The 144,179-nt window shown below is 46.1% G+C and overlaps 1 protein-coding gene across 1 annotated transcript; it reads right to left on the bottom strand.

The window, feature by feature from the left end:
• Positions 1 to 74,787: 74,787 nt before the first annotated feature.
• LOC138663263 (zinc finger protein 420-like) lies at positions 74,788 to 143,884 on the bottom strand. The gene is made up of 11 exons (XM_069749436.1): positions 143,589 to 143,884; positions 124,520 to 124,669; positions 124,214 to 124,393; positions 124,007 to 124,130; positions 123,826 to 123,923; positions 106,460 to 106,606; positions 106,151 to 106,330; positions 105,953 to 106,076; positions 105,772 to 105,869; positions 105,483 to 105,573; positions 74,788 to 76,931 (listed from the first exon to the last, which is right to left on the bottom strand). The coding sequence occupies exons 2-11, from the start codon at positions 124,595 to 124,597 to the stop codon at positions 74,965 to 74,967; spliced, it is 3,087 nt and encodes a 1,028-aa protein (XP_069605537.1). The 5' UTR covers positions 124,598 to 124,669; positions 143,589 to 143,884; the 3' UTR covers positions 74,788 to 74,964.
• Between the last annotated feature and the right edge of the window lie 295 nt (positions 143,885 to 144,179).

The raw sequence follows: 144,179 nt of genomic DNA, 5'->3' as shown, positions 1-144,179 counted from the left end.
CTGAGGCGTACAGCAGGTTTCTGAGCAGGCTGACCTCAGGTCAGATTTATTAACGTGAAAGCAACACAAAAACAAAACATAAAAATAAATCCTAGCCTGTCCGGCACTAACTAAACAAATACGTTGCTATCTCAACAACTGGGGGGGCTTCTCCCACCCAGCTAACATCACACAGATCTTGAGCAGAGCTCTTCACTCACGTTTGTCTCACACAGGCAGGCAATCTGTGTGCCCCAGGCAGACACTGGAAACACCCAGCTGGTCATCTTTTATTCCTGCAATCATTAACCCATTAGCACCCTGAAGATACTGAGTGGCCTAATTCACATAGGACAAACACCTGGGCGAGATATACCTGCCTCCATCTACCACACCAGCATGAGTCTTACATATCCCCCCCCCCTTGCTCAGACCACTCCGGTCGAGCAAGAACACTTTTGAAACAGTGCACTCGGGATAGGGCATCGGCGTTCCCCATCTGCACCCCAGGTCGGTGCTCCACCGTAAAAGAGTAAGCCTGCAGGGCAAGGAACCACCGCGTTACCCGACTATTACCGTCCTTGTGGAGGTGCATCCGCTTGAGAGGGGCATGGTCTGTGACCAGCCTAAACTTCCTACCAGCCAGGTAATACTTGAGGGAGTCGAGAGCCCATTTAATGGCTAGGCACTCTTTTTCAACCACCGCATACCTCTGCTCATGTACATTCAGTTTCCGACTGAGATAGAGGACCGGGTGTTCGACTCCGTCCCTCACCTGGGAAAGTACAGCTCCGACACCAGTATCAGAGGCATCAGTTTGTACCACAAACTCGCTGCTGAAATCAGGAGTCACTAGTACGGGCTGAGAGCACAAAGCCCGTTTCGGGCTGAGAGCACAAAGCCCGTTTCAGGCTGTGGAAGGCCTCTTCAGCAGCTGAGGTCCATTTTACCATGACGGAACCCTTCCCCTTGGTAAGATCCGTCAAGGGAGTAGCCATGGCTGCAAAATTGGGTATGAACCGGCGATAATAGCCGGCAATCCCCAGGAAAGCCTGCATTTGTTTCTTGTTCACTGGTTGTGGCCAGCCCTGAATTGCCTGTATTTTGTCGATCTGGGGTTTAACCACTCCTCGGCCAATCACGTAGCCCAAGTATCGGGCTTCTTCAAGCCCGATGTGGCATTTCTTGGGGTTTGCCGTTAAACCTGCATCTCGCAGGTCATCAATCACCGCTTGTACCTTCTGGAGATGAGTTTCCCAGTCCATGCTGTAAATTACGATGTCATCCAGGTAGGCAGAAGCGTACTGTCTGTGAGGCCTCAAGACTCGATCCATCAATCTCTGGAACGTTGCGGGAGCTCCGTGAAGTCCAAACGGCATATAGACGTACTGGAACAGACCTTCCGGTGTAGCAAATGCCGTCTTCTCTCTGGCCGCCTCGGCCAGAGGAATCTGCCAGTACCCCTTTGTTAAATCCAGGGTCGTAATGTATCGGGCTTTACCAAGCCGGTCGATCAACTCATCGACCCGGGGCATAGGGTACGCATCAAATTTAGAAACTGCATTCAGTTTCCTAAAGTCATTACAAAACCGGATGGAGCCATCCGGTTTAGGTATCAACACAATTGGACTGGACCAGGCGCTGTGTGACTCCTCAATGACTCCTAAGTCCAACATTGCCATCACTTCCCGGGAGACGGCTTCACGGCGGGCTTCCGGAATCCGGTAGGGCTTCACATGAACAGTGACGCTAGGCTCTGTGACAATCTCATGTTTCACCAACTTAGTCCGGCCAGGTTTTTCGGAGAAAAACTGTCGGTTCTGTAACAAAAATTGCTTAACCTCAGATTTTTGTCGTTCTGAGAGAGTCTCAGCAACCTGCACCTCTGGTACAGTAGGTGAACAAACCGGACGGGGCAGATCCGCCGTTAGGGCAGAGCGGTCTTTCCAGGATTTTATCAGATTCACATGATAAATCTGTTCCGGTTTTCTCTTACCCGGCTGGTACACTTTATAGTTCACTTCACCAACTCTTTCTCGGACCTCAAATGGGCCCTGCCATTTCGCCAGGAATTTACTATCCACCGTAGGGATTAGGACCAACACCCTATCGCCGGGTGCAAATGTACGGACCTTAGCGCCTCTATCATAACTTTGCCTCTGGGCTCCCTGGGCCTGTAACATATGGTCCCTAACAATGGGCATGACAGCGGCAATATGATCCTGCATTTGTGTTACATGGTCGATCACCGTTTTAAAGGGAGTGACTTGACCTTCCCAGGTTTCTTTTGCGACGTCCAGCAGTACCCGGGGACGACGGGCGTACAACAGTTCGAAAGGCGAAAACCCTGTGGAAGACTGGGGAACTTCCCTAATGGCAAACAGCAAATAGGGTAACAAGTATTCCCAGTTCTTCCCATCTTTGTCTATCGCCTTCCGGAGCATCTGTTTTAAGGTTTTGTTGAAGCGCTCAACCAGGCCATCTGTTTGAGGGTGATAGACAGACGTACGCAACGGGTCTATTTGTAAGAGCCTGCAGAGCTCCTTCATTACCCTCGACATAAAGGGAGTCCCCTGGTCGGTGAGTATCTGTTTTGGAATTCCCACCCGACTAAACACTTGTACCAATTCCTTGGCGATCGTCTTGGTAGCTGTGTTACGCAAAGGGACGGCTTCCGGGTAACGAGTGGCATATTCCACGATGACGAGGATATGTTGGTGCCCACGTGCGGATCGGGGAAGGGGCCCAACCAAATCCATCCCAATTCTCTCAAAAGGGACCCCGATGATAGGAAGGGGTACCAAAGGGCTACGGAACTGAGATTTAGGGGCCGCGATTTGGCACTCTGGACAGGACTCACAATAGTTACGCACATCACAATGTATTCCAGGCCACACAAAACAATGCAATATCCTTTCTGTGGTTTTCTGTACCCCCAGATGTCCCCCCATTATATGTCCGTGGGCCAAATCCAGTACCTTCCGCCGATAAGGTTTGGGTACCACTAACCGTTGCACTGTGTCTTCCCCTTTTTTTTCTACCTGGTAGAGCAAATCATTTTCAAGAACCATATACGGGTACGCTAGCCTAGTGTCAGGTTCTACGGGTACCCCATCTATCATTTTTACATTTTTCCTAGCCGGAATCAGGGTAGGATCTTTCATTTGCTCGCTGTGGAAGTCATCCACCTGGACTCCCAAATCTGGCAGGCAGGGTGCCGGATGGCTGTCTGCCTCCGCCTCTCGCTGAGGTTCCTCAGTTTCCTCTGTTTCCCCCGCCATGACGGAGAAGGGGTACTGAAGGTTAGATTCACTAACCTCCCCAGCAACATCTTCCTGTGGGGTCTCCTCTAGGGACTCGGGACCTCCAGATGGCATGGGAGAAGATTCACGGGTACAGCTACCGTGAAGGAGCAACTGATTCTCCCACAACTGCCAGAAATAGGGAAAATCCCTTCCCAGGATTACATCCTGTAACAATGCGGGAACGAGTCCCACTTTGTGCTGCACTGACCCATAGGGAGTAGAAATCCATATGACCGCTGTTAAGTACGAGCGGGTGTCACCATGCACACACGTCACAGAAAACTTGTCAGACGGACCAGACGGAAGTGCCACCAGACTAGCTTTCACCAGAGTCACCACACTTCCAGAGTCTAGTAATGCCACAACATTTTTCCCATCAACAGATAATTCACACAGGTGTTTCACTGTATCATTTTGACCCGCATTCACACTCACTAGCTGTGTAACCAAAGACATTCGTTTTCTAGAGTCTATAACGTCGCACTGCATGGGTTCAGCGGTAACAGGACAGTTCGCAGAAACATGACCCTTCTCATGGCAGCGGAAACACCTAACAGGTCCCCTACTGAGACCACCGTCCAATACTCTTGGTCTCGGAGTGCGAGCAGTCCCGGACTCCTCCCCCACAGTTTTAAGTGATTTTCCTTCACCCGTGGTCCCTGGAACAGTCTTACCGGTTCCACGAGGAGGAGGCACAGACCGGGGGTTGGCGGTGTCGTCGGGAAGTCCTTCTGCCACGGAATAACGCTCGACCAACTCCACAAGTTGATCCGCTGTCGTGGGATTTCCTTGGCTTACCCACCTTTTCAGCGCTGGGGGTAGTACTCTCAGGTACTTGTCCAGGACAACCCGCTGGATTATTTCGGGTATTGTCAGTACCTCAGGTTGCAGCCATTTCTTTGTTAAGTAGATCAGGTCGAACATCTGAGACCGCGCCGGTTTATCTTGCTGGTATGTCCACTGATGTACCCTCTGTGCCCGGACAGCCGTCGTCACACCCAGCCGGGCCAGGATCTCAGCTTTCAGTTTCTCAAAGTCCTGAGCGACCTCCGGGTCCAAATCATGGTAAGCTTTTTGGGCCTCGCCGGAGAGAAACGGGGCAATCAAGTCGGCCCATCGTGCCTTCGGCCACTTCTCTCTCAACGCCGTCCGCTCAAACGTTGTCAGGTATGCCTCGACGTCATCTTCTGCAGTCAGCTTTTGCCAGTATCGACTCACATGGATCCTTCTGGACTCTGCTTCCGGGTCAGCGTCAGGCATGCTCACCAGGCGCTGCGCCACCTGTTGGAGAAGTTGGCGGTCTGCAACCGTCATGTCCAGTAACTCCTTCAGCTGTGCGGCCATCAAGCGATTAGCTTCGTGCTGTGCGGCAGTGGCCTGCTGCTGTACGGCAGTGGACTGTACTAAGGCTTTCACCACGTCTTCCATGCTGTCGCCTGTGCCACGGTATGCCCGCGTTCTCCACCACAATGTGACAAAACACTCTGGGATCGCCTTTGCTGGGGTCAAAGGACACGTGGTTTGTGCATTGAATCTGAGGCGTACAGCAGGTTTCTGAGCAGGCTGACCTCAGGTCAGATTTATTAACGTGAAAGCAACACAAAAACAAAACATAAAAATAAATCCTAGCCTGTCCGGCACTAACTAAACAAATACGTTGCTATCTCAACAACTGGGGGGGCTTCTCCCACCCAGCTAACATCACACAGATCTTGAGCAGAGCTCTTCACTCACGTTTGTCTCACACAGGCAGGCAATCTGTGTGCCTCAGGCAGACACTGGAAACACCCAGCTGGTCATCTTTTATTCCTGCAATCATTAACCCATTAGCACCCTGAAGATACTGAGTGGCCTAATTCACATAGGACAAACACCTGGGCGAGATATACCTGCCTCCATCTACCACACCAGCATGAGTCTTACACCTTCTCATGAGTGACTATCCCTTGGTGACTGGCTACCCCTTGGGCTAGGTGAAGGATAAGTGTGAGACGAATGAAGAGTGGCAGCCGCCACTGGACTCTGGATCTGGCATCTCCTTGTGGTGGGAAGCATGGACCCATGGACTGTAGTAGTAGACAGAACTTGGAACAGGCTGTCATCTCTAGGTTCGAGGGTATGTCTATTGAACCTCTTGGTGATGAGTACTCGGTCATTGGGCAGGATCTGGTGGGCTCCTTCTAGGTCCTCAGGATCTGGGATGGATGAAACTTGAGAACAAATTTTAGTCACGTTTTATTTAACTTAACAATAAACTTAGTCTGCATATAGACAATTATAGTTAGAAAAGTATAATCCTAAACTGTGAATATTTACAAGTAGGATCTTATAGTGCTGAGTTTTGTTGGACCTGCTAGTGCAGACCTGGGCAAGATGCGGGCCGCATACGGCCCGCCTGATGATTTTAAGCGGCCCGCCAGCTAGCTGTCACCTCTGACAGCCGCCCCCGGCACCGCTCGGCCAGCTGCCAGCCGCTTCTGAGGAGGACCGCTGGTGGCTTGAGTGAAGGCCAGGTTGATTACCTGTTTATCGGTGGCGGCGGCCATCTTCCCGAGGCCGCGCGTGCGCAGATGGAGTGCTCTGCTTCACGGGGCTTCAAAAGGAAAAAGTAGCAGACAATAATAAATCAAATGGACAAAATAATAATAATAATAATAAAGACTAAAATTTATATGTGTGTCCAAGTGAAAAAATAATAAAACACGTGAGAGAGAGACCACTACTTAGTAGATGAATGGCAGACCATTCGGTATTTTAACCCCTTACCGACATCGGACGTACTATACCGTCCGATGTCGGCTCCCCTGCTTTGATGCAGGGCTCCGCGGTGAGCCCGCATCAAAGCCGGGACATGTCAGCTGTTTTGAACAGCTGACATGTGCCCGTAATAGGCGCGGGCAGAATCGCGATCTGCCGGCACCTATTAACCTATTAACACTCCACCTCCGCACCCTCTCGCTGACCTGATGTCCTAACGGATGTTTTAAATATATATTTTTCTCCAGTAAAGAGCACGATTTCACAGCTTCAAAAAAGGTGAGTGCCGCACTGTTTTCTTTTCTTGTTTCATCGAATTTACTGTGGATTGCTTATCAGTGCTGAGCACCGTATACCCAGAACATACGTGCCACCTGCGTATTTTTCGGATGTTCTTTAAGGAGTTAATGTCCATACTGATTTGTGCTTCTCTAGTGCCGTCCATTGCTCATTCTGTGTGTTGATTAACTAGTTAAATGCCGCTGTCAAACGCAGACAGCGGCATTTAACTACCGCTTCCGGCCGGGCGGCCGGAAATGACGTAATCGCCGACCCCCGTAACATGATCGGGGGTCGGCGATGCGTCTCCATTGTAACCATAGAGGTCCTAGAGACCTCTATGGTTACTGATCGCCGGTGGCTGTGAGCGCCACCCTGCGGTCGGCGCTCACAGCACAACTCCATTTCTGCTACATAGCAGCGATCAGCAGATCGCTGCTATGTAGCAGAGGCGATTGAGTTGTGCCTGCTTCTAGCCTCCCATGGAGGCTATTGAAGCATGGCAAAAGTTAAAAAAAAAAAGTTTAAAAAAATGTGAAAAAAATAAAAAAAACATAAAAGTTTAAATCACCCCCCTTTCGCCCCAATCAAAATAAATCAATAAAAAAAATATCAAATCTACGCATATTTGGTATCGCCGCGCTCAGAATTGCCCGATCTATCAATTAAAAAAAGTATTAACCTGATCGCTAAACAGCGTAGCGGGAAAAAAATTCGAAACGCCAGAATTACGTTTTTTTGGTCGCCGCGACATTGCATTAAAATGCAATAACGGGCGATCAAAAGAATGTATCTGCACCGAAATGCTATCATTAAAAACGTCATCTCGGCACGCAAAAAATAAGCCCTCAACCGACCCCAGATCATGGAAAATGGAGACGCTACGAGTATCGGAAAATGGCGCAATTTTTTATTTATTTTTTTTTTTAGCAAAGTTTGGAATTTTTTTTCACCACTTAGATAAAAAATAACCTAGTCATGTTTGGTGTCTATGAACTCGTACTGACCTGGAGAATCATAATGCCAGGTCATTTTTAGCATTTAGTGAACCTAGCAAAAAAGCCAAACAAAAAACCGGTGTGGGATTGCACTTTTTTTGCAATTTCACCGCACTTGTAATTTTTTTTCCGTTTTCTAGCACACGACATGCTACAACCAATGATGTCGTTCAAAAGTACAACTCGTCCCGCAAAAAATAAGCCCTCACATGGCCAAATTGACAGAAAAATTAAAAAGTTATGGCTCTGGGAAGGAGGGGAGCGAAAAACGAAAAATCCCACGGTCATGAAGGGGTTAATACAACATGGAACCCTATGTATGGAAAACAATACGTATGTGAAAGAATGGAAAAAGAAAAATTGAATGAAAAAAATATTATATATATATATATATATATATATATATATATATATATATATACACAAATAATGATATACATCATTTGTATATATATATAATTTTTTTCATTCAATTTTTCTTTTTCCATTCTTTCACATACGTATTGTTTTCCATACATAGGGTTCCATGTTGTATTCACGGGGCTTCAGAAAAATGGCGGCGGGAGGCCGCGCGTGCGCAGATGGAGATCGCGGTGGCCATTTTCCTGAAGCCGAGTTTGCAGATTTAGATCTCGGCTTCAGGAAAATGGCCGCCGCGATCTCCATCTGCGCACGCGCGGCCTCCCGCAGCCATTTTCCTGAAGCCCCATGAAGCAGAGCACTCCATCTGTGCACGTGCGGCCTCAGGAAGATGGCCGCCACCGATATTTAACCCGGCTCTGCTGCTCACATTGCATTCCTGGCCGCTGCGTCATCTCACCGGTGGAAGGGACCCTGCACACGCCATACCGCACCTCTGCCGCCGCACCACCACTGCTGCAACCCCCCCATGGACACCAGGCCGTGGCGTCGCCCGCCTAAGCAGGAAGGGACCCTGCTCAGGTGCACGCCACACCGCATCACCCCACCTCTGCTGACACCATGCCTCCTGTGACCCTGCTCTGCCACCGCCAGCCCTCAGGTAAGAATCTTACCGTAAGATACTGTAAATTCGGACAATAAGACGGACCCCCATCTTATAAAAAAATCTTTTTTCTGCAATTTTCACCCCAAATTTGGGGTGCGCCTTATGGTCCGGTGCGTCTTATAGTCCGAAAAATACAGTAATTATATTAGTTCGGCCCTCTAAAACCATCCCACTTTCTCATGCGGCCCCATGGCAAAATTAATTGCCCACCCCTGTGCTAGTGTGTGTATGTGTCCATGCGTATGTGAGACCCAAGGGAAAGACTAAAAACTCTTATGCTATAGCTCCACTGTTTCCTCTCCAGCATTAAGTATGTAGTGTCTTTTGTTCGAGGCCTTCGACTTTCCTTGTTCATCCTTAGGCGTATTTCATCCAGAGTGGCTCTATCTTGGTTCTATTTCTTCTCTTCTTTGGATGCTTGCTTCTGGAGTGTCAGAACATCTTTTTCCAGGGTTATCCCTTTTCCTCTGTTTCTGGATCCATATTATAGTACAGATGAGATGTTTCTGTGTCAAGTGGTATCACTGCTGCCTCTTTTGCTGTTGCTTCAGCTAGTCTGCTGCCCATTGCTTCCCTTGAGGTGTCTCCAGTGTGTGCCTTCACCTTTTACCACTGCATCTCTTCCTGGCATCAACAAGGACTCCATTAGTTCTTGTATGGCTTCGTGGTATCTGACTGGTGTTCCATTAGCTATGAAGAAGTCTCTTTCCCTCCAGATTGGTCATAGCTTCGGGTTGAGTGGACCTCTTGCATGCTTCTGTCAATGCCCGCAGTCCTGCCTTTGGGTGGAGGCAGTGGTTTTGCTGGCAGTAGGTATCTTCTGTGACTACTGCTATACCACTGGGCGAACGGCCTTTTGGTCTACATACCTTGGTCCATCCACAAAGAGTGTCAGGTCAGGATCTTCCAGAGGTTTTCTTGTCTCATAACAGTGAGACATTGCGTCGAGCCATTTCAGAATCGACTACCTCTTCCACTGATGTGTCAGAGATGTGATTGTCACCCTCTCTCCCCTTGGCAGAGGTAGGAGAGTAGTTGGGTTATGGACAGCACATCTGGAGATGGCGACGTTGACTGGGAGCAGAATAGGGCATTGCAGACGTAGGTGACAGACAGGTGCTTTGGGACAGGAAATTCAAGTGGTGACCCATAATGATGTCGGAAGTCTTGTCCAGAACAGGTGGGTTGCAAACACGGCTCTCATGCAGGGTTGGGACTCCACAAGCCACTAGGTCAAGTCTGGCAGAGTAGTACCCAGGAGGGCATTGTCATCCTCCTTGAAGCTGTGTCAGGACTCCAGTTGCATGGTCTTGCATCTCCATGACAAATAGGCAGAATAGTTTGTTATAGCCTGGCAGTCCTAGAGCAGGAGAGGATGTGATTGCAGATTGGCATGTAAAACCCATTGATGGCTTTCTTGGTTAGACTGAAAGGAGTGTCCTTGAGACAATCATACAGGGGTTGCATGTGTAGAGAGGCATCAAGGCTCCAGGGACGGCAGTAGGATACAAGTCCAAGGAAGGACTGTAGCCGTGTTGGCTTGGCTGGCAGAGATATGTGCTGAACAGCTGCTTTCCCATCTTCAGTCAGGGGGCGGTCATCTATGTACTGTAAGAGAGTGGCTGTGGGATGTGTCCTTTTCCAGGGCTCCAGGACTGTGCTCATGGCTCACATGAACATAGGGGGGGCTATTTTTTGCCCCTTGAGGCATCACAGCCCAAGTATGTTGCCGACCTTCATGTGTGAAATCAAACAGATACTGACTGTCAGCATGTAGGGGTACACTGAAGAAAGCATTGGCCTGGTCAATCACCGTAAACCATGGGGAGGTGGGTGGGATTGATGAAAGCAGAGTGTGTGGGTTTGGCACAATGGGTGTGTCCAGTACTGTGTCTGGGAATGATTGCAGATTGTGAAATGGAGAGTGGATATTGTGGTTTCCTTGGTAGCAGGGTTCCTGGCTTCAGTTCCATCTTCACAGGCTGGACTTTAAGCCTGCCAATTTCTTCCTGGCCTCATGCCCACAGTGAGTCTGGGATCAGTGCTATCAATTCAACGTCCATATGATCTACAGGTTTGCCCTGTAAAGAGAAGAGACTGTATACATTTGCAGACTGCTCCTGTGAGAGTAGAGTTATGAGAGTGACAGTTCCGTCCTCATGAAACAGAATGCTGGCTTGGTGTTATGCCCACAGGGCGTGGGGAAGTATAGTGGACTCACTAGACCACTGACGGATCAGTGGTAGCTGCATACCCGGGACACGCGAGTGTCAGGAGAATGAGCTTCCAAAAAGCAAAGGTATTTATTTAAAGAAAGCTTTAACAAACAGAAAGAGGTGCCTGAGAGAAGAACCCTCTGGACCACAACACTGAACCACAAAGTGGAGTACCGGGCAAGGTGTACCCCTATAAAGGGATTCCCCCATCACAAGACCAGATGGCCTAAATGCTGCAGTACCCAGACCAGAGGGACGACCCGTACAGACCATATTAACAAGACGATGGAATTCAGGCTCTGTCAGAGGAGAGAATCCTGGAAACTCTGTTTTGTCTCGGAAAGGCTGATCCAGCCGGCAGCAGATATATGTGGATGGTTCCATGAGGAGCAGCTTAGTCAGCCTGGAGTGGAAACTGGAGAGTCCAGAAGAATCCAGAATAGGAAACTGCCAGCGGAGGGTTCTGAGGAGACAGAGGAATTAGAAAACCGAAAGTAATAAACTACAGTTTGCAGAGCACAGCAGAGTGTGACCTGAGCAGAAGGCCAAAAACAACAGAATGAACACATTGCCCAGGCACCTCCCATAAGGGGAGGATGCATTTTATGCACAGAGCATCATAGCACAGAGAGCCTTAATAGAGAACAGATGCTCTGCTGTTTTAAGTATGTGCAGGAAGCAAGGTGCGCCTCCTAAGAGCATTTCCAGGAGACCTGCCAAGAGGATTAACGTTCTTAGGAACCGCTGATCGTCTGGAGCCACGGACAGGGTGAGCAGTACCAGTGGAGCTACATGAAAGGTGCCGGTCTCCCTTCGCAGCGGAGACCAGACCTGCAGCTGAGGGCATGACACTTGGAGTTTTGATAGTAGATCTGATCCTAGCAAACTGACAGGGCAGGTGGATAAGCCTACTAATTGAGACCGCATAATCTGTAGGCTGTAGGCCTGTGTGTAGGGGTCTGGTCATTGGAGTGTACCATGTTACCATCCACCCCTAGACAAGGCACTACTTCATCCGTGAGCCAGTCTGGGTTGGGTAAGTCAATGTTCCTGATTACGCTTCTGGCTGCATCGGACCCATCAAGAAATTGAGGGGTATGCCCTCAACCTCTATCTGGGTGAGAGGTGTTGTTTCTCTCAGGTATTTTTGTGGAATGTAACAGTATATGTACTTTCATGGGTTGCGGACTCAGTATGCCAATATCCTATTAGGGTCTGGAGCTCAGTGGTGGTGGGTGTCAAAGTTTCTTCTAATTGACTAATTTGCATTTCAAATCTGAGGTCCTGAAACTTTTGATTACATCAGTGGAGGAAACTATCCATCGGTTCTCCTTTTCCCTTTATAACATCCTGGAGAGTGGGGGTCTGGGCTGGCATACGGTTTTTAGCCCAGACTTAAAGCTTACGGAGGAAATATTCTCTGGATACTTGTGATTCAAGCCATTTTACATGGAGGTTATCAGGCTCAAGGGCTAGTCACATCCTTGGCCAAAGGGAATATCCTGCTGTAATTTGAGTGAGCCTATCTAAGTCTGTCCATGAGGCAGAGTGTGCCTTCTGTATTTGACGCATCCTTTTATAAAATTGCATGGGATGTTGCACTGGGTCTGGCAAGCTGCTCACTAGGGTATCTGTCTCCCGGTATTTCCAGGAGTCCTTGCGTGGAGTAGGTTGTGTGCGAGTGTAAGATTTGAGGTTTAAATCCCCTACCATATAGTGGTGGATGCTGTGATTATCATTCTGAGCTGTTGATTCCTGTCTTCCCTCTTCTGCTTGATCATGTACCTCCATGTCATGTTTATATTTTCCTTCATTATTCTTTTTATAGACTGCATTAATTAATGGAGCTATAGTGGATGCTGGACAGGATGTAGCATAAGGTGTTCCATCTACATAGATAGTTGGGTAGAAGGTAGGGCTATTTGGGTTGGTCATCTGACAGTCAGAACAAGTCTCACGATATTCTGCATTGTGCGTTTGACAGCTAGCACATGTCCAGTCGTCGGGATTGTATATAGGCGGTATCAATGACTGCAATGCAGATGTTGCAACTGACATATTTTCCATAGGCGCCTGCTTGGCATAAAATTCAGTAACTTTGTCATATTCCTCTCTCTGTGCCTGTCTTGTAACTTCCTTTACCATCTTATAAAATGCTTCAGGGTCCTGTAAGGCTACTTTCACACTTCCGTCTTTTCAGATCCGTCACAATCTGTCGATTTTTAAGAATGCAGTATCCTGCAAAAAAAATTTTCCCATAAACTTGTATTAGCGACGGATTGTGACGGATGGCCTTCCGTTTCATCTGTCGTGCACTGGATCCGTCGTAAAATAGCGGTCCTTTGTGCAGAAAAAACGTTCACTGTAACGTTTTTTGTGCACGTCGGAAAATCGGTCAGCGACGCATCCTGTGCTGCCCGTCATCAGCTACAATGCAAGCCTATGGATGCAAGATCCGTCGCTGACCATCACACACGGGAATCCAGCGACGGATCCAGTTTTTCCCTTCTGAGCATGCCCGGACGGATGTTCAAGTCTGGGGGAAAAAATCTCTCTCTCTCTCTCTCTCGTCCCCGGACATTTAATTCCCGGAATTTCTGTACGACGGATCCGTCATTACACTGGATCCGTCGCACACATTTTTACCTATTTTCATGATGTACGTCGATACGTCATTTTACTGCACCACGACGGACCCCAGAAAACGAAAGTTTGAAAGTAGCCTAAGACCTGATAATATCTGAGGCTGGGACTCTGCTCTCTAACTCATTAACACTTTCTTCCATAAGCTTCTTATCTAATCCTCCTCCCTTTGGGATCTGAGGGTTCTTCTTAACATGCGTTTTCTTTCCTCGCTCCCCTATGGGTCGTGTCTGTCTTATTAAGGAAATAGTGACCGGGGTGGGTTTTTGGTGCTAGGACTTGTCAGATCGATCTCTATGTCCGAGTCTAACAGCCGACTGACCTATATCTCAGCGCGGAAACACTGGAGGGTTATAGGTAAGATGAATGATTTTCTTACCTAGTAGGAGGTGCACTTCTCCACCCTCGAGTGGTCCGGTCCAAGATTGGTGGTCTTCTTAGCGGCTGGTAAGGTTTCGAACTTTCGTCCTAGCCCCACGTACGGACGCCAAATATTGGGGCACACGGGATGCGTGTGTTTTCATCTTAATTGTCTGCTGCCAAATTTTATGTGAGGTTTTACGGCCGGAGAAATCAGTATACAAATTTGCAAGTAATTGTGTCTCAAAAGATTTCTGATCTTTATTGGTCGAACAGCTCTTTTTCTAAGAAAAATCGGACGGTCTTAGTACATTACATCATGGTTGTTTCCAACTTAATAATTATTGCAAGTCACTATTGACCTCACATGTTCTATGCTATTATCTTTATTACTACAGGACCATAACTCTAATGATCATTGCTTTTGGTCTATTTCTGTACAGTTATCACCCTAATGGCTGCTTTAGGTCAGGCTGACATCTGTCTATGCATGTATTCTACTGATCTTTGGTTTATGGGGATCGATTTCCCTACGTGCAGGTACATTCACTCTCGATAAGACTAGGTGAGTTACGCAGCCTTTTAAAGTCCATCTGGACATTGGCATATCTTGGTACATCCTGGTACAGAGTAATAAACAGAATTAAGTCTTATAACAATGAATCAGAAAACCTTAGAGTTACATGAATCTAATATTAAGCAAAGCGTCCATACTGTATAAGGTTGATTTCAATAAATCTTCATATGCCATACATTCTCTCTTTAACAGCGTCTCCATTTTTCATGATCTGGGGTCGGGTGAGGGCTTATTTTTTTGCGCACCGAGCTGTCGTTTTTAATGATACCATTTTGGTGCAGATACATTGTTTTGATCGCCCGTTATTGCATTTTGATGCAATGTTGCGGCGACCAAAAAAATGTAATTCTGGTGTTTCAATTTTTTTTCTCGCTACGCCGTTTGGCGATCAGGTTAATCCTTTTTTTATTGATAGATCGTGCGATTCGGAACACGGCGATGCCAAATATGTGTATGTTTGGGTTTTTTTTTATTGTTTTATTTTGAATGGGGTGAAAGGGGGGTGATTTAAACTTTTATATATTTTTATTTTTTTTCATATTTTTTAAAACATTTTTTTTACTTTTGCCATGCTTCAATAGCCTCCATGGGAGGCTAGAAGCTGGCACAACTCGATCGTCTCCGCTACATAGAAGCAATGTACAGATCACCGCTATGTAAATGAATTACTGCATTGCTATGAGCGCCGACCACTGGGTGGCGCTCATAGCAATCAGGCATAAATAACCACAGAGGTCTCAAGGAGACCTCTGGTTGTTATGCCGACGCATCGCTGACCCCCAGTCACGTGTCGAGATCAGCTATGCTCTGATTTCCGGCCCAGTTGCCGGAAGCGGTAGTTAAATGTCGCTGTCAGCGTTTGACAGAGGCAGTTAACTAGTTAATAGCAGCGGGTGAATCGCGATTCCAGCTGCCGCTATTGCGGGCTCATGTCAGCTGTACAAAACGGAATTGCCTGTTTGTTAGTGAATCCTCACATGTATTTAGGCTGTCTAGCAGCTGCAAATCATGCAGCTGTGGTGACACAAACATAATCTACGAGCATGCCCAAAATACTCTGAGAACACCAGAGCATGCTCGGAAATCTCGAGTAACGAGCACACTCGCTTATCAAAACTCTGGACCTCAGACATGACCGAAGGTTCACCTTCCAACAAGAAAATGACCCTAAGCACACAGCTAAAATAACAAAGGAGTGGCTTCAGAATAACTCTGTGACCATTATTGACTGGCCCAGCTAGAGCCCTGACCTAAACCCAATTGAGCATCTCTGGAGAGACCTGAAAATGGCTGTCCACCAACGTTCACCATCCAACCTGAAAGTACTGGAGCGGAGCTGCAAGAAAAATGGCAGAGGATCCCCAAATCCAGGTGTTAAAAACTTGTTGCATCATTACCTAGAAGACTCATGGCTATACTAGCTCAAAAGATGCTTCTACTCTATAATAAATAATAATAATTAATAATTTTATTTATATAGCACCAACATATTCCGCAGTACTTTACAAATGATAGAGGGGACTTGTACAGACAATAGACATTACAGCATAACAGAAATCACAGTTCAAAATAGATACCAAGAGGAAAGAGGGCCCTGGTCGCAAGCTTACAAACTATGAGGAAAAGGGGAGACACGAGAGGTGGATGGTAACAATTGCTTTCGTTGTTCGGACCAGACATAGTGTAAAGGTACCGTCACACTGAACGATGTCGCTAGCGATCCGTGACGTTGCAGCATCCTGGCTAGCAATATCGTTCAGTTTGACAGGCAGCAGCGATCTGGATCCTGCTGTGCCATTGTTGGTCAGAGCAGAAAGTCCAGCACTTTATTTCGTCGCTGGACCTCCCGCAGACATTGCTGAATCGGCGTGTGTGACGCCGATTCAGCGATGTCTTCACTGGTAACCAGGGTAAACATCGGGTTACTAAGCGCAGGGCCGCACTTAGTAACCGGATGTTTACCCTGGTTACCAGCGTAAACGTAAAAAAAAAAACCAAACACTACATACCGTATATACTCGAGTATAAGCCGACTCGAGTATAAGCCGACCCCCTAATTTTGCCACAAAAAACTGGGAAAACTTATTGACTCGAGTATAAGCCTAGGGTAGGAAATGCAGCAGCTACTGGTAAATTTCAAAAATAAAAATAGATGCTCCATACTGTTCATTATTGCCCCATAAGATGCTCCATATAAAGCTGTGCCATATATAATGCTCCATACTGTTCATTATTGCCCCATAGATGTGCCATAGAAAGCTCTGCCATATAGTGCTCTGCACCGTTCAGTATTGCCCCATAGCTGCCATATAGTGCTGTGTGCCGTTCAGTACTGCCCCATAGCTGCCATATAGTGCTGTGTGCCGTTCAGTACTGCCCCATAGCTGCCATATAGTGCTGTGTGCCGTTCAGTACAGCCCCATAGCTGCCATATAGTGCTGTGTGCCGTTCAGTACTGCCCCATAGCTGCCATATAGTGCTGTGTGCCGTTCAGTACTGCCCCATAGCTGCCATATACTGCTGTGTGCCGTTCAGTACTGCCCCATAGCTGCCATATACTGCTGTGTGCCATTCAGTACTGCCCCATAGCTGCCATATAGTGCTGTGTGCCGTTCAGTACAGCCCCATAGCTGCCATATAGTGCTGTGTGCCGTTCAGTACTGCCCCATAGCTGCCATATACTGCTGTGTGCCGTTCAGTACTGCCCCATAGCTGCCATATAGTGCTGTGTGCCGTTCAGTACTGCCCCATAGCTGTGCCATAGAAAGCTCTGCCATTGCTGCTGCTGCTGCTGCAATAAAAAAAAAAGCCATACTCACCTCTCTTGCTTGCAGCTCCCAGCATCCGGTCCCGGCGTCTCTGCGCACTGACTGATCAGGCAGAGGGCGCCGCGCACACTATATGCGTCATCGCGCCCTCTGACCTGAACAGTCAGAGCGGAGAGACGCCGGGAAGATGGAGCGGTGCCCGGCGGCTGGAACGCGGACAGGTGAATATTACATACTTACCTAGTCCTGGCGGTCCTGACGCTCCCCCTGCCCGCACAGCTGGTCTTTGGTGCCGCAGCTTCTTCCTCTATCAGCGGTCACCGTTACCGCTGATTAGAGAAATGAATAGGCGGCTCCACCCCTATGGGAGGTGGAGCCGCCTATTCATTTCTCTAATGAGCGGTCCCACGTGACCGCTGAAGAGGGGAAGAACTGCAGCATCGAAGACCGTGGGACAGCAGGGGGAGCGCCAGGATCGCCAGGACTAGGTGAGTATGCCTCAGCGCCCTCTCCCCCTCACCCGCGACCCCACCGCTACCGTGACTCGAGTATAAGCCGAGAGGGGCACTTTCAGCTCAAAATTTTGGGCTGAAAATCTCGGCTTATACTCGAGTATATACGGTACTTACATTCCGGTGTCTGTCCCTCGGCGTTCTGCTTTCCTGCACTGGCTGTGAGCGCTGGCCAGCCGTAAAGCACAGCGGTGACGTCACCGCTCTGCTTTACGGCTGGCCGGCGCTGACAGTGCAGGAAAGCAGAACGCCGGGGGACGCGACAGACACCGGAATGTAAGTATGAAGTGTTTGGTTTTTTTTACGTTTACGCTGGTAACCAGGGTAAACATCGGGTTACTAAGCGCGGCCCTGCGCTTAGCAACCCGATGTTTACCCTGGTTACCAGGGGACCGACACCGTTGGTCGCTGGAGAGCTGTCTGTGTGACAGCTCTCCAGCGACCACACAGCGACGCTGCAGCGATCGGGATCGTTGTCTAGATCGCTGCAGCGTCGCTTAATGTGACAGTACCTTAAGGCTCGGGTGTTCATGTAAAGCTGCATGAACCAGTTAACTGCCTAAGTATGTAGCAGTATGGACACAGAGGGCTATTAACTGCATAAAGTGTATGAGAACATGATGCAAGGAACCTGATTATGGTTTAAGTTTTGTTTTTTTTAGTTTTTTTTTTAATGGGCCACACAGGGATAGTTAGGTTAATGCATTGAGGCGGTAGGCCAATCTGAACAAATGAGTTTTTAGGGCACGCTTTAAACTGTGGGGATTGGTGATTAATTATTATTAACCTGGGTAGTGCATTCCAAAGAATCGGCGCAGCACGTGTAAATACGGGAGTGGGAGATTCTGATTATTGAGGATGCTAACCTGAGGCCATTAGCGGAGCGGAGGGCATGGGTAGGGTGGTAGTCTGAGACCAGAGAGGAGATGTAGGATGGTGCTGAGCCATGGAGTGCTTTGTGGATGAGGGTAGTAGTTTTGTACTGGATTCTGGAGTGGATGGGTAGCCAGTGTAATGACTGGCACAAGGTAGAGGCATCGGTGTAACGGTTGGTGAGGAATATGATCCTGGCAACAGCAAGCAGCATTCAAGAAAGATTGGAGCCGGGAGAGTTTGGTAAGAGGGAGGCCGATTAGTAGAGAGTTACAATAGTCCAGACGAGAATGAATAAGTGAAACAGTAAGAGTTTTTGCAGAGTCAAAAGTAAGTAAAAGGGCGAATTCTAGAAATGTTTTTGAGATGCAGATAAGAAGAGCGAGCCAGTGATCGGATGTGGGGGGTGAATGAAAGCTCGGAATCAAGTATGACTCCAAGGCAGTGGGCATGTTGCTTTGGAGTAATGGTGGAACCGCACACGAAGATGGCAATGTCAGGCAAAGGTAGGTTAGTAGAGGGACAAAACATGAGGAGTTCAGTTTTTGACAAACTAAAGAAAAAAGGAATGTAGTCAGCTTACCAGTCTTAGACGAAATCCCCAGACCTGCCAACGCCCAGCACGGTTCGGGGTGAGCGCCCACAGCAAATGAAGACAAAAAGAGAAATGATCCAGCTGGAGGTGGAGGCAGTTCAGACTTTGTGAGACTTTATTAGACAACTAAAGCGATAAAAAGTTTTTCAACAAGAAAAATCTTTACATAGCAAACACCTGGCACACCAGTGAGGAGGATCAACGCATTTCAACTAAGAAGTCTTACTCATGATCTACCAGATCTTCAGTTTTTGACAGGTTCAGTTTCAGATAGAGGGAGGACATGATGTTAGAGACAGCAGTAAGACAATCACTGGTGTTTTCAAAAATGGTTGGCATGATAACAGGAGAAGAAGTGTATAATTGGGTGTCATCAGCATAGAGATGGTACTGGAAACCAAATCTACTGATTGTCCAATAGGGGTAGTACATGAAGAGAAGAGGAGGGGGCCTAGGACTGATCCTTGAGGAACCCCTACACTAAGGAGAAGGTGAGAGGAGGAGGAACCAGCAAAAGATACAGTGAAGGAGCGGTCAGAGAGATAGGAGAACTAGGAGAGAACGCTGTCCTTGAGGCCGATGGAGCGGAGCATAGTGAGGAGGAGCTGATGATCCACAGTGTCGAATGCTGCTGACAGATCCAAGAGAATTAGCATAGAGTTGTGACCATTAGATTTAGCTGTTAGGTCATTAGAGACTTTAGTGAGGGCAGTTTCAGTAGCGTGTAAAGCGCGGAAACCAGATTGAAGAGGGTCGAGAAGAGAGTTATCTGAGAGAAAGCGGGTAAGACGGGAGTGGACCAGGCGTTCGAGGAGTTTAGAGATGAAGGGAAGATTAGAGACAGGTCTATAATTAGCGGCACAGTTTTGATCGAGGGATGGTTTTTTAAGTAATGGATGTATGATGGCATGCTTAAGTGAGGAGGGAAAAATACCGGAAGTGAGAGAAAGGTTGAATATTTTTGTTAGGTGAGAGGTTACAGCCAGGGAAAGGGACTGGAGTAGATGTGACGGAATGGGGTCACTGGTGCAAGTGGTCGGGTGAGAAGATGCAAGGAGCTTGATTACTTCTGTGACTGGTTCAAAGTCAGATAGTGAACTAGATGCAGTGGGGGAGGGAGGACAGTGCATGGTATGAAGGGGTTGAGAGATAATTTCCTGTCGAATGTGGTAAATTTTTTCTTTGAAGTAATACTAAGCAAAGGGTCTGAATACTTATGAACATGTGATATTTCTGTTTTTCTTTTTTAATAAACTTGCAAAAATTTCTTAGTCAAGATGGGGTGCAGAAAGTACATTAATGAGAAAAAAATGAACTTTTTTGAATTTATCAAATGGCTGTAATGAGTGAAAAATGTAAAGGGGTCTGAATACTTTCCGTACCCACTGTATATATAGATGTGAAAAAAAAAACTGCTGTAAAATAATAAATCTCATATGAATCCTTTATTGTCTCCAGTAATTGTATTATTACACAGGATTTTTATGATGTTACATCGTCTCATCTTCTTTTCATTCAGGTCTGTACAATATCAGATACTCTCAGTGAAGATCTTCAAAGATGGATATGGACAGAGAAAAGATGGCAGAGAGAATATTACACCTCACCCTAGAGATCCTCTTCCGTCTTACTGGAGAGGTGAGAGATTCTGATGACGTCACATTACATCATTCTTATCTATGGGAATAACAGATGGACAGAACTGGAGAGGTGAGGACTCTGGAAATGTCTGTAGTGAGATTTATTAATGTGTCTCTCCATAACCAGGATTACACAGTAGTGAAGAAGATCTCTAGTGAGCGCTGTCAGGACCCTGTGTCTGAGGGATGGGGAAGACCCCTGAGCCTAATAAAGAGGCCTCAACCTCGCACCCTGATACATGGGGATATCAATGACCAGAAGATTCTAGAACTCACTGTGATAGTGTGATATGCTATCATTTTTGTGTATATTTCTATTTTACTTATTTTCATGGTGTTCTCTTGTAGAAGGAGTTATTTGCTAATTAATGAATGACTGTTGCTGCCATCTGATATCAGCCCCCACTGCACTGTATTGTTTGCTAATATGCTAATGACATGTTGACCTAGCTTGTTGAAACAATGAGCCCCTGAGATCTTCCCCCTCCTGACCTGTGAATGAGGAGGGAGACTTAAGGCCCCGTCACACATAGCGACGCTTGAGCGATTCCGACAACGATACGACCTGTCAGGGATCGCTCAAGCGTCGCTATGTGGTCGCTGGTGAGATGTCACACAGTGCGATCTCCCCAACGACGCAGCAGCGATGCGGCGAACTGTAGCGACCTGTAGCGACCTGTAGAACGATGCTATTTCATGATGATTCAATGGGACGTCCTGTCAGCGAGGTCGTTGGTAAGGTGTCAAACACAGCGATGTGTGCTACCCAGCGGGACCTCAACAATCAAAAAATGGCCCAGGCCATTCCGACACGACCAGTGATCTCACAGCAGGGGCCTGATCGCTGCTACGTGTCACACACAGCGAGATCGCTACTGAGATCGCTGTTGCGTCACAAAACTTGTGACTCAGCAGCGATCTCGCTAGCGATCTCGCTGTGTGTGACGGGGGCTTTAGGCTATGTTCACACGTTGCGTCCTGTCCCTGCGGGTTCTCCCGCAGCGGATTTGATAAATCTGCAGGGCAAACCCGCTGCGGTTATCCATGCAGATTTATCGCGGTTTGTCCTGCGGGTTCCGCTGCGGGATTTTACCCCTACTATTGATGCTGCATATGCAGCAATATGCAGCATCAATAGTAATGTTAAAAATAATAAAATAATTATATACTTACCCTCTGACGTCCCGATCTCCTCGGCGCTGCAGGCGGCGGTCCGGTTCCAAAGATGCTGTGCGACCAGGACCTTCGTGACGTCACGGTCATGTGACCGCGACGTCACCGCAGGTCCTGGTCGCATAGCAAACCTGAGACCGGACGGCCGCGTGCAGCGCTGAGACTTCAGAGGTGAGTATATCATGATTTTTTTTTTTTTATTCTTTTTTTTTTTACTCAAATATGGTTCCCGGGGCCTGGAGGAGAGTCTCCTCTCCTCCACCCCGGGTACCACCCGCACATTATCCGCTTACTTCCCGCAAGGTGGGCACAGCCCCATGCGGGAAGTAAGCGGATCAATGCATTTCTATGGGTGCAGAATCGCTGCGATTCTGCACAAAGAAGTGACATGCTCCTTCTTTTTTTCCGCAGCAATTCCGCGTGTTTTTTTCCGGGATTTTCCGCAATGTGGGCACAGCGGTTTTTGTTTTCCATAGGGTAACATTGTACTGTACCCTGCATGGAAAACTGCTGCGGACCCGCAGTGGCAAAATCGCGGCGGTTCCGCGGTAAAAACCGCATAGTGTGAACATACCCTTAAAATATCAGGGAGGTGAGGCACAGATCAGATCCTGTGTGGAACCATGATGTGAAGACAGCACGTCAGAGAGAAAGAAGCGTATATGGAATATGCTATCCTCTGCTGGATTGTTGGACTTTCATCCTGTTACTGAACTGCATTCGTGTTCTGGACTATTTTATCCTTTGTTTGATGGATCATATATAGACCTTTCGTATTTTTGCCTAAATAAAGGTCTCGGGATTGTTCACTCTTCGCTGACTCTGTTGATTGTGTGGTACCAGAGAAGGACCCCGTGACACTCACTTGCAAGATGATTGAGCTACTGACTTGAGAGGTGACACTGCTGGGAATGCTGGGACATTATACGGTAACACTATGAAGGGATCGGGGGGGGGATGATGGTATCATTGTATGTGTCAGATAATGATTCCTATAAGGTGTCAGGATGTCGCTGTGTATTTCTCCATGGAAGAGTGGGAGTATTTAGAAGGACACAGAGACCTGTACAAGGACGTCATGATGGAGGTTCCCCAGCCCCTCACATCACCAGGTAATAGACAGGACTAAATACACACGGCCTATAATTATCTGTATGTAAAGAATGAATTCATTCCCTGTATGTGTTTACTCCAGATCTATCCAGTAAGAGGACAACACCAGAGAGATGTCCCCGTACTCTTCTTCCACAGGACTGTAAGCAAGGAGATCCCAATGTTCCTCAGGATCATCAGGTAGATGGAGAGAAGGTGTCAGGAGATCTCCCCTATGATGTGTATTGTGCTCAGTCTTGTTTTATCCACCTGTTTAATATGTTTTTTTTTACTTCTGTAGTGAGAATGGTGGGGGTGGCAGGATTAGAGCTGATCATTGATATGATGTCTCCCTCTCTCTGTGACTTTTGCAATATTTGTTTCAGGGTGAAGATCTGACCCATATTAATACTACAGAGACATATGTGAGGGGTGATGAGTGGTGTAAAGAGGAGATGCCTACATATGATTACCCAGGTGAGTAGTAACCACTAAATGCAGAGAAGTCACAGATTCTTCTCAGTCCCCGGATGTGGCTGCTTTATCAGTGGTATAGTCTGGCCGTATTACCATGATCACCATTTTACCTGTAGATCACAACATTCTCCTTAACCAAAAACTGTTTAAATGACTTTGAATATTGAAAAAACTTGACTACATTTCTAAATGGAGGTATTTGCTATTATTATTATTATTATTATTACACCTGTTGTGGATTCTGTTTTTGGGCTCCCTCTGGTGGTTACAGATGGTACTGGGTGACTTGTGTTCTCTGCGGTCTCTGGTGTCCACCTGTTCTATCAGGATATGGGAGTTTCCTATTTAACCTGGCTTTCTTGTCATTTCCTCGCCGGCTATCAATGTAATCAGTGTGTCTTGTTACCTCTGCTTCCCGCTTCTGTATTCTTCAGGACAAGCTAAGTTTTTGATTTTCCTGTTCCACGTTTTGCTTAATTTTTGTCTTAGTCCAGCTTGCAGATATGTGATTCCTTTTTGCTGGTTGCTCTAGTGGGCTGATATTACTCCTCATGTTCCATGAGTTGGAACATGAGTTCAAGTAATTTCAGGATGGTTTTTTGTAGGGTTTTTCGCTGACCGCGCAGTTCATTTTTGTATCCTCTGCTATCTAGCTTTAGCGGGCCTCATTTTGCTGAATCTGTTTTCATAACTATGTATGTGCTTTCCTCTCATTTCACCGTCATTACATGTGGGGGGCTGCTATTTCTGTGGGGTGTTTCTCTGGAGGCAAGAGAGGTCTGTGTTTCTTCTAATAGGGAAAGTTAGTTCTTCGGCTGGCGCGAGACGTCTAGGAATCATCGTAGGCACGTTCCCCGGCTACAGCTAGTTGTGTGTTGAGGTTCAGGATCGCGGTCAGCTCAGTTTCCATCACCCTAGAGCTTGTTTTGTTTTTTGTGCTTGTCCTTTTGTGATCCCCTGCCATTGGGATCATGACATACACCTACTACATATTGGGATAGAATCTTGGAGAAGGGAATACCTCTTTCAGACACCTCAGCTCTGAGTTCTCTTTAAATATCTAATATTTTGTTTTGAAACTCACCTGACAGAATATATTAACCCGTATGATGGTTTAGCTTGCCAAGAGCCACTGAGCCCCATACTCTAATTACTCCAGAGAAGTTTCACCACTAGTTACTCGTTTTTGTTTACTGATGAATAGAGATGGCCGAACCTTTCTGAACACCTACTGTTCGGGCATGGACACCGGACACGGACTTCACCTGGAAGTCCATGTTACTGTTTGCGTTCGGCCCCTGAACACCGGGTGTTTGTCGCGCTGTCATGTGCATAACAGCGCGGCAAACACTGCTGCAAAAATAATCACCGCTGGTCAGACAGCCGCTGTTTCCATGCTGATGCTCAAATGACAGTGTGAGTTCATAGCTGTGAACGGAAGTAAAACATTTACCTCCGGTCACTTGCATCGGCTGATGGGACTAGTACTCCCATCAGCCTACACCTGCTGCCGCAAATAACAGTTAGAGCAGGTGGCAGCTGATGGGAGTATTGATCAGCCGCCACCTGCACTCTAAATAAATGAACAAAAAAAAAAAATGTTGTGGTTAGCCCTGCATTTTTGAAAACCAGACGGACAGAACTGACGGATGGGAGCTGCAACCCTCAGCTGTCAGCGTTAGCAAGGCTGATTATCAAGAATAGAGGGGCCACGCGCTCTTTTTTTAAATTATATAAATAAATAATTTAAAAAACGATATGCTGTCCCCCTCATTTTGACAAACAGACAAGCTAAGCTACTTTCACACTTTCGTTTTCTGGTGTCCGTCGTGGTGCAGTGAAATGACGTATCAACGTGCGTCATGAAAATAGGTAAAAACGTGTGCGACGGATCCAGTGTAATGACGGATCCGCCGTACAGAAATTCTGGGAATTAAATGTCCGGGGACGAGAGAGAGAGATTTTTTCCCCCAGACTTGAAAATCTTTCCGGGCCTGCTCAGAAGCGAAAAACTGGATCCGTCGCTGGATTCCTGTGTGTGACGGTCAGCGACGGATCCTGCGTCCATAGGCTTGCATTGTAGCTGACAACGGGCAGCGCAGGATGCGTCGCTGACCGATTTTCCGACTTGCACAAAAAACGTTACAATGAATGTTTTCTCTGCACAACAGACTGCTATTTTACGACGGATCCATTGCACAATGGATGGCCATCCGTCACAATCCGTCGCTAATACAAGTCTATGGGAAAATGCAGGATCCTGCAAATTTTTTTGTAGGATCCTTCATTCTCAAAAATCGACAGATTGTGACGGATCTGAAAAGACGGAAGTGTGAAAGTAGCCTTACAGGAACCTGAAGCATTTTATAAGATGATAAAGGAAGTTAGAAGACAGGCACAGAGAGAGGAATATGACAAAGTTACTAAATTTTATGCCAAGCAGGCGCCTACGGAAAATGTGTCAGTTGCAACATCTGTATTACAGTCATTGATACCGCCTATATATATTCCCGATGACTGGACATGTGCTAGCTGTCAAACGCAGAACGCAGAATATCGTGAGACTTGTTCTGACTGTCAGATGACCAATCCAAATAGCCCTACCTTCTATCCAACTATCTATGTAGATGGAACACCTTATGCTACATCCTGTCCAACATCCACTATAGCTCCATTAATTAATGCAGTTTATAAAAAGAATAATGAAGGAAAATATGAACATGACATGGAGGTACATGATCAAGCAGAAGAGGGAAGACAGGAATCAACAGCCCAGAATGATAATCACAGCATCCACCACTATATGGTGGGGGGACATCATCATCTTTTAAACCTCAAATCTTACACTCTCGCACACAACCTACTCTACGCAAGGACTCCTGGAAATACCGGGAGACAGATACCCTAGTGAGCAGCTTGCCAGACCCAGTGCAACATCCCATGCCATTTTATAAAAGGATGCATCAAATACAGAAGGCACACTCTGCCTCATGGACAGACTTAGATGGGCTCACTCAAATTACAGCAGGATATTCCCTTTGGCCAAGGATGTGACTAGCCCTTGATGCTGATAACCTCCATGTAAAATGGCTTGAATCACGTGTATCCATACAAAATTTCCTCCGTAAGATTTACGTCTGGGCTAAAAACCGTCTGCCAGCCCAGACCCCCACTCTCCAGGATGTTATAAATGCAAGTTAGTCAATAAGAAGAAACTTTGACGCCCACCACCACGGAGCTCAAGACCCTAATAGGATATTGGCATACTGAATCCACAACCCATGAAAGTACATATACTCTTACAGTCCACAAAAATACCTGAGAGAAACAACACCTCTCACCCAGATAGAGGTTGAGGATATACCCCTCAATTTCCTGATGGGTCCCGATGCAGCCAGAAGCGTAATCAGGAACATTGACTTACCCGACCCAGACTGGCTCACAGATGAAGTAGTGCCTTGTGTAGGGGTGGATGGTAACTCGGTACACTCCAATGACCAGACCCCTACACATAGGCCTACAACCTGCAGAGTATGCTGTCTCAATTAGTAGGCTTATCCACCTGCCCTGTCAGTTTGCTAGGATCAGATCTACTATCAAAACTCCAAGTGTCATGCCCTCAGCTGCAGGTCCGATCTCCGCTGCGAAGGGAGACCGGCACCTTTCATGTAGCTCCACTGGTACTGCTCACCCTGTCCGTGGCTCCAGACGATCAGCAGTTCCTAAGAACCTGCATTCTCTTGGCAGGTCTTCTGGAAATGCTCTTAGGAGGCGCACCCCGCTTCCTGCACATACCTAAAACAGCAGAGCATCTGTTCTCTATTAAGGCTCTCTGTGCTATGATGCTCTGTGCATAAAATGCATCCTCCCCTTATGGGAGGTGCCTGGGCAATGTGTTCATTCTGTTGTTTGTGGCCTTCTGCTCAGGTCACACTCTGCTGTGCTCTGCAAACTGTAGTTTATTACTTTCGGTTTCCTAATTCTTCTGTCTCCTCAGAACCCTCCGCTGGCAGTTCCCTATTCTGGATTCTTCTGGACTCTCCAGTTTCCACTCCAGGCTGACTAAGCTGCTCCTTATGGAACCATCCAGATATTGCTGCTGGCTGGATCAGCCTTTCCGAGACTACACAGAGCTTCCAGGATTCTCTCCACTGACAGAGCCTGAATTCCATTGTCTTGTTAATACGGTCTGTATGGGTCGTCCCTCTGGTTCGGGTACTGTAGCATTTATACCATCTGGTGTTGTGACGGGGGAATCCCTTTATAGGGGTACACCTTGCCCGGTACTCCACTTCATGGTTCAGTGTTGTGGTCCAGAGGGTTCTTCTCTCAGGCACCTCTTTCTGTTTGTTAAAGCTTCCTTTAAATAAATACCTTTGCTTTTTGGAAGCTCATTCTCCTGACACTCGCGTGTCCCGGGTATACAGCTACCACTGATCCATCAGTGGTCTAGTGAGTCCACTATACTTCCCCACACCCTGTGGGCATAACACCAAGCCAGCATTCTGTTTCATGAGGACGGAACTGTCACTCTCATGACTCTACTCTCACAGGAGCAAACACCACAAGAAAAAATCAGTGTAAAAACGTTCAGAAGCTAGTATTAAGGTCAGATACAAAAGTTTATTAAATATACACATAGAGACCTACAGACAGGACAGATGATAAAAGGGTGACAGATCTTCCCACATAAAAGATAGGCGGAAGGGCCGTATGTGGAACAACCTGGGAGACAGCACATAATCATACATGTAAATACAAGCAGGAAATCCTGCACCGTAGCCGTGTCTCACATAACATACCTGTGAATACAGCAGGGTCACACACAGGCACTCCCGCCCTCCCCGACGCGCGTTTCGGGAGTGCAGAACTTCCTTCCTCAGGGGGCATACATATAGAAACTGAGCCACCATTAAATAGAAACCAGGGCCGGAAGTGTACGCCGGCCGGCACAGGAGACGCCGCCCACCCTGAAGCGGCGCACTAAACCGCCGACGTCAGGGCACCAGGACCCCACATGACCAAGACGTCAGGCAGCAGGCGGAGCCACTGGGCGGAACAAGGCGGGACCCAGCTGCACAGAAGCACAGCCGCGGCCATTGGTAAGGGGCATAAGCCCACTATCTACAGCGCTGGAACCGGGCAAGATGCACACACAACAGGCTCACTAGTGAGCAGCCACCAGAGGGGACGCACACCGCATATGCCGGCACCCCCACAGACCGCAGACACCGGGACGCATGGGGCCCCATGCGACAACTGTATCAAACGGCCGGCGGAGCCCGCACACACAGGGAGCAGTGCCCCACAAGCGGCACCCACAGCAAGACACCTGTACTAAACATATCTACGACTACTTACAACGCAAAAGGATACGTAGTTCAAATAACGGGTGGAGTTCACCCTCACGCACAATTTTTTTGTATTTAAGGGGTCCTTCTACCTACAGCTCCGGGGACCGCCATGGGGGCGGCCTTTGCGCCGGCCTATGCCGGTCTTTTCCTGGGGCTGTGGGAGAGGGACCTCTTCCTGTCGGATGAACAGGGGTTAATGGACCGCGTCCCCTTTTGGACGCGGTACATTGACGACATCTTCTTCATCTGACAGGGCACACCCGTCGACCTTGGGCAGCTGATCCATACTTTGAACAACAATGACCTGAACATACATTTGATGTTTTGTCAGAGTGATGTCTCATTGGACTTCCTGGATGTAACCATTCGGCGGGATCAGTTTCGGGTCCTACAAACTGACATCTACAGGAAGGAGACATCAACCAATACCTTATTGTTTGCTTCATCTGGACATCCTAGGCACATGATCCGTTCCGTACCGGTGGGCCAGTTCCTCCGGTTGCGGCGGATCTGTTCCTCCGATGTGGCCTTTGAGGCTAGGGCGGATGAACTGAGACAGCGGTTTGTGGCACGCGGCTATAGCCGTAGGGTAATTAAATCTGCCTATCATCGTGCTAAGCATGCTTCAAGAAATGATTTGCTCTATAGGGGAGGTGAGAGTGGGAGATCTAGGACGGATGACCAAACTAGGTTTGTCACCACATTCAGCTCGCAGTCCGGTAGGGTACGTGCTATCCTGGAGCAGGCCTGGCCAATTCTCAGGGTGGACCCTGTTTTGAAGAAAATTGTGCTATCTAGACCATCTATGTCATTTAGGCGGGCCAAAAATCTAAGGGACCACCTTGTCTCCAGCCATTACCCCGAGCGCCCGTTACCCACCTTCTTGGATAGATTCAAAAGGAGTGGTGGATGTGTTCCGTGTGGTGGGTGCGTCGCCTGTCCCAACATTGACCGGTGCAATAGTTTTTCCAACTCCGAGGGCACAAGGTCATTTGAGATTAGGCAGCGTATTACTTGTACTACAAGATACGTAATATATTATGCCACGTGCCCGTGCGGCCTTATTTATGTTGGACTGACAACTCGCCAACTTAAGGTCCGCACGAGGGAGCACGTGTTGGGTATTCAGGCGGCGGCCCGCCAGGCGGACGCATCCACACTTAAGACGATACCACGGCATTTTAAAACTCTGCATAATTGCGACAGTACCCTGTTAAGGGTACGTGGTATCGATGCTCTAAAAATCAATATTAGGGGTGGTGGGCTATCTGGGCGTTTGGCGAGGCTGGAGACGAGGTGGATCTGGACTCTGAATACGGTCCATCCTGCTGGCCTTAATGAGTGCCTTTCGTTTGCCCCATTTCTGGAGTCCCCCGGGTGATGTGTATCGATGGGTGCGGATTTCTCCGCATTTTTTATTTTTTTATATGGTTTTAATTCTATTTTTTCTGTTTTCTAGTGACACTATTATATCCTTCGTGTGTGCGTTATGCACCGTGTGAAAGTGAGCCACCCAGTCTTCCACCCGTGTTCTTCTGCGCGCTGAATTTCATCATGATGTGGACTTGACATGTAATTTTGGCTATGGACGTCATATGCTGTTATTTATATGGCATTTATCTACTATGTTACTCTGGCTGTGGACGTCATATGCTGTTACCTACATGGAGTTTACCTATTATGTTATCAGCTATACTATTAGCTTTTGTATAATATATTATATTATATATGATGTATGTTCATTATGTGTTGCAGCAGTGTGGTTACCTCTCTTTATTGTCATGTCACATCTACTTATACTGTTACATATTGCCGGATATCTGTGTACACTATGTATATTCCTCTGTGGTATTTACCCGTTATTTGAACTACGTATCCTTTTGCGTTGTAAGTAGTCGTAAATATGTTTAGTACAGGTGTCTTGCTGTGGGTGCCGCTTGTGAGGCACTGCTCCCTGTGTGTGCGGGCTCCGCCGGCCGTTTGATACAGTGGTCGCATGGGGCCCCATGCGTCCCGATGTCTGCGGTCTGTGGGGGTGCCGGCATATGCGGTGTGCGTCCCCTCTGGTGGCTGCTCACTAGTGAGCCTGTTGTGTGTACATCTTGCCCGGTTCCAGCGCTGTAGATAGTGGGCTTATGCCCCTTACCAATATGGCCACGGCTGTGCTTCTGTGCGGCTGGGTCCCGCCTTGTTCCGCCCAGTGGCTCCGCCTGCTGCCTGACGTCTTGGTCACGTGGGGTCCTGGTGCCCTGACGTCGGCGGTTTAGTGCGGCGCTTCAGGGTGGGCGGCGTCTCCTGTGCCGGCCGGCGTACACTTCCGGCCCTGGTTTCTATTTAATGGTGGCTCAGTTTCTATACGTATGCCCCCTGAGGAAGGAAGTTCTGCACTTCCGAAACGCGCGTCGGGGAGGGCGGGAGTGCCTGTGTGTGACCCTGCTGTATTAACAGGTATGTTATGTGAGACACGGCTACGGTGCAGGATTTCCTGCTTGTATTTACATGTATGATTATGTGCTGTCTCCCAGGTTGTTCCACATACGGCCCTTCCGCCTATCTTTTATGTGGGAAGATCTGTCACCCTTTTATCATCTGTCCTGTCTGTAGGTCTCTATGTGTATATTTAGTAAACTTTTGTATCTGACCTTAATACTAGCTTCTGGACGTTTTTACACTGATTTTTTCTTGTGGTGTTTGTTCTATGGACTTCAGTGTGTCCGTACATGTCCGATAATTTACTATGGGCTATCTCTATATACTCTAGATACATTATACTAATATGTTGCCCCATAGCTTCAGGTGTTTTCCTGTTTATTATTCTCACAGGAGCAGTCTGCAGAAGTATACAGTCTCTTCTCTTTACAGGACAAACCTGTAGATCATGTGGATGTTGAACTGATAGCACTGATCCCAGTCTCACTGTGGGCATGAGGCCTGGAAGAAATTGGCAGGCTCAAAGTCCAGCCTCTGAAAATGGAACTGAAGCCAGGAGCTCTGCTACCAAGGAAACCACAATATCCACTCTCCATTTCACAATCTGCAATCATTCCCAGACACAGTACTGGACACACCCATTGTGCCAAATCCACCCACTCTGCTTTCATCAATCCCACCCACCTCCCCATGGTTTACAGTGATTGACCAGGCCAATGCTTTCTTCAGTGTACCCCTACATGCTGACAGCCAGTACCTGTTTGATTTCACACATTAAGGTCGGCAACATACTTGGGCTGTGATGCCTCAAGGGGCACAAATAGCCCCCCCATGTTCACGTGAGCCATGACCACGGTCCTGGAGCCCTGGAAGAGGACAAATCCCACTGCCACTCTCTTACAGTACATAGATGACCGCCCCCTGACTGAAGATGGGAAAGCAGCTGTTCAGCACATATCTCTGCCAGCCAAGCCAACATGGCTACAGTCCTTCCTTGGACTTGTATCCTACTGCCGTCCCTAGAGCCTTGATGCCTCTCTACGCATGCAACCCCTGTATGATTGCCTCAAGGACACTCCTTTCAGTCTAACCAAGAAAGCCATCAATGGGTTTTAAATGCCGATCTGCAATAACATCCTCTTCTGCTCTAGGACTGCCAGGCTATAACAAACTGTTCTGCCTATTTGTCATGGAGATGCAAGACCATGCAACTGGAGTCCTGACACAGCTTCAAGGAGCTGCCCGTGTATGTGTATCCTCCCACAAATACATTACAGCACGCCTCTGTTCGCACAGCCTCTGAAGCAAGTGCAGTGTGGAGTTCCACCTTGTTGCAACGTCGATTATTAGGCGGTGCTGGGGAAGCTTCAGCAATCGCTGATGTTTCAGCATACGGCTGGAGTGTACGGGCGACCGGTGGATGTGCGAGCAAAGTCTTCGCACCTTCAAGAGCAGGGCTGGTAACCCCGGATAATTTTTAAGGAAGCACTGCACCACCAGGTTCAAGGTGTGAGCCAGGCAAGGTATGTGTTTCAGTTCTGAAATGGCTATGGCAGCCATAAAATTGGCAGCTGCGGATGGAGTGGTCGGGTGACTGCGCTCTGTGGACGAGCTTTCGCTTCTGGAGGAGGAGGAGGAGGGGTGTCGAACCCCTACTGCCAACTGTTTCCTAGACCGTGGGCTAGGCAGAACTGTCCCACTATGGCTGTCCCCTGTGGACCCTGCATCCACCACATTAACCCAGTGCGCCGTGATGGACACGTAACGTCTCTGGCCATGCCTACTGGTCCATGCATCTGTTGTGAGGTGCACCTTTCTACTGACTGATTGCCTGAGTGCATGGACAATGCGGTCTTTGACATGCTGGTGGAGGGCTGGGATGGCGTTTCTCACAAAGAAGTGTCGACTGGGTAGGTCATAGAGTGGTACTGCGTAGGCAATCAGGGCTTTGAAAGCTTCGCTTTCAACCAACCGGTAGGGCATCATCTCTAACGAGATTAGTCTAGCAATGTGGGCGTTCAAACCCTGTGTACGCGGATGAGAGGATGAGTACTTTCTTTTCCTAACAAGAGTCTCTTGTAGCGTGAGCTGGATTGGAGAGCTGCATATGGTGGAACTAGCACCACTAGGTGGTGGAAATGGCAGATTGAGAGAGGGTTGGTGATGGTATTCTTGATGTTGGCCTACCTACAGTGTTTCCTACCAAGAACTTTGTGATTCCCTGACTGCTTTGGCCTTGCGACGATACCTCCACATTTGCTGTTGGTGGTGTCCTAACCGGTGGGCTTACAGTGAGGGAAGCAATGTAGCGTTGCTGAGTACCTTCATTCTGAGTGGGTGCACCAACAGTACGGAACGTTTGGTAGTTAGTCCAGGCTTGCAAGTGCATGCTGGTTAAATGTCTACGCATGCACATTGTATTTAAATTTTGGACATTCTTCCCTCTGCTAAAGGTCTTTGAGCATTTCTTACAGATAACTTTGCGCTGATCATTCGGATCTTGGTTAAAAAAATTCCCACACTGCACTCTTCCTACTATCGAATACCTTTTCAGGCATTGCACGCTGTTCTCCTTTCACCGGATGGCCACGCTGTCCTAAAAGTGTTTTGGGTTTTGTCAAATGTTTTTGGCCAGATACGGGCCTGCCAGATGAAAGCTGTTGCGATGTAGATGCCTGCTGTGGATCATCCTCCTCCGCTTTAGAGCTACTGCCAGGGGCACCCTGTTCCCCAATGGCTGCCAATCTGGATCAACAACTGGGTCATCTATCACCTCCTCTTCAATGTCATGTGCACCTTCCTCTGTGTCACCGTATAAGGTGCTATAGCGTTCGGGACAGGGCACCATAGTCTCATCAGAGTCAGATTCTGGCTCAGTACACTGCGAGGGCAATGTAGTGATCTGAGTCAATGGAACAGCATAATAACCTAGCTGTGGCTGTGCATCTGTGCACTCCATGTCCGATTAATCTTGTAATGGCCTGTTAACTAGTTCCCTTTCTAACCCTGGCACGGTATGTGTAAAGAGCTCCATGGAGTAAACTTGTTACACAGAGAACCCCTGCCCGACACAATTGGTCGACCAGGGGGTCTCCGAAGATCCTTATGGATCTTCGGTAAAGTGTACAGTATTGGCACCACCGGAAATTCAACCTTCAGATATTTAGCCAGTTTAGAATCAGCTTTCGGACCCCAATGTTTATGTAAAATTACAGATGAATCCTACTCAGAGATCTAAGCTGGAACTTGAAGGGATTATTGATGATGCTCTCTGTGGGGTTCAATTGATTCTAAACTGGCTAAATATCTGAAGGTTGAATTTCCGGTGGTGCCAATACTGTACACTTTACCGAAGATCCATAAGGATCTTCGGAGACCCCCTGGTCGAGCAGGGGTTCTCTGTGTAACAAGGTTTCAATTTTCTTGGATCGCTTATTGAGATTTGCGGTTTTGGCCCCTTCCTAGACTAGGGACACAAGTGATTTTTTTGGGTCTCTTATGGATTTACAGGTGACTGATTCCACATGGTTGGTTTCTTTTGACGTAACATCCCTGTATACGTCCATTGAACACACCAGGGGGTTGTCGGCAGTCGAGGTGACGCTGGCCGGCTCCGACATGGCCCTGGACTGTCCACGGTTCACCCTGACGCTGTTGGAGTTTGTCCTGGAGAGGAATTTTTTCCTTTTCGGTGATGGCTACTACCTGCAGCGTTGCGGGACAGCCATGGGGTCCACTGTGGCCCCCACATATGCAAACATCTTTATAGCTGTCCTGGAGGGCGAGCATGTGTACAGTTTCAGGCTTTGGGGCCATGTTAGGGGCTGGCGGCGCTACACCGACGACATCTTCCTGGTGTGGGATGGCGATAGGGATGAATTGGAACTATTTTTTCAATATCTGAATGACATTTACCAAGAACTTGGGTTTACCATAGATTGTTCTCAAACAAAAATGCAATTTTTGGATACATGTGTGCATAAGAGTGGGGGGAGGTTGCACACGGATCTACATGTGAACATCTGTATTTGTGAAAGGTACGGATAGAAATAATATTTTACACTTTTCTAGTGAACATCCGCGGAGGATGGTGGAATCCCTACCATGGAGTCAGCTATTAAGAGTGAGAAGAATTGTTTCATGTGAGACACATATTGATAAGAGACTTGATGAAATGTGTAAGAAATTTCTTTGTAGGGGGTATCCTAAGGTTGATCTTGATAAATTTAGAGATCGTGCCTTGAGCAAAAATCGTGATGAACTCCTGATTCCAAAGATGACTATGCAATCCCAGAGGAGGATACCATTTGTTACTACATATGATGGAATGAGTAAGCAAGTCTCTAATATTATACGTAGGCATTGGCCACTCTTGGGTAAGGGTCATACTAATATTGTGGAATTTCAACTTCCTCCAGTTTTCCTATAGACGAAATAGGAATTTGAAATATCAATTGGTTATATCGGACATAGGAAGTACGAAAAGAGATTTGCAAACTACCTTTAGCCGCCCTAGTCTGGGTAATTTCCCATGCTTGGGATGTGCTTGTGGTAATAACATGATTAAGGGTTCCTCTTTCTGTCATCCACGTATGGGGAAGAAATATGAGATACGTAGGAGGTTTACGTGTACGAGTAGATTCGCAGTCTATGTCCTGAGATGTCCTTGTGGTCTCTTCTATGTGGGAAATACCACTATGGAGATCAAAGCGAGAATTAATAAACACAAAAGTACCATCAGGACAGGACTGACTGAACTCCCTGTACCTAGACATTTTTTTGAGTGTGGGTCATTCAACAAATCAGTTGAGATTTAGAGTAATAGATGACGTGCCGACTTTGAGACGGGGGGGGGGGGGGGGGGGGTGATCGTATTTCCCTTTTGAAGAAGGAATTGAGATGGATATTTGAACTTGATACCCTTTACCCAAAGGGACTGAATATCGAATATCAGCAGAATTGTTTTCTCTAGTAATCTGTGGTTCTAATATAGCTCTTCATCAGTGTATTGTTTTTAACTTTCTATTATATACTTACCTTGTCCCATTTTTATTGCCCTTAATTTAGGTGGGAAGTACCCCTGAGTTGACGTTTTCTCTATTTACCTACGAATATGTCACCATATCTGTTTTGTGACTGAGTGTTTTTTTATGGTTATGAGTTGGTTGCATCAGACACAACAGGAACAGCAAACTTGTAGAATGTTCATGTAGAATGTTCATGTTCATGCAAGTGTTAAGCAGCCTGAGGCTGGGCAGACACTAGTATGGGGGACTGGAATATGTATGGTCATATTATTTCTCTTTGAGGCCTTCTTTTTGACCTAATGCCTATTTATGTGTTATTTATTCTGCTATGTTCCGGTTGTGTCTGATGTTGCATATGTCACATATGAGAATTTATATTGCCCTTTGTAATCTAAGTGGGAAATACACCTGAGTTGTTGGTTTCTCTATATACTTATGAATCTGTCTTTATATTTACTTTGTTACTGATTGTTTTCTATGGTTATGAGTTGTTGCATCAAACACAACGGGTATAACTAACTTGTAGAATGTTTATGCCCTTGTCAATTTGTGAATACTAAGCAGCTTGAGGCTGGGCAGATGTTAGCATGGGGGACTGGGATATATATGGTCGGATTATGTCTCCTTGAGACCTTTCCCAATAACTGTTCATTTGCTATTTATTCTGCTATATTCCGGTTGTGTCTGATGTTGCATATGTTTGTTCTTACATGTACATGCATTTATTGTGTTGAACAAATGGATTATGTTCAGTTCTTTGACTGTATTTAGATGTTTGTTTTTGTACAGGAAAGAAATATATCTTGGTACCGTGTTAGCCAGTGGATAGAAAAATATTTAGAATTGAGAGTCCTCAGTGGTTGATACCTTTTAATGGCTAACTGAAAAGATGGTAACAAATTGCAAGCTTTCGAGACTACACAGGTCTCTTCATCAGGCAAAGACATCAGGTCTTTGCCTGATGAAGAGACCTGTGTAGTCTCGAAAGCTTGCAATTTGTTACCATCTTTTCAGTTAGCCATTAAAAGGTATCAACCACTGAGGACTCTCAATTCTAAATATGTTTTTGTACATGTATTTATTGTGTTGAACTGATTGATTATATGAATTATATTTAGTCTTTCTTTATTGTGTATAGAGATGTGTAGGTTGTTTTTTTCTATATGTATAATATTTTGGATTTTATGTTCCCTGAGCACACTTTTGGGTCAGTAGCTGCACCGCTGGAATAAGTGATGTACTATGTGTGTGGAAAATAGGTCCGCTATTGTGACTCCTGAAGATGTGTGCAGTCGGGTTGGCTAGAGGGAGCCTTCGGATTGGGACATGCGCAATGAGTGTCTTTAAGGACTTGGACACCGCCGACCGGAAAGGACTTTGGAGAATATACGCATTTTTTTTTACCTGAGGAGCACAGGCCGGAGTTAACTTGGACATGCACAGTTGGCTAACTGTGCAATCACTGGAGGACTGATACAGCTGTTTGGATGCTGAGGTGTAATGGCTGCTGTGATAAGCTTGGGAACTTTAAGGGCATGTCTGTGGGGGTGGTTATCGCCATGGGGACTGTAATGCTGTGCATTGATTAGTGTTATTTCTTTATTTACAATTTAGTGAAGGGAGCTCTAATCTATTGTGACCTGCTCATTAGAGCAATCAGAGCTTTTTACTGTCTATTATATGTATGGGTATTGTGGTAATAACTATATGGGACTGTTTTTAGTATTTTTGTATGTGTGTTTAGGTTATAATGTTTTTTTCACTTTTGTATTGACACCCTATTGGTGCTTTAATTGTTGGGAGAGGTTATGTATATATAATGGCGGTTAGAATGCTGTATACTGTGCTTGATAATGGTCTGTTGACCGAAACGTCGCTACAGAAGGCAGAATAAGGCCGGCCTCACACTAGCGAGTTTCACGGACGTAAGAGAGGTGCTGAAAATACGGATTGCATATGGTACAATGCTTCTCTATGCCCCTGCTCCTATCAGCTGTATTTTACTGATCCGTATTATACGGTCTTCTACGGCCGTAGAAAATCGCAGCATGCTGCATTTGTCACCGTATTGCGCAAAAAATCCGCCAATGAAAGTCTATGGGGGCCAGAAAAATACGGATTACACATGGACCAGCAGTGTGACTTGCGAGAAATACGCAGCGGTATTAGAGAGAAAAGCCGGCAATTCAGCACGGTGTACAGTAAAATCACACTGACAGCTTACAATAGAATAGGTAGAATAAATGTGTACACATAGAATAAGTATATATATATATATATATATATATATATGTCATTGAGACACATATATGTATATATATTAATATTTAATGCAGCGCTAGATAGCTTAAAAGCCGGTAATTCAATTGCCGGCTTTTGCTATCTCCTTCCTAAACCCGACATGATATGAGACATGGTTTACATACAGTAAACCATCTCATATCTCCATTTTTTTGCATATTCCACACTACTGTTAGTAGTGTGTATGTGCAAAATTTGGTCGCTCTAGCTATTAAATTAAAGGGTTAAATGGCGGAAAAAAATGGCGTGGGCTCCCGCGCAATTTTCTCCGCCAGAGTAGTAAAGCCAGTGACTGAGGGCAGATATTAATAGCCTGGAGAGGGTCCACGGTTATTGGCCCCCCCTGGCTAAAAACCATCTGCCCCCAGCCACCCCAGAAAAGGCCCATCTGGAAGATGCGCCTATTCTGGCACTTGGCCACTCTCTTCCCATTCCCGTGTAGCGGTGGGATATGGGGTAATGAAGGGTTAATGTCACCTTGCTATTGTAAGGTGACATTAAGCCAGATTAATAATGGAGAGGCGACAATTATGACACCTATCCATTATTAATCCAATAGCATGAAATGGTTAAAAAAAACACATTATTAAAAATTATTTTAATGAAATAAACACACAGGTTGTTTTAATATTTTATTGCTCTCTCAATCCACCTGAAGACCCTCGCTCTGTAACAAAGGAAAAATAATAAACCAACAATATACATACCTTCCGTTGATCTGTAACATCCCACGATGTAAATCCATCTGAAGGGGTTAAAATATTTTACAGGCAGGAGCTCTGCTATAATGCAGCTGTGCTCCTGCCTGCAAAACCCCGGAGAAAGAAGGTAATGTAGGTCAATGACCTGTAGTTACCTTCATTCGCGGTGATGCGCCCTCTGCTGGTTGTCCTCATATGAACTCGAGCCTGGGAGCTTTCCAGGAAATTTCCCACACTCGAGGTTATTTGAGGACATCCAGCAGTAGTCCTCAAATACATTAGTAGTGTGGAATATGCAAAAAAAAATGGGGATATGAGATGGTTTACTGTATGTAAACCATGTCTCATATCATGTCGGGTTTAGGAAGGAGATAGCAATAGCTGGCAATTGAATTACCGGCTTTAAAGCTATCTCGCGCTGGATGACATATTAATATATATACATACAGTGGGGCAAAAAAGTATTTAGTCAGTCAGCAATAGTGCAAGTTCCACCACTTAAAAAGATGAGAGGCGTCTGTAATTTACATCATAGGTAGACCTCAACTATGGGAGACAAACTGAGAAAAAAAAATCCAGAAAATCACATTGTCTCTTTTTTTAACATTTTATTTGCATATTATGGTGGAAAATAAGTATTTGGTCAGAAACAAAATTTCATCTCAATACTTTGTAATATATCCTTTGTTGGCAATGACAGAGGTCAAACGTTTTCTGTAAGTCTTCACAAGGTTGCCACACACTGTTGTTGGTATGTTGGCCCATTCCTCCATGCAGATCTCCTCTAGAGCAGTGATGTTTTTGGCTTTTCGCTTGGCAACACGGACTTTCAACTCCCTCCAAAGGTTTTCTATAGAGTTGAGATCTGGAGACTGGCTAGGCCACTCCAGGACCTTGAAATGCTTCTTACGAAGCCACTCCTTCGTTGCCCTGGCGGTGTGCTTTGGATCATTGTCATGTTGAAAGACCCAGCCACGTTTCATCTTCAATGCCCTTGCTGATGGAAGGAGGTTTGCACTCAAAATCTCACGATACATGGCTCCATTCATTCTTTCATGTACCCGGATCAGTCGTCCTGGCCCCTTTGCAGAGAAACAGCCCCAAAGCATGATGTTTCCACCACCATGCTTTACAGTAGGTATGGTGTTTGTTGGATGCAACTCAGTATTCTTTTCCCTCCAAACACAACAAGTTATGTTTCTACCAAACAGTTCCAGTTTGGTTTCATCAAACCATAGGACATTCTCCCAAAACTCCTTTGGATCATCCAAATACTCTCTAGCAAACTTCAGACGGGCCCAGACATGTACTGGCTTAAGCAGTGGGACACGTCTGGCACTGCAGGATCTGAGTCCATGGTGGCGTAGTGTGTTACTTATGGTAGGCCTTGTTACATTGGTCCCAGCTCTCTGCAGTTCATTCACTAGGTCCCCCCGCGTGGTTCTGGGATTTTTGCTCACCGTTCTTCTGATCATTCTGACCCCACGGGGTGGGATTTTGCGTGGAGCCCCAGATCGAGGGAGATTATCAGTGGTCTTGTATGTCTTCCATTTTCTAATTATTGCTCCCACTGTTGATTTTTTCACTCCAAGCTGGTTGGCTATTGCAGATTCAGTCTTCCCAGCCTGGTGCAGGGCTACAATTTTGTTTCTGGTGTCCTTTGACAGCTCTTTGGTCTTCACCATAGTAGAGTTTGGAGTCAGACTGTTTGAGGGTGTGCACAGGTGTCTTTTTATACTGATAACAAGTTTAAACAGGTGCCAATACTAAAGGTAATGAGTGGAGGAAAGAGGAGACTCTTAAAGAAGAAGTTACAGGTCTGTGAGAGCCAGAAATCTTGATTGTTTGTTTCTGACCAAATACTTATTTTCCACCATAATATGCAAAAAAATTGTTAAAAAAACAGACAATGTGATTTTCTGGATTTTTTTTTCTCAGTTTGTCTCCCATAGTTGAGGTCTACCTATGATGTAAATTACAGACGCCTCTCATCTTTTTAAGTGGTGGAACTTGCACTATTGCTGACTGACTAAATACTTTTTTGCCCCACTGTATATGTGTCTCAATGACATATATATGTTTTTATGATTTTTTGAGCACATGGATCCATTGTATGTCCGTATGTCGGTTTTGCAAGCCTGCAAGAAAATCTCGCAGTACGGATGCCATACGGATTACATACGGAGGATGCCATGCGCAAAATACGCTGACACACCCTGCCTACGGAGGAGATACGGACCACTATTTTGGGGACTTTTCTGCGTATTACGGCCGTAAATTACGGACCGTATTTTTAGACGCTGAGTGTGATGCCAGCCTAAATGTGAGTTTTTATTTTTTCACCATCCATTGTGGCGCTGTCTTTTTTCTTTGAAGTCTTGGTACGTTGTCTGGGATGGGCTCCCTGGCTCTGGACGTGCGCCCCTGTGTCCGCTGAGACCTTTATTTGCAAAGAAGAAAAAACTTTTTTCTGTTTGGACTCATATAGAAACTTGTTGTCAATTTAAATCTCCCATTTTTTGGGGGGGGAGACTGCAGCAAAACTCAAGCCCAGTGTATTACACTACACAATATAAGTGGCAGAACGTGGCTGGCAGATATATAAAAAATTACAAGGGCTGTAGTACAATTTCAATCTCCCTACAATGATCTCAGGACAAGTATGGCAGCAATAAAAAGGACTGCTGCACACAAAAGTGTGGACAAAGAAACAAGAGAACTGTGCAGAAAGGAGCAACAGGATTTTTGCTTTTAAAAAAGGAGTTGGTTTGCACAGCGGCATACAAACAGCAATGGAGCTATCAGGGAGCCTTATAAGGCAGCCTAATAAGCTACAGAGCTGATGCACAAACAAAAAAACTCCACTGTCCCTGCAAAGAAAAGGTGGTGTTGGGCAGTGGAAATCGCTACAGCACAAGCAGTTTCGGGGTTAATCTTCTCTCCCTAACTATATCCCTTCTTCTGATGAAGCTGCAGCAACCTCTCCCTATGCTAAGATCGGCAGAAGTAAGATGGTGGTCGGCGTGCACCCCTCTTTATAGCCCCTGTGACGCCGCAGAAAGCAAGCCAATCACTGTCATGCCCTTCTCTAAGATGGTGGGGACTGAGACCACGCTGCCCACACTCTGCGTCTGCCTTCATTGGATGAGAAATGGCGCTGAAAGCGTCATATGAAACGTGACTTTGGCGTGAAGATCGCCGACCTCATGGCCGATCCCACACTAGGATCGGGTCGGGTTTCACGAAACCTGACTTTGCCAAAAGTCGGCGATTTTTGAAATTGTCCGATCCGTTTCGCTCAACCCTAATCAAGAGTGAATGTCAGGTGAGTGTGACATCACCACAGGTCCTTCAACACAAAACCATCTTAGGTATTCAAACACGCCTCTTAGGGTGGGTTTGTAGGTGACTGAATCCACCCATCTCTCCAATCACCTGGAAGCCTTCCCAATGTAAACAAATCCCTCAGCAGTAGATCTGCTTGAGCAAAACATACCCAGGCTTCCATCACAGGGCCACCCACCTCTGCGATACATACCGTCCATTAATCACATGACCTTTAGCCATGCTACATAACTCCCCCCTCTGCCTAAAGCCGTGGGGCTTGGCACTTGTCCTAAACCATCTAGAGACCCCTCTCAGTCGTCCCTGACAGTCGTCCCCTTTCGTCGGCATTCGTCATCCCTTTCCATCACATCCTTTGACAACGATGACCCCTTGTCATCTCGTCTGCTATAGGATCTCCCGCTTAGGTCACTGAGCCCTGAACTAACTGAGGAGTCACTACTTCTAACTCTTCCATCTGACCACCTTCGGTTCTCTCTCGGTTCTTGATCTCTCCTATTGTCTTTCTTCGGAGAGCAGCTCTTCACTTTACCTCTATATCCTCTGTTAACTTCTGCTTGAGGACTTCCAGTCTTTAGAGAACCTCTTTGCCTCTCTAGACCATGAGTTAAAGGTGGTCGCAACCTGTTTGCAAATCCTTGCAGCTCTATATTGATCTGCTCCCTCTCACGTCTTAGCTGCTCTATCTGTTTCAGGTATGCCACACGATACGCCAGGAGCATTTGGATATTCCCAAGGCTCTCCATGGATCCGACGACAAGGAATGGAACCATCCCATCTTCACCCACGACCTGGGCTTCATCATCAGCCGGAATGCTCACTCTCAGAACACCGGACCTATTCACCATCTCTTGCATCACCTTGCCAAATCTTCCAATGACTTTCCCCACCAGACCTCTGTGCACTTGCACGACATCTTCTACAATACCCAACCGACTTTGAGCTTCTCTTGCTAGCTCCAGACGTCGAGCGGCTTCCTTATTCTTCAACATGATCATTTGTTTTGTGCGGAGGCATTGTAGATACATCTCTCTCAGGACAGCCACCCGCTTCACTGTGACTTCCTTAGTGGACAGTTTGACCAGTTGATGGGTCTCAGGTGCCCAGTGCACCCTACACGCGTCGACCGCCTTTTTAAACACTTCATGCACCTCCTCACTGGCACACGCTTCTTGCATGTCTTTGGGTACGTCTATTACGCACTTGAAAATCGAAGTCTCACCTTCTTGGTCATATCGTTGAACCTCCTCGTCCTTAGCGTCAGCGCAGTTTTCCAAAACCTCGATGTCCTTTGTTCGGCCATCTGCGTGGCACTTCCCTTGCTGGATTTCTTCCTCCTTGGAGGCCTTTTCTTTGGTCAGCCTCTCCAGCTTACTCTCATTCACCGCGATCAGATCGGGAGAGCGCAACAGTTCAATTTTCTGGTCATCTGGGGATTTCTGGAGCTGTTGATTAGTCTCCTTTGTCTTGAGCTCTTGGAGAACTTTATCTTGCTCTTCTACCAAGCAGCGATGCTCATCCTCTCTCTGGAGAAGCTCCTGCTGATTCTTCTCTTGGGCCTCTCTGAGCACCTCCATATCTTTTAATACGGCCTTATTTATGGTTTGACATGCTGACAGGTGACCTCTGAGCTCAGCGACTTCCTTTTCCAGCTCACCCACTCTGTGCTCAATCACCTCTCTCAGGACCCTTTCTCGATCAACTATTTCTTTAAGCAGCTCTATCTCATGGTCCTGCTCTCTTTTGGCCAGCACATGTCGCACCATCACCTCTTTAATTAGATTTTCAGATGGGGTCTCTTGCCCACCCACACTCTGCCTCTTCAGAGTTCCACCTGTTTCTTCAGCATCAGGTACTTCATCATACTGAGTCACTTCACTCTTTGCGGGCATTGCAGATGTGGGCCTACTACAGGTCTGTTCTAACCCAAGCCCGTCACTAACCACCTCAGTGCTAGGGTTTGTCAGAGATAAAGTGACCCCCTCATCAAGGACAATAACGTTATCTGCACCTGACCCTGTCTCTTCCTCATCATCTTTCTTCTGAGAGGGTATAACTTGTCCCGACTTTCTGCGGCCCCCACGACGTGATGAAGATCTGTGATTTTTACTCGGCTCCTCCTTACTGCACTCCTTTCCCTGCACTCCTTTCCCTTTGTGCTCGAGTCACAGTCTGAATAGGAGTCACCCCCTCTCACTCTGTCATCCTGGAACAGCAATTCCCCATTTAAACACGTGTCAGACCCACACTTTCTTCCAGTCACCCGAAACTCTGGACTATCGACCTTAGGTGTCGCTATCTCCTTTTCACACATCACACAATCCGGAATCACTACAGCCGCCTGTTGTGGTGGGGCTCCCTTAGAGTCATTCCGACTCCGTTCTGAGCAATCAGACACTCCCCTTTCCTCCCACAAGTCCCAAAACCTTTCAAAGTCCTGGCCTATTACAACAGGGAATGGTAAGTCTGGGACTACAGGTACATCATGGCTGGCAATAATAGTGGGCGTCTCAATGATTACCATGGACACCAGATAATCCCTAGCGACCCCATGAATGCAGTGAACTTCCATCTTCCTTCCGGGAATCAGATAGACAGGGAGTGTGGCGCTCAGCAGCGTCACCAGGCTCCCTGAGTCCAGAAGTACAGTTACACACACTCCATTGACTTCTACAGAACAGCTCTGTGACATCTTGTCAGATAGAACGTCAGTACAATATTCTGGACATGCGCTGTTCGAACACTGAACCCGGCAACAGTTTATCAGCGAATTCGCCGCCGCCCCTTTATGAGCCACCACCCCTATTTGGGTCGCCGCTCCCTTTTTGGACTCCACCCCCTTTTGGGTTACCACCCCCTTGTGGACCATTTTCTCCTTTAGGGCCACTGCCCCTTTTAGGGACTCCACCCCCTTTTGGGTTACCGCCCCTTGTGGACCATTTTCTCCTTTAGGGCCACCGCCCCTTTTAGGGACTCCACCCCCTTTTGGGCAACTACCCCATTTTGAGACGCAGCCCCTTTTTGGCCAACCATAATTATTTGGGCACCGCACCGTTTTTTTGGGACTCCACCCACTTTTTAGGGGCACCACCCCACTCTGGGATACACCCTGTGGACTTCCCACAGTACTCTCAGGCCCCAGTTTGCACAGCACACCAATGTGACTCTGGCCCTTTAAGAGTCTGCACACTCTAAACCAGCAATGTCTTTTTTTTTTTTTCTCTCTTTTGCTGCAACTGCACTTCACAAGGCTCTGCACCGCGGACTTCGTGGACCCGCCGATCCACAGCAAAACTTCGTAACCCCGCCGAGTTACCGCCAGATGCCTTCAGTCTTCGTGGCCCCACTGAGCCACAGCAAGTTGATCACAGAAGGAAAAAAGAAATACATGGACTCGCCGGTCCACAGCAAGCACCTGCACACGTGCTTATAGAAAAAAAAACACAGTCTCTCACTGACCTCTGGTCGGCATAGCACACACTCCTGTCTGTTACAAAAAAAATCACTGATCCCAATCAGCACAATACACGGTTTTCAGACCGTTACCCGCTGGCAACCTGCACGGGTTCCTGGACAACCCTTGGCCTCAGAGGTGCCCCAGACACAATGTCTCTTTCTTTGTTTCACACTGACCCCGGTCAGCATAACACGGATCTCCATCCGTTACCTGTTGGTGGCAGCCACACAGGTTCCTGGATCCCTCTTCTCCACAGAGGTATCCCATATACAGCAGTTCTCACTGATCCCGATCAGCATTACTCACGGTTGTCAAGACCATCCACTCTTCTGGCTCAGACCAGCCATCGCTGCAACATGTGCTCCTTGGATCGCTGCCCGCATTCGAAACACCAATTGTAGGGGTTGTACTTGCTCAGAGGCGTATTTTTGTCCTTTCTTTAGTGTCTATTACTATTGGTATATATATATTTTTTACCAGATAGGGACTCCATCACATTAGGTGCTCATTAAGGTTTTTTTGCCCTCGGATGCGGTTATTGGCATGTTCATCATTCATATGCACTGGGCATGTCTTTTTACCACATTGTCCGGTTCTTTATTATATGGTCCTGAGTTAGTGTCTGGGACTCTATGTCTTGGTGCAGGTATGTCTGTCACCATTCAATCTTACATATTGTGAATGTATTACAATATTATTCCATTTATAGCTCTCTCACATATGGGCTCCTCTTTTGATCAAGTTTTTCATCATGTCTTACTTATGTTGTTTCATTTTTATTAATTGGTGCTATTTTTGGTCTATATACAATATCATACCACCTATGACCATGAGTTTTGTAGTCATATATTCTGTTATTTTCCAGGATCTATCTGGCATGATACTCCCATACCTTACGTTTGAATAAGACTCTTTATTACTCTAGCTGGGACTTCTCCGCCCCAACACACAATTGTCTTTTTTATTTAGCTATGCATTTGTTTATTTGTTTCGTTCTTTTCTCTACGCAAGCCGCACTATGGTTGTTCTCATTCTTTCCTGTGTGCGGCATGCATTATACTTGGTTCTGCGCCTTACATTGGTGCTTTCAACAGCGCGTGCGCGGTCCGCTCTCCCTTGTGTAGTCGTTGCGCATGTGCATTGGCACCATGACAACGACATACACTTCCGGCTATAGCCACTTCCTGTCTTCCTCCATGCGGCGGCTGCGACTGGCGTTCCTACCCGGCTCTGCACACCGGTGTGTATTTACTCCATAACTACCTATGTATATATATACCTCTCCAAACGACTGACACCCTACTTCCCCTGACGAAGCTGCGCTCAGCAGCGATACGCGTGGGGATTCTGCCTCACCCCTTACTTGATCTTGCGTTCTACTGATCATGCGTCATTGACCTGAGCCGTCAGCACTGATGCTGCCTTCTTTATCTTTCTGGTAGTATCAGTTGTTTCCCTGACTGACCTTATAGGGGTACACTTATAGCTGGTCCGTGTATTATGGGTGTCCCATGACTTATATTGGTTTGATATCAATTATGTGCGCACATGACATTGGTTATGGTATTATTTATATGGGCACATTTTTAAGAAAAATCTTTTGTATTTAACTATATTTGAAATACACTGTGTACCATTACCTGGTTTTCAGCTGTGCCATCGGGTCAATTAGACTTTTGAGTTATATATCTGTCAGCTTTTATGCTGTATTATACATCATGTACTAAGGGACGCTATGTGCCGTTATATATAGTCATTTATACGATTATTTTTGGTATTATATCTCATTATGCCATATCTTGTACCATTGTATAGGGGTGGGGCTTATTGGTCCTACATTTAGGCCGATTTTAAATGGTTTTATCTTGTGTTTGTTGTTTTTTGAGGTGTCATTAAAGTTTATATATTTTTTGTATTCCCTGGGTGTGCATACCGTTTTTTGGTCTTGTCTTTTTCTCTTTGTGCTTTGTACATACCGTCCATTAATCACATGACCTTTAGCCACGCTACAGGTGATAATAGTTCAGAGATAGACTAAAAGCAATAATTATTAGTGTTATGGTCCTATAATTACATAGTTATTAAGGTTGAAGGAAGACTATAAGTCCATCTAGTTCAACCCATAGCCTAACCTAACATGCCCTAACATGTTGATCCAGAGGAAGGCAAAAAAAACCCATGTGGCAAAGAGTAAGCTCCACATTGGGGAAAAAAAATTCCTTCCCAACTCCACATATGGCAATCAGACTAGTTCCCTGGATCATCGCCCTATCAAGGAATCTAGTGTATATACCCTGTAACATTATACTTTTCCAGAAAGGTATCCAGTCCCCTCTTAAATTTAAGTAATGAATCACTCATTACAACATCATATGGCAGAGAGTTCCATAGTCTCACTGCTCTTACAGTAAAGAATCCGCGTCTGTTATTATGCTTAAACCTTTTTTCCTCCAAACGCAGAGGATGCCCCCTTGTCCCGGTTTCAGGTCTATGATTAAAAAGATCATCAGAAAGGTCTTTGTACTGTCCCCTCATATATTTATACATTAAAATAAGATCACCCCTTAGTCTTTGTTTTTCCAAACTAAATAGCCCCAAGTGTATCTTGGTAGTGCAGACCCCCCAGTCCTCTAATAACCTTGGTCGCTCTTCTCTGCACCCGCTCCAGTTCAGCTATGTCTTTCTTGTACACCGGAGACCAGAACTGTGCACAGTATTCTAAGTGTGGTCGAACTAGTGACTTGTATAGAGGTAAAATTATGTTCTCCTCATGAGCATCTATGCCTCTTTTAATGCATCCCATTATTTTATTTGCCTTTGTAGCAGCTGCCTGACACTGGCCACTGAATATGAGTTTGTCATCCACCCATACACCCAGGTCTTTTTCATTGACGGTTTTGCCCAGAGTTTTAGAATTAAGCACATAATTATACATCTTATTACTTCTACCCAAGTGCATGACCTTACATTTATCCCCATTAAAGCTCATTTGCCATTTATCAGCCCAAGCTTCTAGTTTACATAAATCATCCTGTAATATAAAATTGTCCTCTGTATTGATTACCCTGCAGAGTTTAGTGTCATCTGCAAATATTGAAATTCTACTCTGAATGCCCCCTACAAGGTCATTAATAAATATGTTAAAAAGAAGAGGGCCCAATACTGACCCCTGTGGTACCCCACTGCTAACCACTACCCAGTCTGAGTGTGCTCAATTAATAACCACCCTTTGTTTCCTATCCCTGAGCCAGCTCTCAACCCACTTACACATATTTTCCCCTATCCCCATTATTCTCATTTTATGTATCAATCTTTTGTGTGGCACCGTATCAAAAGCTTTTGAAAAGTCCATATACACTACATCCACTGGGTTCCCTTGGTCCAATCCGGAACTTACCTCTTCATAGAAACTGATCAAATTAGTCTGACATGAACGGTCCCTAGTAAACCCGTGCTGATACTGGGTCATGAGGTTATTCCTCTTCAGATACTCCAGGTTAGCATCCCTTAGAATGCCCTCCAGGATTTTACCCACAGTAGAGGTTAAGCTTACTGGCCTATAATTTCCGAGTTCAGTTTTTGTCCCCTTTTTGAATATTGGCACATTTGCTATACGCCAGTCCTGTGGTACAGACCCTGTTATTATGGAGTCTTTAAAGATTAAAAATAATGGTCTATCAATGACTGTACTTAATTCCTGCAATACTCGAGGGTGTATCCCATCTGGGCCCGGAAATTTGTAAATTTTAGTGATTTTTAGACGCCGCCGCACTTCCTGCTGGGTTAAGCAGATGACATTTAATTGGGAATTTTTATCACTAGTCATTTTGTCTGCCATGGGATTTTCTTGTGTAAATACTGATGAAAAAAAGTCATTTAGCATATTGGCTTTTTCCTCATCCACCATTTGACCCAGACTATTTTTAAGGGGCCAACACTATCATTTTTTAGTTTCTTACTATTTATGTAGTTAAAGAATATTTTAGGATTATTTTTACTCTCTCTGGCAATGAGTCTCTCTGTCTCAATCTTTGCTGCCTTGATTTGCTTTTTACAGATTTTATTTAATTTTTTGTATTTATTTAATGCCTCCTCACTACCTACTTCCTTTAATTCTCTAAATGCTTTCTTTTTGTCACTTATTGCGCCCCTTACAGCTCTATTTAGCCATATTGGTTTCCTCCTATTTCTAGTATGTTTATTCCCATACGGTATATACTGTGCACAGGTCCTATCCAGGAAGCTAATAAATGTCTCCCATTTTCTTTGTGTTTTTTTGTGTCTCAGGATATCGTCCCAGTTACTTGCACCAAGATCCTCTCTCATCCTTTGGAAATTTGCCCTCCTGAAGTTTAGTGTCCTTGTAACCCCTCTATTACACATCTTTTTAAAAGATACATGAAAACTTATTATTTTGTGATCACTATTCCCCAAGTGACCCCCAACCCTTATATTTGCTATGCGGTCTAGCCTGTTGGTTAATATTAGGTCTAGCAGTGCCCCCCTTCTTGTTGGGTCCTGAACCAGTTGTGAAAGGTAATTGTCTCTCATAGTTGTCACAAACCGATCACCTTTGCTGGAACTGCAGGTTTCTGTTCCCCAATCTATTTCAGGGTAGTTGAAGTCCCCCATAATAATGACTTCTCCTTGAGTCGCGGTTTCATCTATTTGCTTTACGAGGATATTCTCCATTGCTTCCATTATTTTTGGAGATTTATAACAAACACCTATCAGTAATTTATTATTTTTTCCCCCTCCCCTTATCTCCACCCAAAGGAATTCTACATTTTCATTAGATTCACCTATATTATCACGCCGGATGGGTTTTAAGGACGATTTTACATATAGACACACCTCACCCCCTCGCTTATCTGTACGGTCATTTCTGAACAGGCTATAGCCTATAGCCCTGCAAGTCAACAGCCCAGTCATGGCTCTCATCCAGCCATGTTTCAGATATCCCCACCATGTCATAATTATGCTCCAACAACATTAATTCTAATTCATCCATTTTGTTGGCGAGGCTTCTGGCATTAGTATACATGCACTTGATGTTCCTCTCTGTACCTCTATTTCTTAAATTATTAACTGTTCTAACCTCACCCCCCATGCCACCGCCACCCCCAACTTCCTTATTTGTGCCCAGGTCTCTGTCTGCACTATCTTCCCTGTTGTGAATTCTGTTTTCGGGCTTCCTCCTGTGGTCATGAATGGTACTTCGGCTGGTTCTGTCCGTGGACTTTCTCTGATGCCTGTGGGTGTTTCTGAGTTTCCTTCTACAGGTGACGAGGCTAATTCGTTAGTGGGCTGCTCTATTTAACTCCACTTGGATCCTTGTCCGAGGCCAGCTGTCAATGTTGTAGCATTGGTCTAGTTTGCTCCTGGATCTTCCTGGTTACCTGTTTCCTCCAGCAAAAGCTAAGTTTCGCTTTGCTTTTTTCTTGTTTGCTATTTTTTCTGTCCAGCATGCTTATGTGAATTTTGCCTTGCTTGCTGGAAGCTCTGGGACGCAGAGGGGCGCCTCCGCTCCATTAGTCGGTGCGGATGGTATTTTTCCCTGCACTCTCTGTGTGGCTTTTTGTAGGGTTTTTTGCTGACTGCAAAGTGACCTTTCCAATCTTCTGTCTGTTTACTAAGTCGGACCTAACTACCAGGTCCACTATTTGTCCTAACCACCAGATCATAACAGTACAGCTGGCCAAAAGTATTGATGCATCTCAATAGAGTGATAAGTGAAGCTCTGAGACCATTTTTTTTTCTTTGCAGCGTGTTCTGTCTCACTTTTCCCCTTTACCTCTGGGTGGTTCAGAACACAGGTGTGGACATGGACATTCAAGGTCTGTCCTCTTGGATGGATAATCTCACTACAAGGGTACAAAACATCCAAGATTTTGTGGTTCAGAATCCGATGTCAGAGCCTAAGATTCCAATTCCTGATTTATTTTTTGGTGATAGATCTAAGTTTTTGAATTTCAAAAATAATTGTAATATCTCGATTTTTCCAAAGCGTTTGATACCGTGCCGCACAAGAGGTTGGTACACAAAATGAGAATGCTTGGTCTGGGGGAAATTGTGTGTAAATGGGTTAGTAACTGGCTTAGTGATAGAAAGCAGAGGGTGGTTATAAATGGTATAGTCTCTAACTGGGTCGCTGTGACCAGTGGGGTACCGCAGGGGTCAGTATTGGGACCTGTTCTCTTCAACATATTCATTAATGATCTGGTAGAAGGTTTACACAGTAAAATATCGATATTTGCAGATGATACAAAACTATGTAAAGCAGTTAATACAAGAGAAGATAGTATTCTGCTACAGATGGATCTGGATAAGTTGGAAACTTGGGCTGAAAGGTGGCAGATGAGGTTTAACAATGATAAATGTAAGGTTATACACATGGGAAGAGGGAATCAATATCACCATTACACACTGAACGGGAAACCACTGGGTAAATCTGACAGGGAGAAGGACTTGGGGATCCTAGTTAATGATAAACTTACCTGGAGCAGCCAGTGCCAGGCAGCAGCTGCCAAGGCAAACAGGATCATGGGGTGCATTAAAAGAGGTCTGGATACACATGATGAGAGCATTATACTGCCTCTGTACAAATCCCTAGTTAGACCGCACATGGAGTACTGTGTCCAGTTTTGGGCACCGGTGCTCAGGAAGGATATAATGGAACTAGAGAGAGTACAAAGGAGGGCAACAAAATTAATAAAGGGGATGGGAGAACTACAATACCCAGATAGATTAGCGAAATTAGGATTATTTAGTCTAGAAAAAAGACGACTGAGGGGCGATCTAATAACCATGTATAAGTATATAAGGGGACAATACAAATATCTCGCTGAGGATCTGTTTATACCAAGGAAGGTGACGGGCACAAGGGGGCATTCTTTGCGTCTGGAGGAGAGAAGGTTTTTCCACCAACATAGAAGAGGATTCTTTACTGTTAGGGCAGTGAGAATCTGGAATTGCTTGCCTGAGGAGGTGGTGATGGCGAACTCAGTCGAGGGGTTCAAGAGAGGCCTGGATGTCTTCCTGGAGCAGAACAATATTGTATCATACAATTAGGTTCTGTAGAAGGACGTAGATCTGGGGATTTATTATGATGGAATATAGGCTGAACTGGATGGACAAATGTCTTTTTTCGGCCTTACTAACTATGTTACTATGTTACTATGTTTCTAGCTTTGAAACCTCGCTCCTCAGGTGATCCTGCTCAACAAGTAAGGATCATTATTTCTTTGTTACGTAGTGACCCTCAAGACTGGGCATTTTCCCTTGCGCCAGGAGATCCGGCATTGCGTGAGGTGGATGCGTTTTTCCTGGCGCTCGGATTGCTTTATGACGAACCTAACTCTGTAGAGCATGCTGAGAAAACACTGTTGGCTCTGTGTCAGGGTCAGGATGAGGCAGAGATATATTGTCAGAAGTTTAGAAAGTGGTCTGTGCTCACTCAGTGGAATGAATGTGCCCTGGCAGCAATCTTCAGAAAGGGTCTCTCTGAAGCCCTTAAAGATGTCATGGTGGGATTTCCTATGCCTGCTGGTCTGAATGAGTCTATGTCTTTGGCTATTCAGATCGATTGGCGCTTGCGTGAGCGTAAAACTGTGCACCATTTGGCGCTACTATCTGAGCATGGGCCTGAGCCTATGCAGTGTGATAGGACTTTGACCAGAGCTGAACGGCAGGAACACAGACGTCGGAATGAGCTGTGTTTTTACTGTGGGGATTCCACTCATGCTATCTCCGATTGTCCTAAGTGCACTAAGCGATTCGCTAGGTCTGCCACCATTGGTACGGTACAGTCAAAATTTCTATTGTCCGTTACTCTGATTTGTTCTTTGTCTTCCTACTCTGTTATAGCATTTGTGGATTCAGGCGCTGCCCTGAATTTGATGGACTTGGAGTATGCTAGGCGCTGTGGTTTTTTCTTGGAGCCCTTGCAGAATCCTATTCCATTGAGAGGAATTGATGCTACGCCTTTGGCCGAGAATAAGCCTCAGTACTGGACCCAATTGACCATGTGCATGGCTTCTGCACATCAGGAGGATATCCGTTTTTTGGTGTTACATAATCTGCATGATGTGGTCGTTTTAGGGTTACCATGGCTACAGGTCCATAATCCAGTATTGGACTGGAAATCTATGTCTGTGTCCAGCTGGGGTTGCCAGGGGGTACATGGTGATGTTCCATTTTTGTCTATTTCGTCTTCTACTCCTTCTGAGGTTCCGGAGTTTTTGTCGGATTATCAGGATGTATTTGATGAGCCCAAAGCCAGTGCCCTACCTCCTCATAGGGATTGCGATTGTGCAATTAATTTGATTCCTGGTAGTAAGTTTCCTAAGGGCCGATTGTTCAATTTATCGGTGCCTGAGCACGCCGCTATGCGGAGTTATATAAAGGAATCCTTGGAGAAAGGCCATATTCGCCCATCGTCATCACCATTGGGAGCAGGGTTCTTTTTTGTGGCCAAGAAGGATGGTTCTTTGAGACCTTGTATTGATTACCGCCTTCTTAATAAAATTACTGTCAAATTTCAGTATCCTTTGCCGTTGCTGTCTGACTTGTTTGCTCGTATTAAAGGGGCTAGTTGGTTTACCAAGATAGACCTTCGAGGGGCGTATAATCTTGTGCGTATTAAACGGGGCGATGAATGGAAAACAGCATTTAATACGCCCGAGGGCCATTTTGAGTACCTGGTGATGCCATTCGGGCTTTCCAATGCTCCATCAGTATTTCAGTCCTTTATGCATGACATCTTCCGAGAGTACCTGGATAAATTCCTGATTGTGTATTTGGATGATATTTTGGTCTTTTCGGATGATTGGGAGTCTCATGTGAAGCAGGTCAGAATGGTGTTCCAGGTCCTTCGTGCTAATTCCTTGTTTGTGAAGGGATAAAAGTGTCTCTTTGGAGTTCAGAAGGTTTCATTTTTGGGGTTAATTTTTTCCCCTTCTACTGTCGAGATGGACCCTGTTAAAGTCCAGGCCATTCATGATTGGACTCAGCCGACATCTGTGAAGAGCCTGCAAAAGTTCCTGGGCTTTGCTAATTTTTATCGTCGCTTCATCGCTAATTTTTCTAGTGTTGCTAAACCATTGACTGATTTGACCAAGAAGGGTGCTGATGTGGTCAATTGGTCTTCTGCGGCCGTGGATGCTTTTCAGGAATTGAAGCATCGTTTTTCTTCTGCCCCTGTGTTGTGCCAGCCAGATGTTTCGCTCCCGTTTCAGGTTGAGGTTGATGCCTCTGAGATTGGAGCAGGGGCTGTTTTGTCGCAAAGAAGTTCTGATGGCTCGGGAATGAAGCCATGTGCTTTCTTTTCTAGAAAGTTTTCGCCTGCTGAGCGCAATTATGATGTTGGTAATCGAGAATTGTTGGCCATGAAGTGGGCATTTGAGGAGTGGCGTCATTGGCTGGAAGGAGCCAAGCATCGCGTGGTGGTCTTGACGGATCACAAAAATTTGACTTATCTTGAGTCTGCCAAACGGTTGAATCCGAGACAGGCTCGATGGGCGTTGTTTTTCTCCCGTTTTGATTTTGTGGTTTCGTACCTTCCGGGCTCTAAGAATGTGAAGGCTGATGCCCTGTCAAGGAGTTTTGTGCCTGACTCTCCGGGTGTTTCTGAGCCGGCAGGTATTCTCAAAGAGGGGATAATTTTGTCTGCTATCTCCCCTGATTTGCGGCGGGTGCTGCAAAAATTTCAGGCTGATAGACCTGACCGTTGCCCAGCAGAGAAACTGTTTGTCCCTGATAAATGGACTAGCAGAGTTATCTCTGAGCTTCATTGTTCGGTGTTGGCTGGGCATCCTGGAATCTTTGGTACCAGAGATTTGGTGGCTAGATCCTTTTGGTGGCCTTCTTTGTCACGGGATGTGCGTTCTTTTGTGCAGTCCTGTGGGACTTGTGCTCGGGCTAAGCCCTGCTGTTCTCGTGCTAGTGGGTTGCTTTTGCCCTTGCCGGTCCCGAAGAGGCCCTGGACGCATATTTCTATGGATTTCATTTCGGATCTCCCCGTCTCTCAAAAGATGTTGGTCATTTGGGTGGTTTGTGATCGCTTTTCTAAGATGGTTCATTTGGTACCCTTGTCTAAATTGCCTTCCTCCTCTGATTTGGTGCCATTGTTTTTCCAGCATGTGGTTCGTTTACATGGCATTCCGGAGAACATCGTTTCGGACAGAGGTTCTCAATTTGTTTCGAGGTTCTGGCGATCCTTTTGTGCTAGGATGGGCATTGATCTGTCTTTTTCCTCGGCTTTCCATCCTCAGACAAATGGCCAAACCGAACGAACTAATCAGACGTTGGAAACATATCTGAGATGCTTTGTTTCTGCTGATCAGGATGATTGGGTGTCCTTTTTGCCGTTGGCTGAGTTCGCCCTTAGTAATCGGGCCAGCTCGGCTACTTTGGTTTCGCCGTTTTTCTGCAATTCTGGTTTCCATCCTCGTTTCTCTTCAGGGCAGGTTGAGTCTTCAGACTGTCCTGGTGTAGATACTGTGGTGAATAGGTTGCAGCAGATTTGGACTCATCTGGTGGACAATTTGACATTGTCCCAGGAGAAGGCTCAACGTTTCGCTAACCGCCAGCGCTGTGTGGGTCCCCGACTTCGTGTTGGGGATTTAGTTTGGTTGTCGTCTCGTTATGTTCCTATGAAGGATTCCTCTCCTAAGTTTAAGCCTCGTTTCATTGGTCCGTATAAAATTTCTGAGGTTATCAATCCTGTGTCATTTCGTTTGGCCCTTCCAGATTCTTTTGCCATCCATAATGTGTTCCATAGGTCGTTGCGGAGATATGTGGCGCCTGTGGTTCCATCCGTTGACCTTCCTGCTCCGGTGTTGGTTGAGGGGGAGTTGGAGTATGTGGTGGAGAAGATTTTGGATTCTCGTATTTCGAGACGGAAACTCCAGTACTTGGTCAAGTGGAAGGGTTATGCTCAGGAGGATAATTCCTGGGTTTTTGCCTCTGATGTTCATGCGGCCGATCTGGTTCGTGCCTTTCATTTGGCTCATCCTGGTCGGCCTTGGGGCTCTCGTGAGGGTTCGGTGACCCCTCCTCAAGGGTTGGTACTGTTGTGAATTCTGTTTTCAGGCTCCCTCCTGTGGTCATGAATGGTACTTCGGCTGGTTCTGTCCGTGGACTTTCTCTGATGCCTGTGGGTGTTTCTGAGTTTCCTTCTACAGGTGACGAGGCTAATTCGTTAGTGGGCTGCTCTATTTAACTCCACTTGGATCCTTGTCCGAGGCCAGCTGTATTTTTCCCTGCACTCTCTGTGTGGCTTTTTGTAGGGTTTTTTGCTGACTGCAAAGTGACCTTTCCTATCTTCTGTCTGTTTAGTAAGTCGGACCTAACTACCAGGTCCACTATTTGTCCTAACCACCAGATCATAACACTTCCCCTCCTATAAATTGAATACCCTCCCCCAATTCCTAGTTTAAACACTCCTCCAACCTTCTAGCCATTTTCTCCCCAGCACAGCTGCACCTTCCCCATTGAGATGCAGCCCGTCCCTAGCGTAGAGCCTGTAGCCAACTGAGAAGTCGGCCCAGTTCTGCAGGAACCCAAACCCCTCCTTCCTACACCAATTCTTGAGCCACTTATTAACCTCCCTAATCTCCCGTTGCCTCTCTGGCGTGGCACAGGCAGTATTTTGGAAAATACCACATTGGAGGTCCTTGCTTTCAGCTTGTGGCCTAATTCCCTGAAATCATCTTTAAGGACCTTCCACCTACCTCTAACTTTGTCATTTGTGCCAATGTGCACCATGACCGCTGGGTCCTCACCAGCCCCTCCCAGTAATCTGTCCACCCGATCAGCGATGTGTCGGACTCGGGCGCCAGGAAGGCAGCACACCGTTCGACGATCCCTGTCTTTGTGACAGATTGCCCTATCTGTTCCCCTAATAATTGAGTCGCCCACTGCCAACACCTGTCTGGCCTGCCCTGCTCTCCTATTTCCCTCCTTACTGGAGCAGTCACTCCTCCGGCTTTCAGAGGACATGCCTGGCTGCAGCAAACTGATTGGGGTGTTCCAGATCAGGACTAGCCTCCCTGGCACTCTTCCCTCCACCCCGCTTCCGACCAACACCAGCAGCTGACATGGCACCCCACACCATCACTGACTGTGGGTACTTGACACTGGACTTCAGGCATTTTGGCATTTCCTTCTCCCCAGTCTTCCTCCAGACTCTGGCACCTTGATTTCCGAATGACATGCAAAATTTGCTTTCATCAGAAAAAAGTACTTGGGACCACTTAGCAACAGTCCAGTGCTGCTTCTCTGTAGCCCAGGTCAGGCGCCTCTGCCGCTGTTTATGGTCAAAAGTGGCTTTACCTGGGGAATGCGGCACCTGTAGCCCATTTCCTGCACACGCCTGTGCACGGTGGCTCTGGATGTTTCCACACCAGACTCAGTCCACTGCTTCCTCAGGTTCCCCAAGGTCTGGAATCGGTCCTTCTCCACAATCTTCCTCAGGGTCCGGTCTCCTCTTCTCGTTGTACAGCGTTTTCTGCCACATTGTTTCCTTCCAACAGACTTACCATTGAGGTGCCTTGATACAGCACTCTGGGAACAGCCTATTTGTTGAGAAATTTCTTTCTGGGTCTTACCCTCTTGCTTGAGGGTGTCAATGATGGCCTTCTTGACATCTGTCAGGTCGCTAGTCTTACCCATGATGGGGGTTTTGAGTAATGAAGCAGGCAGGGAGTTTATAAAAGCCTCAGGTATCTTTTGCATGTGTTTAGAGTTAATTAGTTGATTCAGAAGATTAGGGTAATAGGTCGTTTAGAGAACCTTTTCTTGATATGCTAATTTATTGAGACAGGTTTTTTGGGTTATCAGGAGTTGTATGCCAAAATCATCAGTATTAAAACAATAAAAGACCTGACAAATTTCAGTTGGTGGATAATGAATCTATAATATATGAAAGTTTAATTGTAATCATTACATTATGGTAAATAATGAAATTTAACACTATATGCTAATTTTTTGAGAAGGACCTGTATATAAGGTGGCATATATTATGCTGACCCATTGTATTATGTTTCATGTCGACTTCATATTTATTTGTAGGGCATTTGAATAGGGGTGTTTTTGTACACTATTGGTACATTTTAAATGTTTTTATATGTTTTGCTGTGATGTTCAATAAACATTGTGTTATTTTTTTACTTTCTATGGTTGTGCGGGCCTGTTTCATAGTCCATTCTGTTTTCTTTTTTTGGTTATACATTTAATATTGGACTAGGCACTGCACCCTATAACATTTATTTGTGTATACAGCTTGAGTGCACCCTTTACAACTGTTTGTGGTAATTGTCTGGCCCTGTGTTCCAGGGCATTTTTCTTAATGGTTGCACACGCCTATTTGGGTAGTGCTGGTATTGATATGGTTGATGTATATATGATTGGTATATTGATTGATTGATTCCCTTTTTTTTATTGGATCTGTGTGACGTTGGTGTCGTCATGGATTGGGAGGCCAGGGAGGCAGCCTGGCGGGCTAAATCTTCTACCGTGTTTGAGGCAAATACAACTATTGCTTCTGGTGTGGATAACGGCTTCTCTGCATTATGTTCTGATTTAACCAAGGCTCACAAGACATGTGTGAAACTTTGGTGGAACATGAGAAGCCTGGATGAATATATTAAATCTGGCTTTGTCCCTAGGGGGATTCGTGTGTCTATCTTCCCTGCTTGGGAACCCTCTGATACTTTCCAACAGCTATGGGAGCAGGGACTAACACGCTGTTCAGCGATTCTGATGAACTTATTACTTGAACATGATAGGACATTATTCTCATCTACAAAAAGTCTGGTCAAAGAGCTGGAAACTAAACTTGCTACTTTTGAGGAGGGCCAGGTTTTGGCGTTCAAAAATAAACTTGACAAGTATGAGTTGGAAGTGACACAACGCAAATGTAAGAAGTTCCAGAGGGACAGGACAGACTTTGAACAGAAAATAGCATACAAATGGAGACACACAGGCAATGCCCGTCACCCTAGATCGGGCAGAGGTGGCTCGACATCACTGGATAACATCTCTTCACGGAGGGAGGAGAGTTCAAGTGATTTTTTGTCTTCCACTGGGAGCGAGGTAGATCACGGACCAGACGTGGGGGAAAACGCAAAAAACGTGAAAAAAAGATTAACACGGCACAGGGGTCAAACCTCACCCCATTGGCACCAATATCCTACCAGACGGAAGTAAATGAGTCGGGGGCTTCGGCCCTGACTACACCTGAACATGAATCTGGATCAACGGTATTACAGGTAATTAATCTGTCTGAGTATCAGCTTTCATCTTTTGAGTTATCGGTCCTTCAGAAGGGGTTGTCATTCGTCCCTACAGACCCGGTGGATAAGTTTATTCTTATAAAGGATTTGTATCTGTTTTGCAGAAAGCTTACCTTCCAGGTCATGTACAGGAGACCCGACATTCTGCAAACCATGCCCATGGACGAACGGAGCACTTTTCAAGACTTATTGGAGTTACTGGAAGAAAATGAGTCGGGCTCTACCAGAAGAAGATTTCCAGGCAGGAATAAGTCTCTTAAAACACCATCTTTTTCCCTGGAACCGACCATAAAAATATTCTTCGAGGTGGTCAAGCGTGAAATCCAGGCTATGCCTATTCGGGTAAGTGGCCCTTCTAACTTAAGTATGGAATAGAAGCGAGCCTTAACGTCTTTACAAAATAATAGAGAATTTACAATCAAGGAAGCAGATAAAGGGGGCAACGTAGTGTTATGGTCTTACCAGCTGTATGAAACTGAAGCTAAGCGACAGCTTAATAACACCCAATATTACCAAAAGCTTCCTTCTGACCCCACTTCTTTGTTCCTCTCAAAGTTTGAACGACTGCTGGGCAGGGCCCTACAGCTTGCCATCATTACCACACAAGAAAGGCGGTATCTATGGGTGGAAAACCCGGTCACGGCAACATTCTACATGCTGCCGAAAATACACAAAGATAGCATCAAGCCTCCTGGTAGGCCTATCGTCTCCAGTGTGGGCAGTATGTGTGAAAGAGCGGGTGAGTACCTGGACTTCTTCCTTCAACCCATTGCCTCATCTCTCCCTTCTTTCATTCGTGACTCTTCACATTTTATTGATGTATGTGGCCAGATTGAACTTCCTGTGGATTTTCTTTTAGTCACGTGTGATGTAGAATCACTTTATTCTAACATTGGCCACAAGGAAGGGACTGAGGCGGTTGCTTATTTCTTGAATAAGAAGAGCTCCTCGGATAGGGGACATGATTCATTTCTGCTTGACCTACTGACATTTGTCCTTCACCATAACTTCTTCCTCTTTGATAGGACATACTACCTTCAGCGATCAGGCGTGGCGATGGGCGCGAAATGCGCACCGGCCTATGCCAACACCTTTCTTGGCTGGTGGGAAGAGAAATTTGTCTACCCGTTACCTTCATTCGCTGCCCACGTACACGCCTGGTTACGCTTTATAGATGATATATTCATCCTTTGGAAGGGTACGAGGGAGGAGTGTGATGAATTTTTTAATGACCTGAACTCTAACCCCTTTAACATCTTCCTCACTTACTCCCTTTCTGCCAGTGAAACCACCTTTCTGGACTTGAAGATTTTCCCTTATGAGAACCGCTTGGCGACAAATTTATTCCGAAAGCCTACGGCAACAAATTCACTTTTGGAATTCTCAAGTTTCCTCCCCTGGCATACTAAGGTGGGTGTACCCACGGGACAGTTTTTACGTGTGAGACGTAACTGCACCCGTGACGACGATTTTTCGATCCAGGCTCGTGATCTCTCGGATTGCTTTCATCAGAGGGGTTACCCGAAACGTGTCATCTCTAAGGCCTACCAGAGGGCAAGGGGTCAAGATCAGAGGTCACTTCTTTCCTCCAAAGGACAGTGTCAGGAGACACAAACCAGATTTATCACTGACTTTAACAACAGCTGGAAACAGGTCAGTGATATTCTATCAAAACATTGGCAGATTTTGCGGACGGATTCACAAACGGTTGAGGTTACAAGTGACAGACCCCTTATGACAGCTAGATGGGCGCCAAACTTGAGGGATCTCCTCACGAGGAGTCACTTCAAAAGACCAACTGTGAGACTAAATAGGGGCATTATCCTTAGGGGTTCATTTCCCTGTGGGGACTGTAATATTTGTCCTCACATGGTCCCGACTCGCGATACGTTTCTTCACCCCACACGTCTTAGCAGACATCCCCTTAAGGCATATGTTAATTGTAAATCTAGGGATGTAATATATGCCTTAATTTGCCCTTGTAAGCTTGTGTATGTCGGGCAGACATCACAAGAACTCAGAAAACGAGTCCAGAAGCATGTTTCAACAATACACTTAGCTGCTTCAGACTCAAGGAAGGGCAAAACTCTTACCCCGGTGGCTGAACACTTCCTAGCCAACCATAGGGGTTCCTCGACCAACCTTAGAGTGGTGGGTTTACAAAAGCTAACCCCGAATGAGAGAGGTGGGGACAGACGTAAATTGCTTTTACAAATAGAATCCAGATGGATTTTTCAACTACAGTCAGTGACCCCCTCTGGATTAAATGAGGAACTTCTGTTCACAGGGTTTTTGGGTAGCTGATTTTACTTAAGGGTACGTGTTCTGCGATATTCATATTATTATTCATTATATATATATATATATATATATATATATATATATATATATATATATATATATTTTTTTTTTTTTTTTTTTATTCATTTTCCACTTTTTCATATTTCCTAGCCCCGTTTTTGGATTGGATCCGTCGGCTTTTGTTTTTATAAGCCGAGGGCTGGGTGTCTCTTCTCCTGTACATGACCTGGTGGAAGCTTGGATTTTTGGATAGCCACAATATATGAAGATTCTGGAATATAATTTAGGACATGGCTATTGGACACGTATGGAAGGTGCGACGTGTGGAATCCAATGGAGCATTAGTGGAGGATGGCCTTTCGCCTGATGGATGAGGATCATCTTATATGCATCCGGTTTGCATTCTTGGACTCTCAGACTTAAATCAGTGGGACTTTCATTATGGAGGTCATTTGGATCTGAGGACCTTGACACATGACTATTGGACTTTTTACTGTTCATGCCATCCCACTTTGCATGTGTGCTGCAGTTTGTTATTGGGATGGTATCTTCATCTGACATTTAAATGTGGGCCATTTTCTCCCTTTTTTTTTTTTTTTCTTGTTTTATATTTCCATACCTATTGGCACACATTTTCTATTGCAGCATATAGATGAATTATGTGTGCTGTATTGAGTGGTAGTGATGGCATATGTATGTATATATATATATATATATATATATATATATATATATAGTCATTGCTGCATTTTCATACTAACTATGCACATTCCTTCAATACAGGTCCATGCATACCATTTATGCCTGCTAGTTCTTTTTGCAGGCTATTCTGCTATGTGTCATTCACCTTCTGCGCCTCTGTTGCTTGTGCTCTTTATCGCCCCCTCTGGATGTTTGCGCGGCGCGGCTCATTATTTGAACCACGTCTGCGCAGGCGCCGCCCATCTCCATGGAGATCTTTTGTTATTCCCATCCTGCCTCTCTCCATTCCCTGCCAATGTGCGACTTCCTGTTTCCGCCCCCCATCCTTTGGACGGCATGGCGGCACACACTCCAATTGATTGGGCTTCTTATTTAAATGTGAGTTATTGACTACAGCACCCACTTCCCCTGACGAAGCCGCTGTGGCGGCGATACGCGTGGGGCTCACACAGCCTACCCTACCCTGCCTTATGCCGTTCACATTTAGGCACTGGCTTCTATTTGACTTTGTGTAGTCGATATATTTTTGGGTTCCAGCCTGTCTTTTTTCTCCCCGCCTCAGATGAGTATGCTGGGCATTATATTGCCCCCCCTCTGTAACTATAGGCTGTTTTTCCTTGTTATCTGCTGGGCACTTTACTTCCAAACCAATTAGTAGATTTGATACGGACATCCTTTTTACAAGGTTTTCTTTGCTCTAGCTTTTCCAATAGGGGGCTTATGGTTCTTTGCACCTATGATCTCTTATGCCCTAAGCATATATGGATGTGTTTCCCTTTCAACTAGGGGGTATTATTTCATCTATATAAGGTGACATATATTATGCTGACCCATTGTATTATGTTTCATGTCGACTTCATATTTATTTGTAGGGCATTTGAATAGGAGTGTTTTTGTACACTATTGGTACATTTTAAATGTTTTTATATGTTTTGCTGTGATGTTCAATAAACATTGTGTTATTTTTCTACTTTCTATGGTTGTGCGGGCCTGTTTCATAGTCCATTCTGTTTTCTTTTTTTGGTTCTACCCTGCTTCCTGTCACCCAGCTTGCTACTTCATCGTCCTGCAGCTCCTTCCTACCATCCCCCCCCCCCCCATCTATCCTATTGAGCGTCTGCTCAGTGAGCAGAAGACTCCTTTCTATATTGTCTATGGATCTCAGTGTTGCCAGCTGCACATTTAGATTCAGAATCTGGGTTTCCAAATGCACAACGTGCTCACATCTCGCACAGCAGTATGCACCCTCAACCGGCTGATCAAGGATTGCATACATGTGGCAAGATATGCACTGGATGGCATTAACAAGAGTGGAGCACATTTCCTAATGGGGATTGCACCAGACAGAAAAGTTAAATAAAAAAAATAAAAAAATAAATACAAAGTATTAATAAAAAACAGACAGCAATTCAGTAATTCCTCCCTTGGAAACTCCCTGAATCCAAAGTCACTGAATCACAAGTCACACTTACCATCGTTCACACTTACACTCAGCTCACACTCAGCTCGCTCACACTCGCTATGCTGAAGATTTATAGATTTTTTTTTCTCTAGTTCTCCTTAACAGCAATCCACCTTGCTGTTCAAATGCACTTCCAAAAAGGGAAAATAGTAATAAAGATAATAACATAGAACATGTGAGATCAATAGTGACTTGCAATAATTATTAAGTTGTAAAAACCCATGATGTAATGTACTAAGACCGCCTGATTTTTCTTATAAAAAGAGCTATTCGACCAATAAAGATCAGAAATCTTTTGAGACACAATTGCTTGCATTGTATCCTGATTTCTCCGGCCGTAAAACCTCACATCAATTTGGCAGCAGACAATTAAGATGAGAACACACGCATCCCGTGTGTCTTAACAATGGCATGTGAGAGGGAGATGGCATGTGAGAGGGGGAGATGGCATGTGAGAGGGTGGAGATGACATGTGAGGGAGAAGGCATGTGAGGAGATGGCATATATGAGAGGGAGGAGATGGCAGGTGAGAGGGAGATGGCATGTGAGAGGGAGGAGATGGCATACGAGAGGGGGAGATGGCATGTGAGAGGGAGATGGCATGTGAGAGGGAGGAGATGGCATGTGAGAGAGGGAGATGGCATATGAGAGGGAGAAGGCATGTGAGGAGGAAATGGCGTGTGAGAGGGAGTCGATGGCATGTGAGAGGGAGATGGCATGTGAAAGGGAGATGGCATATGATGGGGAGGAGATGGCATGTGAGATGGGGAAGATGGCATGTGAGAGGGGAGATAGCATGCGAGAAGATGGCATGTGAGAGGGAGATGGCATGTGAGGGAGGAGATGGCATGTGAGAGGGAGATGGCATGTGAGAGGGGGAGATGTAATGTGCTATGTTCATGTGTTTTCACACGTCAGATAGGAGGAGGCTCTTGAAATGTCAATTTATACACGGGACAGAAATCATCGTTGATATGCATTGCCTGAAATTATATTCCTTAGATCAAAGCACAAGACATTTTCTAGGTAGTAACCTTTGTAATTTATTTCTGTAATTTTCTATGTTCAAACATGTTAATAAATATAAATGTCGTGTGATGTTTTTTCACTTTTGTGCTAAAAAAAGCGTTATACTGTTCCTTTTTTGCCGTCCATACATCTTTACCATTCATGATGGGTATGTCCAAAAACACATGTACAACAGTGGTGTATTCAACAATAAAGAGGGAACCATCCGTTGTGTCAGCGAAGAATGAGGCATATATCATGTTAGCTCGTAGGAGTCATAGGTCATGTCATTTATGAATGAGGCACACGTCATGTCAGCTAGTAGGAGTCATAGTTCATGTCATTTAGGAATGAGGCACACGTCATGTCAGTTATTGAGTCACAGGTCATGTAATTTAGGAATGAGGCACACGTCATGTCAGCTAGTAGGAGTCACAGGTTATGCCAGCTAATAGGAGTCACAGGTCTTGTCATTTATGAATGAGGCACACGTCATGTCAGCTAGTAGGCGTCACAGGTCATGTCATTTATGAATGAGGCACACGTCATGTCAGCTAGTAGGAGTCATAGGTCATGTCATTTAGGAATGAGGCACACGTCATGTCAGTTATTAGGAGTCACAGGTCATGTAATTTAGGAATGAGGCACACGTCATGTCAGCTAGTAGGAGTCACAGGTCATGCCAGCTAATAGGAGTCACAGGTCTTGTCATTTAGGAATCAGGCACACGTCATGTCAGCTAGTAGGAGTCACAGATCATGTCATTTGTGAATGAGGGACACAGGTCAGCTAGTAGGAGTCACAGGTAATGTCATTTAGGAATGAGGCACACGTCATGTCAGCTTGTCAACAAGTAGGAGTCACAGGTCATGTTATTATGAATGAGGCACACGTCATGTCAGCTAGTAGGAGTCACAGGTCATGTCATTTATGAATGAAGCACACGTCATGTTAGCTAGTAGGAGTCACAGGTCATGTCATTTATGAATGAGGCACACGTCATGTCAGCTAGGAGTCACAGGTCATGTCATTTATGAATGAGGCACACGTCATGTCAGCTAGTAGGAGTCACAGGTCATGTCATTTAGGAATGAGGCACACGTCATGTCAGTCATGTCAGCTAGGAGGAGTCACAGGTCATGTCATTATGAATGAGGCACACGTCATGTCAGCTAGTAGGAGTCACAGGTCATGTCATTATGAATGAGGCACACATCATATCAGCAAGTAGGAGTCACAGGTCATGTCATTTTTGAATGAGGCACACGTCATGTCAGCAAATAGGAGTCACAGGTCATGTCATTTAGGAATGAGGCACACGTCATGTCAGCAAGTAGGAGTCACAGGTCATGTCATTTAGGAATGAGGCACACGTCATGTCAGCTAGTAGGAGTCACAGGTCATGTCGTTTAGGAATGTGGAAAAGGTCATGTCAGCTTGGAGTCACAAGTCATGTCATTTTTGAATGAGGGACACCATGTCAGCTAGGAGTCACAGGTCATATAGAGGAATGAGGCACACGTCATGTCAGCTAGTAGGAGTCACAGGTCATATCATAGAGGAATGAGGAACACGTCATGTCAGCTAGTAGGAGTCACAGGTCATGTCATTTAGGAATGAAGCACACATGTCAGCTAGGAGTGACAGGTCATATCATATAGGAATGAGGCACATGTCATGTCAGCTAGTAGGAGTCACAGGTCATGTCATTATGAATGAGGCATGTCATGTCAGTTAGTAGGAGTCACAGGTCATATTACTATGAATGAGGCACACGTCATGTCAGCTAGTAGAAGTCACAGGTCATGTCATGAATGAGGCACACGTCATGTCAGCTAGTAGGAGTCACATCATGTCAGCTAGTAGGAGTCACAAGTCATGTCATTATGAATGAGGCACACGTCATGTCAGCTAGTAGGAGTCACACATCATGTCAGTTAGTAGGAGTCACAGGTCAAGTCATTTAGGAATGAGGCACACGTCATGTCATTTAGGAATGAGGGACACGTCATGTCAGCTAGTAGGAGTCAGGTTATGTAATTTAGGAATGAGGCACCCGTCCAGCAAATTTTGAAAAAAAAAAAAATCGGATCCGTTTTTTCTCATAGAGTTGTATTAGCGCCGGATTGCTCCTGATGGCCACACGTTTCATCCGTTTTTTGACGTATCAGTCAAAAAAGATTTTTCCGGCAGGCGGAGAAAACGTACAGAGGAACGTTTTTTCTGTCCGGTGAAATAACACACAGCGACGGTTTCAGCGATAAACAGATGGAACATGAGGTGAAATGAGTTAATCCTGCTACCGATTCCAGTATTTTTACACTGAGCATGCCCCGTAGCTTCGTTTTCCTCTCTCTCTCCTCTTCCCTGGAACAGGAAGTCCAAACTCTATGCCCGGTAAACAAAAAAGGATACAGCCAAAAAAAAAAAAAACGGATCTGGCGCATCAGTTTTTCACAATTTGCATCGGGTCTGGTTTTTCCAAAATTCGACGGATTATGCCTCAAGGCAAAAAACTGATGTGTAAAAGTAGCCTAAGGAGAAAAAGTTCACTGCTCAAAAAAATAAAGGGAACACTCAAATAACACATCCTAGATCTGAATGAACGAAATATCCTCATTGAATACTTTGTTCTGTACAAAGTTGAATGTGCTGACAACAAAATCACACAAAATCATCAATGGAAATCAAATGTATTAACCAATGGAGGCGTGGATTTGAAACGATACTCAAAATCAAAGTGGAAAATCAAATTACAGGCTGATCCAACTTCAGTGGAAATGCCTCAAAACAAGGAAATGATGCTCAGTAGTGTGTGTGTGGCGTCCACATGCCTGGATGACCTCCCTACAATGCTTGAGCATGCTCCTGATGAGGCAGCATAAGGTCTCATGAGGGATCTCCTCCCAGACCTGGACTAAAGCATCCGCCAACTCCTGGACAGTCTGTGGTGAAACATGACGTTGGTGGATGGTGCGAGACAGAATGTCCCAGATGTGTTCAATAGGATTTGGGTCTGAAGAACGGGCGGGCCAGACCAGATCTTCAATGCCTTCATGTTGCAGGAACTGCTGACACACTCCAGCCACATTAGGTCTGGCATTGTTCTGCATTAGGAGGAACCCAGAGCCAACACACCAGCATATGGTCTCACAAGGGGTCTGAGGATCTCATTTCGGTACCTAATGGCAGTCAGGCTACTTCTGGTGAGCACATGGAGTTCCGTGCGACCCTCCAAAGAAATGCCACACCACACCATTACTGACCCACTGCTAAACTGGTCATCCTGAAGGATGTTGCAGGCAGATCGCTCTACACGGTGTCTCCAGACTGTCACATGTGCTCAGTGTGAACTTGCTTTCATCTGTGAAGAGCACAGGGCGCCAGTGGCGAATTTGCCAATCCTGGTGTTCTGTGACAAATGCCAATCGTCCAGCAGTGTTGAGCTGTGAGCACAACCCCCATCTGTGGACGTCGGGCACGCAGACCATCCACATGGTGTCGGTTTCTAACCGTTTGTGCAGGCACATGCACATTTGTGGCCTGCTGGAGGTCATTTTGCAGGGCTCTGGCAGTTCTCATGTTCCTCCTTGCACAAAGGCTGATAGCGGTCCTGCTGCTGGGTTGTTGCCCTCCTACGGCCCCCACCACGTCTCCTGGTGTACTGGCCTGTCTCCTGGTAGCACCTCCAGCCTCTGCACACTACGCTGGCAGACACAGCAAACCTTCTTGCCACAGCTCGCATTGATGTGCCATTCTGGATGAGCTGCACTGCCTGAGCCACTTGTGTGGGTTGTAGAGTCCATCTCATGCTACCACGAGTGTGAAAGCACAACCAACATTCAAAAGTGACCAAAACATCTGCCAGAAAGCATTGGTACTGAGATGTGGTCTGTGGTCCCCACCTGCAGAACCACTCCTTTATTGAGTGTGTCTTGATAATTGCCAATTATTTCCATCTGTTGTCTATTCCATTTGCACAGCAGAATATGATATTGATTGTCAAACAGTGTTGCTTCCTGCGTGGACAGTTTGATTTCACAGAAGTTTGATTTACTTGGGAGTTATATTCTGTTGTTTAAGTGTTACATAGTAACATAGTTAGTAAGGCCGAAAAAAGACATTTGCCCATCCAGTTCAGCCTATATTCCATCATAATAAATCCCCAGATCTACGTCCTTCTACAGAACCTAATAAATAGTAACATAGTTAGTAAGGCCGAAAAAAGACATTTGTCCATCCAGTTCAGCCTTTATTATGTTTTATTGTTTTATTATTTATGTTCCCTTTATTTTTTGAGCAGGGTATATTCCTACAACATTTACAGGGACTACAGGAGAATAATGTGATGTCAAAATGCTTTGATATCCACATCTGAATTATACACTATCTATTCTGGAGAATAATACAATGCCAAGTAAAAGAAATAAATTGTCTCAATGAAACCAAAAGCCGATGTAAAAGAATTATGCCGAAGTATACAGAAGAACAGAAAGCAAAAAGAGCAAAAGAGGTTTGTGGGATTTTGGGGAATACCGTATGTACTCGAGTATAAGCCGACCCCCCTAATTTTGCCACAAAAAACTGGGAAAACTTATTGACTCGAGTATAAGCCTAGGGTGGAAAATGCAGCAGCTACCGGTGAATTTCAAAAATAAAAATAGATGCTCCATACCGTTCATTATGGCCCCATAGCTGTGCCATATAGTGCTCTGCACCGTTCATTATTGCCCCATAGATGTATCATAGAAAGCTGTGCCATATAGTGCTCTGCACCGTTCATTATTGCCCCATAGCTGTGCCATATAGTGCTCTGCACCGTTCATTATTGCCCAATAGCTGTGCCATATAGTGCTCTGCACCGTTCATTATTGCCCCATAGCTGTGCCATATAGTGCTCTGCACCGTTCATTATTGCCCCATAGCTGTGCCATATAGTGCTCTCACCATTCATTATTGCCCCATAGCTGTGCCTCAGCGTCCTGTCTCTCCGCACTGACTGATCAGGCAGAGGGCGGCGCGCACACTATATGCGTTATCGCGCCCTCTGACCTGAACAGTCAGAGCCAGAGGATGGGAAGATGGAGGGGCGCCCGGCGTGTGGAACGCGGACAGGTAAATATGTAATACTTACCTGCTCCCGGCGTCCTGCTCCTTCCCCCGGACAGCTGGTCTTCGGTGCCGCAGCCTCTTCCTCTATCAGTGGTCACCGTTACCGCTCATTAGAGAAATGAATATGCGGCTCCACCCCTATGGGAGTGGAGTCCATATTCATTTCTCTAATGAGCGGTCCCACGTGAACGCTGAACAGGGGAAGAGCTGCGGCACCCGGATACCGTGAGACTGCTGGGACAGCACCAGGAGCCCCGGAAGCAGGTAAGTATGCCTCAGCACCCTCTCCCCCTCACCTGCCGCCGACTCGAGTATAAGCCGAGAGGGGCACTTTCAGCCCAAAAATTTGGGCTGAAAATCTCAGCTTATACTCGAGTATATACGGTAATTCAATTATTTATTTGAATATTTTGAAAAATTAAATATGATAAATTTTTATAGAGGTTTTGCACAGGGAGTTTCAGGAGGTGAGCTGAGCGTTTCAAGACCCGAACTGCATATTGTCTCTCCAGCCCCCCCAAAATTAAGAACAGCAAAAAGAAGCCGAGGTTGTTCTCCCTATGAAGAGAAATGGTGTAGCTGCGGACAATGTATTTAGGTGCCAAACAGTGATGAGCGAATATACTCGTAACTCGGTTTTTCCTGGGCACGCTCGGGTGGTCTCCGAGTATTGGTTAGTGTTCGGACATTCAGTTTTCATCACCTCTGCTGAATAATTTACAGCTTCTAGCCAGGCTGAGTACATGTGGGGGTTGCCTGGTTGCTAGGGAATCCCCATATGTAATCAAACTGGCTAATAGCTGTAAATCATTCAGCTGCCGCGATGAAAACTAAATCTCCGAACACTAACAAATACTCGGAGATCACCCGTGCGTGCTCGGGAAAACCTGAGCAACCAGTATATTCGCTCATCACTAGTGCGAACTGCAGAGGAGTGCGCTTGCTGTAGAGATATTCATAGTCTGATAGAGGGGGATTGTGATCTCACCACACCATGTCATCTGGTGTTGAGATCTGTGTGTCGGGTGCCGATCCTGCTGGTGAAGTTCAGCCAAAAATTCAAGGATAAGAGGAAATGAGCAGCACATTCGTCCAACAATAGGTAAAAATTATTTCATGATTTATTTAAGATACATTCAAAACATGGGATCCAAAAGATATATATAAAACCTGACGCGTTTCTGGTGTCCTAGCACCCTTAGTCATCGGGTATGGCAGGATATTCTGAGTGAACAATTAAATAGCTCTAAGCCAATTACAACATAGGTGGAAAATCATTGTGAAGCATGAAGCAAAGGAGTTACCACAGGTCACGTAGATCCATCATGCTAATAAGGCTAATTAACAAGAGGACTGTGTATAATAAACAGAAGATTATACAAAAAGCCATCATATACCATTGTCTGTAAAAATACTGCAATATTTTGATGAATCCCAAGAAATTGCTGTCATACACTAATCTGCATCCTGTAAGCTGAAATAGGCTAGCTATTACATCAGATTATGGAAAAAAAATTTTTTTACAAAATATTCCAGAAATACAGAGATATACAAATGTTATACAAATTATACTAGTTCACAGTAAAACAATCAATGTTCAATCATTATATAGTTGTTACTGACTAGCAAGGATCTCCTCATGGCCTGAAATCACATTGATCACATAATTACAGATTATATTGATCATATAAATATATATTTACCATCAGTAACCCTTTCTTTTCTCACATAGCATAGTATGGACGCTATGTGGATGATCTTCTCAGTGTGGACAGGTGGCATTAATTGTTCCACAGTTTCTTACACATGATCGCTCGGCCAGAAGAGCTGCTGGCGCCGGAACGAGATGCAGCGAGGGTGCGCAGAGAAGGTAAGTAGGATGTGTTTTTTTTTTATGGGAACCATGCATACTAAGATAGGGGATAAGGGGACATGCATACAAAGGGATGGGGAACCATGCATACAAGGACAGGGACAAGGGAACCATGCATACAAGGACAGGGAAGCCATGCATACAAGGACAGGGACGGGGGAACCATGCATACAAGGACAGGGATGGGGGAGCCATGCATACAAGGACAGGGATGAGGGGACAATGCATACAAGGACAGGGAAGCCATGCATACAAGAACAGGGATGAGGGGACAATGCATAGTTGGCTTGTACTCAGGTTAATAAGTTTACCCAGTTTATCGTGGCAAAATTACGTGCCTCGGCTTATACTTGGGTCGACTTATACTCGAGTATATATGGCATATATAAAATGATCCCTTGATTATAAAATTGACTGACAAAAGGATAAAACTAAACTTTATTAATTCCAAATGCCAAACTATACCCATAATTCACCCCCTGAAGGATAGTCAGAAGGTGACTAATAGAAAAAACATGTACCCCACATCTCCGTATATAAGGTGAGGTGACATATACACACTCGCTCTCCAAGCCTCTCATTTCTACGGGTTTCGTCGTCCTCACCATAGGCGACTCATCAGGAGACTATTTAATATTGACCTATATTCAAGCGACACTAGCCAAAGAAAACCCTAAAATCATGTATCAGTTATCTGAAACAGAAAACTAGCCACATACAAGCAGACCCCAGACTTCAAACTATATACTTCGTTAAAAAAAACACAAAAATTTGAACTTGGTTTGAGTTGGTATAAATGAAGCACATAAACGCATGTCCATATTGGCCATAAAACATAAACAATCTATAAAAGATAAAATGTGCAAAAAACCTACTGTAACTAAATATGTAAAAAAGCAAAAGTGCATTTAAATAACAGGCTAAATTCACATTTGCGTTCGGGGGCTTTGCGGAGGGCTGCATACGTCCTCCGTTAAGCCCCCGCATATTTCCGCATGCGTCCCTACCTTTAACATCGGGTACGCAGGACATGCGGATGCATTGTTTTGACACTCCCGCCGACCGCACGGGAACAAAACAAGTTGTGTTTTGTGTGGACGGCGGACACGTCAAAACGACGCACCCACATACATCCGCATGTCTTGCGTACCCAATGTTAAAGATAGGCACGCAGGACGCATGCAGAAGTATGCGGAAGTAGGCGAGACTTAATGGAGTACATACGCAGCCCTCCGAAATGGCCCCGAATGCATATGTGGACCCGGTTTTGGTAATACTGTTTGTGATCAAAAATAGCATAAAAGCCATCCCACCACGACAATGTGACGCTGAACCGGATGGTCCTACGCTCTCTACTATTTAAAACTTATCATGTGTCAGTTTATAATCCAAGTTTATAATAAACTCCAGTCTGAGGAATAGATAGTATGTGAACATACAGCATATCACTCAGGGAACACGTAACTGCTCCAGAGATAATAACCATATTCATACTAAATAATTGCACAGAACTCCCAGACATTATGGTTGCACATATCCCTAGTCTTTATAATGATATTGCACTCATTCCCTGACAGACTGCAGCATGGCATTAGTTAGAAGCTGCTAATGATCTTTTGAGCAGGTAAGTTTTCCCTGAGTGGTACATATTGGGCCGCCTGAAAACGGAGTTTAGTCTAGGACAATATGTCTGCACTACTAATTGACACCGGTCACAATTCCAAACCAGTGCAGTCCCTAAAGGAGGAAAAACACAAAAGTTACACTGTATTTTCACATACTTTCTATTCCTGAGTGGCTTATAAACTTATAAAGTACATAGTTTGAAGTCTGGGGTCTGCACATTATATATATATATATATATATATATATATATATATATATATATTTATTTATTTTTTTTCTGAGTGTTTTGGATAACACGATACATGAGTTTAGTTTTTTTGTCTAGTCTCGCTTGAATATAGATCAATATTAAATAAAGTCTCCTAATGAGTCGCCTTTGGTGAGGACGACGAAACTTCTAGAAATGAGTGGCTTGGAGAGTGAGAGTGTATATGTCACCTCACCCTATTTACTGAACTGTGGGGTATATGTTTTTTCTATTAGTCACCTTCTGACTAACCTTCAGGAGGTGAATTTTGGGTACAGTTTTACAATTGGAATTAATAAAGTTTAGTTTAATCCTTTTGTCAGCAAACATGGGGAATGACAAGATACAACCCCATTAAGCAGATCCAATTTTGGTTAAAATGATTCCAACAATCTGAACATAAAAAAGACTTATCCCCTATGTAACAGCTCTGATGTTTATTAACAGTTGATTTCAAAGTAAAATATTTCCCACATTAAAAAAGGTAAAAGGCTTCTCCTCTGTGTGACTGCTCTGATGTCTAACAAGACGCTCTTTCCGCTTAAAACATTTCCCACATTCTGAACAAGAAAAAGGCTTCTCCCCTGTGTGACTGCTCTGATGTCTAACAAGACTATCTCTCCGGTTAAAATATTTCCCACATTCTGAACAGGAAAAAGGCTTCTCCCCTGTGTGAATTCTCTGGTGGATATCAAGATACCCTTTCTGGCTAAAACATTTCCCACATTCTGAACAGGAAAAAGGCTTCTCCCCTGAGTGGGTTCTCTGGTGCGTAACCAAAGTCGATTTCTGATAAAAACATTTCCCACATTTTGAACATGAAAAAGGCTTCTCCCTTGAGTGGGTTCTCTGGTGCATAACCAAAGTCGATTTCTGATTAAAGTATTTCCCACATTTTGAACAGGAAAAAGGCTTCTCCCCTGTATGAGTTCTCTGGTGACTAACAAGCTCTAATTTATTGTTCAAATATTTCCCACATTTTGAACATAAAAAAGACTGCTCCCTTGTGTGAATTTTCTGGTGAGTAACAAAATGTGATTTATATGCAAAACATTTCCCACATTCTGAACATGAAAAAGGTTTCTCCCCAGTGTGGATTCTCTGGTGCTTAACACAATCTGATTTATTGCTAAAACATTTCCCACATTCTGAACATGAAAAAGGCTTCTCCCCTGTGTGGATTCTCTGGTGCATAACACAATATGATTTATAGCTAAAACATTTCCCACATTCTGAACATGAAAAAGGCTTCTCCCCTGTGTGAGTTCTCTGGTGTCTATCAAGAAACATTTTCTGGTTAAAACATTTCCCACATTCTGAACAGGAAAAAGGCTTCTCCCCTGTGTGGATTCTCAGGTGTATAACACAAGCTGATTTTTTGTTAAAACATTTCCCACATTCTGAACATGAAAATGGTTTCTCCCCAGTGTGGATTCTCTGGTGCTTAAGACAATTTGATTTATTGCTAAAACATTTCCCACATTCTGAACATGAAAAAGGCTTCTCCCCTGTATGGATTCTCTGGTGTATAACACAATCTGATTTATTGCTAAAACATTTCCCACATTCTGAACATGAAAAGGGTTTCTCCCCTGTGTGAGTTCTCTGGTGTCTATCAAGATGCCTTTTCTGGTTAAAACATTTCCCACATTCTGAACATGAAAAGGCCTTCTCCCCTGTGTGAGTTCTCTGGTGTCTATCAAGACGCCTTTTCTGATTAAAACATTTCCCACATTCTGAACATGAAAAAGGCTTCTCCCCTGTGTGGATGCTCTGGTGCATAACACAAGCCGATTTGTGTTTAAAATGTTTCCCACATTCTGAACATGAAAAAGGCTTCTCCCCAGTGTGAGTTCTCTGGTGTTTATCAAGATGTATTTTCTGCTTAAAACATTTCCCACATTCTGAACAGGAAAAAGGCTTCTCCCCTGTGTGGATTCTCTGGTGCTTAACACAAGCTGATTTGTGGTTAAAACATTTCCCACATTCTGAACATGAAAAAGGCTTCTCCCCAGTGTGAGTTCTCTGGTGTGTATCAAGATGTGTTTTCTGGTTAAAACATTTCCCACATTCTGAACATGAAAAAGGCTTCTCCCCAGTGTGAGTTCTCTGGTGTGTATCAAGATGTGTTTTCCGGTTAAAACATTGCTGACAATCTGAACATGAAAATAACTTCTTTGCTTTAGAAGCAGTTTGTTTTTTAATGCCTCTTTTGTGACTTTGATTTTCCTTAGCAGTCGGTAATGAATCAGAAGATAGGACCTGTTTCATAGGATCAGATGACAGATCTTTGCTGTGAAGGGATGATGGTATATCTGGAGTAAAAGCAGTCAATTCAGGTGTATCTTGTAGGATCTCAAGATCGTCAGATTTAAAAATTAAAGAAATCAGCTGTCCCTCTGATCTCCTGGTACAGTCATCTGCTAAGATAAAAAACAATTATTTTTTTAATAAAATATCCTTGATTTTTTTTATTTTTTAACATTTCTACTTAAACTGTTCATAAAAATGGCAAGCTATCTAAAAAACTTTATTTACCAAGACAATGACAGTTCACAGTCTAATAGAAAACTTTTTGGATGAACCAGTAGAGCAAGGTGTTCAACTGTTTGTTCATTCTGCCTCCCAAATATTGAATAAAAAGAAACCAATCAATGTTATGAAGGCGAAAACAATACCAAATCTCATCTCACAAAAAACAAGTCCCCACTCAGGTCCATCATCAGTGAATGGAAAAACAGAGGTTCCCACAATATTAGTGGCTCAAAGGCTGTTGAAAAGCAACAGGGTTTCTATAAACCAATCCAGATAAATCCGCTCTCACTTCTGAGTCTTGAGGTGTGCAAAAACAAAATTTAGGATCCCTGTATTAAGCAATATTATGAGAAGAGTCAACTTACTTTGCGGTGTGTGTCTTCTAGAGCACAATCTGGGCACTATGTGTTGGGTAATAAAATGGAAAATGTGTAATTTTCATTCTCCAATGTCCACTGCATGTTAGGTTTTGGAAAGTGGCTGTTGAATCAAAATATTCAGTCCTCCTACACATGTGGTCAAAATTGTTGTTACCCCTCGTTTAATGAGAGAAAATCCCACAATAGTCACAGAAATAACTTGAATCTGACAAAAGTAATAATAAATAATCTATGAAACTGAACATCAGACATTGCATTTCAACCATGCTTCCACAGAATAAAAAAAAATAAAACTCATAAAATAAGCCTGGACAGAAATGACGGTACCCTTAACTTAATATTTTGTTGCACAACCTTTTGAGGCAATCACTGCAATTAAACGACTTCTGCACATCTCGATAGGTATTTTGGCCCATTCCTCAAGAGCAAACTGCTCCAGTTGTCTCATGTTTGAAGGTTGCCTTTTCCAGACGGCATGTTTCAGCTCTTTACAAAGATGCTCAATAGTGGAGCATCTTTGGAAATCCCTAAATCCCGTCCCGACAAGATCACATTTAGTGACAGAAGAAGATGACAAAGGAATGTGGTTAGTGGGGACCTTGACTTTTTGGGAGTAAGTTGACAGTAATCCTTAGAGGGGGGAAGTTGTTGAACAGATTGTCACCCCCATTGATCATCCGGTTACCTCCACCACCAGACAACCAACCACATCAGGACCAAGAGGGGTGAGTAGGGTAAGACAGATACAGGAGTATTATCCCTGGAGCTCCTCTGACTAGTTAGCTACGCTAAAACAATTGCCTGACCCTGAGAACCAACCATTCCCATTTTACAGACAAATAAAGACAATACAATGGACGTATAAGTGCACCTGGGCAGATCTAGATAGTTTGGTGAGCACAAAGGCAGGTGAAGTACTAGAATGAATATTTAAGACTTTTACAGATGTGACAAAAGGACACAGAGTAGACTGATTTTGAATGACACTGGGGCAGCCGGAACTGTCGTACACAAAGGCTTGATAATGCCAAATATGATTACTAACAAGATTGTGGAATGTGTGGGGGGAAGAGTGAAGTGACCGAAGCCCTTATGATTAAACAAATAAAACTAAAATTACAAGGTATAGGAGTCCATGACATATCAGGCTCAGTATCTCAATTATTTTTATATTGCTTATGCATTTTTATTTTATTTTTTTAAATTATTTTTTACTATTTTTTTCAAAATGTTTGCACGCAGTTAAATTTTATACTATAGTTACCGTAATTTTAGTAATAGTTAGTTATAGTTGTTATAGTAGCAGTAGTAGTTGTTTTAGTTAGTTAAGCTCAAATTTGTAATTTCTGTGCAGAATTCACTAAGTCCTTGTAACCTTTATAAACACAAAATAAATAAAAATTGAGTTTTTTACGTATTTTTTTTTTATAATGACCAACCATGTTCACATACAGTATAATAATGCAACAGGTGTTCCCCCAAAAAATTTTTAAGTAGCTAAAACAGCATTTTAAAAGACCCAAGGGATCCCCTGACACTTACAGAATGGTTCATGACTTAAGGGCTTTTAATGATGTTACAGAAAGTGTGACCTCAATTGCCCCTAATACACACACCGTACTGTCACAGATTCCAGTGACATAAAATGTTTCACAGTTATTTGGCAAATGCATTCTTTTCTGTACCCCTGCACCCTGACTGTCAGTATCTTTTAGCTTTACTCACGATACTGTTGGACGGTCCTCCCACAAAGGGGGAAAGAACTCACCTACCATCTATTCAACAGCAATGGCAGGGATACTTGAGCAGTGGCAACCACCTCATCCACAGATTGTACTATTGCAGTACATGGATGACCTCCTGCTCTGCTGCCCGGACCAGATGTCCTGCAAGGAAGCTACAGTTACTTTGCTATGCTTTTTAGCAGAAAAGTGTTCCAAAGTCTCAATTGACAAACTACAGTATTGCAAACAAAAGGTGACATTTTTAGGCCACTGTATTGCTAAAGGTACAAGAAAGAAAGGAAACAAGCAGTGCTGACACAACAGAATGGAGGAAAACAGAGACCAATAGCTTAGGCTGGGTTCACATTGTGTTTATCTGGCACGTTAGACGGACTGCGTTACACCACGGCATAAAGCGGTGTAACGCAGTCCGTTAACGCTGCCATTAACCCCTATTTAGGGTGCATCGCCAACGCATGCCATAATGAGCATGCGCTAGCGATGTGCCGTCATTGAGTGACGGACCCTCGGACGCAGGCTGCAGCGTTGCCGGGTCCGTCACCGCTAACGCAGATAGAGCATCTGCTAGCTCTATCTGCGCTAGCGCGATCGCATTTCGGCACTTGCGTTAATGCAGTCCGTTTAACACATGCGTTGAACGGGCTGCATTAACGCAATGTGAACCTAGCCTTAGTACTCAGCACAGTCAGACCCAGTGATTAGAGGGTCTCTTACGTGTGCCCTTGCTGTAAGAACTGCTGTATTACTGCTAGGCATGTGAGATCACACTGACATTTTCCTTTGACAATTTACTCCCCACATGGCATTAACCATACAAGTTCAAGCAAAGCACCTGTCTATGGCCAGACAGCCCAGACTTGAATGTGCTCTAATACTAATTCCTGAATACATCACCCTCAAAAGGGTATAATGTTCTGAATACAGCCACTCATCTGCCTGTGGATTCAGAAAAGGGGGAATTGGTGACAGTGTTAGCAAGTGAGAATGAGTACTTTGTCATGACGCACGAACAAGACTGCATAGGAACTCATGAGTCAGGAGATAGTGGGTTTTACATATGTTCATGAAAAAACCCCAGTTCCTAATGCATATTTTGAGGTTTTTATTTTTGTAGATGGCTCCAGATACCACCAGGATGGGCAATTCTACACTGGATAAGCAGTAGTATCCTCACATGAGGTAGTTCGAGCTTAACCACTCCCTCCTCACATGTCGGTGCAGGAGGCAGAGTTGAAGGCACTCACTGAGGCATGTAGAGCTGCTGCAGGTAAAGTCAATAATATTTACACAGATTCGAATTATGCATGGGGAATATCCCATGACTGTGGCATTATCTGGAGAATCAGAGCATTTCTTACATCAGCCGGTAAGCCCATTAAAAATGCAGAGCTGGTGAAAAAATTAATGGAGGCATTGATGTTACTGATCCAGGTTGTCATAATCAAGGTGAAAGCACACACAAACGGTGACTCAGTGGAGGTAGAGAGCAACAGAAGGGCAGACGAGGCTGCTAAAGTAGCAGCAAGGCAGCCTAGGGAGCAGTGGACGGGGCGGGGAGTCAGCCTATTACAGCCACACTGAGCCTAGATGTCCTGAAATCCCTTCAGCTGCCCAAACAGAGAAGGAACACTGGGGGAGAATGGGAGCTGAGCTGACCTGAACTCAAATGGAGTATGGGAGAATAAGGATAAATTGTATATACCAAGGTCCCTGTTCCCAATCATGGCGCAAGCAACACATGGCCCCACTCACACCTCAAAATGTCACATGTGTACCATGGTAAATGCCTTCTGGATCGCTCCTGGTTTCAGTTATGCAGCAGCGAAACTCGTACAGTCATGCCTCATCTGTGTACAGCACAACCCAGGTAAAACAGTAAAAGTCCCCAAGAAAGCAACACCCAGGCCTCTCTACCCGTTTCAGAAACTGCAGATTGACTACATACAACTACCCAAGGTAGGTGTGCATAAAAAATGTCCTAGTATGTGTAGATCTCTTCTCTGGTTGGCTGGAAGCCTGTCTGGTAAAATGTGCAAATGCTAAAACGACTGCAGACAAAACTGATGAAAGAACTGATCTGCAGGTATGGTGTCCCAGAAACCATAGAAAGCGATAGGGGTACACACTTCACTTGAGAAATAATGAGGGAAGTCATGCAGGCTCTGTGAATACAGTAAGCATTTCACACACTATATAGACCACAAAGTAGTTGGTAAGTGGAAAGACTAAACAGGACACAAACTGGAAATTCAAAAGGCCATGGACACAGGAAAGAGATGGGTAGAGTGCTTGTCTCTTGCACTCTTGTCAGTCAGGCACACTCTAAATAGAAAGACAGGCTTGTCTCCTTTTGAAGTCCTGTTTGGTAGTTTGCCAAAGACTGGTCTGTATTTCCCCCAGGTGCTACAAGTGCAACACCGTGCTATGACAGCCTATGTCCAGGCCTTGCAGAAAAGACTTAATGTGGTTGCATAAACATCCGTGTTCTCATCCATTCCAAATCCTAATGCCAGTGCAGACGTACATCAGCTGAATCCAGGTGATTGGGTTGTCATACAGAGACACGTGAGAAGAAGCCTAGATCCACGGTTTGATGGCCCATTTTAAAGTCCAGCTGACCACATTCACCTTAGTGAAACTTGAGGGAAAGCCCACCTGGATCCATGCCAGTCAGCGCAAAAAGATCTTTTCACCAGCAGAATGACTGTTCTCCTAATCACTTTGCTGGCAGTGGCAGGATTATTGCACTCTACAGAGACACTGGATAAACTTTTAAAGTTTGTTGACAGGAACAACACACGTATTCAACAGCATGCTCTTCTTATAAAGGATGTGTGTCATGGGGTCCTTAACACAATCAACAGAGCAAGAGTATAGTAAACAATTCCAAGACCTTTATTTAGGCAGGTCCATATATGATCCACCAAAGGATTAAATAGTCCAGAACCCAAATGCAGTTCAGTAACAGGATAAAAGTCCAACAATCCAGCAGACAGAGGATAACATAGTCCATAAACTCTTTCTCTCTGAGATGCTGTGTACACATCGTAGTTCCACACAAGACTGATCTGTGTCTCACCTCCCTGATATTTTACAAGTCCCCCTCCTCATTCACAGGTTAGGGGGGTGGGATGCAGGGGCTCATTGTTTCAACAGGCTAGTTCAATATGTCATTAGCATTTTAGCAAACAGAATTATTCACTGACCCTTTGAGAAGACAACAATACAGTACTGTGGGGGCTGATAACAGATGGCAACAACAGCCATTCATCAATTAGCAAATAACACATCCTACAAGAGAACACCATGAAAATCAGTAAAATACTGATACAAAATAAATGATATCCACATACCATATCCCACCATCACAACCTCTCCCCACTCTTAATATGCGAGCATGCCATGAGGTCTACACAGACCTCTGGCCTGCTCACTTTAGTCCACTTTGCTCCACTGTTATCCGCTCCACTATAGTTCCTTGTACAGTGGCAGGGGTTGCAATAATGAGCACTTGTTGTCCATATATTCCCAGGTCCTGGATTTACGGTCATACCAGGTTTTTTGACTGGACTGGGCCGTTCGCTGATGTTCATTAGCCAAGGTAGCTAGCTGGGCGAGACCGTCTCTGAACTCTAAAACGTATGGGAATGATGGGCGTTCCGATGCCTGCGATATCTCCCTCCAATTGTTCTTTCAGAAGAGTCTTTATAAATACCCTGGTTTAGGGAAAGAGGGGAAAAAAAGAGACAAGTGCGGCGCTTCCTCTGAGCGTAATACGTTTTTACCAACAAGTTAATAACATTTCTTTTATTTGTAGTTATTCTCACCTTCTATCGGTAAGAAATGCACGTTGAGATTCTCAAGGAATCAATTCTTTAGGCAACTCTTCTTCGTATGTTGTATAATCCAATAAGGTGTGCAGCTCACTTTGGAGAACTATGTGTTCATCCTGCTTCAGATCCACATAGGTGGCGATTTCAAAGGGAAAAAAACTCCAAGTAAATGTGGCGCTAAGCACCTACGGATTTTTTGAATGCATCCACTTCAAGTGAAGAATGTTAATAAAAATTCATTTATTTTCTCGAAATAAAAAAAATAAAATATATTTGTAATATATTTTTAAAAAACAGTACAACGCGTTTCGGCTGCTATTTTTACAGTGCAGCCTTCATCAGGTAGCAAAAAAACAAAAAGAACAAACAATACAATAAGCACTATAAAATGATGTTGCAACCTCCAAGTTCTCTTATTTATGAGGGTTCCTGGAAGGGATTAGCAGGGTGGGACCGGGGATCAGGTTCTCCTTTCCAGATAACTAGCTACATGGTAGCCTCTAAAGAGACACATTTTTCTTATATATATATATATATATATATAAAAGAGCAGTTTAGTACTTCTATTCTATCCAAAATGAGCTTTTAAATACATGGTATTACACTGTTACGAACAAACACAACATTAAAAATATAGGTATATACACAATCATAAATATGATTCACTCCAATACCTCATCAATTCCACTACTATCAATTCATCCCATAAAATACATTAAAAAAAAACCTAAACAAATATATATATATATATATATATATGTCCTTTGGAAAAAAAAAGGAGAAAATTTTGTTTTATTGACCCATGCGCAAACGACTGAGCTATTTATGACAAACCCTTACACATTCTCTACTACATCATTAAGTCCATTTGGATAAAGGCTTTGTAACCTATATATCCAATATGACTCCTTGCGGTTTAATAATTTGTTCCTGTTATTAGCCCCTTTTGGTATATGCTCCAACGGTGTGACCGTAATGCAGAAGCATTTATTGTGCTTCAGCAGGAGATGATGGGACAGACTATGTTTAATCTGTCCATTCTTTGCATTATAGCGGTGATTATTCATCCGGGCACTCAATTCCTGGGAAGTTCGTCCCACGTATTGGAGCCCGCATTTGCAAGTCACTACGTAGATGACAAAATCCGTTCTGCATGTGAGTCTCTGCTTAATCTTAATTGTTTCCCCAGTAGTATTAGATTGAATACTCCTAGCTCCATGGTTAATGATCTTACAACATTTACATTTGTTTGAAGAGCATCTATATACTCCTGTGTTCATCTTCCCTCCATTCACATTGGTATTGTTTCCTATCATGTTTTCTATTTTTGGAACCTCTCTTTCAGAAGAGTGAGAGGCCCACAGACCTTCTTGCCAAACAGATTGCACCTCGTTGACACTAACTCCCCAATGTCGTTTCCAAGGAGGATATTATTATTATTATTTATTTATATAGCACCATTAATTCCATGGTGCTGTACATGAGAAAGGGGTTACATACAGAGTTATAAATATCGTTTACAGTAAACAAATTTACAGTGACAGACTGTTACAGAGGGGAGAGGATATCTGCAGGAAGTCCTCCCATAACTTCAATCCAACAGTTTTTCTCCAAAACCATAATCCAAATGTACCAAAGCTCGCTGTATATATTAGCGGACACCCCCTGCCAGGACAATGGGAAATCCCGAACCCTGGTGAATTGCCTCGGGTCCAAACACACGGGGATCAGCGATAGTCAGGAATGCCCCTGTGTCTCTAAATCCCGACACTTTGTATCCATCAATTAAAACTTCCTGCAGGTGGCTTTGCCGTTGTTCTGTATTTCTGAGAGACAAAGGCTGGAGTTCGTACACTCCAGAAGAGGTATCTATGGTGTCCGGGTCGGTGGTCCTCTCAGGTGGGGGTGGTGCTAACTCTTCCTCAGGTGGGATGGAGTATACAAAATGCACTGGACGAGTTGGGGATGCATGAGGCTCCCTCCGAATCCTTGAGCTGGATTGCAAATGTCCTGGTTGCCTACACCCATAACATCTCTCTGTGATACCCACAGGTCATGGTCGAAACCGTTGGCTCCCAGGATTGTGAGGCGTGATTTTCATCGGCTTGCGACTAGGTGGAAGGGCAGATATAATCGGAGGGGAACGGGGCGCAGGAGCAGGCTGTGGTTCATTGTCCAGAAGCCTCCTACATTGCGGTCAGATAGTAAGGGCTTCATCGGCCAGGGCTGCAGCTCTATCCACGGTACACGGCGTGCGCTCCTGGACCCATTCCCGTACCTCTGCGGGGCACTTGGTAAGAAAAAAATTGTTCTATAAGGAATGCCTGTATAACATCTTCCACAGTAAAGGTGTTTTCTGCTTCCAGCCATCTCCGACATGCCTGGGACATCTTATGTGCATGCATCTTAAACGATCCCCCTGTGGTGCAGGGGAGGTCTCGGAACTTGGCCCTATATGAGTCTGGGGTGATAGCATGGTAATCCCAGATAGTCCGCTTTACAATGTTATAATCCCGATTCCGCTGTGAGTCAATGTTCGGTAAGCCTCCACCATGCTTCCGTTCAGGAGTCCCACTAACAAACGCATCCAGCCAGAATGAGGCACCTCCATCACAGCACACTGATGCTCAAAGTCCTTGAAGAACCCCTCCACATCTTTGGAAGCCTCATCAAATGGCTTAAACTCTGTCAGGGTGATTCGTACAGGCTCCCGGATCGTTGGGTTTACACTCCACATTGCATTACTCCCTCTTTCAAGCTCCATTGCTTCTTGTCTCTGCTGTGCCCGGCGGGCAGCCACCTCCTTATACACCTGAGGGATGCCTGGGCCCAGAACCGCCATCTCTTCTTCGCACCACACCACCCATTGGCTTTTTGGGTGGGGGTCCACGTCTCCTGGGCTTGGAGAAAAAGGAGACTGCACACGTGCTGTGAGCAAAGTCACTTTATCTGATCTAATGGAGCAAGAGACAGTATTTTATACCATTTACAACAAATGTAACTCAATGTAATTCATGTATCCCTCCCCCCTGTTACCCCGGGTCATGCGGACCTTTACTTCCCATGTACCCAGAACATGTTGTGGCTGACTATTGAGAACATATATGATAAGAAGTATAAAATCCTTGAATCGGGAGACTACAAGTCTGCTGCATCATAAGAGCAAATTCTAGCAGATTTTAGCAAATAAAGGCAAATTAAAGGCCACGTAGTATACAGCACAGCCACGTAGTATATAACACAGCCCACATAGTATATAGCACAGCCACATAGTATTTAGCACAGCCATGTAGTATACAACAGTCCACGTAGTATATAGCACAGCCACATAGTATATAGCACAGCCACATAGTATATAGCACAGCCACATAGTATATAACACAGCCACATACTATATAACACAGCCACGTACTATATAACACAGCCACGTACTATAGCACAGCCCACATAGTATATAGCACAGTCACGTAGCATTTAACACAGCCCACGTAGTATATAACAGCCCACATAGTATAACACAGTCCACGTACTATATAGCACAGCCACGTAGTATATAGCACAGCCACGTAGTATATAGCACAGCCACATTGCACATAACAAAGCCCACGTAGCATATAGCACAGCCACGTAGTATATAGCACAGCCACATAGCATATAGCACAGCCACATAGCATATAACACAGCCCACGTAGCATGTAGCACAGCCACGTAGCATATAGCACAGCCACGTAGCATATAGCACAGCCACGTAGCATATATCACAGCCCACATAGTACATAGCACAGCCACGTAGCATATAGCACAGTCCACGTAGTATATAGCACAGCCACGTAGCATATAACAGCCACATAGTATATAAGACAGCCATGTAGCATATAACAGCCCACGTAGCACATAGCAGAGCCACGTAGCATATAACAGCCCACGTAGCATATAGCAGAGCCATGTAGCATATAATACAGCCCACGTAGTATATAACACAGCCATGTAGCATATAACAGCCCATGCAGCATATAGCACAGACACATAGCATATAGCAGTCCACTTAGTATATAACACTGCCCACGTAGTATATAGCACAGGCACGTAGCATATAGCACAGGCAAGTAGCATATAGCACAGCCACGTAGTATATAACACAGCCCTCATAGTATATAACACACCACGTAGCATATAGCACAGCCACATAGTATATAGCAGCCACGTAGTACACAACACAGTCACGTAGTATATAGCACAGCCACGTAGTATATAGTAGCCACGTAGTATATAACAGCCACGTAGTATATAACACAGCCACGTAGTATATAGCACAGGCCCAGACCACCTAGTATATAGCACAACCACGTAGCTGTCGGAAGCATTGCGAGCATCGGGAAGGCTCCGGGGGCTGCCGGAATGTGAGTATAGCACGATTTTTTCTTTATTTTTTATTAATTTTAACCACTTTACCCCCAAGGGTGGTTTGCACGTTAATGACCGGGCCAATTTTTACAATTCTGACCACTGACGTTTTTATGAGGTTATAACTCTGGAACGCTTCAACAGATCCCAGTGATTTTGACATAGTTTTCTCGTGACACATTGTACTTCATGTTAGTGGTAAAATTTCTTTCATATTACCTGCGTTTAAAAACGGAAATTTGGCGAAAATTTTGCAATTTTCCAACTTTGAATTTTTATGCCCTTAAATCACAGAGATATGTCACACAAAATACTTAATAAGTAACATTTCCCACATGTCTACTTTACATCAGCACAATTTTGGAACCAACATTTTTTGGGGTTAGGGAGTTATAAGGATTAAAAGTTGACCAGCAATTTCTCATTTTTGCAACACCATTTTTTTAAGGGACCACATCACATTTGAAGTCACTTTGAGAGGTCTATATGATAGAAAATACCCAAGTGTAACACCATTCTAAAAACTGCACCCCTCGAGGTGCTCAAAACCATATTCAAGAAGTTTATTAACCCTTCAGGTGTTTCACAAGAATTTTTGGAATGTTTAAACAAAAAAAATAAACATTTAACATTTTTTCACAAAAAATTTACTTTAGCTCCAATTTGTTTTATTTTACCAAGAGTAACAGGAGAAATTGGACACCAAACACTGTTGTACAATTAGTTCTGAGTATGCTGATACCCCATATGTGGGGGTAAACCATTGTTTGGGCGCATGACAGAGCTCAGAAGGGAAGGAGCGCTATTTGACTTTTCAATGCAAAAACAGGATTTTTGGTTGCTTACCGTAAAATCTGTTTCTTGAAGCCTCCATTGGGGGACACAGGAACCATGGGTGTATGCTGCTGCCACTAGGAGGCTGACACTATGCAAATAAAAAAGTTAGCTCCTCCTCTGCAGTGTACACCCCACCGACTGGCATTATACTCTTCAGTTAGTGAGAAAGCAGTAGGAAATAATGAAACAAGGTTGAAAAACCATAACCACAAACTTGAGAACTGTAACGTGAGAACAGTCATAGAACAGATAACAACAGAAAACATTGGGAGGGAGCTGTGTCCCCCAATGGAGGCTTCAAGAAACAGATTTTACGGTAAGCAACCAAAAATCCTGTTTTCTTTATCGCCTCTCATTGGGGGACACAGGAACCATGGGACGTCCCAAAGCAGTCCCAAGGGCGGGAAAACAGACTTCCATCAGGTCAGAGGACTCACCACTGCCGCCTGCAGGATCCTTCTGCCTAGGCTGGCGTCCGCCGATGCGTAGGTATGGACCTTGTAAAATTTTGGCGAACGTGTGGATGGAAGACCAAGTTGCCGCTTTGCAAAGCTGTAGGGCGGAAGCCCTGTGGTGCACCGCCCAGGAGGCGCCGACTGCCCGGGTAGAGTGAGCCTTAATCCCAGGAGGGGGCACTCTGTTCTTGACCCGGTAAGCCTCCAAAATTGCCGTTCTGATCCAGCGAGCAATAGTCGCTTTAGAAGCCAGCTGGCCTCTGCGCGTGCCATCAGGAATGATGAAAAATGAATCCGTCTTCCGGAAAGAGGATGTTCTATCCAGATAAATCCTCACTGCCCTGACTAGGTCCAGCTTGTTCAACGATCGCTCCAGAGGATGAGTCGGAGCTGGACAAAAGGAAGGTAGAACGATGTCCTCGTTGAGGTGGAAGGTGGAAACCACCTTAGGAAGAAAAGAAGGTGGAGGTCGGAAGACCACCTTGTCCTGGTGAATGACCAAAAACGGAGGGCGGCAAGACAGTGCCGCCAGCTCGGAAACGCGGCGAATGGACGTGATGGCCACAAGAAAGGCCACCTTCCAAGATAAAACTGATAGAGGAATCTCCCTAAGAGGTTCAAAGGGAGAAACCTTCAAAACGTCAAAGACCAGGTTTAGGTCCCATGCCTCCACAGGGGCCCTGTACGGCGGGACGGCGTGGGCTACCCCCTGAAAGAAGGTCTTAATCTGTGGCCAAGAGGCCAAGGTCTTCTGAAAGAGGATGGAAAGCGCAGAGACCTGACCCTTCAGGGAACTAAGAGCCAGGCCCGAATCCAGTCCTGCCTGAAGGAAGGCCAAAAGAGAAGGCAGGGAAAAAACCATAGGCGGCACGCGGTTGGACTCGCACCAACGGAAGTAGGCCTTCCAGGTGCGGTAGTAGATCCTGGAAGACGAAGGCTTCCGAGCCTGAATCATGGTGTGAATCACCCGGTCCGAAAGGCCGGACGCTCTTAGAACCGCGGTCTCAACAGCCACACCGTTAAACTGAGCGACCGAGAATTCGGGTGGCAGATCGGACCCTGGGACAGCAGATCGGGCCTGTCTGGAAGGCACCAGGGAGCGTCCGCGAGAAGGTTGACGAGCTCCGCGAACCAAGCTCTCCTGGGCCAATCCGGGGCGATCAGGATGACCGGCACCCCTTCCGCTTTGATCTTCTTCAACAGTTTGGGAAGTAATGGAAGGGGTGGGAACAGATAGGGCAGCTCGAACTGTGACCAAGGAATGGCCAGAGCATCGACGCCCACTGCGAGAGGATCGCGTGACCTGGAGACGAATTGTGGAAGCTTCCTGTTGATCCGAGACGCCGTGAGATCCACATCCGGAGTTCCCCATCGAAGACAAATCTGATGGAAGACCTCCGGATGCAGGGACCATTCCCCTGCCGCGAGACCCTCGCGGCTGAGGAAGTCGGCGGCCCAGTTTTCTACGCCGGGGATATGCACCGCGGATATCACCGGAACCGTTGCCTCTGCCCAAAGGAGGATCTTGGACACCTCGGCAAGGGCCAAGGAGCTCCGAGTCCCCCCCTGATGGTTGACATATGCCACAGCCGTGGCATTGTCCGTCTGGATCCGGACTGGAAGGCCCCTGAGGATCCTTTCCCAATGGCGGAGGGACAGAAAGATGGCCCGAATTTCGAGGACGTTGATCGGCAGCGCGGACTCCTGCAGCGACCAACGGCCCTGAACCGTCAGGTGGCGAAAAACCGCACCCCAGCCGATCAGGCTGGCATCCGTTGTCACCACCTGCCAGTGAACCAGAAGGAAGGACCTGCCCTGGGAGATGAGAGGAGACGTCAGCCACCAGTTGAGAGACCGCTTGACCCGAAAGGAGAGTCTGATCGGCCGATCCAGGGAGAAGACCGACCTGTCCCACTGAGACAGAATGGCTTGCTGAAGGGGTCGAGAATGGAATTGGGCGAAGGGAATCGCTTCCAAGGTAGCTACCATCCTCCCCAGAACCTTCATGGCCGATCGGAGGGAGGGAGGCCGAGGACCCTGGAGCAAGAGAATGTCCCGACAAAGGGTGGATCTCTTGTCCTTGGGAAGGAAGACTCTGGACTGACGAGTGTCGAAGAGCATGCCCAGAAAGATGATGCGCTGAGAAGGAATAAAGCAGGACTTCTTCCGGTTGACCAGCCATCCGAAACGGGATAAGGTGTCGAGAACAATGGACAAGCTTTCGTGGGCCTGAGCAAAGGACGGAGCCTTGATGAGGATGTCATGAGATTTTAGCAAATAAAGGCAAATTAAAGGCCACGTAGTATACAGCACAGCCACGTAGTATATAACACAGCCCACATAGTATATAGCACAGCCACATAGTATTTAGCACAGCCATGTAGTATACAACAGTCCACGTAGTATATAGCACAGCCACATAGTATATAGCACAGCCACATAGTATATAGCACAGCCACATAGTATATAACACAGCCACATACTATATAACACAGCCACGTACTATATAACACAGCCACGTACTATAGCACAGCCCACATAGTATATAGCACAGTCACGTAGCATTTAACACAGCCCACGTAGTATATAACAGCCCACATAGTATAACACAGTCCACGTACTATATAGCACAGCCACGTAGTATATAGCACAGCCACGTAGTATATAGCACAGCCACATTGCACATAACAAAGCCCACGTAGCATATAGCACAGCCACGTAGTATATAGCACAGCCACATAGCATATAGCACAGCCACATAGCATATAACACAGCCCACGTAGCATGTAGCACAGCCACGTAGCATATAGCACAGCCACGTAGCATATAGCACAGCCACGTAGCATATATCACAGCCCACATAGTACATAGCACAGCCACGTAGCATATAGCACAGTCCACGTAGTATATAGCACAGCCACGTAGCATATAACAGCCACATAGTATATAAGACAGCCATGTAGCATATAACAGCCCACGTAGCACATAGCAGAGCCACGTAGCATATAACAGCCCACGTAGCATATAGCAGAGCCATGTAGCATATAATACAGCCCACGTAGTATATAACACAGCCATGTAGCATATAACAGCCCATGCAGCATATAGCACAGACACATAGCATATAGCAGTCCACTTAGTATATAACACTGCCCACGTAGTATATAGCACAGGCACGTAGCATATAGCACAGGCAAGTAGCATATAGCACAGCCACGTAGTATATAACACAGCCCTCATAGTATATAACACACCACGTAGCATATAGCACAGCCACATAGTATATAGCAGCCACGTAGTACACAACACAGTCACGTAGTATATAGCACAGCCACGTAGTATATAGTAGCCACGTAGTATATAACAGCCACGTAGTATATAACACAGCCACGTAGTATATAGCACAGGCCCAGACCACCTAGTATATAGCACAACCACGTAGCTGTCGGAAGCATTGCGAGCATCGGGAAGGCTCCGGGGGCTGCCGGAATGTGAGTATAGCACGATTTTTTCTTTATTTTTTATTAATTTTAACCACTTTACCCCCAAGGGTGGTTTGCACGTTAATGACCGGGCCAATTTTTACAATTCTGACCACTGACGTTTTTATGAGGTTATAACTCTGGAACGCTTCAACAGATCCCAGTGATTTTGACATAGTTTTCTCGTGACACATTGTACTTCATGTTAGTGGTAAAATTTCTTTCATATTACCTGCGTTTAAAAACGGAAATTTGGCGAAAATTTTGCAATTTTCCAACTTTGAATTTTTATGCCCTTAAATCACAGAGATATGTCACACAAAATACTTAATAAGTAACATTTCCCACATGTCTACTTTACATCAGCACAATTTTGGAACCAACATTTTTTGGGGTTAGGGAGTTATAAGGATTAAAAGTTGACCAGCAATTTCTCATTTTTGCAACACCATTTTTTTAAGGGACCACATCACATTTGAAGTCACTTTGAGAGGTCTATATGATAGAAAATACCCAAGTGTAACACCATTCTAAAAACTGCACCCCTCGAGGTGCTCAAAACCATATTCAAGAAGTTTATTAACCCTTCAGGTGTTTCACAAGAATTTTTGGAATGTTTAAACAAAAAAAATAAACATTTAACATTTTTTCACAAAAAATTTACTTTAGCTCCAATTTGTTTTATTTTACCAAGAGTAACAGGAGAAATTGGACACCAAACACTGTTGTACAATTAGTTCTGAGTATGCTGATACCCCATATGTGGGGGTAAACCATTGTTTGGGCGCATGACAGAGCTCAGAAGGGAAGGAGCGCTATTTGACTTTTCAATGCAAAAACAGGATTTTTGGTTGCTTACCGTAAAATCTGTTTCTTGAAGCCTCCATTGGGGGACACAGGAACCATGGGTGTATGCTGTTGCCACTAGGAGGCTGACACTATGCAAATAAAAAAGTTAGCTCCTCCTCTGCAGTGTACACCCCACCGACTGGCATTATACTCTTCAGTTAGTGAGAAAGCAGTAGGAAATAATGAAACAAGGTTGAAAAACCATAACCACAAACTTGAGAACTGTAACGTGAGAACAGTCATAGAACAGATAACAACAGAAAACATTGGGAGGGAGCTGTGTCCCCCAATGGAGGCTTCAAGAAACAGATTTTACGGTAAGCAACCAAAAATCCTGTTTTCTTTATCGCCTCTCATTGGGGGACACAGGAACCATGGGACGTCCCAAAGCAGTCCCAAGGGCGGGAAAACAGACTTCCATCAGGTCAGAGGACTCACCACTGCCGCCTGCAGGATCCTTCTGCCTAGGCTGGCGTCCGCCGATGCGTAGGTATGGACCTTGTAAAATTTTGGCGAACGTGTGGATGGAAGACCAAGTTGCCGCTTTGCAAAGCTGTAGGGCGGAAGCCCTGTGGTGCACCGCCCAGGAGGCGCCGACTGCCCGGGTAGAGTGAGCCTTAATCCCAGGAGGGGGCACTCTGTTCTTGACCCGGTAAGCCTCCAAAATTGCCGTTCTGATCCAGCGAGCAATAGTCGCTTTAGAAGCCAGCTGGCCTCTGCGCGTGCCATCAGGAATGATGAAAAATGAATCCGTCTTCCGGAAAGAGGATGTTCTATCCAGATAAATCCTCACTGCCCTGACTAGGTCCAGCTTGTTCAACGATCGCTCCAGAGGATGAGTCGGAGCTGGACAAAAGGAAGGTAGAACGATGTCCTCGTTGAGGTGGAAGGTGGAAACCACCTTAGGAAGAAAAGAAGGTGGAGGTCGGAAGACCACCTTGTCCTGGTGAATGACCAAAAACGGAGGGCGGCAAGACAGTGCCGCCAGCTCGGAAACGCGGCGAATGGACGTGATGGCCACAAGAAAGGCCACCTTCCAAGATAAAACTGATAGAGGAATCTCCCTAAGAGGTTCAAAGGGAGAAACCTTCAAAACGTCAAAGACCAGGTTTAGGTCCCATGCCTCCACAGGGGCCCTGTACGGCGGGACGGCGTGGGCTACCCCCTGAAAGAAGGTCTTAATCTGTGGCCAAGAGGCCAAGGTCTTCTGAAAGAGGATGGAAAGCGCAGAGACCTGACCCTTCAGGGAACTAAGAGCCAGGCCCGAATCCAGTCCTGCCTGAAGGAAGGCCAAAAGAGAAGGCAGGGAAAAAACCATAGGCGGCACGCGGTTGGACTCGCACCAACGGAAGTAGGCCTTCCAGGTGCGGTAGTAGATCCTGGAAGACGAAGGCTTCCGAGCCTGAATCATGGTGTGAATCACCCGGTCCGAAAGGCCGGACGCTCTTAGAACCGCGGTCTCAACAGCCACGCCGTTAAACTGAGCGACCGAGAATTCGGGTGGCAGATCGGACCCTGGGACAGCAGATCGGGCCTGTCTGGAAGGCACCAGGGAGCGTCCGCGAGAAGGTTGACGAGCTCCGCGAACCAAGCTCTCCTGGGCCAATCCGGGGCGATCAGGATGACCGGCACCCCTTCCGCTTTGATCTTCTTCAACAGTTTGGGAAGTAATGGAAGGGGTGGGAACAGATAGGGCAGCTCGAACTGTGACCAAGGAATGGCCAGAGCATCGACGCCCACTGCGAGAGGATCGCGTGACCTGGAGACGAATTGTGGAACCTTCCTGTTGATCCGAGACGCCGTGAGATCCACATCCGGAGTTCCCCATCGAAGACAAATCTGATGGAAGACCTCCGGATGCAGGGACCATTCCCCTGCCGCGAGACCCTCGCGGCTGAGGAAGTCGGCGGCCCAGTTTTCTACGCCGGGGATATGCACCGCGGATATCACCGGAACCGTTGCCTCTGCCCAAAGGAGGATCTTGGACACCTCGGCAAGGGCCAAGGAGCTCCGAGTCCCCCCCTGATGGTTGACATATGCCACAGCCGTGGCATTGTCCGTCTGGATCCGGACTGGAAGGCCCCTGAGGATCCTTTCCCAATGGCGGAGGGACAGAAAGATGGCCCGAATTTCGAGGACGTTGATCGGCAGCGCGGACTCCTGCAGCGACCAACGGCCCTGAACCGTCAGGTGGCGAAAAACCGCACCCCAGCCGATCAGGCTGGCATCCGTTGTCACCACCTGCCAGTGAACCGGAAGGAAGGACCTGCCCTGGGAGATGAGAGGAGACGTCAGCCACCAGTTGAGAGACCGCTTGACCCGAAAGGAGAGTCTGATCGGCCGATCCAGGGAGAAGACCGACCTGTCCCACTGAGACAGAATGGCTTGCTGAAGGGGTCGAGAATGGAATTGGGCGAAGGGAATCGCTTCCAAGGTAGCTACCATCCTCCCCAGAACCTTCATGGCCGATCGGAGGGAGGGAGGCCGAGGACCCTGGAGCAAGAGAATGTCCCGACAAAGGGTGGATCTCTTGTCCTTGGGAAGGAAGACTCTGGACTGACGAGTGTCGAAGAGCATGCCCAGAAAGATGATGCGCTGAGAAGGAATAAAGCAGGACTTCTTCCGGTTGACCAGCCATCCGAAACGGGATAAGGTGTCGAGAACAATGGACAAGCTTTCGTGGGCCTGAGCAAAGGACGGAGCCTTGATGAGGATGTCGTCGAGGTATGGAAACAGAACCAAGCCTCTGACTCTCAAAATGGCCATCAGCGCCGCCATGATTTTCGTGAACACCCTTGGCGCGGTTGCGAGACCGAACGGCAGATCGACGAACTGAAAATGATCTTGTTGCACTGCGAAGCGCAGGAAACGGTGATGTCCGGGAAATATTGGAACATGTAGGTAGGCGTCCTGGATATCTATAGAGCATAGAAATTCCTGAGCCTCCATGGAAGCAATTACTGAACGAAGGGATTCCATCCTGAAGTGTCTCAGGCGAACCCTCCTGTTCAACAATTTGAGGTCCAGAATGGGACGAACCTTGCCGTCTTTTTTCGGTACCACAAAGAGGTTCGAGTAGAAACCCGTGTACCGTTCCTTTTCTGGGACGGGAACGATTACCCCGGATTTGAGCAGAGAAGCGATGGCTGCGAAGAAGCCCGGAACCAAAGCGGGATCTTTTGGAGGACGAGATTGGAAGAAACGATCTCTGGGTCGGGAGGCGAACTCTATTTTGTATCCCGAAGACACAACTTCCCTGACCCATGCATCCTCTACTGCGGAAATCCAGACGTCCCTGAAACGGAGAAGACGGCCCCCCAACCTGGGAGTTGGGCTGGAGTCTTGCCGAGAGTCATGCGGAAGTGGATCTTCCAGTCCTGGGCCTGGACGATCTACCCTGGGAATAGCGAGGACGCCAGGACGGAGTGGGCCTGAAGGACACCGCCTTCTTCTCTTGACGTGCCTGTGGCCTCTGTTGCTGCTGGGAAAAGGAGTTTGATGCAGCGAAGCGACGAAAAGGCCGGAACGAGCGAAACTGCCGTCTAGGAGGAGGGCGACGAGGTTTAGCCTGGGGGAGAAGGGAACTTGTGCCCCCAGTGGCGTCCTTAATGATCTGGTCCAGCTGGGAACCAAAGAGACGAGAGCCCTGGAAGGGCAGACTAGTGAGGGACTTTTTGGAGGACAAGTCCGCCTGCCAGGCCTTGAGCCAAACGGTCCGGCGGATGGCAACGGCATTGCTGGAAGCCTGAGCCGCACAAGAGGCGACATCCAGGGAGGCGGAAACCAGGTATTCACCAGCGTGGGAAATCTGGTTGGCAAGTTCCGCTAATTGCGCGGGAGGAGCCCCGTCCAGGATACCTCGCCGCAGATCCTTGGCCCATTTTGAGATGGATTTTGAGGCCCAAGTGGAAGCAAAGGCCGGGCATAGCGCTGCTGAAGCCGCTTCGAAGGCAGATTTTGCGAAGGATTCTATAACTCTGTCGTTAGAATCCTTCAGAGACGCTCCGCCGGACAGTGGGAGCACCGTGTTGGTGGACAGCCTGGACACAGGTGGATCCACCGAGGGAGAGACCGTCCAATTGGCGGTAAGATCTGGTGAAAAAGGATATAACACCCCCAGGCGTTTTCCCCTCTGAAAACGTCTGGTCGGATTCTCTCTCTCTCTGGCCAGGATTTCCTCGAATTCAGGATGAGGGGCAAAAAATTTTGAAGGTGGTTTGGCCCGTCTAAACGAAACCGCCTGATCTGCGGGTTCCGTAGAGGGATCCTTAATGCCACAGGTTTGGTTTATAGCCCGAATGAGTTTCTGGACCGACTCACTCATGGTGGCGATTTGGCTAGGATCCAACTCCGACATCTCCTCTGAGGGCGCATCAGATAAAGCCTCGCCTGACTCAGGGGAGGAGGAACGGTGCGACACCAACCGCGGGGGAGGGCCGTGCGGCGAGATGGAACGCGAAGAGGACTCAGACCGACGTTCCTGTCTGGATCTTTTGTGGCTATTCAAGGAGGGCTCGGGCGGCGGTTCCTGCGACCCGCTGGCCACTGCAGGGGTCTGCAGGGGTAACCGATCCAGCGCGGACACCAGGGTTTGAGACACCCGTGTTAAATCGGCCACCGATTGTGACAGAGAAGCGGCCCAGCCTGGGATGGGGGGATCACTCTCGGGCGGAACAGCCGGGGGATCCTGGGCGGTGGGAGCAATCGGGTTGATGCAGGACTGACACAGCGGGGAGGACTGACCTGAGGGAAGTTTGCTGTTACAGGACGAACATGCAAAGTACGTGACTAAGGTAGTAGATGAAGAAGAAGTAGGGGGGCGAGAGCGGCCCCCTTTAGAGGAAGACATTTTGAGGGACCCTGAAGATGCCAGTTGGTTAGGGGACAGTGGGCAGAGGGGGGTGTCAGACTGCAGTGCAGCTACTCACGGACCCGGTCCTGGAAGATGTCCCACTTGTCCTTGGTGGAGAAATCCCCTGGTGCTGAGCTCACAGAAGATGCGGGCGAAGGAGCGTGGCGCGCTGCGTGAGGCACTGCAAGGGCTGCTGCTGTGGTGTGAAGCGATGCTCACACCAGACGAGTGTCCCACGAGGAAGGGGGCGGAGCTAGACGCAGAGGCGCCGGTGGGCAGGTCATAGTATGTCGGGCGGGAAAAAAGCCCGCCCGCAAAAGCGGAAGAGACAGATCCGAAGACCGGAAGTAGGCCCCGGCCGAAGCCGGGGCTTAAATTAGGAAATGGCGGCCGGGAAACGAGCCACGGCGCCGGTATAGAGCGCCGGAGCTATGCGCCGCGACGGGAGGCTGGCGGCACAGGCGCCGCAGCCTGGTAGGCTGCGCCGCTGAAGGGCGCCGCAGATCCACCTCCTGCGGCGCCGGAGCAATGCGCCGCGACGGGAGGCTGGCGGCACAGGCGCCGCAGCCTGCGCCGCTGAAGGGCGCCGCAGATCCACCTCCTGCGGCGCCGGAGCAATGCGCTGCAGCGATAAGCAGCGCGATAGACTGCAGGGCTGCTGCGCTGAGGACTGTGCCCAGTGAAAAACCGCAGCGCTGATAGTGCGCCGCGGAAAGGAGCGAACAGCAGCCAAGAGCTGTCAAGAAAGAAGGTGCTGGTCACGGGTGAGAGCGCTGCGGCCAGAAAACAGGCGCCGCAGCCTGCTCAGAATGGGGAAAATGCTGGAGCTCCAGGATCACCGATAAAATATCGACCGCGCCGCAAGGTTACAGGCGATGACCGGGTAAGAGAGGGTCACCGTCTGGGAGCCCTTAACAAGAATCCCCCCCCTAACAAGGATCTGGGATGGGATAGGGGAAATACTCACCTAAAAAACATCCCACGCCGTACTAACCTTAAAAGAGGGTGAGACATCCAGGGCTGATGGACGTCCTCGTCTCCTCCAACCGACAGGCTCTGGTGGGCGAGTGGGTGGGGGACGGAGCCAGGACCGGACTTCTGAGCACGCTGGTGTGCCAGGATCTTGGTCCTGGTGAGGGATCTGTGAGGATACGGGGTGGCAGTACACACCGTACTCATAGTCCGCTTGTGGGAATACAGGTGTGACTGTTCACCCTGTATCCCTCCGAGGAAAACTGAAAGAAAACGACGCACATTGAGGTAGATAAGGGTCTAATGAAAGACCCGTGTCCACCTCCTACTGACACTAAGCTAAACTGAAGAGTATAATGCCAGTCGGTGGGGTGTACACTGCAGAGGAGGAGCTAACTTTTTTATTTGCATAGTGTCAGCCTCCTAGTGGCAGCAGCATACACCCATGGTTCCTGTGTCCCCCAATGAGAGGCGATAAAGAAATTGACTGGAATTGAGATAGGACACCATGTCGCGTTTGGAGAGCCCCTGATGTGCCTAAACATTGAAACCCCACACAAGTGACACCATTTTGGAAAGTAGACCCCCTAAGGACTTTATCTAGATGTGTGATGAGCACTTTGACCCACCAAGTGCTTCACAGAAGTTTATAAAGTAGAGCTGTAAAAATAAAAAAATCATTTTTTAACAAAAATGATCTTTTCTACCCCAATTTTTTATTTTCACAAGGGTAACAGAAGAAATTGGACCCCAAAAGTTGTTGTCCAATTTGACATGAGTACGCGGATACCCCATATGTGGGGGGAACCACCGTTTGGGCGCATGGCAGAGCTCGGAAGGGAAGGAGTGCTGTTTGGAATGCAGACTTAGATGGAATGGTCTGCAGTCATCACATTGCGTCTGCCAAGCCCCTGATGTACCTAAACAGTAGAAACCACCCACAAGTGACCCCATAATGGAAACTAGACCCCCCAGGGAACTTATCTAGATGTGTTGTGAGAACTTTGAACCCCCAAGTGATTCCCTGCAGTTTATAACGCAGGTACGTTAAAATAAAAAATCTTTTTTTTCCCACAAAAATGATTGTTTTAGCCCCCCAAATTTTTATTTTCCCAAGGGTTGTTGGGAGAACTTGGACCCCAATGGTTGTTGTCCAATTTGTCCTGAGTATGCTGATACCTCATATGTTGGGGTAAACCTGTTTTGGCATACGGGAGAGCTCGGAAGGGAAGGAGCACTGTTTTTTCAACGCAGAATTGGCTGGAATTGAGATCAGACGCCATGTCATGTTTGGAGAGCCCCTGATGTGCCTAAACAGTGGAAACCCCCCAATTCTAACTGAAACCCTAACCCAAACACACCAATAACCCTAATCCCAACCCTAACCACACCCCTAACCCGAACATGCCCCTAACCCTAATCCCAACCACATCCCTAACCCTAATCCCAACCCTAACCACAACCCTAATCTCAACAATAACCCTAACCACACCCCTAACCCTGGCACACCCCTAACCCTAATCCCAACCCTAAATGTAATGCAAACCCTAACTTTAGCCCCAACCCTAACTTTAGCCCCAACCCTAACTTTAGCCCCAACCCTAACTGTAGCCCCAACCCTAACTGTAGCCCCAACCCTAACTTTAGCCCCAACCCTAACTTTAGCCCCAACTCTAACCCTAGCCCCAACCTTAACCCTAACTGTAGACCCAACCCTAACTTTAGCCCCAACGCTAACCCTAACTGTAGCCCCAACCCTAACCCTAACAATAGCCCAAACTCTAACCCTAGCCCCAACCTTAACCCTAACTGTAGACCCAACCCTAACCCTAGATTTAGCCCCAACCCTATCCCTAACTGTTAGCCCTAACCCTAATGGAAAAATGGAAATAAATACATTTTTTAAATTGTATTATTTTTCCCTAACTAAGGGGGTGATGAAGTGGGGCTTGATTTACTTTTTTAGAGGGGATTTTAGCAGATTTTTATGATTGGCAGCTGTCACACACTGAAATACACTTTTTATGGCCAAAAATAGTTTTTGCATCTCCACATTTTGAGAGCTATAATTTTTCCATAATTTGGTCCACAGAGTCATGTGAGGTCTAGTTTTTTTGCGGGACGAGTTGATGTTTTTATTGGTACCACTTCCGTGAACGTGACATTTTTTGATTGCTTTTTATTCCAATTTTTGTGAGGCAGAATGGAAAAAAAAACAGCAATGCGTGAATTTCCTTGGGGGGGGGGGAGAGAGGGGGCGTTTATACCATTCCACGTTTGATAAAATTGATAAAGCAGTTTTATTCTTCGGGTCAGTACGATTACAGCGATAGCTCATTTATATCTTTTTTTTTATGTTTTGGCGCTTTTATACGATAAAATCTATTTTATATAAAAAATAATTTTTGCATCGCTTTGTTCTGAGGACTATAACTTTTTTATTTTTTCGTTGATGATGCTGTATGGCGGCTCGTTTTTTGCGGGACACGAAGACGTTTTCATGATTTTTATATTTATAGACGTTTTCACGGTACCATGATTTTTATATCCCTCTTTTTGGTCGTGTTATTGCACTTTTTGTTCGGCGGTATGATAATAAAGCGTTGTTTTTTGCCTCGTTTTTTTTTTTATGGTGATCACTGAAGGGGTTAACTAGTGGGACAGTTTTATAGGTCGGGTCGCTGTGGATGCGGCGTTACTAAATATGTGTACTTTTATTGTTTTTTTTATTTAGACAAAGAAATGTATTTATTGGAACAATATACAGTACTGACCAAAAGTTTGGACACACCTCATTTAAAGATTTTTCTGTATTTTCATGACTATGAAAATTGTACATTCACACTGAAGGCATCAAAACTATGAATTAACACATGTGGAATTATATACTTAACAAAAAAGTGTGAAACTGAAAATATGTCTTATATTCTAGGTTCTTCAAAGTAGCCACCTTTTGCTTTGTTGACTGCTTTGCACACTCTTGGCATTCTCTTGATGAGCTTCAAGAGGTAGTCACCAGGAATGGTTTTCACTTCACAGGTGTGCCCTGTCAGGTGTAATAAGTGGGATTTCTTGCCTTATAAATGGGGTTGGGACCATCAGTTGTGTTGTGCAGAAGTCTGGTGGATACACAGCTGATAGTCCTACCGAATAGACTGTTAGAATTTGTACTATGGCAAGAAAAAAGCAGCTAGGAAAAACGAGTGGCCATCATTACTTTAAGAAATCATTACTTTAAGAAATGAAGGTCAGTCAGTCCGAAAAATTGGGAAAACTTTGAAAGTGTCCCCAAGTGCAGTGGCAAAAACCATCAAGCGCTACAAAGAAACTGGCTCACATGAGGACCACCCCAAGAAAGGAAGACCAAGAGTCACCTCTGCTTCTGAGGATAAGTTTATCCGAGTCACCAGCCTCAGAAATCGTAGGTTAACAGCAGCTCAGATTAGAGACAAGGTCAATGCCACACAGAGTTCTAGCAGCAGACACATCTCTACAACATCTGTTAAGAGGAGACTTTGTACAGCAGGCCTTCATGGTAAAATAGCTGCTAGGAAACCCCTGCTAAGGACAGGCAACAAGCAGAATAGACTTGTTTGGGCTAAGGAACACAAGGAATGGAAATTAGACTAGTGGAAATCTGTGCTTTGGTTTGATGAGTCTAAATTTGAGATCTTTGGTTCCAACCACCGTGTCTTTGTGTGACGCAGAAAAGGTGAACGGATGGACTCTACATGCCTGGTTCCCACCGTGAAGCATGGAGGAGGAGGTGTAATGGTGTGGGGGTGCTTTGCTGGTGACACTGTTGGGGATTTATTCAAAATTGAAGGCATACTGAACCAGCATGGCTACCACAGCATCTTGCAGCGGCATGCTATTTGCGTTTAGTTGGGCCATCATTTATTTTTCAACAGGACAATGACCCCAAACACACCTCCAGGCTGTGTAAGGGCTATTTGACTAAGAAGGAGAGTGATGGGGTGCTACGCCAGATGACCTGGCCTCCACAGTCACCAGACCTGAACCCAATCGAGATGGTTTGGGGTGAGCTGGACCGCAGAGTGAAGGCAAAAGGGCCAACAAGTGCTAAGCATTCTATGGGAACTCCTTCAAGATTGTTGGAAGACCATTCCCAATGACTACCTCTTGAAGCTCATCAAGAGAATGCCAAGAGTGTGCAAAGCAGTCATCAAAGCAAAAGGTGGCTACTTTGAAGAACCTAGAATATAAGACATAATTTCAGTTGTTTCACACCTTTTTTGTTAAGTATATAATTCCACGTGTTAATTCATAGTTTTGATGCATTCAGTGTGAATGTACAATTTTCATAGTCATGAAAATATAGAAAAATCTTTAACTGGGAAGGTGTGTCCAAACTTTTGGTCTGTACTGTATAGATATATATATATTTCTTTATTTAGGATTGTTCTTTTTTTCTTTTTTAAACGTGTAAATATTTTTTTTTTACTTTATAACATTGCCCCGGGGGGGGGGGGGGGGGGGGGGGGGGGGGACATTATACTATAGTGTCAGACCGCTGATCTGACACTTTGCAATGCACTGTGTCAGATCAGCGATCACACAGGCACTGCAGGGAGGCTTCTCAGCAGGCGCTTGCAAGCCACCTCCCTGCAGGACCCGGAAGGCCCCCGCGGCCATTTTGGATCCAGGCCTGCAGGGAGGAGGAGGTAGGAGATCCTCGGAGTAACGCGATCACATCGCGTTGCTCCGAGGGTCTCAGGGAAGCACGCAGGGAGCCCCCTCCCTGCGCGATGCTTCCGTGTGCCACCAAAATGCTGTGATCATCAGTGTTCCGGGAAGTAATGGGCCAGGAGCGGTCCGTGACCGCTCATGGCACATAGTGCCGAATGTCAGCTGCGATAGTCAGCTGACACCCAGCCCCGATCGTCCGCGCGCCCCCATGAGAACGGCTGATCGATGATGACGTACTATCCCGTCGGTGGTCATACGGGCCCATACCACCTCGATGGGATAGTACGTCAGATGTAAGAAAGGGGTTAACATTATATCTTTTTACTATTGATGCTGCATAGGCAGCATCAATAGTAAAAAGTTGGTCACACTTGTCAAAATGGGCCCCAGCACTTGCCCGGGTGTGCCGGGTGCTTACGCCAGCCCTGCACATAAGTGAGACAGGACAATCCCACCACTATCAAACTATCATACATAATGAACAGGTAAAAAAAACACAACACATTGTTTTATTTTATGCTACATTCCCAACAACAACGTATGTACGAGGGAAGAACTTCAACAGTAAACCGGAGTTGCATTCATTTATGGTGGACCATTGGAGCTACTGTGTGTCCTGATCAGAAGATTACGGTAGATAAAATACTATTGCTCCCCATTTCAGGAGAGATTGTGCAGTAATCTGAATTCCTAAGGGTATGTGCACACATTCAGGTTTTTCGCGTTTTTTAGCAATAAAAACGCATTACAAACTGCAGACATATGCATCCTATCATTTAGAATGCATTCTGCAATTTTTGTGCACATGATGTGTTTTTTTCCGCAAAAAAAACGCATTGCGGTAAAAAAAGCAGCATGTTCATTAATTTTGCGGATTTTTCGCGTTTTTCCCGCTATTTTATGCATTGGGAAAAAACGCAAAAAAACGCGCAAAAAACGCGTGCACATACCCTTAGGATCGAAAACAATGCAATTTATGACATGGAGTAAATCCATGAAACCAGGGCTCGAGCCAACACATCTCCTGCAGGCGTGAATAAATGTATATTACAGCCATCAGCCACACACAGCTTAGAGTGTTTCTCAACTCCTGTCCTCAAGACCCACCAACAGGTCAAGTTTTCAGGATATCCTTAGTATTCCACAGGTGATAATTCATCAACCGCTCAAGCATTAATTCCATCACCTGTGCAATGCTAAGGAAATCTTGAAAACATGGCCTGTTGGTGGGTCTTGAGGACTGGAGTTGAGAAACACTGGCTTAGAGATATATCATGGCACAGGTGTAATGGTTTTATGTAGTTTATCAAAATCCTCCTTGAAATTAGTTTTAATACAAATTGAAAAGTCAGGATAAAGGGAAACTCTGCTGTTATTGTACAGAAATTCACACTTGGCCTCACTGCACATTTAATGTTGTCGACCATAAAAGCAAAGTTTGCCCAGAAAGACTGGACCTGGTCTTGTAGGGACCATATGAGCACATTCAGCAGCACAGAAGGGGGAGAAGGTAGATTCATCCAGAAAGATATCAGGGATCTAGGAAGCCAACAGCATCATTACCCTCCGCTTTCTCTTACAGACCCATCATAATACTTTTCTTCAAGTGATTTTCTAACTTGTCAGCACATTCTACGTACTCTGTCATTTGGCTTTGTAGTTTACAGATCTGGGCAGATAACTATCTGTGTCTTCTAATCCCAGGGGGTACGTGAATCTTCCAGGTTGTAAGTTCTAAAGAAAAAGGCTTTCAATGCCTAAAGTCATTTCAACAGTTTTGGATGGAGGAGAATGTTGTGGCCTAGAGGCAACATGGTGAACATGGTAACACGGCCGGACTACACAACCGATAAAGCAGCCACAGCCGGTGACTGAGAAGAATCTGTGACTTCTCTGCATTTAGTGGTCACTACTCACCTGGGTTGTCATGTGTAGGAATCTCCTCTTTATACCACTCATCACCCCTCACATATGTCTCTGTAGTATTATTATGGGTCAGATCTTCAGCCTGAAATAAATATTGTAAAAGTCACAGAGAGATGGAGAAGTCACATCTATGATCAGCTCTAATCCTGCCATCTCTACCGTTCTCATAACACAAGTATAAAACATAGAATACTGGTGGACAAAACATGACTGGACACAAGACCTTCACAGCCGTCTACACATCATAGGGGAGATCTCATGACACCTTCTCTCCATCTACCTGATGATCCTGAGGAACATTAGGATCTTCTTGTTTATAGTCCTGTGGAAGAAGAGGACGGGGACATCTCTCTGGGGTTGTCATCTTACTGGATAGATCTGGAGGAAACACATACAGGGACTGAATTCATTCTTTACATACAGATAATTATAGGCCGTGTGTATTTAGTCCTGTCTATTACCTGGTGATGTGAGGGGCTGGGGAAGCTCCATCTTGACGTCTTTGTATACATCTTTGTGTCCTTCTAAATATTCCCACTCTTCCATGGAGAAATAGACAGCGACATCCTGACACCTTATAGGAACCTGACACATATAATGATACCATCATCCCCCTGATCCCTTCATAGCGTTACTGTATAATGTCCCAGCAGTGTCACCTCTCCAGTCAGCAGCTCAATCATCTTGTAGGTGAGTTCTAGGATCTTCTGGTCATTGATGTCCTCATGTATCGGTGGGTGAGGTGGAGGCCCCGTGATTGGGCTCAGGGGTCTTCCCCATCCCTCAGACACAGGGTCCTGACAGCGCTCAATAGAGGTCTTCTTCACTACTGTGTAATCCTGGTTATGGAGAGACACATTAATAAATCTCACTACAGACATTTCCAGAGTCCTCACCTCTCCAGTTCTGTCCATCTGTTATTCCCATAGATAAGAATGATGTAATGTGACGTCATCGGAATCTCTCACCTCTCCAGTAAGCCGGAAGAGGATCTCTAGGGTGAGGTGTAATATCCTCTCCGCCATCTTGTCTCTGGCCATATCCATCTTTGATGGGTAAATCAGGAAAATTTTCTTATGTAGATCTTCACTGAGAGGATCTGATATTGTAGAGACCTGAATGAGAAGATGAGCCGATGTAACATCATAAAAATCCTGTGTAATAATATAATTACTGGAGATAATAAGGGAAACATATGAGGAGATTTATTATTTTACAGTATTTAGTTTTCTTCTTTACATCTTGTAATAAAACCTATATATTTAGGCCACAGACAACAAGCAGTTTCTTCCTCGGAGTCGGCAGCTGAATACGTTTCTCATACTCATCTTCCATAACGCTAATTCTCGTCTCATTTACCGACACTGGAATCGGCATTAGCAACACTGCAGGAGATCTTCATTACACGTGACAGGAGAAATAACTACTTCATGGTGAGGACGACATCTTCATCTTCTACTACGGCTCTAGAAACATATTTGTCCAGAGTCGGTCACTGACTCCATCACCACCGGCCGTCTATATGAAGGTTTCCCGTCTTCCCCGCACTGTAATCTTCTACCACGTTAGATCTCAGGTCTGATTCACACACAGAAGTTTGGGCCTTTTAGAAAAGCTTTTTTGTTTCCACAAACACCGAGGACAGAAAATATCTGATCCCAAACAGGCACGGACACAGAACACGGACTTCACCAGGAAGTCCGTGTTACTGTTCAGGTTCGGAACACCGGGTGTTTGCTGCGCTGTCATGTTCATGACAGCGTGGCAAACACCGCTTCGGATCGATGGCGAAATCCTCCTCGCCGGTCAGAGAGCCACGGTTCCCACGCTGCCAAAAGACAGCGGTAGCGCTCAGCTGTGATCGGAGGTATAAAGTTTACCTCTGGTCACTAGTGTCAGCTGATGGGACTACTGCTCCCATCATCTGATACCTGCAACTGCTAATTACAGTGAGAGCAGGAGTGGCGGATGGCAGTATTCATTAGCTGCTCCTGCGGTGTAAATAAATAATTAAAAAAAAAAAAACCCGGCGTGGGTTCCCCTGTATTTTTGCTAACCAGCCAGACACAACTCACAGCTGGGGGCTGCAACCCTCAGCTGTCAGCTTCAACAAGGCTAGATAGGAAGAATTGAGAGGAGCCCATGCTGTTTTCTTTAATTTCCGTATTTTTCGGACTATAAGACGCACCAGACCATGAGACGCACCCCAAATTTGGGGTGAAAATTGCAGAAAAAGATTTTTATAAGATGGGGGTCCGTCTTATTGTCCGAATTTACAGTATCTTACCTGAGGGCTGGCGGTGGCAGAGCAGGGTCACAGGAGGCATGGTGTCGGCAGAGGTGCGGGTGATGCGGTACGGCGTGCACCTGAGCAGGGTCCCTTCCTGCTTAGGTGTGCGACGCCACGGCCTGGTGTCCATGGGGGAGTTGCAGCAGTGGTGTGGCGACCGCAGAGGTGCGGGGATAAGGAGCGGTATGGCATGAGCAGGTTCCCTTCCACAGGTGAGGTGACGCAGCGGCCCAGTATCCATTCCAATGTGAGCAGCAGAGCCAGGTTAATTACCAGTTTATCGGTGGCGGGGGCCATCTTCCTGAGGCCGCGCGTGCGCAGATGGAGAGCTCTGCTTCCCGGGGCTTCAGGAAAATAACCGCGGGAGGCCGAGCGTGCGCAAATGGAGATCGCGGCGACCATTTTCCTGAAGCCGAGATCTAAATCTGCGAACTCGCCACCACCGATAACGCCATGATTCACTCGGCTCTGCTGCTTACCGGGCTGCTGCGTCACCTCACCTGTGGAAGGGACCCCGCTCACGCCATACCGCCTCCTCATCCCCGCACCTCTGCCGCTGCCACACCACTGCTGGTAAGCCTGTATTCCAAGTATAACACGCACCCCCCATTTCCCCCCTTTTTTGGGGGGAAAAAGTGCGTCTTAGGCTGTGTGCACACGATGCAGATTTGGTGCAGAAAAATCTGCTGCAGTTCTGCACTAAATCTGCATCTCCTGGCAGAATCTGCAGGTGCGTTTTTTGTGCGTTTTTGACGCGTTTTTTACAGTGCAGTTTTGGTGCAGATTTGAAGTGCGTTTTTTATGCGTTTTTTCATGCAGTTTTGTAAGCGTTTTTTAAAGCTAAATTAAGCCCTAACCCTAGCCCTAACCCTAGACCTGACCCTAACCATAACGCTAGCCCTAACCCTAGACCTAACCCTAGCCCTAACCCTAGCCATAACCCTAACCCTAGACCTAACCCTAGACATAACCCTAACCCTAGACCTAACCCTAGCCCTAGACCTAACCCTAGCCATAACCCTAACCCTAGACCTAACCCTAACCCTAACCCTAGACCTAACCCTAACCCTAGCCATAACCCTAACCCTAGACCTAACCCTAGCCCTAACCGTAACCCTATTCTAACCTTAGTGGGGAAAAAAAAAAATCTTTATTTTTTTATTGTTCCTACCTATGGGGGTGACAAAGGGGGGGGGGGGTCATTTACTTTTTATTTTGATCACTGAGATAGCTTATATCTCAGTGATCAAAATGCACTTTGGAACGAATCTGCCGGCCGATTCGGCGGGCGCACTGCGCATGCGCCCGCCATTTTGGAAGATGGCGGCGCCCAGGGAGAAGACGGACGGACCCCGGGAGGAACGGTAAGTATGATGAGGTGGGGGGGGAGCACGGGGGGGATCGGAGCACGGGGGGGGTAGATCGGAGCGGGGGGTGGATCGGGCGCGGGGGGTGTGGATCGGAGCGCGGGGGGGTGGATTGGAGCACAGTGGGGGGTGGATCAGAGCACGGGGGGGTGATTGGAGCACGGGGGTGAGCGGACAAGAGCACGGGGGGAGCGGAGCACAGGACGGAGGGGAGCCGGAGCAGTGTACCGGACAGATCGGTGGCTTGGGGGGATCGGTGGGGTGGGGGCACATGTTATATGTTGTATGTAATGTATGTTTTATGTGTGTTTGTGTTTTTAACCCATTGTAGTCAGTCGCCTGACGATGGGACAACTCTCCCATCATCACATTTCGATGGGAGAAATAGTCCCACCCGACGAATGACTACAATGAGTCACTACTGACAGAGAGACAGACACACAGACCGACACACACACACAGACCGACACACACACTACATACCATTTCCACCATACGCTTCACATCGACCATACACTAATTTCACCACACTCCGCCCACACACTTCCTCCACATCACTGACGTCACTTCCGTCTGCTGCGGTTTTGACACCCTAATCCGCATAAAATCTGCAGATGGTTTTTACATCTGCAGTTTTTATGCGGATTTGACCCACAAAATGGGAGCCTATGGGTGCAGAAACGCTGCAGAACTGCACAAAAGAAGTGACATGCACTTCTTTGAAATCTGCAGCGTTTCTGCATGGATTTTTCTGCACCATGTGCACAGCTTTTTTTTTGTTCTATTGATTTTCATTGAATTGTAACTCACAGTGCAGTTCTGCAGCGTTTCTGCTGCAGAAAAAAACGCTGCAGAACTGCACTAAATCTGCATCGTGTGCACATACCCTTATAGTCGAGAAAACACGGTACTTAAATAAATACCGTATTATCCGGCGTATAAGACGACTGGGCGTATAAGACGACCCCCAACTTTTCCAGTTAAAATATAAAATCTTCTCAAAAGTCGGGGGTTGTCTTATATGCCGGGTGTCGTCTTATAGGATGGGTGCAGAGCAATTTGCGGTCGATGTATATAGTGGGGGGGAGTGGTCCTGATGACGAGGTGAGGGAGCTCCTCACCAGGAAGGTGTAAGTGAAGCAAACTGTCAGCGTCTGGGATGCCAGGGTTATTCAAAAAAGAGAGCGGTGCTGTGCCTAGAAAAACACTCCTCTTTCACTCATCTGGCTCGCCCTTGTATCCTATTATCTCCTTCTCTGCCTCTGCTTCACTTACACCTTCCCGGTGAGGTGCCCCCTCACCTCATCATTGGGGTCGCTCCCCCCACAATATGCAGCAACCGCAGATTACTCCGCACCTGCCCTATAAGACGACACCTGGCGTATAAGACGATACCCGACTTTTGAGAAGAACAGTGTGCGGTGCCCCCATTTTTGAAAACCAGCCTTGCTAAAGCTCACAGCTGGGGGCTGATATTCTCAAGCTGGTAAGGGGCCACTTATATAGCCCCCCAGCCCAAAAATAGCACCAAGCAAAGGCGCATTTATTAGATGTAGCAGTGGCAAGTGGGGTTCATATTTGTGGGGTTTATGTCACCTTTCTATTGTGTGGTGACATCAAGCCCATGGCTTAGTAATGGAGGGTTGTCTATAAGATACCTCTCCATTACTAATCCTATTGTTACATGTTAAATACACTGTGTTCCAAATTATTATGCAGATGACATTTTTCTCGGATTTTCCTAAATGGTCGGTGCAAATGACAGTCAGTCTAATAAAAGTCATCACCCGTTAGAGTATACATCGAATTTTATTGAAGAAACCTCCCAATGATAACAGTATAATCTCCAAAATGAATAAAATCTCAAAATGCACAGTTCCAAATTATTAGGCACAGTAGAATTTCTAAAGATTTGATATGTTTTAAAGAACTGAAAATGCTCATTTGTGGAATTTGCAGCATTAGGAGGTCACATTCACTGAACAGAAAAGCTATTTAACTCCAAAACATCCTAACAGGCCAAGTTACATGTTAACATAGGACCCCTTCTTTGATATCACCTTCACAATTCTTGCATTCTTGAGTTTTTGGAGAATGTCTGCTTGAATTTCTTTGCATGAAGTCAGAATAGCTTCCCAGAGCTGCTGTTTGGATGTGAATGGCCTCCCACCCTCATAGATCTTGTGCTGGATGATACTCCAAAGGTTCTCTATAGGGTTGAGGTCAGGGGAAGATGGTGGCCACACCATGAGTTTATCTCCTTTTGTGCCCATAGCAGCCAATGACTCAGAGGTATTATTTGCAGCATGAGATGGTGCATTGTCAGCATGAAGATGATTTTGCTCCTCAAGGCACATTTCTGCTTTTAGACCATGGAAGAAAGTTGTCAGTCAGAAACGCTATTTACTTTACAGAGGTCATTTTCACATCTTCAGCACGGTGGCTCAGTGGATAGCACTGCAGCCTTGCAGCGCTGGGGTCCTGGGTTCGAATCCCACCAAGGACAACATCTGCAAAGAGTTTGTATGTTCTCTCCGTGTTTGCGTGGGTTTCCTCCGGGTACTCCGGTTTCCTCCCACATTCCAAAGACATACTGATAGGGCATCTAGATTGTGAGCCCCATCGGGGACAGTGATGATAATGTGTGCAAAACTGTAAAGCGCTGCGGAATATGTTAGCGCTATATAAAAATAAAGATTATTATCTTCGGGAACCTTAAAGGGCCCCACCAGCTGTTTCCCCATGATTCCGGCCCAAAACATGATTTCTCCACTTCATTGCTGATGTCGCAGCCTTGTTGCAACATGGTGTCCATCCACCTACCATCCACTACTCCATCCATCTGGACCATCCAGGGTTGCTCGACACTCATCAGTAAACAAGACTGTTTGAAAATTAGTCTTCATGTATGTCTGGGCCCACTGCAAAAGTTTCTGCTTGTGAACACTGTTTAGGGGTGGCCGAATAGTAGGTTTATGCACCACAGCAAGCCTTTGAAGGATCATACACCTTGAGGTTCGACGGACTCCAGAGGCACCAGCAGCTGCAAATAACTGTTTGCTGCTTTGTAATGGTATTTTGGCAGCTGCTCTCTTAATCCAATGAATTTGTGTGTCAGAAACCTTCCTCACTATGCCTTTGTCTGCATGAACTCTGTCTGTGCTCTGTTTCAGTCACAAATCTCTTCACAGTATGATGATCACAAAGTTTTTGTGAAGTATCTAATTTTTTCATACCTTGTCCAAGGCATTGCACTATTTAACGCTTTTCAGCAGCAGAGAGATCCTTTTTATTTCTCATATTGCTTGAAACCTTTGGCCTGCTTAATAATGTGGAACATCATTTTTAAGTAGTTTTCCTTTAATTAGAATCACCTGGAAAACTAATTATCACATGTGTTTAAGATTGATTTCAGTTATCTATTGAGCCCTGAGACACAATACCATCCACAAGTTTATTTGAAAAACAAAACAATTAAATCTTTATGACACTTAAATCCAATTTGCATAATAATTTGGAACACAGTGTAAAGACACAGGCAGAATAAAGTCTTTAATTTGAAATAACACTAATCACAGTTTTCCATTTTTATTATTACACCTAATTCCAGTGAAGCCCTCGATCTCCTGTAATAAAAAAAATACCAATATACCATACCTGTCCGTCGGTCTCTCCCATGCCATAATCCATGTCTGGGGGCTAGTTTTCAATTTGGACGGTGCCAAGATGTGACCGCCCCGGCTGAAAATCACTGGTGAATGAGATGCTTAGAGCGCAGCATCATTGACCAGAGTGACATCATCACTGGCGTTTTCCCACGGTCCTAAGGTCACCGAAGTTCTGCCCAGCCTCGATGATGTCAATGCTGGTGAATGATGCAGCAGGAGATGAAAACTCCCATCCGCTGCTCCTGCTCTTACTGTAATTAGCGTCTGCAGGTGTCAGATGATGGGAGCAGTAGTCCCATCAGCTGACACCAGTGACCAGAGGTAAACTGTATACCTCCGATCACAGCTGAGCGCTTCCACTGTCTTCTGACAGCGTGGGAACTGTGGCTCTCTGACCGGCGGGGAGCATTTCCCCGCCGATCCGAAGGGGTGTTTGACGTGCTATCATGCACATGACAGTGCAGCAAACACTGGATGTTCGGGTCCCCCATTCAAGTGAATGGGTTCCGGGTTCAGGTACTGTTCTGTTACCCGAACCCAAACTTTTTGTACCTGTTCGGCCGAACCCCCCGGACCCAAACATCCAGGTGTCCGCCCATCTCTAATCCCAAAATCTCCATGTACAGTGTTTTATGGGGTTTATTTCTGGCCTTAGGCTTTATCACAAGAAAGACACCAGAAAAAAACAGGTAATAAAATGTTTCTAAAGAAAATTGGTTCCAACAATTCTTGTAAAAAGAAAAAAAAACATGGAAAAAGCAGAAGACACATTTTATTTTTTCACGCAAACAATTGTTTAATTTTTTTTAACTCTTTTGGGCCCCAGAACACAGAACTACACCGCAGGGACGGGACAGAAGCGGCTGCAACAAACACCCTGGCAGTTTAACCACTTGCTGCAAACAAGGCATCTAAGAAGGTGTGAGAGTTCAGCTGATTGCCCTCCTCCCCCAAGTACTCGATAGTATGGGGCGGCATAGTTATTACGATACTTACAGGCCTAATAATGGTGTCTGTGATAAAGAAACTAGCCGCTCAACTTTTGAAGATATGATGTAATTATAATGCAGTCAAAACTGTAGTACAGCCTAAAGTACTGCAGTGCGCAGGGCCTCTCTGACCTCTCCCAGCGCCTGCGCACTGCAGTACTTTGCTCTGCCCTCAACAGGGGAGATAAGTACGGCTGCGCAGGAGCGCGATGCCGGGGAGTCACGACCAAGCAGGAGGGCGGCATCGCAAGAAGATGGGAGGCGCCGGACCCAGACTTGCAACACCCATCGGGCCGGACCGCCCCCGGAGAGTATAATAAAACGTATTTTTCTTATCTCGCAATTCGGATCGGGGGCTTATCTACAGTATTACAGAATGCTGTAGATAAGCCCTGAAAGGCAGTGGCCGCATCTTATAGCGGCCAAAACTGCTGACAGGTTCACTTTAAGAATCATTTTATATTCCAAGACTCATTCTACTTACAAATTAAAGGAACATCAATGGGCTCAAATGTAGCGCCTTCTTACGCAAATTGCTACATAGCGGAATTTGAGACTAAATGCGTCTTTCCTAACTCACTATTTCAATCACACCTCATTGTCTGGAAAAGGTACATAGACAACATTTTCTGCGTTTGGAACGGTACATCAGAAACCCTCGATTTTGTCTTTCATAATAATAATAATAATCTTTATTTTTATATAGCGCTAACATATTCCGCAGCGCTTTACAGTTTGCACACATTATCATCACTGTCCCCGATTGGGCTCACATGAATTGAATACCCTCTGGCCTGGCCTAAATTTCACAATGACTAAAGATGAATATCAAGTATATTTCTTGGACACTATGGTCCATAAAGACCAAAATGGTGAACTATCTACTGACCTATACACCAAACAAACTAACAGCGATAGCTTTACATTTTCAGAGTCTTCATCCACCATCTGTCAAAAAATCAATTCCAAAATCACAGTTCAAACATGTTTAAAGGATTGTATCTGATGCCACGCTAAACTCAGACAAAATGAAATGCACCATAAATTGGAGAACGCGGTTACCCTCCTCACTAAACACCTCAACGAACTCCACAAATACTATGAGATTTACAACTACGAGCCGTATACCATTTGTACATACCTATCTCCCCTTTTCATGTATTATGCACCAAACCATTAGGAGACATTGGGGCATATTACGCACTGCTTACCCTGATGGGGCAGAATTCCCACACCCCTTCCTACCCGGCTTTAAACGAGCCCCCAACATCAGAGACTCGTTAGTCAGGGCTGACATAGGCACCTCACGGTCTAGAGCGACACAGATTCCTCCAGAACCCGAAAACTGGCACATTCCCTGCATGCAATGCCATCAATGCAACAACGGTCTTAAGGATAATGTCATTCACCATCCACACTCTGGCAAGAGATACGCCATTAAAGATTCCTCTCCCTTTGACACATCTTTTGTGATTTACTTAATGAAATGTCCATGCAGCCTACTATATATAGAAGAAACGTCACATCCTGTCAAAGATAGAAGGGCATAATGCCTCACAATTAAAGGGAACCTGTCACCCCCGTTTTTTGAGATTGAGCTATAAATACTGTTAAATAGGGCCTGCGCTGTGTGTTACTATAGTGTATGTAGTGTACCCTGATTCCCCATGTATGCTGAGAAATACATTACCAAAGTCGCCGTTTTCGCCTGTCAATCAGGCTGGTCTGGTCAGGTGGGCGTGTTCACAGCGCTCTTTTCTTCCCCAGCTTTCCGTTGGTGGCGTAGTGGTGTGCGCATGTCCAGAGTTCCGACTTCCCTGCGCCCACGTGAAGACACAGCGCGCGATCTGCGCTGTAATCCCTTGCATCGGTGGGGGCGGCCATCTTCCTGTGGCCGCGCGTGCGCAGATGGAGTACTCTGCTGCACGGGGCTTCAGGAAAATGGCCGCGGGCAGCCGCGCGTGCGCATTAGAGATCGCGGCGGCCATTTTCCCAAAGCCGAGTTTGCGCGTGGCCGCCGCGATCTCTAATGCGCACGCGCGGCTGCCCGCGGCCATTTTCCTGAAGCCCCGTGCAGCAGAGCACTCCATCTGCGCACGCGCGGCCCCAGGAAGATGGCCGCCCCCACCGATGCAAGGGATTACAGCGCAGATCGCGCGCTGTGTCTTCACGTGGGCGCAGGGAAGTCGGAACTCTGGACATGCGCACACCACTACGCCACCAACGGAAAGCTGGGGAAGAAAAGAGCGCTGTGAACACGCCCACCTGACCAGACCAGCCTGATTGACAGGCGAAAACGGCGACTTTGGTAATGTATTTCTCAGCATACATGGGGAATTGGGGTACACTACATACACTATAGTAACGCACAGCGCAGGCCCTATTTAACAGTATTTATAGCTCAATCTCAAAAAACGGGGTGACAGGTTCCCTTTAAGATTTCAGGTCATTGAGCACGTACCCCCCCCACCACCAGATGTGGGTGTGATCACGTACGCATCCTGAAATAAAAGGAAGCATTCTGGATCCATGAGCTACAAATCCTTTCTCCTAAGGGTTTTAATAGGGAATATGATTTACTTTCCTTTATATGATTTGCCATTATGTGTTTCTGTACCCATTATACTGTATATTAACTATACATACTCTTTTATGCCTATGTCATGATGTTATAGGTATGGATGTATTGATGTTTACCCGTTCTGAGTTACCTCGTCTTTATGATGAATCTGGCTCCTTGCATTTACTAATTCTGTATGTCCTCCTTCTTACAGAGTCACTTATATTGATGAAATCTCCTGTTCCATGGCCTTTTCCCTCTGGATTTCCCCATCTCCATATTTTTCCACCTCTCCTGCTCGACTGACACCTCCACCGAGTAGAACATGCCTGTAACCCGTTTTTTCACCCTTATCCTTGAGGGCAGACAAAGTACTGCAGTGCGCAGGCGCCGGGCCTCTGACCTTTCCGGCGCCTGCGCACTGCAGTACTATCCTCTGCCCTCAAGAGGGCAGAGCAAAGTACGCCTGCGCCGGAGCCGTGGCTGAAGATCAGAAGAGGACGTCATGGAAAGAAGATAGGAGGCGCCGGAGCGGACCGGAGACGCCCATCCGACCTGACCAGCAGCGGGACCGCCCCTGGGTGAGTGTAATCTAACGTCTTTTTCTCCTTTTCCAGGTAACATCGGGGGCTTATCTACAGCATTACAGAATGCTGCAGATAAGCCCCTGATGCCGGTGGGATTACCTCACCCGCGATTTTCGGGGTGACAGGTTCCCTTTAAGGTTTGACAAACTTTGGGATTCTAGAACTGACCACCGCCCTTGGGCCAGAACGTCCCCCATGTGAGCTCCCCAACCAAATGGGCTGGCATCGGTCGTGACTACATTGTGCGGTTTGATTTCCCATTGAACCCCTTTGACAAATGGTACATGTCCAGCCACCACTTTAGGTCGTAGAGAGTAGCAGTCGATAGCCTGAGTTTTCCACTTAAGCAACCTTGAAGCTATCTTTCTGCCTCGAGGATCTCTGATTGCAGTACCCGAGTATGGGATTGAGCCCATCGAACAGCCGGTATGCATGATGTTAATGACCCTAGTAAGGACATTGCGTCTCTTAATGTCAGATTCGGATTTTTCCTCACTACCTTGACTTTGTGAATAATCTTTTGTTTTCTGGTAGAAAACATGACTGATCCTCCGAGTTCAGAAGAATACCGAGGAAAACTTGACACGTTGAGGGTTCTAGTTTTGACTTCTTTAGGTTGATAAGCCAACCCAGGTCCTGCAGAGATGATATTATACAGTTTAAGTGGGCCTTACATTGGACAACCGAATTTCCAATTATCAGGAAATTGTCCAAGTAGGGTACAACGAGGGTATCCCTTTCTCTGACATGAGCCATTACGTCTGCAATTATCTTAGTAAAAACTCTTGGGGCCATGGACAGGCCAAAAGGCATTGCTGTAAACTGAAAATGCCTAACCTGATCGTTTAGGTGCACCGCCATTCTGAGGAACTGTTGGTGATCTTTGTAAATGGGTAGATGATAGTGTGCATCTTTTAGATCCAGCACAGACATGTAACACCTGGGAAATACAAGTTTAGTTGTCGATTTGATGGATTCCATTTTAAAGGCACGATATTGTAGAAATGTATTTAATTTCCGCAGATTTATGATGGTCCTAAAGGATCCATCAGGTTTGGAAATTAAAAATAGAGGAGAGTAAAAACCTTACCTTTCTTGATCCTTTGGGACTTCTACAATAACTTACTTTTCCCTCAACTGCTGAATCTCTATTTCTAGGGCCTGCTGTTGGTCCGAAGAATTAAGAGTAGTTACTACATAATGGTTTGGAGGTATTCTCTGAAACTACAATTTTAACCCTGAAGCAACTATACCTAAGATCCAGCTACTAGATGTTATTTTGGCCCATTGTGTAAAGAAATATTTTAACCTGCCCCCCACCGGGAGATCAGTTTTATCTATAGTTGCGTCTGCATCTTGATGATGATGAAGAGCCCCCGAAGTATGCACCTCTTTTCTTCTGCTCCGCCGACTCCCAATCCCGGTAGGAATGAGGTCTTCGGAAAGGTATTCATCTTCTGAAGGCATTTCTGAAAGCAGGATTAAATACCTTAGGAAATCCTTTCTTCCTATCCTCTGCCTTCGCAAGGATATCATCCAGCACAGGGCCAAATAAGTTCTCACCCCTGCATGGAATGGTACACAATTTAGCTCAGGGTTGAGCATCACTTTTCCAAATTTTCAGCAGCATTCGAAAGACCTGCGGATCTGGCTGCTAACTTCAAAGAGTCTACCGATGCATCCGCCAAGTATGCTTCTCCTTCACGGGTCTGGGATAGAGAGTCTAGCAACTTATCTCTAGGAATTTTGGCTTTAAGTTGATCCTCCAGCTGACTTACCCAGACTATAACAGATCTGGCCGTACAGGTGCTTGCAATCGCAGGCTTACAGGCTCCTGATGACGATTCCCAAACCTTCTTTAGGAACATGTCTGCTTTCCTGTCAGATGGGTCTTTAAGGCCTTTGTCTTCCAATGGTAGAGTGGCTGACTTTGATGTTGAAGCCACAGATGTGTCCACTTTAGGGACCTTTACCCATTGAGACAAGAGTTCATCATCAAAGGGGTATCTCCTTTTTGCGGCTGATGGTAAAAACCCCTTATCCTGTTTGTCCCACTCACGTCTGACAAGATCTTTCACTGTGTCTACTACCGGGAAAGATCTGCGATTTTTTTTACATAATCCTGCAAACATAATATCCTGAGTAGATCTGGGTTCTTTATTCTCCGCGACCCCCATGGTCGCGCGAACCGCCTTAACTAATGTATTCATGTTTTCTATAGAAAAACACGGCCTTCCCTCCTCATCTGAGGAGGATGGCGACGAAGAGTCTGAACATTCATCCTCCTGCAGAGATGGGCTGGAATCTGACAACAAGTCAATACAAGGCTTTTCATGCTGTCTAGTTTTAAGGGAACATGCTCTTAAATCCGATGTACGGAGAGGAGCCTCTTCCTCTAAAGTACGGCAAATACACAGCTTTTTAATATAACTGTCTGGCAACGGTACTGTGCATAACACACACTGTCTGTGTTTGGTCTTTGATGTCTTTTTAACCTATAACAAAACAGAAAAAAAATGGAACAACTCAGTTACTAGGTGTAGATCACACACTCGCCAAAGGCTGATCAATGGAGTACCGGTTCCGGAGGAGGTGAATTGCCACATGAAGCTGTGGTGTTGGAACTCTGCCGTCCCCGTATCACACGCTGCTGCTGCTTCTTGAGTGGCTACTACCGCTCTTCCTGCTCTGCTCAGGCACCTCCGCCTGAAGGTGCTCTGCGTCCCCTATCGAGGACATCTTACCGCACACCCTTCACCATCTGCGGCCGTGTTTTAAACCATTTTGCCGCGCGCCTCCTCCAGGCCTCCCCCGGAAGTACTTGCATCCACTTCCGGTTCACGAGCGCTTGTATCTGGATAAATGCGCTGAGTAGCGCCGCGCTCACTGACCCAGGGTGGCATTCCCCGGCCCCTGGGATCGCGTCCTCCTTCTGCCCAGACGAAGGGGGTCTGCGAGCAGTACACCACCGAAGCTGCTTCCAGTGCCCCAGTCTCTGCCGTTCCCACAGACACTGCGCTGAGGCTGGATGGACCCGGGTAAGCCGCAGCTTCTTTAACCTGCAGGGTCCCGTGTCGGACAGGAACCCAAACTGGAGAGGCGAGGGGGATGGCCCCTTTTTAACCTCTAGGTTCCTGTCCTGATGGTGGGCAGATCCCCTCTCTCGTTGTGGGTGCTGTCATGGCGATAGGAAAAGTTCGATATTGATTTCATCTGACCAGAGCTCCTTCTTCCACGTTTGCTGTGTCTCCCATGTGGCTTGTTACAAACTTTAAACAACACTTTTTATGGATATCTTTGAGAAATGGCTTTCTTCTTGCCCCTCTTCCATAAAGACCAGATTTGTGCAGTGTACGACTGATTGTTGTCCTATGGACAGACTGTCCCACCTCAGCTGTAGATCTCTGCAGTTCATCCAGAGTGACCATGGGCCCCTTGGCTGCATCTCTGATCAGTCTTCTCTTTGTTTGAGATGAAAGTTTAGAGGGACGGCCGGGTCTTAGTAGATTTGCAGTGGTATGATACTCCTATTTCAGTATGATTGCTTGCACAGTGCTCCTTGGGATGTTTAAAGTTGTGGAAGTCATTTTGTATCCAAATCTGGCTTTAAACTTCTCTACAACAGTATCACGGACCTGCCTGTTGTGTTCCTTGGACTTCATGATGCTCTCTGTGCTTCAAACAGAACCCTGAAACTATCACAGAGCAGGTGCATTTATACGGAGACTTGATTACACACAGGTGGATTATATTTATCATCATTAGGCATTTAGGACAACATTGGATAATTCAGAGATCCACAATGAACTTCTTGAGTGAGTTTGCTGCACTAAATGTAAAGGGGCCGAATAATATTGCATGCCCCACTTTTCAGTTTTTGAATTTCCACAAAAACGTAAAACAACCAATAAATTTCATTCAACTTCACAATTGTGTTCCACTTGTTGTTGATTCTTCACCAAAAATTTACATTTGGTATCTTTATGTTTGAATCATGATATGTGGGAAAAGGTTGAAAAGTTCAAGGGAGCCGAATACTTTCGCAAGGCACTGTACATGTGTCTTATTGCTTACTGGGGGTGGCAGCTGCAGTGAAGCGTTGTCCCAGGGTCGCTGCTGGAGGAGGCAAGAGTGGAGCGTTCCTGCAGGCCGCAGGCTGGGACTAGGGAGTGTTCGGACGTGCGGTGCGCCGCTGCGGATGTCCGCTGCTGCAGGGGCTCTGCCGACATTTTGTGAAAGGCCAGAGCCCCCGCAGTTCCATGGTTTCCTATGCGGTGGACTACGGGAAAATGGCTGCCGGGGCCGGCGCATGCACAGTTGGAGATCTCGTCATCAAGATCTCAAGAGATGAGATCTCAGCGCTGAGATGTCTTCTCCTGAGATCTTGATGCCGAGATCTCCATCTGCGCTGTCAGGGATTTGAGGAGGGAGTGTGTTGTCACCCGTTGTCACGAATGTATTATTTATATGTTAAGTTTTGGGTTAAATAACCCTACACAAGTTTTGCTTCTACTTTCAGTTCCGGTTAGGAACTTGCAGCTCTCTGGCACCCCCTTACCCTCAGTTCAGTCAGGGAACTGCACCTAAGATAAGTAGTTGCTGGAAAGGCTGCCTTGTATCGTTCTGGCTATCAGGCACTCTGCAGTGAAGGCGGTATGTGTATCACCTGTCTCAGGCAGGAAATACACACATAAACCTCCGATCTGTCACTGCCAGGGTTTCTCAATACCACCAGGACACTTTGCTGCCACCAGTTCCTCATTTGATGCTAAAGCCTATATCGGGTCAGGAACCAACTCGCTGGTAGCGTAATTTGGCAAGGAGTATGTGTCGGTTTGATCAGAGGGAAACGAAAATGAAACTAATAAATTTATAAGTTTACTCCAGAAAATATAGGCAGTGTTTTACAAAAATACAAAAGATATTGCAAGAGGAGACAAAATACAGTATGTACACCACAGTTACAAATAAAAGGGATTAAAATAAGAAACTTAAGGTACCGTCACACATAGCGACGCTGCAGCGATACCGACAACGATCCGGATCGCTGCAGCGTCGCTGTTTGGTCGCTGGAGAGCTGTCACACAGACCCCTCTCCAGCAACCAACGATCCCGAGGTCCCCGGTAACCACGGTAAACATCGGGTAACTAAGCGCAGGGCCGCGCTTAGTAACCCGATGTTTACCCTGGTTACCATCCTAAAAAGTAAAAAAAAACAAACACTACATACTTACCTATCCCTGTCTGTCCTCGGCGCTCTGCTTCTCTGGTCTGGCTGTGAGCGCCGGGCAGCCAGAAAGCAGAGCGGTGACGTCACCGCTCTGCTTTCCGGCTGACCGACGCTCACAGCCAGTACAGGAGGAGTGCAGAGCACAGCGCTGGAGGACAGACGGCTGTAGGTAAGTATGTAGTGTTTGTTTTTTACTTTTAGGATGGTAACCAGGGTAAACATCGGGTTACTAAGCGCGGCCCTGCGCTTAGTTACCCGATGTTTACCCTGGTTACCAGCAAAGACATCGCTGAATCGGTGTCACACACGCCGATTCAGCGATGTCTACGGGGAGTCCAGCGACGAAATAAAGTTCTGGACTTTCTTCCCCGACCAGCGATCTCCCAGCAGGGGCCTGATCGCTGCTGCCTGTCACACTGGACGATATCGCTAGCGAGGACGCTGCAACGTCACGGATCGCTAGCGATATCGTCTAGTGTGACAGTACCTTTACTCTATGTCAGTCACAGATATGACATGTTGATAAAGGGGAGGAGAGCCTTCCCATGGCAAAGGGTCTTTCAGCACAGCATTGTGTAGCTGGTGCTCCAGGCATCTGACACCTCCCTGATTGAGCGTCTGGGCTTTATGCTTTTCTCTTGCTGACCCCACTTGGTGGGCTGAGTTAGAGAATGTATGCTCCTTTTTGAACAGAGATTAAAAACTTCTCCTTGCCATAACTCTGGATGGGAAGCTCACTGAGTGACGACAGGGGTATTATATTTTCTCTTATGAAATTATATTTCGTTTCAGACCAAACATGACAGGACTGCGTGTCACTGGGGGCAGAAACCATTTTCTTGCCTTCTGATGGACGCCAAGGCTGCAAAACGTTGCTGAGTGTAGCCTAAATTGTACCAATCCTGGAAATACTGTATATTTTTCCTGTCTCTATGATCAGTGTGTGTTATTAAAATCAAGTTTGAATAGACAAAGGAAATTTTAAATTGTCGATGGAGAATCCGCTCTGAACTGATCTGGGTAATGACCAGTTGCTGGAGGAAGGAAGGGGAAAGAGTGGATAGAATAATTACACAGTGTAGAGGAAGGGGGGGGGGGATTTTGCAGTGGTGTCTCTGCAGGTTCACATACAGAAGTACAATGCACAAACCAACTGGGTGTAAGGCTACAGGCAGTGCCGGAGGTGGACTTAGAACATTATGAAATGACTCATATTTCCCTACAATCGCATGCGCCGCACCGGCAGCCATTTTCCCGGAGTCCATGCATAGGAAACCATGGCTCTGGCCTTTCACAAAATGTCGGCAGAGCCCGTGCAGCAGTGGACACCACCCACAGCACTGGACATCACCCACAGCACCGGACACCACCAGCAGCAGCGCGCCACCCCCTGCGGCCTGCAGCAACACTCCCTTCTTTCCTCCTCCGGCCGCGACCCTGGGACCCTGCTCCATCGCGGCTGGTAAAGTATATAAGCATTATAAGACGCACCCCCATTTTCCCCATGAATTTGGGAGAAAAAATTGAGTCTTATATTCCTAAAAATATGGCAATACAGGTGAATAAAATAAGACTGAGCACAAGACCTTCATAGCCGTCTACACATCATAGGGGAGATCTCATGACACCTTCTCTCCATCTACCTGATAATCCTGAGGAACACTGGGATCTTCTTGTTTACAGTCCTGTGGAAGAAGAGGATGGGGACATCTCTCTGAGGTTGTCATCTTACTGGATAGATCTGGAGGAAACCCATACAGGGACTGAATTCATTCTTTACATACAGATAATTATAGGCCGTGTGTATTTAGTCCTGTCTATTACCTGGTGATGTGAGGGGCTGGGGAACCTCTACTATGACGTTCTTGTACAGATCTCTGTATTCTTCTACATATTCCCAATCCTCCATGGAGAAATAGACAGCGACATCGTGACACCTTATAGAAACCTGACAAATACAATGATACAGTCATTCCCTCAATCTTTTCATAGTGTTACGGTGTAATGTCCCAACATTCCTAGCAGTGTCACCTCTCCACTCAGCAGCTCAATCATCGTGTAGATGAGTTCAAGGATCTTCTGGTGATTGATGTCCTCATGTATCAGGGGGTGAGGTGGAAGTACCGTGATTGGGCTTAGGGAACTTTTGCATCCCTCAGACACAGAATTGTGACAGCGCTCAATGGAGGTCTTCTTCACTACTGTGTAATCCTGGTAATGGAGAGACACATTAATAAATCTCACTAGAGACATGTCCAGAGTCCTCACCTCTCCAGTTCTGTCCATCTGTTATTTCCATACTCAATGATTTAATGTGACGTCATCAGATTCTCTCACCTCTCCAGTAAGCCAGAAGAGGATCTCTAGGGTGAGGTGTAATATTCTCTCCGCCAGCTTGTCCCTGTCCATATCCATCCTTGATGGGTAAATCAGGAAAATTTTCTTTTGTGGAAGATCTTCACTGAGAGGATCCGATAAGGTAGAGATCTGAATGAGAAGAAGATGAGTCGATGCTACATCATAAAGATCCTGTGTAATAGTACAATTACTGGAGATAATAAGGGAAACATGAGATCTATTATTTTACAGTTTTCTTCTCTACTTCTACTAATAAAACTTATATATTTTAGGCCACAGACAACAAGCAGTTTCTCCCTCGGAGTCGGCAGCTGAATACGTTCCTCATAGACTCATCTTCCATAACGCTAATTCTCGTCTCATTTACCGACACTGGAATCGGCATTAGCAATACTGCAGGAGATCTTCATTACACGTGACAGGAGAAATAACTACTTCATGATGAGGACGACATCTTCATCTTCTACTACGGCTCTAGAAAGAGATTTGTCCAGAGTCCGTCACTGACTCCATCACCACCGGCCGTCTATATGAAGGTTTCCCGTATTCCCCGCACTGTAATCTTCTATCACGTCAGATCTCAGGTCTGATTCACACAGAGAAGTTTGAGGCTTTTATAAAAGCTTTTATGTTTCTACAAACACCTTGGACAAAAATTATCTAATCCCAAAGTCTCCATGTACAGTGTTTTATGGGATTTATTTCTGGCCTTAGGCTTTCCTATATTACAAGGAAAACACCAAAAAAATAACATACATTAAAATGTTTCTAAAGAAAACTGGCTCCAACGATTTTTGCAAAAATAAAAAACATGAAAAAAGGAGAAGACAAGTTTTATTTTTTCACACAATAAACAACTGTTTAAATTTTTTTAAAAACTTTTTTTGGGCCCAGAACATTGATGTTCACCGCAGGGACGGCACAGGTGCGGCTGCAACAAACACCCTGGCAGTTTAACCACTTGCTGCAAACATGGCATCTAAGAAGGTGTGACAGAGTTTGGCTGAATGCCCCTCCTCCCCCAAGTACTCGATAGTATGGGACGGCCTAGTTACTACGATACTTACATGCCAAATAATGATGTCTGTGATAAAGAAACTTAGCACTCAACTTTTGGCCGGGTTCACATTGCGTTAAACAGCAGCCTGTTCAACACATACGTGAACGGGCTGCTGACGCAAGTGCCGACATTCTCCATCGCGCTAGCGCAGATAGAGCATCTGCTAGCTCTATCTGCGCTAGCAGTGACGGACCCGGAAACGCTGCAGACCGCGTCTCAGGGTTTGACACTCAATGACGGCACATCCCTAGCGCACGCCCATTGTGGGCGTGCGCTAGCGATGCATCCAACATAGGAGTTAATGGCGGCCTTAACGGACTATGTTAAACTGTGTTTATGCCGCGGTGTAACGTAGTCTGTCTAACGGACGCCACTAACGTAATGGGAACCCAGCCTTTGAAGATATGATGACATTTTAATGCAGTCAAAACTGTACTACAGTATCCAGACGTTTCGGTCAAACAGTGACCTTCATCAGTGCCTAACAATGGAAACAAAGAATGCAAACTAAATAAATAATGAAATCACACATAATAAAATAAAACATACCAATAAAGAGCATAAGAAAAAATGTGTGATCTTCTAAGTCACGCGGAGAGAGGTAATCCCTCAAAGATCTTAATAGAGTGATAAGCATAGAACAATCCTCCATATTTATATCTGGAGAACACACGTTATTCTGAGGAGGAAGTAGTATAGTAAAGAACCTACCCGACTGCTGTTTGGTGCGGTGTATTAATTAAGGGGAATGAGACACCGTCTCTCGGCACCCTGTTAAACAAATAATGTGGTGTAAGTGGCAGATTGATTATTCTGAGACACCCACCTATGATGTTATTACTGGCTTCACAGAATTAGGTGACCGTTTGGATTTTTGAGAATAGGATGTGGTCTACAATATCATAGAGAGAATTAATGATATGATCTCATTATATGTTAGGCAAGGAATATGACCATACCTATAAGTCAGAGAGGCACTGTATGCAGTGGGGTACCCGCCGTATTTCCTATGGTAAATTGCATCTGTAATGCACAGATAGTGAGTGACCGATGTGGCTGATACAGAGGTATGAGTTGAGGTTGATTGTATGATCTTAAAAAAGGTGTGTCTGTACCAGAGGCGCTGTGTGCCATGGAGCATCCGCTGTGTTCCTATACAAGATGTATCTTTGATATAATTATAAGGTAAGTACCTGACGTGTCCGCATTAAAGAAGTAGTGCTGGTGTCAGAGGTTCAGAACATACCGGTTTTAGTAGAGTAGAGCTTGGTGCGTGGTCCAACGTGGTATGAGCCGCTTGTTGTGGACGCATGTATGTCAGAATGTGACAGTTATATCGGCGAGGGGCGGGCATAACCTCCATGTGGTACCTATCATGTAGGGAGACTAAAACGGAAGTGAGGTAATCCGGAAGCCTCAGTGCGTTCCAATGGGCGGAAGTGCTCAGTGCGTTCCAATGGGCGGAAGTGCTCAGTTAGTGCGTTGCACAGGTATGGATTTGGCCACATATGTGTTCCAGAGCCCAATTTGGATGTGTGCCACTTGTCAGACCTCCCATGGTGAGACCGGAGTTGTTTTCCTTAGAAAAGGGTGAATAAACCGGGTTACAGGAGGTGGAGGTGTGGCAGTTGAGCAGGAGAGGTGGGAAATCTTCTTGCGATGCCGCTCTCCTGCTTGGTCATGGCTCCCCAGCATCGTGCTCCTGCGCATGCGTACTTATTTTCCCTATTGAGGGCAGACTAAAGTACTGCAGTGCGCAGGTCCTCTCTGACCTCTCACAGAGCCTGCGCACTGCAGTACTTTGCTCTGCCCTCAACAGGGGAGATAAGTACGCCTGTGCAGGAGCGAGATGCTGGGGAGCCACGACAAAGCAGGAGGGCGGCATCGCAAGAAGATGGGAGGCACCGGACCCGGACTTGCAACACCCATGGGGCCGGACCGCCCCCGGTGAGTATAATAAAACTTATTTTTCTTATCTCGCAACTCGGATTTGGGACTTATCTACAGTATTACAGAATGCTGCCGATAAGCCCTGAAAGGCAGTGGACGCATCTTATAGCGGCCAAAACTGCTGACAGGTTCACTTTAAGAATCATTTTATATTCCAAGACTCGTTCTACTTACAAATTAAAGGAACAGCAATGGGCTCAAATGTGGCGCCTTCTTACGCAAATTGCTACATGGCAGAATGAGAGACTAAATGCGTCTTTCCTAACTCACTATTTCAATCACACTTCATTGTCTGGAAAAGGTACATAGACAACATTTTCTGCGTTTGGAACTGTACATCAGAAACCCTCGATTTTTTCTTTCATGAATTGAATACCCTCTGGCCTGGCCTAAATTTCACAATGACTAAAGATGAATATCAAGTATATTTCTTGGACACTATGGTCCTTAAAGACCAAAATGGTGAACTATCCACTGACCTATACACCAAACAATCTGACAGGAATAGTTATTACATTTTCAGAGTCTTCATCCACCATCTGTCAAAAGATCAATTCCAAAATCACAGTTCAAACTTGTTCAAAGGATTGTATCTGATGCCACGCTACGCTCAGACAAAATGAAATGCACCATAAATTGGAGAATGCGGTTACCCTCCTCACTGAACACCTCAACAAACTCCACAAATACTATAAGATCTACAACTACGAGCCGTACACCATTTGTACATACCTATCGCCCCTTTTCATGTATTATGCACCAAACCATTAGGAGACATTGGGGCATATTACGCACTGCTTACCCCGATGTGGCAGAAATCCCACATCCTTTCTTACCCGACTTTAAACAAGCCCCCAACATCAGAGACTCGTTAGTCAGGGCTGACATAGACACCTCATGTTCTAGACCAACACAAAGATTCCTCCAGAACCCCAATACTGCCACATTCCCTGCATGCAATGCAATCAATGCAACAACGGTCTTAAGGGTAATGTCATTCACCATCCACACTCTGGCAAGAGATACGCCATTAAAGATTCCTCTACCTGTGACACATCTTTTGTGATTTATTTGATTAAATGTCCATGTGGCCTTCTATATATAGAAGAAACGTCACAACCTGTCAAAGATAGAAGGGCATAATGTCTCACAATTAAGATTTCAGGTCATCGAGCATGTACCCTCCCCCCCCCCCAGATGTGGGTGTGATAGCGTACGCATCCTGAAATAAAAGGAAGCATTCTGGATCCATGAGCTACAAATCCTTTCTCCTAAGGGTTTTAATAGGGAATATGATTTACTTTCCTTTATATGATTTGCAATTATGTGTTTCTGTACCCATTATACTGTATATTCACTATACATACTCTTTTATGCCTATGTCATAATGTTATAGGTATGGATATATTGATGTTTACCTGTTCTGCGTTAACTCTTCTTTTTGATGAATCTGGCTCCTTGCATTTACTAATTCTGTAAGTCCTCCTTCTTAGGCTAGTTTCACACTATCGTTTATCCGGGCTGCAGAGGGATGCGGACTTCCTCCGTGAAGCCCCGCCTCTTCATTCAGCTTCGCCTATGGCTGCATGCGGACCCTATCTTTAACATTGGGTACGTAGGCCATTCTGCTGTATGCGCATCTGCACGAACATGCAACATGTTGCGCTCGGCGCAGGTCGTTGCACAGTCAAAATGACGTATGCATCCGCATACAGCAGCATGGCCTGAAAACCCAATGTTAAAGATAGGGTGCGCACGCCGCATGCAGCCGTAGGTGGAGCTGAACGAAGAGGCGCAGCAGTGGGTGGGGCTTCACGGAGGAAGTCCGCAGCCCGGATAAACGCTAGTGTGAAACTAGCCTTACAGAGTCGCTTATATTGAACGAAAGCATTAAGCTACTTACTGGTAGCGGCATTTTTCGGAGGCCCATAACAGCACTACGAGAGAGGGGATCCGCCCTTCATGAACAGGAAACCTACAGATACAAAAGGGCGGCACCTCTCCCCATGCATCAGTTGTATTTCAGAGCCTGAGAGGACTACCGCGGTTAGTAGCACACAAATATACATTATATACAGTTTATATACAAAAACAATCCATCATATCGAACTAGATACCACACGTGAGATCTATCTATCTCATTATATACACTATAGGAAGTGCAACCCCCACGTGAATAGGGAGGGAACTAAGGGTGCTGTCATGGGCCTCCGAAAAATGCCGCTACCAGTAAGTAGCTTAATGCTTTATTCGGACTCCCATGACAGCACTACGAGAGAATTACAGAGATGTAAAACTACCTTAGGGAGGGACTATAGCCTGTAGCACCCTTAACCCGAAGGTGAGATCAGAAGAGAACCCCAAGTCCAACCTATAGTGCTTGAAAAAGGTGGAAGGGGACGACCACGTAGCTGCCTTACATATCTGGTCGATCGAAACTCCAGATCTTTCCGCCCAGGATGTAGCCATGGCCCGGGTGGAATGTGCCCTCAGATTCTGCGGAACTGGACCTCCACCTGCAGTATAAGCCAGAGAGATAGCCTCCCTAATCCACTTCGCTAACGTGTACTTTCTCCTCCTACCTTTCTGACCGCTCCTTCAGTGTTCTGTTCTCTGGCTCCACTTCATCTCCTCTTCCTCTCACTGTTGGGGTACCTCAGGGCTCAGTCCTTGGCCCCCTTCTGTTCTCTCTCTACACGGCCCCAATTGGACAGACAATCAGCAGATTTGGCTTTCAGTACCATCTTTATGCCGACGACACACAACTATATACGTCATCCCCTGACCTTACCCCCGCTGTACTACAGAACGCCACTGACTGTCTGTCCGCAGTCTCCAACATCATGTCCGCTCTCTATCTGAAACTCAACCTCTCCAAAACTGAACTTCTTCTGCTCCCACCATCTACTAACCTCCCTAAATCTGACATTTCCCTCTCCGTGGGTGGCACCATAATAACACCCCGGCAGCAGGCGCGCTGTCTGGGTGTTATGTTTGACTCAGATCTCTCCTTCACCTCCCATATACAATCTCTTGCCCGCTCGTGCCGCTTACACCTAAAGAACATCTCCAGAATCCGCCCTTTTCTCACCATGGAGACAGCTAAAACCCTCACTGTCGCCCTGATCCACTCCCGCCTGGACTACTGTAACGCTCTATTAATTGGCCTCCCCCTCACTCGACTTTCCCCTCTCCAGTCCATCCTTAATGCAGCAGCCAGGGTCGTCCATCTGGCTAATCGTTACTCGGACGCGTCCGCTCTTCGCCAGTCGTTACACTGGCTACCCATTCATTACAGGATACAATTCAAAGTACTTGTTCTCACCCACAAAGCTCTCCACAGTGCGGCACCCCCTTACATCTCCTCCCTCATTTCTGTCTATCAGCCTAACAGACCACTGCGCTCGGCAAATGACTTTCGATTAACCTCTGCACTAATCCGTACCTCCCACTCCCGACTCCAAGACTTCTCCCGTGCTGCGCCAATCCTCTGGAATGCTCTACCCCAAGATATTAGGACCATCCATAATTTGCATAGTTTTAGGCGCTCGCTCAAAACACATTTGTTCAGAGCGGCCTATCACGTTCACTAATCAAAGTTATGTTATGTTTGTGTGTGTGTAGCCCATTCACTATCCCCATCTATTCCCCAACCCCTGAAGATGGCTGGACCATGATTGTAAATACATCATTGTAAATACACACCTGTACTTTGCATCTCCCCCACCTCATTGTAGATTGTAAGCTCTCACGAGCAGGGTCGTCTTATTTTGCTTTAATTATTGTATTGTTAACGTTGTTACTTATGACTTTTGTGTTGGAAACTGTTAAACTGTAAAGCACTGCGGAATATGTTGGCGCTATATAAATAAAGATTATTATTATTATTATTACTTTGACACTCTAAGTCCTTTCCTGGAACCTTGGAAGGATAGAAACAACGCATCCTCTCTCTTCCAAGCATCAGTGACTGAGATATATTCTAATAGACATCTCCTAACATCTAATGTATGGAGTAGCTCCTCTTTAGGATTAGGGGGATTAGGGAGAAATGATGGTAGAACTATCTCCTGAGATCTGTGAAAATCTGAGGCTACCTTTGGTAAATAAGCTGGATCCGGTCTGAGGACTACTCTGTCCTGTAGAAACTCTGTATAAGGGGAAAGCCTAGAAAGAGCCTGTATGTCTCCTACCCTACGAGCAGATGTAATTGCCACCAAAAATGCTGTTTTGAGGGATAGTAATTTAAGTGAGGCTGAATGTAATGGCTCAAACGGTTCTTTAGTCAAGGCTGAAAGGACTAGGTTGAGATCCCAAGGCATTGACCTATTCCTGTGTATAGGTCTGGATCTACTAGATGCTTTGATGAACCTTGATACCCAATAATTACCAGCAATGTTACAAGAAAATAGGGCCCCTAGGGCTGAGACTTGTACTTTTAGCGTACTTGTGGATAGATTTAGCTCTAGCCCTCTCTGCAGGAATTCTAGAATCTGGTTGATTGGTATACCCTCTTCAATATTAAAATTTGAAGAGGCCAGAAACTTCCTCCAAGTTCTAGAGTAGATCTTAGTTGTTATGTTTTTCCTACTCTTCATAAGGGTATCAATTAGATTTGGAGAAAAACCTCTGTTTTTTAACAGTGACCTCTCAAAAACCATGCCGTCAAATGGAGACCCTTCACTTGTGGATGGTTCATTGGACCTTGATGAAGTAGGTCCGGAATATCCGGAAGTACCCAGGGGTCTTTCACAGACATGGTCCTGAGCCAGGAAAACCAAGCCCTTCTGGGCCAGAACGGAGCGATCAGTATGATTCTCACTTGATCCTCCCTTATCTTTCTGAACACCAGAGGCAATAGGTTTAGCGGGGGAACGCATATGCCAACCGGAAATCCCATCTGATCAGGAAGGCATCCACTGCCAGCGGATATTCCCTGGGATTCAAGGAACAGAATTTTTTTGTTTTTCTGTTGTCCTTGGTGGCAAATAAGTCCACCTCTGGATGACCCCATATGCGGACAATCTGGTTGAAGATTTTTGTGTTCAGAGACCATTCTCCTTGTCTTAAGGTGTTTCGACTTAGAAAGTCTGCTCTTATATTCTCCTTCCCTTTTATATGTACTGCTGTTAAAGATAGCAGAAAACCATTTTCTATCTGGAGCAGGAGATCCGCTACTTCCATCAGGGACTCGGAGCGTGTTCCACCTTGGTGATTCACGTAGGCCACTGCCACCTGGTTGTCGGAGAGGATTTTGACATGGTGACCCTGTAGATATACGAGGAGTTCCTTAATTGAGAATTCAATTGCCATCAACTCCTTCTGATTGGAAGAGGCTGATATTTGGGGGTCCCATAGACCCTGAACTACAACATCACCCATGTGTGCCCCCCACCCCGTGGGGCTGGCGTCCGTTGTGATTACCCGAGTCACCTGTGTCACCCAGGGAACTCCTGCTGACAGATTGTCTTCCTCTAGCCACCATCTAAGAGATGCAAGAACCACTGGACTCAATGTCATCTGACCCTGCAAGGAACCCTGTAAGGCTCTATCATAACGCAGTACGTCAAACTGTAAAGGCCTGGAGTGGAACTGGGCCCAACGGACGGCGGGAATACAGGAAGTTAGGGAACCTAACAAAGACATAGCCTGTCTAAGGGTCATGGTTGGTTTATTAATTGCTTTTAACACCTGTTGTTGGATATGAAATAGTTTATCAGGTGGAAGACAGCATTGTTGGGACTCGGAATTTAACAGCAGCCCTAGGAATCTCTGGGTTTTTAGGGGTTGTAATCGGGATTTTTCATAACTTACAATCCAGCCCAGATCTTCTAGCTTAGATATAGCTGTTTTTACCTGAGCAAGGCAATGGTCTGCTGAGTTTCCAACTATCAGGAAATCATCCAGATAAGGGATAATGAGGATATCGGATTCACGTAAGTGCGCCATGACCTCCGCGACTACTTTAGTAAATACCCGGGGAGATGCTGAGAGGCCGAAGGGAAGGGCTCTAAATTGAAAATGGCGAACAATACCTCCCATAGACACCGCCACACGTAGAAACCTCTGGAAGTTTCCATGGATAGGTGTTGTGAATTCTGTGGCAGAGCTCCCTCCTGTGGTCACAAGTGGTACTTCGGCTGGTTCTCTCTGTGAGCTTCCGTAGGTGGAGGAAAGTGGTACTGCGGCTTCTGAGTTTCCTTCCTCAGGTGATGTGGTGAAGTCGTTAGGTGCTGCTCTATTTAACTCCACCTAGTGCTTTGATCCTGGCCTCCAGTCAATGTTCTAGTATTGGACCTGTTTCCTCCTGGATCGTTCCTGTGGCCTGCTGCTCTGCATAGCTAAGTTACTCTTTGCTATTTGTTTGCTGTTTTTTTCTGTCCAGCTTGTCAATTTGTTTTTTACTGCTTGCTGGAAGCTCTGGGACGCAGAGGGTGTACCTCCGTGCCGTTAGTTCGGTACGGAGGGTCCTTTTGCCCCCTTTGCGTGGTTTTTGTAGGGTTTTGTGTTGACCGCAAAGTTACCTTTCCTATCCTCGCTCTGTTCAGAAAGTTGGGCCTCACTTTGCTAAATCTATTTCTTCTCTACGTTTGTCTTTTCATCTTAACTCACAGTCATTATATGTGGGGGCTGCCTTTTCCTTTGGGGTATTTCTCTGAGGCAAGGTAGGCTTATTTTCTATCTTCAGGCTAGCTAGTTTCTCAGGCCGTGCCGAGTTGCATAGGGAGCGTTAGGCGCAATCCACGGCTGCCTTTAGTGTGGTTGGAAAGGATTAGGGATTGCGGTCAACAGAGTTCCCACGTCTCAGAGCTCGTTCTTGTTTTTTGGGTTATTGCCAGGTCACTGTATGTGCGCTGACCTCTATGTCCATTGTGGTACTGAATTACCTTTCATAACAGATAGGAACATGATAGTATGCATCCTTTAAGTCCACAACTACCATGAAGCAGTGTTTAAACAACATCTTTATTGCAGAACTGATTGACTCCATTTTAAATGTGATATTAACCAGGTATTCATTAAGGGATTTAAGATTGATAATAGTCCTAAATGACTTGTCTGGTTTTTGAATCAGAAAAAGAGGAGAGTAGAATCCTCTTCCTCTCTCTGACTCCGGGACTTCAATCAGCACATTTTTAAGGCATAATTTTATGACCTCTGCCTCTAAAGCCGTCTGCTCAATAGTGGAGGAACGTAAGGGGGTTAGCATAAATTTATCCCGAGGCCAGTGAATAAATTCCAGTTTCAGACCAACCGATATAATACCTCGGACCCAGTCACTATTTGTGATGTTAGTCCATGCGGAAGAGAAGGCTGACAATCTCCCTCCCAAGGGATTGCTAGTCATTGGTCTGGTTTCTTACGTTCTTTTGAGGAACGGCGAAACATGTAACCCGTACCTCTCCTGCGTCTATCCTCCCATCTAAAATTCTCTCTAGAGGGTGAGGATGCGCGCTTTCTTCCACGACCAAGTCTCCTTCTGTTGAATGGACGCCGGTAAGAGGCTGATGACAGATTAGGGAATTTCTTCTTATCATCCCCAGCCTTTTCAAGCAGCTCATCCAAGGTTGGCCCAAAGAGATATTCCCCTTTACATGGGATAGCGCATAACTTGGATCTTGACTGAATATCCCCCGACCAACACTTCAACCATAAGGCTCTACGAGCCGTGTTGGAGAGTCCTGCTGCTCTGGCCGCCATTCTGACCGAATCCACCGACGCGTCCGACAGGAAAGCCGCAGCATCCTGAATCACTGGAAGTGCACTTAGAATTGAACTTCTGGAAGCGCCTTCTTTAAGCTGGGATCCCAACTGTTCCAGCCAGACCATTAGGGACCTGGCCGTACATGTCGCAGCCACTGCCGGTCTCAAGGACCCGGCTGCCATCTCCCAGGTACCTTTAAGGAAGGTATTTGCCTTCCTGTCAAGAGGGTCTTTAAGGGATCCCATGTCCTCGAAAGGTAATGCGGCTCTCTTTGATGCCTTCGCCACCGCCGCATCTAATTTAGGGGCTTTGTCCCAGGTATCCACAGCCGCATCCTCAAAGGGATACCTGCGCTTTAAAGCTGGTGGCAATGAACCTTTCTTCTCCGTTTTTTTCCATTCCCGGAGAATCAGGTCTTGAATCTTATCATTCACCGGGAAGGATCTACGCTTCTTGTGTTCCAAGCCGCTGAACATTAGCTCCTGACGGGAAAGCTGCGTCTTAGGTTCTTCTAAGCCCATCGTACCTCTGACCGACTTAACTAATTTATCCACCTGGTCCAGAGGCAGACAGAATCGGCCAGAGTCCTCTTCTGATGACGAGGAAGAGAGAATTGAGCCATAAGAACCTTCCTCCTTATCTTCCTCCGAAGAATCAGAGATCACCGAAGCTCTCTGTTTTGAACTTCCCGCCTGGGACAGAGACTGCAGGGATTCCCTTACTTCCATACGGATCATCTCCTTTAGACTAGCCATAGAAGCATATTCTTCCGCTACCTAGGGGAGGACAATAAGGGTGATACCATCTATCTAGCCTGATGTCACTCAACCCCTCCACTCCTGTAGACCTCACCGTCTGTTGTATACAGGAGGCGCACAATGTTTTAGGGTAAGAATCTGGTAAAGGGACTTCACACAGGGCACACTCCTTATGTTTCGACTTTGCACTTTTCTTCCCCTAGAATGACAAAGTATAAGGGGCCCGTGTCACTGAGTGAACATTCACGTAGATCACTTACCAGTGTACGCCAAAGAAAAAGGTACCGGAACACGAGGGGGCTCCTTGCCAGTCGAAGCTCTAGATCCTTCCCTGGACGAGCTTTTACGGCTGGACTGGTCACTTCTGTTATGCTCCTTTCCCACGGCTTCCTGCCGCACTTTATCCAGAAGCTGAGGCTGCTGCTCACCATCATCTGCCATGATGAAGCTGTGGCCAAAAGCAGGGTTCTATCGCCAACACCTGCTTATATCCCCCTGTATTCCGGTCAGCAGGCCGCCTGGCGTCCTCCCCATTGGCTCCTGATGATCAGGCTGCAGCTGGGAGGTCAGCAGTGGCAAAAGAAGAAATCCGTCGTCCGGACCCATGGGCGCCGCCATTTTGGAACGACTGCGCATGCGCAGCCATCCCGTGAACCGGAAGCGCCTGCTGACTCCACCCCCGGCGCCACAGCGTTCCGGAAACGCTCAGTGAGCGATGCAGGATGCCGGGGATGCCCAGCAGCGCTCCGGACGGCGCTCCACTTCCGACGCCGCAACTACACCACCGCACCTCACCGCCGCAGCATGACCCAGGGGGGGTGGGGGGAGATTAATACTCACCAAAGCCGGCGCTTCATGGAGACGAGGAATCCACCGGACCCTGCTCCCTGCTGCCAACGCCACTGACGTGCAATCCAGCCAGGACCACCGTGGCGTCTGCAGGGACTACCGCACCAGCCGAGGTAGGAGACCCCCCCCCCGCTACCAGAATCGGCCGGCCGGCCTGGGCTTTCTACGAGATGATATCTGTAGGATCCTGTCCCTCCAGGAACAGGAAACCAACTGATGCATGGGGAGAGGTGCCGCCCTTTTGTATCTGTAGGTTTCCTGTTCCTGAAGGGCGGATCCCCTCTCTCATAGTGCTGTCATGGGAGTCCGAATAAATCTCCTGTTCCATAGCCTTTTCCCTCTGGATTTCCCCATCTCCATATTTTCCCACCTCTCCAGCTCGACTGACACACCTCCACCGAGTAGAACATGCCTGAAACCCGTTTTTTCACTCAAAGTGAAACGCATCCAAATTGGGCTCTGGAACGCATATGTGGCTGAATCCATACCTGTGCAACGCACTAACTGCGCACTTCCGCTCAGTGGAACACAGTGACGCAATCGGATTACCTCACTTCCGTTTTAGTCTCCCTACGTGATAGGTACCACATGGAGGTTATCCCCGCCCCTCGCCGATATAACGGTCACTTCCTGACATACATGTGTCCACAACGAGCGGCTAATACCGCGTTACACCACGCACCAGGCTCTACTCTACTAAAACCGGTATGTTCTGAACCTCTGACACCAGCACTACATCTTTAATGTGGACACGTCAGTTACTTACCTTATCTTTATATCACAGATACATCTTGTAACAGGCAGCACAGCGGATGCTCTATGGCACACAGCGCCTCTCTGACTTAAAGGTACGGATACACTTTTTTTTAAGATCATACAATCAACCTCAACTCATACCTCAGTCTTAGCCACATCGGTCACTCACTATCTGTGCATTACAGATACAATTTACCATAGGAAATACGGCGGGTACCCCACTGCATACAGTGCCTCTCTGACTTATAGGTATGGTGATATTCCTTACCTAACATGTAATGAGATCATATCATTAATTCTCTCTATTATATCGTAGATCACATCCTATTCTCAAAAAACCCAAACGGTCACCTAATTCTGTGAAGCCAGTAATAATAGGTGGGTGCCTCAGAATAATTACTCCTAATAAAAATCAATCTGCCACTTACACCACCTTACTTGTTTAACAGGATGTAGAGACACGGTGTCTCATTCCCCTTAATTAATACACCGAACCAAACAGCAGTCGGGTAGGTTCTTTACTATACCACTTCCTCCTCAGAATAACGTGTGTTCTCCAGATATAAATATGGAGGATTGTTCTATGTTTATCACTCTGTTATTGAGATGTTTCAGGTTTTCACTCTCCGTGTGACTTACAAGATCAAACATTTTTCCTTATGCTCTTTATTGGTATTTTTTTATTTTATTATGTTTAATTTCATTATTTATTTCATTTGCATTCTTTCTTTCCATTGTTAGTATACTGATGAAGGTCACGGTTTGACCGAAACGTCTGGATACTGTTCTACAGTTTTGACAGCATTAAAATTAACTCGTATCTTCAAAAGTTGAGTGCCAAGTTTCTTTATCACAATATTTGGTTTGGGACCCTCCTTGACCACCATAACAGTAGTGCCACGTTACAACACTGCTTAATAATGGTGTCTGCCTGTCTGGGCCTGCAATGTATGAAGGTCTATTAGGCCGGGCCAGAGGCAGCGTCCAATAAGTTACCTTTCATCGCCCCCATACACATTAGACTAAAGTTACATGAATGCACTGATTTGGGGGGGTTTGGCCGACCATATAATGTATTTGGGGGCCTCCCAACAGATGATGTCAGGGCAGGGAAGGATCTGACATCCTGAATTTCAGAGGCTAATCCGTTTGTTCTTCCTGTAGATAATCCTCCGCTAGAGGAGTCTGGGGGCGACTCTCTCATACAGACCACAGGAAAGATGGAATATTTGTGTGTATGGGGGAATTGGGAGAGATAGCCGTCTGCCAAATGACCGTTCAGCCAACACTTATCTCATGTGTTATGGACCTGGTGGTTAGGAGCACCTGGAATGACCTGATGGTTAAACTAACACAAGACAAGCTCTGGGAAGTGGGAGCTCTGCTGACCGCAACCCCTAATCCTATCACACACACTAGAAATAGCCGTGGAGCGTACCTAACTCTGCCTAGACGCCTCTTCACAGCCTAAGAGCTAACTACCCCTAGAGATAGGAAATAAAGCCTACCTTGCCTCACAGAAATTCCCGAAAGAAAAAAGGCAGCCCCCCACAAATATTGACTGTGAGTTAAGATGAAAGTCACAATCACAGGAATGAAACAAGTTTCAGCAAAGGGAGGCCAGACTTACTAAACAGACTGAGGATAGAAAAGGTAACTTTGCGGTCAGCACAAAAAACTACAAAAAGACCACGCAGAGTGTGCAAAAAGACCCCCGCACAGACTCACAGTGCGGAGGTGCCACTCTGCATCCCAGAGCTTCCAGCTAGCAAGGCAAAATCATGATAGCAAGCTGGACAAGAAAACAAAGAACAACAAATAAACTAGCAGGGACTTAGCTTCTGCTGGAGAGGACAGGTCACCAGAAAGATCCAAGAGCGAACTGAACCAGTACTAGAACATTGACAGCTGGCATGGAGTAACGATCTGAGTGGAGTTAAATAGAGCAGCCAGCCAAAGAATAAACTAGGTCACCTGTGGAAGGAACCTCAGAATCAGCAGCTCCACTCACAGCCACCAGAGGGAGTCCATGGACAGAACTCGCCGAAGTACCATTCATGACCACAGGAGGGAGTTCGATAACAGAATTCACAACACTCATGTGTATGGAGCTGTTAGTATTACACTGACAGCAGTGATGATACACGGCACTACAGTAGTAAAGTGCATCACCGGAGCCATTAGAGGCTTGTATGTTGTATGATCGCACTAATCATAGGGGCTTAAAAAAGGTTTAAAAATATTTAAAGTGAAAAAAAAAAAAATCATAGTTTTAACAACCAGAAATATCCATAACTATAGGGGAAACAGAGTCATTGCACAATGATAGTTACGTCACGTCCATAACAACTTTATTATGCTCTATTAAACTACACACAGTGGGGTAGATAGAAATCACAGATCCCACAGCAATAGCTGGAATTGGGCCCCAACCTCAATAAGAAAAAATAAAAAAATAAAAAACAATTGTAATGTCACCTACAGGTGCAGCTCACAAAATTAGAATATCATCAAAAAGTTACATTTATTTCAGCTCTTCAATGCAAAAAGTGAAACTCATATTATATAGTCATTACAGAGTGGTCTATTTCAAGTGTTAATTTCTGCTAATGTTGATGATTATGGCTTCCAACCAATAAAAACACAAAAGTTATTATCCCAGTCAATCATAATTAACAAAAACACCTGCAAAGGCTTACTAAGCATGTAAAGGGAACCTGTCACCCCCAAAATCGAAAGTGAGCTAAGCCCACCGGCATCAGGGGCTTATCTACAGCATTCGGGAATGCTGCACCGGGAAAGGTCAGAGAAGCCCGGTGCCTGCGCACTGCAGTACTTTGCTCTGCCCTCAACAGGGCAGACAAAGTACACCTGCGCCGGAGCTGCAGCGTGAAAACAAGAAGAGGACGTCATCGTAAGAAGATGGGAGGCCCCGGACCGCGACGCCCATCGGACCAAAGCAGAACCGGTACCACCTCTGGGAGAGAATAATCTAACCTCTTTTTCTCATATTTCAATATACATCGGGGGCTTATTACAGCATTACAGAATGTAGATAAGCCCCTGATGCCGGAGGGCTTAGCTCACCTTCGATTTTGGGGGTGACAGGTTCCCTTTAAAAAGTTCCCTTAGTCTGTTTCAACAGGTTCCACAACCATGGGGAAGATTGATGACTTGACAGATGTCCAGAAGGCAGATACAGACACACTCCACAAGGAGGGCAAGCCGCAAAAAGTAATTGCTAAAGAAGCTGGCTGCTCACAGAGTGCTGTATCCAAGCATATTAATGGAAAGTTGAATAGAAGGAAAAAGTGTGGTAGAAAAAGGTGCACAAGCAACTGGGATTACTGCAGCTTTGAAAGGATTGTTATGAAAAGAGCATTCAAAAATTTGGGGGGAGACTCACAAGGAGTGGACTGCTGCTAGAGTCATTAATTCTAGATCCACCATATACAGAGGTATCCAGGACATGGGTTACAAATGTCGCATTCCTTGTGTCAAGCCACTTATGACCACTAGACAATGCCAGAAGCTAGTGATGAGCGAGTATACTCCTTACTCGAGATTTCCCGAGCATGCTTGGGTGATCTCCGAGTATTTGGACGTGCTCGTAGATTTAGTTTCTGTATCAGTAGCAGCATTATTTGCTGGTGCTAGCCAGCCTGAGTACATGTGGGGGTTGCCTGTTTGTTAGGGAATCCCTACATGTATTCAGACTGCCTAGCAGCCGCAAATCATGCAGCTATGGAGACAGAAACTAAATCTCCGAACACATCCAACTACTCTGAGACCACCCGAGCATGCTCGGGAAGTCTCGAGTAACAAGTATACTCGCTCATCACTACCAGATTCGTCTTACCTGGGCAAAGGCGAAAAAGAACTGGACTGTTGTTCAGTGGTCCAAGGTGTTGTTTTCAGTAAATTTTGCACTTCATTTGGAAATCAAGGTCCCAGAGTCGGGAGGAAGAGTGGAGAGGCCACAATCCAAGCTGCTTGAGGTCTAGTGTGAAGTTTCCACAATCAGTGACGTTTGGGGAGCCATGTCATCTGCTGGTGTAGGTCCACTGTGTTTTATCAAGACTGAAGTCAGAATAGCCATCTACCAGGAAATTTTAGAGAATTTCCCGCTGCCGACAAGCTTTTTGGAGATGGAAATTTAAATCTCCAGCAGGACTTGGCACCTGTCCACACTGACAAAAGTACCAATAGCTGGTTTAAAAACAACAGCCATGTCATCTGCTGGTGTAGGTCCACTGTGTTTTATCAAGACCAAAGTCAGCGCAGCCATCTACCAGGAAATTTTAGAACACTTCATGCTTCCCTTTGCCGACAAGCTTTTTGGAGATGGAAATTTCATTCTCCAGCGGGACTTGGCACCTGTCAACACTGCCAAAAGTACCAATACCTGGCTTAAAAACAACAGTGTCACTGTGCTTGATTGGCCAGCAAACTCACCTGACCTTTCCCCATAGAGAACCTATGGGTATTATCAAGAGGAAGCTGAGAGACACCAGACCCAACAATGCAGATGAGGTGAAGGCTGCTATTAAAGCAATTAATACTAATATACGGGGGACACATAGGTGACATTACTAATATATGGGGGCACATAGGTGATATTACTAATATACGGGGCACAAAGGTGACATTAATAATATATGGGGGCACACAAGTGACATTACTAATATATGGGGCACAAAAATGACATTACTAATATATGGGGTACAGAGGTGACATTACTAATATACGGGGGCACCTAGGTTTCATTACTAATATATGGAGGCACATAGGAGACATTACTAATATATGGGGGCACACAGGTGACATTACTGATATATGGGGGAACACAAGGGCTACTAATACTATTTAGGGGCTCATAGAAGGAATTATTGCCGCCTGTAGGTGAATAGGGGAATATTATCATGTGGGGGAAGAAGAAAAGGGGATAATGAGGGGCTGTGTGGAGAAGGAGCAAGATCATGAGGAGCTGAACAGAGAAGGGGGCATGATTAGGGGCTGTGAGGAAAAAGGGGGGATGTAGAGGGGCTGTGTAGAGAAGGGGGGATGATGAAGGGCTATGCGGAGAAGGGGGGATGATGAGGAGCTGTGCGGAGAAGGGGGGATGATGAGGGGCTGTGCGGAGAAGGGGGGATGATGAGGGGCTGTGTGGAGAAGGGGGGGTGATGAGAGGCTGTGCGGAGAAGGGGGGATGATGAGGAGCTGTGCGGAGAAGGGGGGATGATGTGGGGCTGTGCAGAGAAGGGGGGATGATGAGGGGCTGTGCAGAGAAGGAGGGGAGGGATGATGAGAGGCTGTGCGGAGAAGGGGGGATGATGAGGAGCTGTGAGGAGAAGGGGGGATGATGAGGGGCTGTGCGGAGGAGGGATGATGAGAGGCTGTGCGGAGAAGGAGGGATGATGAGGAGCTGTGAGGAAGGGGGATGATGTGGGGCTGTGCGGAGAAGGGGGGATGATGAGGGGCTGTGCAGAGAAGGGGGATGAGGAGGGGTAGTGCGGAGAAGGGGGGATGATGAGGGGTTGTGTGGGGAATGGGTGTTGATGATGATGAGGGTCTGTGCGGAACAGAGGGGATGATGAGGGGTGGTGCGGAGAATGAGGGTTGATGATGATGAGGTGCTGTGCAGGTAAGGGGGCTGATGAGGGGCTGTGCGCAGCATTAACGCTATTTAGGGGCTCATAGAAGGAATTATGGCCGCCTGCAGGCGAATAGGGGAATCTTATCATATGGGGGAAGAAGGGAGAATTATTAGTGGCCGGTACACAGGGGAGGACATTACTGTCTGGCGGCAAAGAGGAAAACGCACTCACTGCAGACACAGACAGGAATCGCAGCTGTGAATAAGGACTACAGCGAGTGTGATAATGTGTACAGCGCTGCGGAGTATGGAGGCGATATAGGAGGAGGAGGGATAATAACCCACATGGAGGATGACGAGGACTCTGTACAGACCTCCACCTGCAGAGCCGCGCACCGGAGCACATAGGAATCCACGGGACTGATCCAGGAACTCCTAGCTGAGCTCGGAGGTTCCTGTGAGGAGATGACGTCACCGGAAAGCGCAGTGCTCTGCCGGCCCAACAGCAGGAAGAAGCGCTGTGACTAGTTCGGATTGGAGGTGTTATTACAGCCGCTCCGCTGTAGAGGGCGCAGTGCTGAGGCCAGTAGATCGGAGTGGCTGGAGCGAGGACCTCAGATCCCTCCGCTGCACACAGCTGCGCCCTGAGGCTGTAGGTCGGAGTTGGTTCCTGGAGCTCCTCACACAGACTCCGTTCTCGCCTCCTCTTCCGGCTTTTCATGTTTCTCTGGAATTGCTGCAGGTTATAATGGCGCAGACATCACCGGTCTGTTTTATAAATCTTACGTTTTTATTGTCACTTTTTGTAATATAAATATTTCCGCTCCGCGCTGATTGTTCAGTGTCACCAGAATGTGACGTCTCCCGTCTGTCACCAGCACGGCCGGATTTAGACAAAGTGGGGCCCTGTGGAAAAGTGTGTAAGTGTGCGTCATGTGCTGCGTACAAGCCGCGGAGGACAGCTC

The sequence above is a fragment of the Ranitomeya imitator genome, chromosome 2 (genome assembly GCF_032444005.1).
Source record: "Ranitomeya imitator isolate aRanImi1 chromosome 2, aRanImi1.pri, whole genome shotgun sequence".
Classification (NCBI taxonomy): domain Eukaryota; kingdom Metazoa; phylum Chordata; class Amphibia; order Anura; family Dendrobatidae; genus Ranitomeya; species Ranitomeya imitator.
Note: the sequence above shows the minus strand (reverse complement) of the source record. Positions and strands in the feature narration are given on the sequence as shown.

Excerpts from the sequence above, each read along its gene's own strand:
- LOC138663263 (XM_069749436.1), bottom strand. The coding sequence starts at position 124,597 with ATGGATATGGACAGGGACAAGCTGGCGGAGAGAATATTACACCTCACC. Across the intron at positions 124,394-124,519 it reads TCTTCTGGCTTACTGGAGAG|GATTACACAGTAGTGAAGAA; the intron begins GTGAGAGAATCT and ends CTCCATTACCAG. Across the intron at positions 76,932-105,482 it reads TCCTACACATGACAACCCAG|ATGACTGTACCAGGAGATCA; the intron begins GTGAGTAGTGAC and ends TTATCTTAGCAG.